Genomic DNA, 141,998 nt, shown 5'->3' with positions numbered 1-141,998 from the left:
GGAAAGCAGCGGGCACAGCAGTGTGGCGTTGAAGTGACTGATACTCCAGCAGCATCCAGCTAACAGTGATCTGAACTCCACCAGCAGCCAGAACTCCACCAGCAACCAGGTGGGAAGGGACTTTCACTGGAAGCTTGGGAGGTGAGCCCAAAGAACTGTTCGTCCTGCTGGTCCGTTTGATTTGACCAGGAGCAGAGACAGAGCAGAAGATCCCAGACGGACAGTGTGAGAACCAGGTGAATTCCACAGCCCAGTCAGCCCCCTAGAGCTGAATTGGGCGCCATTTTGTGTAAGGAGGCAAAGGCAAGGGAAAGGACTGAGCATAGGCTGAGCTGGGAGTGAACTCATTTCTGACTCAGTGAACTGCATCAAACGTGGCATTCTACAGGTTCCACCCAAGACAGGTCTGGGTAGTCCTCAGACCTTATGGCCAGCAGATCAAGAACTCTAGTAGTGGTACGTCAGGCGCCATTTTTTACACTGTGGTAATAGCTTTAGGACTACAGGGGAAAACAATGAATTGCGCATGTGCTGAGCTCGCGAGAACTCACTGAGGTCAGCGAATTGCACTGGTCCCACAGGAAAATAATACCGACTGTGGTATCATACAAGTCAAAATAGGTCCGTGTGGCACCCAGACCTAACTTCCTACAGGTTCCGACAAGATCAGCGCCACAAACAACCTAGCTACATAGGATACCTGGTGTCTCTCTAATCTTGGGACCTGTTCCAACTGGAAGTGGAAGAAAGGTTGCAGAGTCAACGGTGCAGCTTCAGCACAGTATCACAGGAGTTGGAGAGTGGTGAGCCAGGACCCGGGGCTGTGGAGACCACGGTGGAAATCTAACATAAAACCCAGACCTGGAACTCACTGGAGGTTGTGGCACAAGTGGCTGCAAGCAAAAAGTTGTGTACCAACTGCAATAAGTAAAATCACATTGTAGACCTGTGGCTGACACAGCTTAGAAACCTGCCCCAAGGAGAAGACTTTGCTAACTAGAAGGGCAATGACCAAGAGCAAAAGAAGAGACAAAGACACAATGAATATTACCAAAAACTTCCCTGCAAAGGAGCAAAACCCTATGCCAATCTCAGAGTTAACTGAGGAAGACCTCGAGAAAATGGGGCATGCAGAATTCATAAAACTCATTTTAAAGCTTCTGATCAATAATGAGAAGCTCATGCAAGCGTTCAAAGAATTTAAGGAAGCAATAAAGCAAATCAAGGCTGATATATCAGAAATTAAGAACACAGTAGAGCAAATTAAAAGTACAATGGAGAGTCTCCAAAATAGAATGAAACAAGCAGAAGAAAGAATCTCAGAATTGGAAGGTATTTCCTGTCATCAGGGGGAAGCAAACAAAAAGTTGGAAGCAGAGCTGGATCAGGCCAAAAAAACTGTTCAAAAATTGAAAGACACTATTAAGAGGCCAAATATAAGAGTTATGGGAGTCCCAGAAGGTGCAGAAAGAGAAGCTAAGTTTGCAAATGTATTTAATGAAATAATCAAGGAAAATTTCCCTAATCTAGAGAAAGAATTTAGAAACAACATCCAGGATGGGCACAGAACTCCCAACAGGCTTGATCAAAAGTGATCTTCACCATGACACATGATCATCAAGCTCTCTTCAATTGAACATAAGGAAAAGATCCTTAAATGTGCACGTGAAAAAAATCAATTGACATATGTAGGAATGCCAATTAAACTCACAGGAGATCTCTCACAGGAAACTCTACAGGCAAGAAGAGAATGGAGTGACATATTCCAGATTCTAAAAGAAAAAAATTGTCGGCCTAGGATAACATATCCAGCAAAGCTTTCTTTCATCTTTGAAAATGAAACAAAATTCTTCCACAGTAAAGAAAAGTTGAAAGAATTTGCCTCTTCCAAACCTGCCCTACAAATGACACTTCAAGATGTTCTCTTGGCAGAGAAGAGGAATAGCACCTACCAAAACCAAAGGCAAATGGGAAGGACATCCCAGTAAATTCACAACAGAAGACTAAACCAATGAACAACCCATTCCTGAATTGACAGGACCAAAGTACCATCCATACATATTAAACTCTGAATGTAAATTGGCTTAAGTTCAATCAAACGTCATAGATTAGCAGACTGGATTAAAAAACAAAACCCATCTATTTATTGTCTAGAAGAGACACACTTCACCAACAAAAATCAGCAGAAACTATATTGCATGGGTTTTGTTGTTTTCTGTTAGTTTCATCTCTTCAAAACACTTTCTTCTGATTAAAACATTCAATGACTCGTAGATCATACGGTAGCATCATTTTCTGCAAGAAGGTTCTTGATTTTCATTTCTTCAGCTACACGTTAGTCATTTAATAGCATGCTATTTAACTTCATGGTGTTGTTAATTTCTTTTTTCTCCCTGATGTTAATTTTGTTTTGTGGTTTTTTATTTAAGGGAATGTATAATAGTTGTGTAATGGAGACTGTCATATCTAGTAGCATGTCATTTAACTTCATGGCATTGTAAATTTCTATTTTTCCTTCTATTGTTGATTTTGTATTATGACTTTTCATTTAAGGGGATGTACAGTAGCTGTGAAATGGAGACTAACATCCAGATGTGAGGATACAATGTAGCATGCATTTCTACTTCCAGACAAAGATGGACTTACAATGAAACTGTTCACTATATCTTGACAATAAGATGCTGAACTCTCTGCCATTGTCCATGTCTGCAATGATGGACATATGACTGTGTATGAAGAACTATATTTTAGTAATGATAAAGAGGAACTAGGTGGGGGTAGGGAATTGGGGAGGAGATAAGGGAAATGCCAGGAGCCTATGGAACTGTATCATAAAATGATAATAATAATAATAAAGTGTTAAAAATGTGATAACCTGAGTATCTTTCAATGAATTGATAAAGAAAATGTCACACACACACACACACACTGATTGGAATATGCTAGCTCTGTCTTCAGACCAGAGAGGGTATACCTAAGAAGCCGTTGAACTTGACTGGACAATAAGATGCTGGACTCTATGTTTGGTATATGCTTGCAATGGGGGAATCTCAACTGAACTTGAGCTGTGGTTATGCAACAAGGTGGAGGAATCCACCATGGTGGGAGGGTTTGGGGAGGGGTGGGAGAACCCAAGTATCTATGTAACTGTGTCACATAATACAATGTAATTAATGAAGTTAAATAATAAATAATTTAAAAAAATGAAAAAAGAAATTCTGTCACTTACAACAACATGGAGAGAACTTGAAGACATTATGGAAAGCAAAATTCGCAAGATGCAGAAAAGAAATGCCACATGATCTCACTTATATTGGACTCCAAAGCAGTCAAACTTAGAAGAGGATAGTTGCTTCCAGGGGCTGAGGGGATAGAGACCTGGTTGGCTGAGGTCAGTGGGCATAAGGTTTCAGTTACACAGGATAAGCAAATTCTAGAGAGCTAAGCTGCAGGGTGAGGATGGGAATTAAAAGTATTATATTTTGTATTTGAATTTTGCTGTGAGGATTGATCATGAATTAAATTTCACACACACAAATGCATAGTGGTGATAGAGATGTTATTTAGCTTAAATGTTGAAAACAAACACTGCACAATTAGTAAACATTGCTAACCATGCTTATATTAAAATCACTTGAACCCTAGCTGTAGGCAAATGCCTAGATTGTGTTGTGCATAGGCAAGTGTTACACTGCTGGGAGAAAAGCAGCTAACAGCTGGTGGGAAATCCGGGCCTCGTTATTGCCAAATTTGTGTTCATTATAACAGTGTGTGCCATAGATACCTATTCTATTTTTTTGTTGGGGGGGGATATGTGAGAAACAGATACTGGCATGCTGGTAGACATCGTCTGGAATTCATATGTGAGCATGGGTGGGCCACAGGCAGGTAGGAAGGGCCCCAGGCCAGCATGCCTCACTGATGGAAGACCAGGCTTGAGGACCTATGGGCTTGTGTGCACAGCAGACAGTGGGGAGGGGGCTGTGGATTGCTCAGGAAAAGGGGTATGGATATGTGTGGGAAGGAGGATTGCTGAGGGAGCATGTTACAGGTGAGGAAGGGCTTCGGGGGCGGGGGGGGACTTACACCGACCATGCTGCTGCACTTGCAGATAAACAAAAGGGCTGAGATCAGGTAATTTGGAGGAGGGAAACTGAAGGACCTTTTAAAGTCAGACCAATGCACCTGCCCACATGGAAGGCCTCAGCTGGGCTTTTGGTATCAATTACTACATAGTAGTAGCACATGAAAGGTAGGGCTGAGGGACCTGCCAGGAAGGGCTTGACCACAATACCCACCAGTGAGTGTAAGGGACCCATTATGCTGAGCCATGTCACTAGCTGGCACGTGAGAAATCAGGTGTGTGAGCAGATTCTATGGGTGACTGTGGGATCACCCCTGTAGGACTGCCATACCTGCTGGCTTGCTCAAGGATTGGGGTTGGTGACAGGCTGACATGGTCACGAAATTCACTGACACCTATGGGAGCTGGGATTGGGGTCATGCTAAGCTGATCCAAGCTGCAGCACCCACAGGTGCACCCAAGAATTGAGTGTAGGGATGACCACACCACAACACTCACCAGCACACACAAAAGCTGAGACTGGGGCATAGATTATACTGGGTAAGGGTTTAGCATGCAAGAGACCTGGGTCTGGGAGTAGACCTGGTAGGTGAACATGGAGAACTCCCCTACTGGGCTGTAGTTCCCTCTGGTAATCCACGCCACGTCCCAACTGGGCTTTCATATACAGTTAAGGGTATTGGAGTTTAGCTCAGTGCAACCCACCACATGAACCAGTCCACACAAGCACAGACAAGTGCTACTGCCTCGTCCAGCATGGCTCTGGCTCTCATGCACACCAGCAGGAGCCTCAGCCCTGGCAGAGGAGTGCCCACAGATAAGTGTGATAAGTCATGGAACTTACACTTCCCAAGGAATGCTGCAATCCAGTCTGACACAACTTGCATCCTGTCCTGGTACTTGCCAGAGGATGCTGCCAAAAAACCCCAGCCAGTCAGCACTTATCCTGGTCCTTGCATGTGCCAGTGGATACAACAGTGTGGCCTAGCTCAGCTGCCCTCCAAACCCAGTTCACATGCAGACCAACTGTTGTTGCAGCCCTGCCCAGCCTGATCTGCCCATAACCCTGTCTCTTAAAGGTATCTATGCTTGACATAAAAATAGATTCTATTTGGACAAGAGATGTGTTTCTGTGTACAAAGCAAAGACCAACACAGGGACTCCCAGAGGCAAACGAGAATATCAGAGAAATCTGGGGAAAGGTAGCTCATGCTTGTGGAAACAGAGACAGAATTCATACCAAATTCCGAAGTAAACTTCCTGCAAAGACCACTGGATACAGAATGTGTATGATGCCGTACCCCTCAAGGATTTAAAACACTGAAAAACAAATAAAAGTGAGTTTGTTCTAAAAAACAAACAAAAAGGCCGCTGTTATCACACACTTGTTTTCTGTCAGGCTTTTTCTTAAGAAATGAACCAACGGATAAGATGGGGATTACATTCAGATAGACAAAATAAAGAGGTGCAGAACCATAATTACAATAAGATGTGACAATGACATTATTGTGTGGGTGATTCTAGCTGGAGATGTTATCAGAGAGAAGACAGAGCATTTGTGTGAGAAATCTGTAGGTGGGAAAGCATGGGCAGTGAAATATATATGTGAAAGATTCTGCTGTTTGAGGTATTAGAGATTATATGGTGTGAATCATAGGGTTTGGTGCCTCCAAATAATGAGTATAGCATAACAATGAGAGTTCGCAGGTGCTGATGGACATGTAGCAGGAAGGCAACAAGGAGGCAACTGTCCAGGGAAAAAAGAAGATGATAGTTAATACTTGGGAATAAGAGACAGCTGCAGCATCTGAAAGAAAACAGCAAATGCTGAAAGCAAAGAGTAAAGAAGGAGGGAGGTTTCGCAGGTGCTATGGCATCCTTCCCATGAAGCAACAAGGCAATGACCCTCGAATCGCTGAGTCAGCAGCAGACAAATCCAGTGCCAAATCACACAATAGAAAACAAATCTGATTTAGGTGGACAAGAGGGTTTTTAGCAGTGAAGCAGGCAGCAGAGCCCACTTAGCTCTGTAGGATGGGTGGCATGAGGAGGGGTCTAGCTACCACCCACCAGGTACACCATTGAATTAAGAGTACCACGCACAATGGGTCCAGGTACAGAGGGTTTCTACTTGGCTATTCAGTCAGCACAGCTCACTAAGCTCTCACTCCTTCCACTTACTATGACTTTGTTCAGGTAGGGCACTAAATAAGGTGGTCAACTGCATCCTGTTGACTTTAGGAGAGAAGTAGAACAACCAACAAGGTAAATGGCAGTTAACTTCAAATAGTCTGTTGTGCACACCTGGAGTCATGGCTCTTTCACTTGAAAAGAACTCAGTACAAAAACCATTAATGATTAACTTTGAAGAAAATTTTGAATAGTGATTTCTGCATGACAGCAAAAGTTCTTCCATTTTGTTGTATCTTGATTGCCACCATTCTGTTTGATGTTTGACCTGTTTGATGTATTTTAGTTTCTCCCTATGCCTTTATGTGAGGCTCATTTATACCCAACTTCTGTGTGCCAGCAAGTATGCAAGTCACTCTCTAAAATGGCACAGCAGACATTCCTTTGAGTTGCATTTAAGAACCATTCCTCTCCCCGCCCCTCAAAAAAAATCAGAGCTCTTGTCCCTGCACTGTAGCCTAGTGGCTAAAGTCCTTGGCTTGCACGCACCACACCAGAATCCCATATGGGCACCGGTTCTAATCCCGGCAGCCCTGCTTCCCATCCAGTTCTCTGTTTGTGGCCTGGGAAAGCAGTCGAGGATGGCCCAAAGCTTTGGGACCCTGCACCCATATGGGAGATTCAGAAGGAACTCCAAGCTCCTGGCTTCAGATCAGCTCAGTTCCAGCCGTTGCAACCACTTGGGGAGTGAATCAATGGGCAGAAGATCTTTCTCTCTGTCTCTCCTCCTCTATGCATAATCTGACTTTTCCAATAGAACATAAAATTTAAAAAATAAGTCTTAAAAATTAAATCAGAGATCTTGCTGCCAAACTGAACTGAATTTCCAAGCTCCTTATGGTTAAAGTTTTCAGGAAGGAAGCTATCCCCTATCTTCCCAGCGCTCAGCCTGTCTATCTCGCCGTGCCTTCACTTTCTGCCAGTGGCCCCAGTTCCATTGATAATCCCTAGAGAACAAAGTTTCATGTGAATGAACAATGCTGGACCATTACTGGAGACAACTCACTTGTAAGGCTAGGAAGCAGTTCCTCCAACTGAAGAGTCAAAAATAGAGATGCAGGGTCTTTCCATGCTTTCAGAAAAGCAGCTAGATTTGATCATACTCCAAATAATTTCAACACAATCTGAGAAGAGTTCTTGTGACCCCTTCCGGGGGTGCCCACGTACTGGACTCCTCTGTACACTGGAGTTGCTTTAGTAAAATGATTCTATAAACTGACAGCATCTGGTTACAGTTCGGGTCTTAACAGCAGCAGTGGTACTCTGCGCAATAAGAAGGTATCAGAAAGAAAACACCTTCACCTTATTTTTGGCACAAAATCACTGGCTTAGGTAGAACGAGCTTTATGCCACAGATATTTAAAAGAAAAAAGTAAATTTACATAAATCTATTTTTAAGATGTGTTATCTGTTCTTCCTAGAATTTTAACTTCATTTGGGAGAACAGTATCTTGCCTGTTGTTGGTGGCACTGTGGTAGTGAAGTGTCGGGGATTTGACCTCCCTCTGCTTGCTTGCCACCAGCTTGTCAGACTCTGTTCTAGCCAAAGAGCAAACACTTTACCTCAGTTTTGCCAGTGAAATTTTCTTTATTTGTCTTTATTTTTGACAGTCTTTACATGGTAAACCAGGGCACAAAGGTTCAAGGGCTACAGGAAAGTGGGTAAAACCATTGTTTCCACAATCTCTTTCTGTATCTGGAGTAAAGCGGGGAGATAAAGGGAGAAGCCCCACCCAGCCTCCCACCCATCCCAGGTCCACAATGTGGGGTATGCTCGAGTGGTTTTGATAGTTCAACAGTTATGAATTACTGCCAATCTTGCCACTCCAAGCATGATGAAGTTGCAGCAGAATTCACTGATTGACATAGTCCATCTTAGAGTCTCCGTTTGCCTAGTTCTTCACTTGCCAGTGAAATTTTCTATTGAATTTAAGCACTAATTAGAGGGACAGGAAATGACAGGTTCTACTCTTTCTCAAAGGAGAAAGCCGCTACAGCTAGGACCTTTCAAATCTGTGCTCCTCAGAGTAGCTTCAGCCCCTATGGCTATGGCTTACCCAAGGGAGAGTTGGTTTCCCCAGCTATAACAGGGAAGTCCTCACTGATGAAAACTTTACAAAATCAATTTAACGAGAAATTCCTAACATTCCTAAAATGTTGTTAATGAACTAAAAACATACATATGATCTAGAAAGCAAGCTACTAAAGCATCAAAGGGAGAGAGAGAGCTAAGAGGACAGGAGAACTGACAGCATTAAGCATTTTAATGAATGAACAATACTATGAGAAATATTTCAAGACCAAAAATACTAAATGTCAGAATAGATACTACATAAATAATAGACCATTTTGTATAGAGAAATTCTCTTCAAACTTTTTTGAACTTGTGCTTAGAGTGGCGAGATTGGCAGCAATTCAGAACTGTTGAACTATTAAAACCACTTGAGCAGGACCCTTGGAGCATGACCCACACTGGGGACCTGGGATGGGTGGGAGACTAGGTAGGGCTTCTCCTTTTATTTCCCTCTTTACTCTAGATGCAAAAAAAGAAAAAAAGAGAGAAAGAGAATGTGGAAACAATGGTCTTACCCACTTTCCTATAGCCCTTGAATCTTTGTGCCCTAATCAACTATGTAAAGATTATCAAAATAAAATAATAATTTAAAAAGAACTTTACAACAGGTAGCCTTAATGTATCTCTCCTACAAAAACTGGCTGGTTCATCAGAATTCCTTTTCCTAGTAAGTACCAGAAGACACTGGTGGGATGTTAAAAGTATTTTCAAGAAGAAAAGTTGTGAGATAAAAATTTTGTTTCTGCCTAAGCCAGTGTTTTCAAGTTCTAAACATACACCACCATAATACGTAGCAAATAGGAAAGAGATTTTCAGCTATTCTGGGACTCAGAGGATTATTTAAGTTCTCCCTGTCCTCATGCATCCCACTCCCCCCAAACAAACAAGCAAACAAACAAACAAAATAACCTCTAATGGAATATTTTCAGCAAAAAGATCATGAAGTGTCAGGGGAACAGGAATATCAGGGCTAAGCTATAGCAAGCAAGAGGTACACTCCCATGTTCTAGTTCCATGTTAGCAAGACTGCCTCCTAATACAACCCCCTGTGCACCTGAGTTGTCTCACCCTCATTCTAGACCTTGAATTATAGCCAAACAGCAGCAACAAACATGGCACCCAATTGATGAAAATCATGAACATGCGGGAAAGATTTAATGTAAAATGAATACATTGATTGCTAAGGGTTACAACAAAATTTCCACAGTCACTGACAAAACGCAGGAAGCTGCACTTGAGTGCGGTAGTACACTGTCTCAACATGGCAGCTTACTCTGTGTATAAAGAGAAAGTCAGTAGTTGATTCTTTTTTTCTCCCTGTATTTTTAACTGGAGAAATAAAACATTGATGAATCTAGGTGGCACAGCACAAGAAAAAGCAATCTTCCTACAAAAGAAGACTTGGAGACATAATCCTATAAGAATTAATCTCTTCAATAATTAACTAAAAATAAATGAGCTATATGCTTAAAATTAGATTATTGGGGATTAAAAAACGAAGGACACGAGGTCGTGCAGAACTGAATATTTTATTATGGCAGCAGGGAGGCCATCATCTTGTAGGATAATGTGCTGAGAAAAAGAAAATGAGGGTTTATATACTTTTACAAAAGCATGGTGCAAGTGGAGGGAAAACAGGTGTGTGGGGTACATATTCGCTCAATTTCCACAAGGTCAGAATAACCCATAACAGTTCCAAGCACAGGGTAGATAAGTAGCTCTACTGTGTGAGTCAAGGATCAGGCAACATTCCAAGGGAGGACAAAATATCAAACACCGGGGGGTAGGCCTTCCATGACTGCAGGCCTGTACATAGCTCTTGTACATCACAGAAGGTCCCCTTTACGTCTCTCTTGGAATGCCTGTCAAGCATCCATATCACTAGACTCATAAGAAAAAGGGGAAAATAACAAACAATAAAGCTAATAAGACAATAAAATAAAATCACAAATACCTTTATGCAAATTAAGTACTATGTGGTCTAATTTTGGCAGAAAGAGAACAAAACGCATCATGACAGAAGTACAGAAGGAGCAGAAACTTCAGATATAATAAAAGGAATGTAAGAAGAAAGTTTAATACAAAGTTTAAAATTGTGTATAAAACGAATTACACTTCAAGGTAACACAAATGATCAACATTGGCAAATCCTTTAACGGACCAATAACTATGATCGATACTGAAAAGGATTCTCCAAGAAGTCTCAGAATGGCTTTAAGGCTCTTGTAGTTTTACAAATCAATGCTTTCAATCCTTGAAATAATGGTAGTAAATTTAAGAAATCCTATTCTAACTCATCTTTTCCAGTGTTAGTAAGAGCAAGTTTCCTTTCTTTTTATGAGATGGGCAGCTGCCTAATATCTAAACATGATTGACACAGAAATTACATGAATGCACATAGAGCAAGGCTCCTCTATCAGCACAGCCATCAGAGTCCTAAAAAAATGACTAGAGAATCAAATTTTGCTGTATATAAAAGAATGCTCAAGGGAAATATTATCCAACACTAAGGAATATGTTAAGACAATTCATAATATTTAATAATCAAATGGGAAAGGTAGGTATTATCATCATTAGGTGACAGTAAGCTATTTGAGAAAATAAACATAAGAAGTAATGTAAGAAGTAATCCTTTAGGGATTGGGGCAGTTTAGAGTGGTGAATTAGACATGTTTCCAATCAACTTACAATTACATCTCTTTTGAATCTATTACGAATTGTGAATGACAATTCTTCAAACCATCAAATAAAGAAAGTCAAAAGAGAAAACATCCAAAAAAACATTTTTTTCTAAAGATACAAGCATGTAACTTAATTTCATTAATTCAGATAATTTAAAAATCTCTTAAATATGGATGCAATAAGTCAAGAATCAATCAGAATAGTTGCTCAGAAAGCCTAGACATACAAGATTTATTTATTTTGATTGGAAAGGCAAATTCTTTTTACAAAGAGGAGAGACAGAGCAAGAAAATCTTCCATCCATTGGTTTACCACCCAAATGACCACAATGGCAGAGCTGAGTCAATCTGTAGCTAGGAGTCAAGAGCCTCCTTCAGGACTCTTACATGGGCATAGGATCTCAAGCCTTTGAGCCATCCTCTGCTGCTTTCCCAGGCTATTAGCAGGAAGTTGGATGGAAAGTGGAGCAGCCAGAACATGAAGAGGAGACAGCAGTGCTTGGAGGTGGAGGATAAGCCAGTTGAAACCATTGTGTTGGCTCCTTTCAGGATGATTAGAAACTCATTAACCTTGTAGTATGGGATATTGGGCTTTGATTCAGAAGCAGACAACACAGATGGTCCCACTACCTTTCTTTCTGCTCTGATGTTGTAGATCCAAGAAGTGACAAGGGGAAAGAGAATAAGGGAGAATAAAAAACAGAGGGCCAAAACTCATTCCCAACTTTCCCTTTGGTTAGATCTGAGACAAAGAGAAATGAGAAGCCTGAAATGGATGCAAGTTTAAAATTACTTTAATAAGCATTGTACTGTTTACACACATAAATATGTAAATTAGCAATATGTGAGTTCCACAAAGTGAACACGCTCAAGTCTACTTGGCTAACATCCAAGATGAGAAAAAGACATCATCAATACCCTAAGAACCAATCTTAGGCAACTTCCATCCAATCACTTCTTGCTCAAGGAAAATCGCTAACATGACTTTTGAAACTAGATTAGTTGTGTCTTTTTTTAAGCATTCTGTACAAATTGTTATAAGAAGGTACTCTGTCTTCTTTCAGTGTGTTCATGGGACCCACGATGGTGTTGAGTATTAAGGTCTGTTCATGTTACTAAGCCATGATTTAGTTACTTATTCTTCCTTTCTCAGGCAATGTAGTTGTTTCCTGTTTGAGTTATTACAGACAATGCATTAGTGATCACTGTTGTACATATGTTTATGAATGAATGCAAGCATTTGTATATAAAATGAGTCATTAGGCTATACATTTAGTTTTGGGAGACATGTCTAGCAGCTCTGCAAAGTTTCTAATGTATGCTCATGTTTACAGTATGAGAAAGTTCCTTTTGATTCACACCTTTGAAAACATTTGCTGTTTTTCCACCTTTATCCATTTTCTCTGTTCTGTTAGGTGTCTAACGGTATCTCATTATGCCTTTGCTTTTCACTCCTGTGATGATTAGTGACATTGAATGTCTAGTTATCTTTTAGACTTTCCCTTTTATGAAGTGTCTGTCTAAATCATTCTCCATTTTTCCATCGGGCTGTCTGCTGCCTTCTTTTTCTTCCATACATGATCTGCTTATCCATTATTCTACACCCTCCTTGATTTTCTACAAAATTTCTTTTGGTACATATTGCGAATACCCAGAAAGCGGAACCAATGAGTCCTCAAGTGTCTTTCTCAAGCCCCAATGCTCCGTTCTCCTCAGTACAATGACTGTTGATTTGTATACAGAGATTGTCTTCACTTGCTAAATTAGCCCAAGCTTGCTTTTAGTCCCAGTTATAGTGGGACTAGAAGTTTTCTCAGTTCTAATCCCAGTTCTACTGCAATCTTAAGTATGATAATCATTTCTCTAGAAAAGCTGTAGCAAAAAAGAACCAGCTGAATGTGTAGAAAATGTGTTTTAGCGGTAAAAGTCAAAGTCAGTTCCTGCTGGAGTGAGAATGAATCCTGAGAAAAATGTGTATTTTGGGGGAAAGTCCAAATATCTTTTTCTACTTTTAAAAATTATCCATGGGAGATTTTTAACTTCTCTCATGTATTATGTTTTTTATATCTACGGTCCCACTGTCTATCATCTTTACCTCTGATGCCTCTGCCTCTCCCTTCTGTTGCCATTAAATGTCTGAAGTTTCTCACTGTCCCTTCTGGAAGTGTCTGCTTTCTCATTCTCCACCCCACCCCACATCCACCTTTCTTTCCAAACAAGTTTCCCAAGGCTCCCATCTCTGCTCCTGGTTTCTAGGTAACCTCATTGATTTAATCTTTTCTTGGCAATTTTCCGGTGGTCAATCTTCTGGACTTCATCTAGAATAAGTAAATGTCTGCTCCTCCTGAAGAAAATAATTTCAATCTAATTAATCTGAAAATTTAATTTTAGCATGTGGATTTTAATAGAATTTAATCACATAAGTGAGCATCCAGCTTTCACAGTGTACAAAAATAAGATGTAAATTCTATGAATTACAGTTTAAAATTCTGTTCTCTGAGCTCTGTAACATATGGCTATAAATCTCCCCCATGAAACCTTCCATATGAAGGCACTTATTAAGGATTATTTTCACACAGATGTTTATTCCTCTAGTATTTTCCAAACAAAGAGTAGTTCAAAGGCAGTAGGAATAGACTTTTTAAATTTGTCTGGCAGTTGCCAGGCTTGCCTGTAGCTTAGAAATTCTCGGAGACTCTATAAACAATTAGCAGCATATGGACTTTCCCTCAAACCAGGCACCCAGGCACCAGTGTGGTTCAGAGGTTCCCTGGCAACTTTAACACTTCAAACAAGAGCTGAAGACTGTTGTCTAGGAGCAGGAAAGTGAACAAATGGCAGTGAGTCAAAACTGTTGGGACGTGAATGGTCAGTTCTACGTTTAAGTCAGCCACTCTGCGTCCTCAGAGACGGGTGAGGGGCCGCTCTTTGGCCCAGTCTTGGATTTTTGCTTGTCCAAACGTGAGATAAAATACCAAGCCAACCATGTTGACAGCAGCAGACAGGAAAAATACATTCCTCCAACCAGATGCAGAATCCTAGACACAAACAATACATTATTATTGACGCAAGTTCCATCCTCATTACTTCTGGAAATCTTTCGTTTTAAAGGGGGCAACCATGATCACAGAGAGTCCAGGGAACAGTTGATAGTGGCCACTTCACAACACAGGTCATCAAACATCATAGGAAACTGATAGAAACAACAAGGTTCTGAAATGCACCTTGGGTTCTGAATTGGGCTGGATATTTCTTTCAACAAAAAATAGATTAAAATACACTAACATATTCCTGGAAATCTGAATTTTTGCCTTCATGAAAATAAAGTGCTATTTATATTCATTTACAACTATGCCTAAAGTGGTAGTTTAAAGATCTCATGTTTGTGCTTTCTCTTTTGTTTTGGCTGTTCATGTCTATCACAACATGAATATCACAACGTAACAGGAGTCAGATTAGTTCTGCCACTCCTTACCAAGTTGTGATAAACAATAGCTCATTTCTAGCACAGTGCATTCCTAGCAATGTGTTAAGAAATAAGTGAGGAAACTAGATTGCATTGAGATGAAATAAAAATAAGGCAGTACTTCTTTTTGTATAAGAGAACATGTGTCCATCTTTCCAGCCCAGCCTGGTTCTGCCTCTTATTCAACACTTTTCAACACTGAGCAAACCTCATAGTCCTCCCACTCTGAAGAGTCTCCCAGCCACTGTCTTCTCTGCCATACTTAACCTCTCTTCAAACTGGCCTTGTGACACGTCTCCTGATATGATTTTTTTTAAAACTGGAATTATTATGAACAAACTTGCCATGGCATTCCTCTTCTGTCCTCCCCTGCAAAAGTCCCCGGTTTTCAGCTCTAACATCCCAGACATGCGCCATTCACTCATGCTGTAATTCAGACCTTTCCATACTTTTGTACCTCTAGGATGTTATACTTGCTGCCTTATGTGCCCAGACAGCTCAATCATCAGTTACCCATCTGTTCATTTTGAGAAATTTGGCTATGTTTTTCTTCTGCTTGGAAACCTGACCTTACCAGAGTCTGATTTAGAGGTTCCCCCAAATACAAGAATTGTGTAGAAATTTATGCTTGCACTCCCATCGGACCACACCATCCTTGATAGCACAGGGTGTGTTTCCAATGCCTAAAGCAGTACTTGCAAAGGTTTGATAACATGTCCAACCTGACTGATAAGGAATCCAGTGGCTGTGGAAGAGACGATTCCTGCGATGAGGCCGAATCCCCTGGAGATACCCATGAGGAAACTTGCGTACCTGTGGGGAGATGAGTTTACACAGAAAGCTGGCTGTGGTTTCTGCAGAAACTCAGCTTCAGGGTAGTGCTGCTTTAATGGCAAATGCATAGTACCTAATGTGATCCTTGGTTCACCTAGAGACATTTATTATGCTGTGTCTACCAACTTTGAAATCACTTGTCCACTGAGTCAGTAACAAAATTTTTTTCTCCCTGGACACTGGGTTTCTCTACCCCAGTGCTCAGCTTGGGTGATGTTTCCACAACAGGCAGGACACAGACTCTGAGGCCAAACTGCTGTGGTCCAAATCCTGTCTCTGTCTGTGCATGACCATGGCCATACCACTTAGCCTCTATGTCTCAGTTGCCCCATTCACCCTGCACTAAGGAACAACAATAGCACCTATCTGATGTAGTTGGAGGATGCCATATGTGGCTATATGAGAAGTCCTTGGCTAAAAGCAAATACATAAATATGGTGTAATATGGAACCTTTCCAAAACACTTATCTGTGGGCCTTTGTCCAAGGTACACGGTACAATCTCTGATCAGGAAACTTAAGAAGCTTTTCCTCTAAGTGATTACAGCCTAGATTTGGAACTGTTGTTCAAAAAATATCACATTAGCTCCTGGTCACATACAGACATTTCTAATTAATTGTCATTCCTTCATCTTCCAGTGCATGTCCACATGAAAGAGTTACGTAGTAACAACTGAGGTCAAACACCTCTGGAAGGATCTGGAGGAAGGGCTACAAACAGGTAAAGCACTTACCTAGGAGCAATATCTAAGGTGTTGATGATAAAACCGGAGTCACACAAGTTGCTGGTCCCAGGAATAAGTATGAGCAAAACAATGGTTGTCACATAACTGGAAGCCACGAATGGCAGGGCCACAGCACACAGAGATGGAAGCAGGAGCCCTAGGCAACAAAGGATGTACTATGGGGACTTTTTAGATCACACATAGCAATGGATTTGTTAACTGAACCCGCCCAACCATCCTTACCTAGGGATGAAAAGAGTTTGCGCACAGTGATTAATCTGAGAAGATTTCTGGACAGAAGGAAGTCTGCCAACTGGCCACCTAAAATTGTACAGCTTGAAGCAGCAATAAAAGGCAGGGAGGACAAAACCCCACTCTGAAGGAAGGAAATTTATACAGAACAGTTAGGGAGGTCCAAGGGCATTAAAATCAGTTACACAGACCAGCCTTTTGCCCATCCCCAACATTCTAAATTGTTCTGGGGGAAACAACATCCTTTCTCATACTAGCAGATGTGGTCTCAAGTGAGAAGACCAGCACCTGACTCTCACTGGTCTCCATGGGAAAGAATATGAGTTCTAAGAGAAACTGTAGAATCTGCTATTGTAAGAGTATACATAATTTTTTAAAGATTGGTTTATTTTTATTTGAAAAGCATAGTTACAGCGAGAGAGAGAGAGAGAGAGATTCCATCTGCTGGTTCACTCCCCAAATAGTCACAATGGCCACAGCTGGGCCAGTACAAGTCCAGGCACCACAATCTTTCTTTAAGTCTCCCATGTGGGTTCAAGGGCCCAAGCATTTAGGACAACCTCTGCTGCTTTTCCAGGCCATTAGCAGGGAGCTGGCTCGGAAGAGGAGCAGCAGGTACTCAAATTGAAACTCATCTGGCTTATTGGTGGAGTCTTAACCCGCTACACCATGGAGTTTGACTCTATGTAGCATAATGTTTAGGAATACTAAAGCACAACAGTTCTACCACTTAGTGGTTGTGTTAACTAGACAAATTAGCTCACCTAAGTGTTCCATTTTTACATCTATTAAATGACAATCATTGCAGTACCTCTTACAGTGTCCCTGTGATGGCTGATGCAAAACTGGAATGTAAAAGGCAGTACTGAACAATTTCTCTTTTTGCCCAGTGTTCTCATTTTCACAGAAGTACAAGAAGTATACTCACATCTCTGATGTTCACATGGAGCACGGTGCTGATGTACGTTGGGAGGTATGTTATGATTATGGTGCATAACCAGAAGTGGCTGAAAAACCCAGTGAAAATGGCCCAAAGTGGTAGGCATTTAACCATAGCCTTTATGGGGACAGATCGTCTTGGAGAACTGGACTGAAAGAAGATATTTCATCAGCATGGGTATTGGAACAGGTCCAGTGGCACCTCTCCTGTGAGTGCCACACCTGTCCTGGAGATCTGGGCAGGAGTGCACTGTACCTGTTGAGCCAGTGAGGACACAATGTATTCCTTCTCCCTGGTACTTATGCATGGGTGATGCATGGGGTCATCATAAATCACCATGAACCACAGGAGACAGCAAATACAGCCAATGCTACCTGGGAAGCAGGGACAAAATTAGTTTTGGGTGGATTTGTTCTGGGGAAAGAGAGTTTCCTGTGAGATAGCTTGTCTTCTCCCCATCACACCATCAATTCTACCATAAGGACATAAAATTTTCCATTCCTTTTTTTTTCAATTGTTGTACAAGGCTTCCTTTTCCCTTCATGCTTTCCAGAGACTATCTCTCAAATATAGAGTTGCTTTTGTCAGCTTCAGAGCCTTCTAGAAATAGATTAAGCTTGGACACTGGATATCTGACAATTCTTCTAGAGGCTCCAATCATTTTACTGCTATGTGTTTTTAGCAATAATTCTTAATGCACACATTATTGTCTTCTTTTGGAAGACTAGAACAGTTAGGATTGAAGAAGAATAGTAGTCTCACATATGTGAACCAACCTTCCATTAATGAATGTGGTAAAGAAAAATTTTCCAAAGCATTTGAAAAAAACAGTGCATTTGCATTTAGACCAAACATCCACTATGGGTTTTCAGAATAAATACTTTTTGACAATGTCTGGCTCACATGTGCAGACCAGAATGATCACTAATGAGAAAGTTTGAGCTATATTGAACAACACCATTTAGCACTAACAATGATACTTAATGGAAACTTGTTTCATTACTGGGACTTGCTATTTGAAGAAGATTCTGTGTGAAGATTCTGAGGGCCAATGTCCTTTAAATTTTGTTAACTTCTACATTCATCCATTTTTTCCTGTTAAAGCTCAAAGTCAGGCACCATGATAGTATCAAAGTGATAAATTACATGAGCTATATACTGTGTTCCTTGTTTCAACCATTTCACAGTCTAGTAGACAAACGAAACAGTGAAATAAATAATTACATGCCAACATAACTTAGAGAGGAAATATCAGTAAGGATCACAGAAAGGAGAATTACTAGATCTGATGGGATAAGATCTAGACAAGTCCATGAAGAACGAGCCAGTTGATTTTATTTGCAGGAGTCACCCATGGAGAAGATGTTAAAGACATCTTTAACAGAAACAATAATAATGGTTTAAAAGACACAATGTACTGAACCAATGTTGCCATCTTAACTGCATATAGCACCTAGCCTAGGCATGTCAGAGGTGGTGGCAGAGACTCTACTGGAAATGCTGAGGGCAGAAGAGTCATCATTGATTTCTCAAAGTTGGACCACATGAATAGACAGCCCCTCTGGTCTATTTATGGGCTTCCCAAGCCACAAGCAGGTGTTGAGTCAGTTGTTGGACCTGATTAAAAATAACCTATTCTCATTCTCTGTCATCTTGCACTTGACAAGGACGTTTTCTCTCTTCTTGGAGGAATGTGAGTGATGTACTTGCCAACATAAGGACCTGGGATGTGAAGGCATTTTAATTCAAGAGGGAGTGACTCACCAAAGATGTAGAAAATAAAAGGCCAGCCCAAGGCCTGTGATATTAGTCCCCCCACACAGAGGATGAAGAAGGATCCAAACGCTGCCCCTGAAGAGAGAAGGAATAAAACACCAATGAGCGTAATGAAAAACTGGGACAGGACATTGTGAAAACTGCATGAGGGCAGAGCATGGAATCCTGGGTCATGAGAGGATATCTTCTTGCTCTCAGAATCTCCTCCAATAAAGTCGTGAAGTAATTAGACAGAATAAACACTTGTGATATAGCCTTTGTTTCAGTGGCTCTTCTGCACCAAAGTGACCAAATCCTTTAATTTGTCTCAGAAACAGCAAGTACAGCTTCCCACACAATACAGTATGGAATTGGAGCAGAAAAGGAAAGGTTTACAAAAGTTGGTAAGAGATAGTCCTTGCCTTGAGGTGCCTTGGTTCAGTTGGAAAGAAAAATGTGAACAAAATTTGCTATCACAAATGCCATACAATGTATACTTCTGAGCCTACATCTAAATTGATACGTATATGTATGTGTAAGAAATGCATCTCACATAGCAACAAAACACAAGCAAACATGCCTAAACACTCATTCACACAACTGCCCCCCCATACATACATCAAACACAAGTTTCAGAATCTGTATTGTGGTATGATAAAGCTGCCTCTTTGCAAAGCTAGCTAGCATACTTATAAGAGTGCATGTCAGAACCCCTGCTGCCACGCTTCCAATCCAGCTTCATGCTGATAAACCTAGCAAGGCAGCAGATGATGGCCCAAGTACTAAGGCCCTTTTTTAATCATGTGAGAGACCCAGATGGAGTTCTTGGGTCCAGACTTGGGTCTGACCCAGACCTAGCTGTTACAGTCACTAGCTGTTGTAGTCATCTTGGAAGTGAACTAGTTGATGATAGATCTTCCCTCCACCCTTTCTCTTTTTCTCTTTCTATTGTTCTGCTTTTCAAAGAAATCTTTAAATGTTTCATGATTCAATACTTCTTCCATGTGCAAGGCACTCCATCATTTTTTTTTATTCTAGCCAATTTTCTATTTTCTAGTCTATTATTCTAGCATATTTTATTCATTTTAACTTTGCAAAATTCAGATTTGACCCAGTACATTATCTGTAAGACCCATTAATGGTTCACAATTTTTAACTTAAAAAAACAATGCAGAATATGAATGGAATAATGAAACTGCAATGCACAATGGAGTTACATATGTGGATACGTTAATGATCCTTGTAATATTTACAGACTGCTTAGATGAGCTAAGCAGGAAGATAGGTGGAATTTTGTCAAGGGACACAGAGGCTGGTTAAGAGAGAACTGTTTAGGAGCAGGAGCTGGTGGGAGTAGAGCTGAAGGGAGAGGAAGTGCAATTGTGTGTGGCTAACAGCCACCATCTGGAATCTTGCTTGCAGAGGGGAGGCAAGTGAGAAGCAAGAACCTGACGGCAGAGCACATTTCTGCCCTGAAGGATCACTTTAGGTTCTCAAGCGGATTGACAAAAAAGCCCCATCTTTTTTTTTTCAGGATTTATTATATTTTTATTGGAAAGTGAAATATACAGAGAGAAGGAGAGACAGAGAGGAAGATCTTTTGTCAGATGATTCACTCCCCAAGTGGCCGCAACGGCCAGTGCTGCACTGATCCGAAGCGAGGAGCCAGGAGCCTCTTCCAGGTCTTCCACGCGGGTGCACGATCCCCAGAGTGTGGGCTGTCCTCGACTGATTTCCCATTGCCACAAGTAGGGAGCTGGATAGGAAGCAGGGCCACCAGGATTAGAACTGGAGCCCATATGGGATCCTGGTGTGTGCAAGGTGAGGACTTCAGCTGCTAGGCTACCCACAGAGTCTGAAATATCCCATCTTTAAAAGGTGGCTTGACTTTGACAAGAAAAGAGGATTGGGAAGACACCAAGCTGGAAAAAACTGTAATAGAGGGAAGTAGGAGGGCTGTGGTCAAATTCAAGTCCCCAGGATGAGGCTGTGTGCTTTACCCAAGAGTAAGACGCTCAACAGAGTTCAGTTCTGTTGTTCAAGTGTATTTTCTCAATGTAAGGGTACTCCAAAAAGTGCATGGGAAGGCAATTTTAGGACAGCCCAAAGCTTTGAGACCCTGCCCCTGTGTGGGAGACCAGGAAGAGGCTCCTGGCTTTGGATCAGTTTGGCTCTGGGCGTTGCGGCCACTTGGTGTGTGAATCATTGGACGGAAGATCTTCCTCTTTCTCTTCCTCTCTGTGTATCTCATTTTCCATTGGAATAAATAAATAAATCTTTAAAAAAAAAGAACTTACATGGTGAGCTCTCATTAATCTATTTGGCTTTCTCCCTCTTCTTTCATCAACTTGCCTGATACACAGGAAGAAGGAGATGTACAATGAGACAGTCCACACAGCTGTGACCCACATGTGTGTACTCACCCGACCCTGCAATGCTGGTGAGCTTGCTTCGTTCAAGTGGAGGAGCCCATTTTGCCCAGATTGTAAACTGACCTGTCCATGCCATTCCCTGAAAATAAAAATCACAACTTTTAAGCTTTCATCACTTTCAGGCCTCTATTTCCCACAAAAAATGAATAAATGTCTGGATACCTGTGCCATGCCCTGGAACGTCCGAATCACAATGACCACAATCACTCCGAAGTCAGCAGCCAATGGTGTAAAAAGTGTGAGAAGAGATGAGATCAGCAAGCCAGCACCAAGCATCTGTTTTGCTCCAAATATTCCTGCTAAGTATCCACTTGGGATCAGGGTCAGTATTATCCCATAGCTGATGGAGCTAAAGATAATGCCCTGAGTCTCCGGGCTCCATTGATATACAGAAGCCTGGGGGAGCAGGAGGAAAGGATGGGGGAGGGAGGAGAAGAAGAAAAAAGAAAACTCTTTGCTAAGAAGTCCTTTTTATAAAAGTCTACTTTTGGGTTGTGGTGTAGCTCGTGAGTGAGGTTGCCGCCAGCAATACCAGATGCCAAAATGGGCAACGGTTCAAGTCCCGGCTGCTTCACTTCCAAACCAGTTCCCCACAATGGCTGGAGAAAATCAGCACAGCGTAGTCCAAGAGTTTGGGTCCATGTAAGAAATGCAAATGAAGCTCCTGATGCCTGGCTTCAGCCTGACTTGGGTCCACAAACTGAGAGAGAGAGACGTTCCATCTCTTGGTTCACTCCCCAGATGATTGTAATGGCAGAGGCTGGGTTAGGCTGAAGTCAGAAACCAGAAGCCAGGAATTTCATTTGATCTCCCCCAGGGGCGGAAACACTTGCGACATCTTCCACTGCTTTTGCAAGTGCAATAGTAGGAAACTGAATCAGAGCTTGAACCTGAGCCATGTGGGATCCAGCATCACAGGCAGCAGCTCTACTTGTTGCATCACAGCACCCAAAATAGATCTTTAAAAAATAAAAAAGTCTACTTTATAGCCAAAATTGCTGGGGGATTTTCAGACTATACCATATTTATTTTAGTGACGACTAGAAAACAAGCAATTAGACAAAAACAAAAGAAAAATTCCACCCAATCACATCCCTCATGTGCTTCTTTTAAGAAAAAAAAAGAAATTAAAAAAGATGAAGAAGATGATTTTGCAGCTGGATGACAGGAAGAAATGGAAAGAGCCACCGAGAGCTGTCTCATCTGTGAAAGATTTCCTTTAACAGTATATGGAAGTGATGTGACATTGACTTGTGGCTTAAAGAAAAAGAGCCAACTTGACTCAACTCTTATCAAAATCAGGCCCTAATGAAGAAACAAAATTAACTCTGGGGAAGAACTAAGTTTCCAAAACACATATACAAAAGAATAAGATCTCATTTTTCTTTTGCTACAATTCAATACATAATTTTTAGTGTTCTCCTAGATATATGTCATCATGATTAGACAGCCAAAGAATATAAAATATAACATATTTTATCTATTTAAAATAGCTATAAAGAGTACAAAATATGTAATAGATATAAGGATTAAGATTTGAAGATGATTATAGGTGAAACAGGGGACTGTGAGAAAAAAACAATTTGGGACAAGTCCCAGGAAGGAAGCAGCCTTAACCATCCTTTTTAGAATGGCTATGATTTAGATGAAGAGGAAAGCATTAGGCTTTGTGGAACAGCAGATTAAACTACCACCTAGGGTGATGCAACATCCCATAAAAACCCCCATTCAAGTCCTCACTGCTTCACATCTGATCAAGCTCCCTGCTAAGGGATCTGAGAAAACAGTGGAGGATAGACCAAGTGTTTGGACTCCTGCAACACACATGGGAGACTAGATGGAGTTTCAGACTCTTGGCATCAGCCTAGCCCAGCTCCAGCTGTTGTGGCCATTTGGGGTGTGAGCCAGCAGATGGAAGATCTCTTTCTATCACTGTCTCCCCTCTCTATGTAAATTGGCCTTTCAAATAAAAATACACATTTTATAAAAGCAAAATAGGAAAAAATAAACTTCATTCTCATTGGAGAAAACAGCAAGCATGCACTCCCAGCATTTTGAATGATACCAAATGATCAGACACTACCAGGGCCTTCATTTACTCAGACAGAAACTTTCCTTGGGTCACTGATGATGGGTAGGGGAATACTGAGGAGCAGGTCCAGAGTCTGGAGGTGCACAGCATGTCTGGCAACTAGAAAGTGTCCTGGGTTCCTGAACACAGGCATGTAAAAGTGTAGGCATGATAATGGAAGGGTAAGTGGAAGCAGGGATACCACTAAAAAGAAAACAGGGTTAGGGGCTGACACAGTGTCACACCGACTTAATCCTCTGCCTACACAGCCAGTAGAGAATATGGGCACCATTCTCTGTCCCAGCTGCTATACTTCTCATCCATCTCCCTACTAAATTCCTGAGAAATCAGCAGAAGATGACTCAAGGCCTGGAAACCTGCACATATTTGAAAGATCCAGAAGAAGCTCCTGGTTCCTGGCTTCAGATCAGCTCAATTCTGGCCATTGTAGTTATATGGAAATGAACCAGTGGGTGAAAGATCTTTTTCTTTGTCTCTCCTCTATGTAAATCTGCCTTTCAAATAAAAATAAGTAAATCTTTTAAACAGTAAACTGGAACTAATTTATTATGAATTATATTGATAACGTTAGGAATGTACAGTCATGATAAATACTTTAAGGGCTAATTTTAGAACTAAGATATGATCACAATTCTCCCACAAATATAAAGTGACTATGCGGCAAAGATTTTATTGAACTCATTCATTAAGGAGCGTTTTAGTAAGATGCTACAACTTCAAAAGAGAATTCACAAGAATCGTGTATATACAAGCAGTTCTGAACTAAATTGTAAATAAATAGCAAAATACTTTATTCAGCTGGAGGAGGGAGGGGGATGTGATGAATGGAGGAAAGTACAGTTGATTTTTCAAAGGACAGAAGTTATTTGCAAAGCTACAGATAACAACAATTTCAACTTCTTATACAAAACTTGCAGGGTGTAAGTAACTCAAAAGCAAGGAAAGGTTTAGAGATTTGAATAGACTTAGACAACCAGAAGGATGAGCCTACACGTAATTTGTTTTTCAGTGGACAAGAGCGAATTTTTCACTGTTTCATTTTTAGAATTTTTACATTTTTATTTAGTTCTCCCACCTTATAATTGTATTATATATTATATATATTATTATATAATTATAATCTCAAAAAAAGTTATTACTAGAGAATTGAAAACAGTGTCTCAAAGAAAAATAATCTCAGTTCTTTTTAGCTGTCACTGATTCTACTCTGCTAAGTAAAGATCCAAGATTTTCTCTCTCTCTCTCTCTCTTTTTCATTTTCCATAAAGAATCCTGTTCTCCATCACACTTACCCTGGTATTAAACTCCTTGATGGGTCTGCTTGGGTTACTGAGGGTGTCTACAAGAGGGTCTTCGAAGGAGGCATTGGGCAGATCGAGCTGCTGGGTGCTGTTCACCATGGCAATGATGGCGATGCTCAGGCTCACTCGCTGGGTTATCATGGTGAAGTTGGAGAAGTGCATGATGAGAGCCAGCCCATAGCGTAAGGAGCAGAAATCTGGACCTGAGCAACACAGAGGTGTGTCAGGAGCATGCTCACAGACACCACCTGCTCCCATTTCTTCCCCCTACATCAGGCAATCTCATTGTGTGTTTTCACCTAAGTCAGGGTAATTCCAATCCTTTCTTGTTGAATTCTTTGGCTGGCTTCAAACCAATCTGCCATGTTACAGCTAAGAAAAGCAAACATGGACTTCTTGGACAAATTGTGGGAAGCAAATAACAAACAGTGGAAAAAACTAACTGCAAGCTGCTCATGTCATATTGTTCCAAAAATGAAATGCATAGTGAAGATGGTGACAGAGTCAATCACAAATTTTATCTCTGGGCTGCAAGTCAGTGGTCCATCCTTCTGTTATCCTCATTAAATTACCACAAAGTTTAAACATCTACACATAGGGAGCGCCTTTGAATCAAGTTAACTGCATATCCAGCATTCTGTTGTAAACCATCTGATTGGTGAGCTATAATTGAACACTTTCACAAACACCTTGGTGTAATGTTCACTGGAAATATTTTGTGGGTATCATTACCCTACCTTCATGTATACTCAACTTAAAAAAAAAAGCTGGCCCAGGTTGTGGCATTGTATGTTTCATACCATATGGGTTCTGATTTGGGGCCTGACTTATTCCACTTCTGATCCAGCTTCCTGCTATGGGCCTGTGTCATTCCATGATCTGCCTTTCAATGCTTTATTCTTATGCAAACAACACATTAATTTAAACTCCACTTTTGTCACTAACTCACACACTAATTCACAGATTCACATTCAGTGCTAAGTCTCTTATCATCCGCCTACCCAAAGTTCCCTTGAACTTAGTCTGAGGTCAGAAGGCACATCCTGAGGTCCTAAGGTCCTGAGGCTGCTGCGCTTACTACATATAGGTCCTGGGAGAGAGGACAAGAGAAGCACAAAGGGGAGGCAGTCATCACCCAAGCCAGAGTGGTATGAAAGCTGTGCCAGGATTGTCCTTTGACTTGAGCTCAGAGCACCTGTTTCTCACTGAGCTAGCTGAGAGCAATTTGCCTGCTCAACTAACTAAGCCCCTTTTCATACCTGCTGGGGCTCCATCTCTTCTTCAGCTTCTCTCGAATCTCCTCTTAACGGATTAGTAAGGGGGTGGGGCACTGAGCATTCTATCTTGTTTTACGCACCTTATGAGCTAGTCCTAGTTCACAGATAAGTCCTGACATGTCTTTCAGTGCTGCTCCTTAGTCTACACATAACTACATTTCACTAACTAATATTTCACACATTTTACGTACAGGTTAAACAATATGTCAGTTAATATTCGAGATATTTTACATTTTGGAAGCATGGCAATATGCAATTTATTTTTAAACAAGTTCTGTTATTATGCTCATCACAACCTGGAAAAGCAGCAAAGACAGACCAAGTGCTTGAGCCTTTGTATCCAGGGAAACCTGGATAAAGCTTCTGGTTCCTGGATTCATCCTGGCCCAGTCCTGACCATTGTGGCCATTTGAGTCAACTAGAATATGAAAGATCTGTCTTTTCCTCCTTTTCTCTGCAGCTACGTTTATTTATTATATTTATTTTATTTATCAATTACAAATAAATAATTCTAAAAATAATGCGTAGCAGGTGCCAGGTGGTAGCCTAGTGACATGGCCTTGCATGCACCATCAGGATCCCATATAGATGCCACTTTGTGTTCCGACTTCTCCACTTCCCATCCAACTCCCTGCTTGTGGTCTGGGAAAGCAGTGGAGGATGGTTCAAAGCCTTGGGACACTGCACCTGTGTGGGAGACCCAGAGGAAGCTCCTGGCTCCTGCCTTTGGATTGGTTCAGCTCTGGCCATTGCAGCTACTTGGGGAGTGAACCAGCAGATGGAAGAGCTTTCTCTCTGTCTCTCCTTCTCTGTAAATCTGCCTTTCCAATAAAAATAAACAAATCTTTTTTAAAACACATGTAGAATACATATGTAGATGAAGTGGTGTAGGAAGAATATTTAATATGTTGCAAAGGGAACCTTTTTTTAAAATATCAAAATGTTAAAAGGACTGTCGTTTGAATTATGCATTAATGTTTTTATGCATATTGGAAGAAAAGTAATAAAAGGAAAACAAAGGGGAAAACTCTACAAACAAACTGATTAAAATCAATTAAGGTTTTATTAAAGATTTATTTTATTTTTTGAAAGGCAGCATGGCAGAGAAAAGGGAGAAACAGAGAGATCTTCCATTCTCTGGTTTGCTCCGCATATGGTGGAAATGGACCTGACTGGGCCAGGGTGAAGTCAGGAGTGAGAAACTCCCATCCAGGTCTCCCATGCAGGTGCAGTGTTTAGATGTTTGGACCATCCTGTGCTGCTTTGCCACGCACATTAGCAGTGAGCTGGATCAGAAGTGGAGCAGCAGAGCTCCTGCAGTGCTTGCAGTAGACAGTTTAACCTGTTCCAACCCCAATGGAAGAAATTTTTAATGGCTAAGTAAGTTGGGGCTGGGGTGGGAATGGTTGCCTTCAAAAGAACAGTTTCCCTGTTACTGTGGATTTCCAGGAGAAATGGCCAGTCCCTTGGTAAGGACATTAGAGCAGGGATTTGTGCATAGGTTGGGGGTTGGATTAAAATGACTTGTATAAAGCTCACTCCTAGGGATTGAAGGATTTAGTGATATGACAGACAGCTCTGTGCAGATTCCTAAGTGAAATGGAAAAAAAAAAAAAAAAAAAAACAGAGTGGGCCTGGGAGTTGAGCTGGTATTGTGCTGAGAGGGCGTGTCTGAGGGACAATGGAAACGGGAGCAGAAGACAGTACAGAAATGTAAAGAGCATCAGAAGTGGCTCTGACTTTTCAATAAGCAAATCTGCAAACGAGCATGGCAACTTTACCTTTCCTGGTGGGAGACTTCTCGTCCATTTAGCTTCTCTGGGAAATGGGACCACACTTTATGGTGGAGTTTCCCTCTTCCCTGAATCCCTTTGATCACAAAAGGCCTTTATCTAAGGAAAAAACACAATCCAAAACATAACACACAGCTACCTGGGGCTAAGGGTGCCTCCTCGCAGCACTGGTGACATTTTGACCCACTACAGCCAACAGATTCAAGTTTTACCACTCACTTCTGCTATGACTTTTGACAGAGAAACTTTTAGAAGGACATCACAAATCTGAGTGATTTACCATTCATTTAGATTCCCAAACCATCTGCTTAATATTCCTCATCCACTTAACATTGGTTAGGTTCCTTTCTGAGTGATACTTTAAGAATTAAAACTTCAAATGCTTTATCTTTATTCAAAGATAAAAAGCCAGGAGTGTAATGGCTGTAGCAGGTCTGAAGGCAGGATCATTAGACCAAACACAAAAGCTGAAAAAGAATATTCCACAGCAATCTGGTCTCCTCTTACAACCATCTTTCCATCTCCTCTGAACAACTGGTCCAGTGTTCCACTGTGTCTTCTTTGAACATGAAGGATGATATCGCATAACACTTATGTGTATTAATTACATTTAAATATTTAAAAAGTTCATTTTGTCTTTGCTACATGTAATGTGGACATTTTATTGGATTGACAAAGTCTACAGATTATTTGTATAACTATACCATATGGAAGCTTTCCAATATAATTATGAATCAACATAGTTGTTTTGCCTGGCACAGAAAACTAAAGACCCTAAATGTGGAAATGTTTACTCTGACATTTATATACCAAACTGTTTTAGGGTATACATACATGAGTTTCTTTCAAAAAAAATTATTTGTGATGCGGAGAGACAGAGAGCAGTCACCTGATGCTTCATTTCCCCCAAACCCACAGTCTGAGACTCCTGCTTGGATAACCAGAATCCTATTACTAGAACTCTCCCCTGCTGACTCCCACGATCTGCACTGGCAGGAAGGCGGAGTCAGGGCCTGGAGGGGGCGTGAACCCCAGACAGTCCAATACAGGACTTGTGTATCTGAACTGCCAGACACGCTCACATGCAGTGCATAGGCTTCCATTAGGTACAGTCCCCATTCTAAGACTGTTGTCATTTTCACCTTTATTCCTAAACTAAAAATTCCATTACCTTAAAAAAATACCTATGTATCATACATGTTCATATCTCATCACTCAAGACTTGGCACTCTTCCTGAACACCAATTTAAAAAGCTGTCTGTAATCCATGACTTAGGAGAGGGATCAGGAGGAAAGACACAAAGAATTTTGTCCAAAAATATACTTGGTAATATTGGTTATGACAACATAGCATCCAAGACAAATGAGCCTAACAGTAACTGCGTAGAAAATTGATTCTGATGGACTGTATTAAAATACTGTGTGCAACTATGCTGAAATGCTTACATTCAAGTGCAGGCAAAGCAAAATGTGCTGTGTACATCCAGAGACACAAATGGGTTCACCCAAGTGCCACCAGAAGCTTATGGACAAGGGTAGTCATTTTATTCTTTGTAATTTCCATATTTATCAGATGCTTTTTAAATTATTATAATTTATACTCACTCTATACCAAGAAGATGCTAAACATTTTTAAAGGAAAAATAATTCAGTGAGGGCAATGTGGCTGTGTAACAGGCTAAGCCTCTGCCTATGGTGGTAGCATCCCAGCATCCCACATTGTAACCAAAACTGGCATGGACACCAGTTCGAACCCTGGCTGCTTCACTTCTTTTCTTTTCTTTTTTTATTTGTTATTATTAAGTGTTTTATTGGAAATATACAGAGAGGAGGAGAGACAGAGAGGAAAGACTCTGTCTCTGATTAACTCCATTCATTGATTCACTCCCCCCAAGGGGCCACAATTGCTGGAGCTGAGCCGATCTGAAGCCAGGAGCCAGGAGCTTCTTATGGACCTCCCGTATGGGTGCAGGGTCCCAAGGCTTTGGGCCATCCTCAACTGCTTTCCCAGGCACAAGCAGGGAGCTGGATAGGAATATGAACCAGCGCCCATATGGGATCCCAGCACATGCAAGGCGAGGACTTTAGCCACCAGACTACCTTGCTGGGCCCTGTGCTTCACTTCTGATCCAGCTCCTGCATATGGCCTGGGAAGGCAGTGCAATCTGGCCCAAACCCTAGGGCCCTGGTACCACATGGGAGACTGAAAGGAAACTCCTGGCTTCAGATCAACCCAACCCCAGTCATTGTGGCTATTGCTCTTGCTGCAACTATGCCTTTTCTGTACAACTAAGTAAGTATTTCAAAATAAAAGCATAATTGTACTTTCTAAGAGCGGTCAGGATAGTTTTTTTCTTTGCCCAGTTTCTCCAGAATTTTGAGGATAATTTTCTCATCTAAGTTTTGAAATTTTCTCTTTTGGTTACAATGGCCCTAAACATAATCCCAGTTGCTGCAGGAACATGTCAGAATGAAGACAGATGTTGGCTGTTGTTCTGCCGTGGACAGCCCTATGTGCTGAACTCATTGCTCCACACTTAGATCCTAACTGACATCACCGGACTCCAACCTCAGAGTTCGGACCATTTTCTGTTTGATTTCCTATGTTATGTAAGATCCCATAATTTGGCTGAAGACAATCATTTAACTGTACACGCAGCTACATTTATTTATAGTCCACTTAAAGCTCTCCCACCAAATTCTCCAGTGAATCTTATACTCTGGTGTCTAGAGCAGAAAGAGACTCAGAGACCCTATGGCCTGAATGTTCATTTTACTGATGAGTGAACTGGGGTGTAGACAGCATGGATTGCTGCTCCAGCCTCATAGCTGACAGAGCCAGCACCAGGCTCCTTACTAACCATTGTGCTGTTTTTTTCCACCTGTTACCATTACTTCCCTTATTGTTATAAGCTTAGTCCTCATATTGAGTTATCTTAACTCTGAATTTAGACAATTTTAAATCAGATTTTCTTCAATTGTTCCAGAAGGACACTTGATGAAGACAACTTTAACCTTTGAATATTACACAAAACACCTGCTTTTTCTTGCTCCCTGTATTAGTGGAATTCCCATCTCCTGTCCTTTCCACTTTCCATCGCTGTCTGATGCACAGGGATGAAAAGCCCAACTTGGCTTCTGCAATTTCAAATTCTACCTTAAATTAGTTTCAACAGCTAATTTCAACGGTTATTTTCTCTGTTCCTTTATATGAGACAAATAGAGAACCCAATCTAACATGTCAGACATTCTACACTGGGGTCTTTGTGTTTTGTGACACAGCAATTGAAATTATTATTCTAAAATATCCACAGGTTATAAAATCATGAGATATGAGCAGTGGTGTAATTAATATGCGCTTAGAAATAGCCAGTTAACTCTTAGCCTGATTGCAAAAAAATTGAGGCCATATAACTCCTGAATCTTCCCATTCAGGAGCGACACTTCTGAATAAAACTCTTAGCATCAAAGTTCTAACTAGTTCAAAAAAGAAGTTGTAACTAGTCAGAGAAAAACTCAATTGAAATGAAGCTAATGGAAAATTTTACATTTAAAAAATAACCTTACAATGAAGTATAGTTTTTGCTTGAGCTAATATGAACAATATAAACATCATGGTTTATACATAGGCTGAAGAGTAGAATTATTTTCATATTCTTCTTAGCCTAGGACTCATTATTTTGGTATAGTAGGCTTTTCATGCCTCTCAGATATCCCCTGAAATCCAGCCTGACTTGCATCATCTCTGTTAGCCTGGTATCCTGGTTTACTCAGAGTAAATGTTACACACAGTTCAAGGAGCATGAACCTGCTGTTCAGAGGGTATTCAGGGACTGGTTTCTGCTGTGCGGTTCCCAGCCTATGCAAACTAGAATCAGTTTCACAAAATCCCTCCGTGTGATTGTTTCACACAGAGCCTTTGGAGTAAAAACAAAGCACAAAACATTGTCATGTAAAATATTATTAATATTAATAGCAGTAATATTAAACAGCCACAGTGATGGCACCCTGGCCCTTTCAGATCCATGTGCAAAGTGGATCTCAGCAGATAGAATACATTTCTCTAGCATTGCTTCTTTTGATTGCTGTTAATTTAGTTGTAAACTTTTCTGTTTGCAAGTGGGATCTTCCAGCCTGGAATCCATAAGATGGGTAGGGAGAGGATGCATTTAGGAGCAATGGGGAAAAGAGCAATTCCTCTCCAAAAATTGTTAATCCAACAGAGACCTGTTTCAACACCTACCTACTTTTCTTAGGGATTAACAGCCCTGGAATGAAGTTGGCTGTTCCATGCGTCAACTCATCTATAAATTTAATCATGTGAAAAGGAAAAGTGCCTTGAGCACAGAGGGTGGGCAATTCTAGCAGGCAGGGTTTCATCAGAAATACGGTACAATGGGATTCTGCCCATCTGGGTACCCAGCTGGTCAAGAGATGAGAGGCAGTACCCATCTTCTTTCCTCCCAGCAAAGACTGCTGTGTCTCTCAGGCTGTGGCTTCCAAGCCAACATGAGCCCAACGGTTCTTTGTAGTTGAGATTTTCTCTGGCTAGGTTGAGAGATACATCTTTGCTGAGTCTTTCTCCTCTGTTTACACCCATATAGCACTTATAGGGACTAATCATAATCCCTAGGTACCTGTTCTTAGCAATATAGCATTCGGTGATCCTCTCAAACAAATTAGTCTTCATTCCTTTGTTCCTGGTCTTTCTGTGTGTAGAAGTAAAATTTTTACACAGAACTCTAAATAGATGCCCTAATCATGGCCCAAAGCTGAACCATGTTGCTCCAGGGCCACAACTAAGCCCACTGGACTCCTTAAGGCATCACAGGGAATGATCACAGTCTCCTTGGAAAATGATCAGCATCCATGGAGTCCATTAGAATCCTGTTAAACCTTGCTGTAATATCTGGATGGAATCAGTTCCCTATTTGGAAAAAACTCTCCCTAGTATTATAAGCAGACACCATTCCCAGATGGAGCTCTCTGGACTGCTGTTAATGGATTCCCTTGACATCATTCCCTTCAACACACGTCTTGAAGCTGGATGGCTGATAAATCAGTAATTGGCATCCTGTCCAAACAGAAGAAAAGTACTTACCTTCACCATTAAACCAGTCTTTTGATCCCTTGATGATAACACTGACTTGAAGGATGAAACAGCTTCTATCGCCTCTTCCCTTTCAAATCATTCTGCAGTGCTTCCCAGGGGTAAATACTGAGCCACGTGGCAGGCAGACAGCAACAGGTTTGGCCCAATGTTCTCAGAGCCAAAAGCCTGCCTTTGGCTTTGCTGTTTAATTTTTAACTTTATTTTCAAGTTCTCACTGACAGAGTGGGTGCCTCCGAAGATATCACTGTGCTTTCCTGCTTTCAACTGTGTATCAACTGCTCAGTCAGCAAATCCTTTTCCTGAAAGGAAACTGCTGATGTGGGAGGAAAAGGAGGGCTCCTGAGATGAGAGAGACAGGGCCGAGCCCACCTTCAAATTCAAACATTTGTTGTGACCTAAGGCAAGTCACATTACCTCGTTTAATTGGTTTCTGCATTAGAAAAAAAAAAATAACTGTTGCTCATAATCAACCGGGGGCATTATTAGACCAATGAAAGAAATATGTATGCTCACTGATGGAAGGGCCTCAACCTGATATTGACCCATTGAGAGTTGGTGAAGCCAGCTGGACTTTCCTGAAGTGTTTGATGCCCACAGCCAATTTGATGACCTTGACCACTTTGCTAACTTCCCAGGAAGTCATTCTCCATATTTTCTTCCTGTTCCTTAACTGTTCTTTCACAACTAGTGTCTGATTCCTGACCCTGGATTTGTACCCTATTCGTGATTATCAATTGTTGGACTGTAGTTGCTACTAGATCTTCAGTCCTTGCAAAATGAGGTGGGGACATGCCCTTTCTGCTTCAATTATCTCCACACTTCCCACTCTCATGAGTCTTACCACATTCCTACAGAGGCCCCTGCAGCAAGCCCCATCAGTCCTCTGTGATTGCTATAATAAATTATCACAAGCTTGGCCTCTTAAAACAACATGTTCCCATTTACTATTCTGCAGATCAAAAATCAAAAAATAACTGTCACAGAGCCAAAATCAAGGTGTTAGCAGAAATGTGCTCCCCCTTAGATGCACTAAGGGAAAATTTATATTTTTTATCTTTTCCAGCTTTCCTTATCTTCTTCACCATCTCTGAAGCCAGCAGCAGACAATCTGCCATTCTTTCTCTCGTGCTCTGATTCTTCTGTCTTCCTCTTATAAGGTCCTTTGTGATTTCCCTGAACCCAGCTCTGCCATCCAGGAAAATCCTCAAGTCTCCAAAACCTTAACTAATCACACAAATAAATTCCATACTGTCATGCAGAGTAGATCCCAGGGTTGAGGATGTGGAAATCTTTGCAGGACATTATTTAGTCTATTGTGTCTACTTTTGAGGAATGGAGAGGTAACAGATAATAGTAATAGGGAAGTAATGGGTAGAATCAAAACAATAGCCAAATCTTTTCTTTTAAAACTCTAGCTAATGATGAATTGATTGAAAAGTTATTATGTATGTGATCAACTAAGAGAAATAATGAACAACGTGATAAATGAAAATGTTTTTGCTGAATCTACCCAGAAAGTGTGATATTTTTCTAAATTTGAGCCAAGGCTTGGTAGAATGGATCCCCTGAACAGAAGTAAAGCAAGTAAGGAAAAAAGAAAGCTGCCTAATGACACAGAAAGATTCAACACACATCTTTTAAAACTGGCATTTTTTTTAAATAGTATTATTCAATAGTTGGATTTTGCAAACTCTCTAAAGGCATCTCGTGGGGACTCACAGTTGTTGCCACAGCACCTGGCCTACAATATGAGCTATTAGCTAAATGTTTCTGATCACCTCAATTCCTATGTTGATGTATTAAACCATAAGGTAATGTCATGAAGAGGCAGGGATTTTTAGGAAGTAGAGGAAGAATTTTCATGCTGCAGATTAGTGTCTTTACACAAAAGCTCATGGGCACTTTTCAATGCTTCAACCAAGAGAGGACAACAGTGAGAAGATACCCATCTGTGAACCAGCAACTCTCACCAGACCCTGCACTGGACAGTACCTTTCTCTAACATTCCAGCCTCAAGAAAATAAGGAAGAAATTCTCATTATTAATAAGCCAGCAGTTTGTGGTATTTTGCCATAGCAGCTCAAATGATCACAATTTATGTTTAATAAACATTAGCTTACTGGATGAGTGAATTATTGAGTTGTACTCACAAGTAAGAATCAAAATTTCTGCAGCTGGTGCAAACTTCTTACCCTCTTCTGTGGGTTTTCACACAGCAGAGTGTTGCTGAATCAACTTGGCAAGTTATACACTTTGTCTATAACATTCATAAAATTTGGGTCCAGTGCGAGGGCTCAGTAGCTAAATTTTTACCTTGCGCATACTAGGAATCCATATAGGCACCAGTTGGTGTCTCGACTTCTCCACTTCCCTCCAACTGCCTACCTGTGGCCTGGGAAAGCAGTCAAGGGCGGTTCAAAGCCTTGGGACCCAGCGTGCTAGTGGGAGACCTGAAGGAGGCTTCTGGGTTCTGTCTTCAGATTGGCTCAGCTCTAGCTGTTGCAACCACTTGGGGAGTGAACCAGTGAATGGAAGATCCTTCTCTCTGTCTCTCCTTCTCTCTGTAAATCTGCCTGTCCAATACAAATAAATGAAATTTTTAAAAATTCATATAATTCAAAAGTAATGTAACAAGGCTAGATGCGATGACTCAATTGCTAGTCCTCTATCTGTAACTGCTAGCATCCAATAAGGGAACCAGTTCATGTCCCATGCTTCAATTCCTTTCCAGCTCCCTTCTTGCTTCCCAAGAAAGTAGTGGAGGATGGCCCAAAGCCTTGGAACCCTACGCCTGCATGGGAGACCCGGAAGAATTTTCTGGCTCCTGTTTTCAGGTCAGCTCAGTTTTGGCCTCTGTGGCCATATGGGGAGTAAAACAGCAAATGGAAGATCTTTCCCTCTGCCTCTCCTTCTCTCTGTAAGTCTTCCTTTTCAATAAAAATAAATAAATCTTTTTGAAAAAAATGGTGGTCCTTAGAAATTTAGTCCTTTCTGACCAGACATTAATAACTATTTCCAATCACAGAAGTTCAGTTCCGCATTTTATTTCTTGCAAGTTTTTTATGTTCCAGGCCAAAAATGGCCTTGGCTTCTGAAAATAATATTTTTAATATTTGGCACATGACTCGGGAGTGCAAAGTCCATTGAGGGAGACTATACAGAGAGCAAAACACTGGGATGTAGGCACAACAACACAAGCCTGGGCAGGTGATCTGGAAGAAATAAAGAAGGACCCCAACTAACCCAGGGAGGTCAAGAGACAACTGCCCAGCGCAGTTGGGGCTGTGGTCAGTCTTCATGGGTGGGATGAATGCATCAGGAAGGTAGGGGAAGGACTTTTCAGAGCACATAAACCCACAAATCTTGAGTTAGTGTGAGAAATTAGAAATCCTCAACATGATGGGAAACTAAACACAAAAACCTGAATTTGGTATAATTTGGTATAAAATTTTAAAAATCAATTGTTTTGCCAACTAGGAGAAGTAATGATCAGTAAATAGAAATGCAAACAAGGTTTTAGTGTTCACAAGCAATTTTTTTTAAATTTGTGGGATTATTTGAATAAGAAAACAATGGTTCAAAGAGAAAATAATAGAATATTATTAAAGGACATAGAACAAGATCTGGCAACTGGAACTACATACTATATTTTCCAGTGGGAGAACTTTTTATAAAAATATTGATCCTCCCTAAATTCAGTACTGTATTCTGTGAAAATCTGATTGGAAAAAGAAGAAACCCAAGTTTAATTTGGGAGCTACCCATGTGTCTGTCAAGACTGAAGGCTTCATGATGCATCCAGAAAAGGAGGGATGCTTTTGTATAATGCAGTATAATTTGGAGTGAGTAAAACAGATACAAAGTACATATAAAGCAACCCCATTTATTTTCTAAATAGTTACCCAAGAAAAGTCAATACATGTCTCTGTTTATATTGTATGAGCCAGACCAGCAGCTAACTTGGGTTATCAGGTCTAAGTAACTAGGCAGATGGTTAAAAAAAAACAGTGTAAAACTAAACAGAAAGGTGATCACAGAAAACAGCACCTATGCTGTGACTGTAAAATTAAGTACACCTAAAGCATACTTGTGTGTACATGTGTGTATGTGTCTTTGTACATATATATTTTTATGCATATATTTGTTCATATGTGTGTTTATATATATGGAAAGAGATTAAACCCAAGATATTTCACTCTGATCACAGGTACTGGGCTTTTTAGGTGAATCTTTCATTCTTTGTTTTTTTTCTGTTTAAATTTCATATAAATTTCATACAAAGGGAATTTATTACATAATCAGAAAAAGCAAAAACCTATTTTGATTTTAGTAAAACCAAACATCCAGATCAAAACATGGAAAAAAAATCCAGTTTAACTAAGAGTGGGAAATCTGGGGAAGGTGTCAGCAAGACCAGGGCACGGGGCTTTTTATGTAACATCCAAAAGCACGAAATTTACCTTGTGACCCCTGCGCATCTGCAACATGAATGTGCATTCATTCATACACAGAGATGGCCAGCAGTGTGCAGCAGTCACAGACAGAAAGCAAAACTTTTTCCTGTGTATTTTTTTCTATGCATAGGATTTCCCTATAGAGAAAACTTTCCATATGTAAAATTTTCACTCAACAACTTGGCAAACATTTTACACTTGCTTTTCAGACAAATTCAGTCAAATGCGAAAATCATGTTTTTAAAAGGAAATGGAAGGCTCAGCGCAGTAGCCTAGTAGCTAAAGTCCTCGATTTGCACACACCAGGATCCCATGTGAGCACCGATTCTAATCCTTGTAGCCCCACTTCTCATCCCCCAGCTCCCTGCTTGTGGTCTGGGAAAGCAGTTGAGGATGGCCCCAAACCTTGGGACCCTGTACCCACATGGGAGATCTGGAAGAGGTTCCTGGCTCCTGGCTTTGGATTGGTGCAACTATGGCAGTTGCATCTGCTTGGATGTAAGATCTATCTCTCTGTGTCTCCTCCTCCTCTCTGTATATCTGAGTTTTAAATAATAAAATAAAATAAATCTCAAAAAAAAAAAAAAAAAAAAAAAAAGGAACAAAACGGAGACCTGGCAAGATGGCTCAGTTCTTACCTTCAAGTTCTGGTATGCCATACGGGTGCCTGTCCCATATGGAACCAGCTGCTCCATTGCCCATCCAGTTTCCTGCTTGTGGCTTGGGAAAATGGTAAGGATGGCCTAGGTCCTTGGAATCCTGCAGTTGTGTAGGAGACCTGGAAGAAACTCCTGGCTCCCGGCTTCAGTTTGGCTCAGCTCCGGCCATTGTGGAGTGAACCAACAGGCAGGCTTTTCTGTTACTCCTTTTCTCCGTAAATATGGTCTGCTTTTCTAATAAAAGTAAATAAATCAAAAAAAAAAGTTTCTTTAAAAGGAAAAAAAGAATAGAGACTTAAAAATAATCCTTGTACATGCTGGCTTTTCTCTTATTGTACACCAAGAAGCACCCTGTAGTTAAAAGATAACCCAACAGAGAAACTGAAAAGGGTGCAGGAATCATTAAAATGTTTTAAGCTGGAAATGGACATGATCAGATGTATATTGTTAGGTTATTCTGTGTTGTGGTTACTTCCAGGCATTAGATGCCTAGAAGTCAACCAGATACCTGCTTTCAAGTCAAAGGAAGGTATAAGAGGACAACGCAAGGGCCAAGTCGCAGAAACTGCACATTTTATTTATATGAGTCTTTCATTTTATTTCTCTAAGTGAACATTCTGTAACTTCTTTACCATCTGGCTGCAAAATACAGCTGAGACAGAAATGTCTACACCAACATTCCCACATCCTGAGGACATCACCAGGAGCTTCCTCAGATTCCCAGAATGGTTCTGGGAGACTCCTGGTATGGATCCAAGGAGGCACTCATGTTCGACGCTGGCCTGAGGCTGGGCCTGAACACGCTGTGCCGCAGTGCCTGCCCCTGAGCCTCTTGCTTTACTTTCCTGATCTCCCATTCTCACCACAGCCTCAAATTCTTAGGTCCTAGGTGCAAGAAGACGAGCAGGAAGCCCAATCCAAAGTGACGTTTGCAAAGAAAAGAACAGCATTGTGAGTTACATTTGAAGATAGGTACTTCTAGCACGGAGAGATAACAATGAACTTCTCATAGACGAACAAAAAGATGGAGGAGCTAGGTGAATGGTGTAGCTGGTTAATGGTGAATGGTGTAGTTGCCATTGAGGATGGCAGCATCACATTCGGAGTACTGGTCTCAATTCTGTCTACTGTTTCTGATGCAGCTTTCTGCTAAGTGCTTGGAAAGGCAGTGTAGGATGGCCTCAAACGTCTGGATCCCTGCCACCCTTGTGTGAGATCCAGATGGAGTTCCTGGCTCTGGGCTTCAGCTTGCCACAGATCTGGGTGCTACAGCCCTTTGCAGAGTGTACCAGCAAATAAAAGTGCTTGGTACACAGGGCACCTCTGCTTGGAGTTTGGGGAGGGCAATCACACTGAGCCAGAGGGTGGAGCATTTGAAGGCAGTGGCTAGCACCTCACCCACCGTTGTTGTTGGTTGGTTCCTGCTTTTTGCCAGGGCCAGCCCATCACAGACCTGTTTAACCACACTGCAACTTCCTTATGTAATATGAGCTCTATCTTGAAACACTACTGATGGGGTTTCTGGCCAAACCAATAGGTCCAGGCCCTGCTGACTTCCTATTTGAGCCATGTGGAGTGCTTCGTTTAGGATGTATGCTGACCAATCAAACGAACTTGGTGCTTAGAAACGCAAAGTCTAGAACCAGTCAGCGGGCTGGGATGGTGAAGAAATATATGTTTACAGCAACCTCCCCAGGTATTTTGTCTGTCTTTCTTTCTTTCTTTCTTTCTTTCTTTCTTTCTTTCTTTCTTTCTTTCTTTCTTTCTTTCTTTCTTTCTTTCTGTCATTAAGAAGGGTTTTTTTGTTTGTTTGTTTGTTTGTTTGTTTTTTGGCTATGGGCATGATTTCATTGACAGTAAAGCCTTGTTGGATTTCTTCCCCTCAAGATAATTACTAGAAGTGACGTTTCTTATAGAGAGAGGTTAATTTTTGCTTGTTTGTTTTTTTTCTCTCTCTCTCTTTAAGATTTGGTTTATTTATTTGAAAGGCAGCATAAGAAAGAGTGCACGCGATCTTCCTCCATGTAAGTGCCCTCTTCTGCTGCTTTCCTAGGCACATTAGCAGGAAGCTGGATGGGAAGCGAAGCAGTTGAGACTTCAGACTGCTGTGCAGGTGGCGGCTTAATTCATTATGCCACAACGCACTGCCGTCAATGTTTCATAAACCGATTTGTTACTATGTTTCTAGGCTCAGTCATTAAATGCTTGCCCTTGGACTCTGGTTATTCATCTTCCCTTTGCACAGTTATGAATTACTACGTGATTGTGGGAAATTAATCCAAAGATAATGAGAGTTTGATGATGTATCTGGTTTATGACCTCAAGTGTAAAACGCTCTGGCATCTACAGCTGGGAGCATTCAGCAGCAGAACACTGGTGCTGAGCATGAAAAAGGGTGAACACAACTGGGTTAGATATTGTTATGTCTGAATTACTAATGACCTTTTATCATGCAAATTATTTCCAATGTTTTTTCTGCCATAAATAAATGTTGGGGCTGGTGCGGTAGTCTAGTGGCTAAAATCCTTGCTTTGCACATGCCAGGATGCTATATGGGCTCCATTTCGTATCCAGGTGGCCCTGCTTCCCATCCAGCTCCCTGCTTATAGTCAGGGAAAGCAGTCAAGGACGGCCCAAGGATTTGTTACCCTGCACACACTTGGGAGACCTGGAAGAGGCTCTTGGCTCATGGCTTCGGATCAGCTCGGCTCTGGCCGTGTGGCCACTTAGGGAGTGAATCAATGGACAGAAGAGCTTCCTCTCTGTCTCTCCTTCTCTTTGTATATCTGAATATAAATACATCTTAAATAAATAAATAAATATTAAGATAAACATGTGAGTATAAAGCATATGTGAGTATAAAGCATACATTTTTTGCACATGTGTCTGATTATTTTGCTGTGATGGTATCTGGAAGTGGAATGAATGGACCTCATTACCAGTTTGCCCTTTGGCTTGCCACCATTTCACATTTATAACAGGCAGCTTATGCACAAGGCCGTATCCTTGCACTTCAAGCAATGCTAGGCTCTAGTCCTTCTCCGTCTTATTTCTCTAATTTAACACCAACCATACCTTCATTAATGTTATGTTGTTGCTGTTGGGAGTTCCACCTCTACCCACTTCCTCCAGGCCAAAACAGAAATTCCTGTTGGAAAAGGTTTTGGTCAGCATAATCCAAAATCTTTTCAACATAATCTTTCCACATAAATTCTGTTTGCAACTTAATTTGCAGGATCTGCAACTGCATTGAAGTTTAATCGGTATCTGAATTCTTAAAAGAAATTTAAGTTGCAATCTGCTAAGCCATGTATGCTTCAAAAACCTGCAGGTGATATGTTTATTACTGCCATAGTTGGTTTCGATGGAGGATTCCGTACCCCAAATTCACTCAAATTGCTACAAAGGATCATGTTTTAATTTCAGTGAGGTGCATGATCATTTCTAGAATCTTAAGCCCAACAGCTTCAGTGATCCATTTATCACTGTTTCAAATTTGCACAGAAGATTGGCAGGGAACACATTCTTGATCCAGCGTTTCTTATCCAGGAGGACCCTGACGAGAGCAGAGGAGGACCGACTTGGAGGCAGGGACACTAGGCCAAGGCTGCCATGGGAGTGAGTTTTATAATCATTTTAGGCTATCTCAAAGTGGGATCAGATTCCACTTGTAGGTCATGGATCCTGAGGAGCTGGACTTTCGAGCTGTCTGGCTTATTCAAGAGAAGAGGTCTCAGTAGGGGAGGATTTTGCTGAACGAATCTAGCTTTAGAAGGAGGAAGGTAAATTCATGAAATTCTGGATGTTTGAATTTTTCTTATCTGTGGAACTAGTTCACAGGCAACATGCATGGGAGACAGGATGTAGAGGATTTGACATCTGCTGAAGGCTTCGCTGCTCCATTCCTGCAGGTATTTGAAAACAGTCTTCTTCCTGTATTCCAAGTTCTCCATGACCATATGTACCCAATGTGGAAGACATTTGATTGCTCTCAACATTTTCACACCTGAATTTCTGGACTCTGAATTCTCATATCTCTTTCAGAACCAGCAAGACTCTGGTTATCCCTTCTGAAGGGTATGAGGATCCACCAAGAGTTGAAGGGTTTGTTCTTCACTTAGTTTAGCACTTGTTTCCTTACCTTGGCATATCATTTGAAGGGTGAGGTTTTGGTTTATTTTTAGTTTAAGCCTTGCTATGGGGTGCAGCCAATGATAGCTAGTACCGTTCAACAGTGGGCAGGCTTGATATGTTAATAGAAGGTTAATTAAGTACAGAGAAATAGGCTCTGGAGGCTCCGTATGTTGCCTTTATTCCTGCCTTCTTTCTTAACATTCAAGTTGAAATGAATCCACCTCAGGGGGATGCCCTCAGCGGCCCCAACCTTTCCCTTCCAACCATCTGCCACTTCAGTTAATTAGAAGTTTTGTACTACATGCTGAAACTTTGCCCTGTGTACCTTTCAAACTAATTCGAAGAGAGCTTAAAAATTCCAGACTTCTTCCACCCGGTGCAGGGGTTCTTGGAGTGTAGCAGAAGCTACCGTGAGCAAACTTGGACAATAAAGACTTCTAACATCCTACACTTGCATCTTGTATGATCCCTGCCATAACCATATTTTAGGAGTTTTCTGGAAACTTTTATAGGAATTAATCTTTTTTTTCTTTTCCTTCCTTCCCTCCCTCCCCCTCTTTCTTTCTTTCTTTCTTCCTTCCTTCCTTCCTTCCTTCCTTCCTTCCTTCCTTCCTTCCTCCCTTTCTTTTTCTCTTATATCCACTAATTCACCTCTCAAATGACCACAGTGACCAGAGCTGATCGAAACCAAAGCAAAGAGCCCAGAGTTTTTTTCCTGGTTTTCCATTTGGGTTCAGGGTTCCAAGCACTTGGGCCATCCTCCGCTACTTTCCCAGGCACATTAATAGGAAGCCAAATATGAGGTGGAGCAGCAGGGACTCAAACTAGAACCAAACTTGGACTCTGGCATGATAGAGGGAGACTTAGTCTGCAATGCCACAGTGCTACTTTTTTTTTTCTTAATTGCTATACTTCTAAGGTCTAATGGACTGTCTGCCAAGCTGCTTAATAAGTATTCATAACATGAATTAATGATTACATTTTATAGTAGTTTGAAGCACTAAAATCAGTCAAAAGAATCAGAATATAAACTTAACATTTCTTTAGTACTGGTCAAAGCAGTTATGCTTGGAGCCAGCATTGTGACGGCAGGTTAAGCGACTGCTTGTAATCCAGGCACTATGTTAGAGCTTGGTTTGAGTCCTGGATGTTCTGGTTCTGGCCCAACCCCTTGTTAATGTGCCTAGGAATACAGCAGATGAAAGTCCAAGTCCTTGGACTCCTACCTTCTATATGGGAAACCAGATAGAGTTGGCTCCTGGTTTTATCCTGGCCTAGACTTGGTTGTTGTGGCCTTTTGGCAACTGGGTTGTGGTTGGAAAATGTGTGTGTGTGTGATGTATGTGCGCCTTTCAAATAAATAAATCTTTTAAAGCAAAAAAAAAGAGTAGTTATTGTGCTGGCACCATGGCGTAGTAAGCTAAGCTTCTACCTGCAGAACCAGCACTCCTTTAGGCACTGCTTTGAACCCTGACTGTTCTATTTCTCATCCAGCTTTTTGCTCATGGGCCTGGGAAATCAATGGAGAATGGTTCAAGTTCTTAGGCCCCTGCACCTTGTGGGAGACCTGGAGGAAGCTGTTGGTTCCTAACTCCTGGCTTTGGGACTTTGGATGGGTTCAGTTCTGGCCATTGTGGCCATTTGGGAAATGAACCAGTGGATGGAAGATCTCTCTTCCTCTCTGTAATTCTGCTTTTAAAATAACAAAAATAAAACAAATCTAAAAAAAAAAAAAAGAAAAGAAAAAAGTAGTTACACTTTCTTAGGTCTAAACTGTATGGACACAGCCACAAAAAATACAAGAGTGCCATCTATTGGTAGTCATGTGAGCAGACAAATGTCACTGAGAGTTGTAAAAAAATACTTCATGAAATGACTCTTACCTAAAGTATGTAAAATATCGAAAAGAGGTGAAAACAAAATAGAGTGTTGTATCCAGCCTGCACCCCCGCCCAGAGGAGTGCAGCTCAGACAACTCTGCGGTACAGCAAATATATTGAGGCAGCAGGTGGACAGACGAACCCGCTGGGATCAGCTCTCCTTTCCTCCAGAGAGTGATCCCAAAGTGTAGATTACAGGGGTTTCTGCAGGAAGAACAAGCTAAACAGCCATGAGAAATTATCTCTGAAACGCTGGTCATGGTGCTACCTGAATCACTTTCTGGATTGTATGATTACTGGCAAGTGTTTTACCCCCTCTGTCCCAGCCCCAGAAGCAGAACGCATGCAAAGCATTTCATACAGAAGCTCAAAGAGCAAATGAGTCTTGAGCCAAAGTAACTCGATCTTGTGATTGGATTCCACAAGAGATTTGCCCATGGAATTTTACAATAAATTCAAAACTATTTTCTCCTAATAATCAATGAAAATCTCATGATATTTTTTAATGTAGATGTAAGTGGTATAAAAACGTTGTAGTAGCTTTACTAATGATAGAATTTAAGACAGAAACTATTACAGATAAAAGTGACACTTTGGATTATCAAAAGGACCAATTCATTGGGAAAACCTAATATTCATAAATTATGGATTACTCTAAGAACAGATTTTCAAACACACGGAGTAAAAAGTACAGGGAATAGAACCGGCGTGGTAGCCTGGTGGTCAAAGTCCTCACCTTGCATGCTCCTGGATCCCATAAGGGTGGAGGTTTACATCCCAGCTGCTCCACTTGCCATCCAGCTCCTTGCTTGTGACCTGGAAAAGCAGTTGAGGATGGCCCAAAGCTTTGAGACCCTGCACCCACGTGGGAGACCTGGAAGAAGCTCCTAACTCCACTCTTGGGATCAGCTCAGCTCTGGCTATTTTGGCCACTTGGGGAATGAACCAGTAGATGGAGAATCTTTTTATCTGTCTCTCCTCCTCTCTATATATCTGACTTTGCAATATAAAGAAATAAATCTTTAAAAAGAAAGAAATTTGTAATTTTAAGTCTTTATAGTTAGAAACTAAAAATCTGAGTTAGATGAGGATTTTTCTTGAAGGTTAAGGGACAGAAGAAAGGATATGAGATGTGTGTTAGCAACTTGCATTCATGTTGCAGGCTTCTTTCATGTGCCAGTGTTTTAGCCATCAATTATCCATACAAGCCCCTTTCTTGACATCTCAAAGATGGAAGAATTCCTGCATCCAGCCCGGCAAAATGTCAGGTTGACCCGAAAGAGGAACAGTGACGCGTAAAATACAGAAGCAAACTCGAAGTGTGGAAAATGAAGCGGCACTTTGTCTTTCCAAGGCGAGAGGCCAGAATTCTCCTTAGGCCAAGATTTTATCATCGGATGTATGTGATCAGTCATCAATAATGTGCAGTTTTGTGAAAAACAGGATCCTGTGGTGAGGAAGTTTAAACACAATGAAGCAAAGAACAACAAGAATATATTATGAACAAGGGTGTGACTGAAGAAACTAGTAAGTAAGGGAACAACCATAATGTGGGGAAATTTTGAGAGGATGTGTTATTGTGAACTAACCATTAAAGTAGACCATTAGAGTTCTAGAGCCCACAGCACTTCCTTAGCTGCTTCAGCACACATGCCAACTGCCACTTTACTGCCTGCAACAATCCTGTAAGAAACAGGTTGAAGCATAACAGTTGAAAGACTTAGAAACACAAGATTTAAGATTAATAGTGGGGACTAGGAAACTCGATATACTCTCAGGTGAACAAGTAAGCAAGTTGCTCCCAGGTACTGGTTTTATTAGATTTCTTCTGATGCATCCTTACAAAGATCTGAGGGTCTTGTGAAAAAAAAGGAAAAGGAAAGATCACAGAACCATAGTAACATAATTAATGTGTATCCTAATGGTCAGAGGCAGTTGGGTTGCAGGTGGGTGACCTTCTCCTTAACCTCAGATTAACAGTCAATCAACTACAAATGTTCCCTTGACATCCCCACCAAAACAGAGGTCTTCCTTCCACTGGTTTATCACTACCTTTCTCAGGCAGTCAGCCACTTAGAGCTTGGGAGGTCACATGTGTCTGATAAGGTTGTCAAAGGTAACCCTGTGAGGAAAGAGTGCCTAACCTTGAGAAGACAAGAAGAGGCCTCACACCTGCGGCCTGCTTGCCCTAGCCTACTTAATTCCTAAGAATTTCCAACAGCCAACCTGACTTTTGCCACTGTTAGCATGACACAGGTAAGGCTACCATTGCAGCTCAGCCAAACAATCTTCAGCACAATTCAGGGGATGTGGCGACCTCTGGGGGAAAGTTAGCCCTTCATTTAAACCACGTGGCAGTCCTCAATGAAGAATAAAATGATCTATCCTCCATAATGGCCTGGAAAAATCTAAGACTGGCAGAATCCAACCACTGTTGAAGGCAAATAAAATATAGCAAAGACAAAATGTGGTATCTGGCAAAATGGTAAAAGGAATGTCCATTGACCAGAGTTTGGCTCAGTTAGAGTTCAGTGACAAAAATAGCTTATTGTTCAGAGATGCTTAAGAGTACAAGACGTGGCAGTGAGAGAAATTCATGTTCAATTTATACACAGCAGAGTCCACCTCAGGGTCAGGCTCATTCCTGAAATGCATCTGCTGCCATGGTAGAGGTTGCTTGGGGATTCTGGAGAAAAATGTGCTGCCATTCTTGCATGATGCTGAGCGAAGGACTCCCACCTCCATGCTAGTCTCTAGAGATGCCACTTGCTCATGCCAGGAACTATATTCTGGAGCTTTGCAGCCTGCACAATGCATATCTCCATGGTGCAAACATTTTGCCATTTCCTTCTTAAAATAAGCAAAAGTTAAAGACAAGAAAGGAAATAACAGCCCCAGTGCAATAGCGTAATGACTGAAGTCCTAGCTTTGGATTAGCTGGGATCCCATATGGACACTGATTCATATTCCAGCTGCCCCACTTCCCTTTCAGTTCCCTGCTTGTGGCCCGGGAAAGCAAGGCAGATGATGGTCCAAAGCCTTGGGACCCAGCTCCCACGTGGGACACCTGGAAGACATTCCTGGTTTCTGTCTTCGGAGGCTCAGCTCTGGCCATTGTGGCCACTTGGGGAGTTTCCCAGCAGATGGAAGATCTTTCCCTTTGTTATCTCCCTTCCGTACATTTGACTTTCCAATACAAATAAAAAAAAAAATCTTAAAAAAGGAAAGAAAGAGGGAAAGAGGGAGAGTGAAAAGAAGAAAAGGGAAGAGAAGAGAGAAATCTGAAATCAAAACCAGGATTCTGTAGGTTTAATGAAACTCTTCTCCGATGAAGTGAATATACCAAAGAGTGAAAAGGGGTGGCAAAAAAACAGGATTTCACACTATTTCAGAAAAAAAGCTAAGCTAATTTGAAAAAATAAAATGCAAAACTATCTGCTATGTAATATCAATGTGATTTTTAAAGCAAAATAAAAACTTAAATCAGCAGTAAAAAGTATGTTTTGAAACTTCCACTTATGATTAGATGCTTATTTTTGGTTTAATTTTTTCATCTTTCCCAAGTTTCTTAAAATGGAAGCTACGTTATTAAGATTATTTTTCCTTTAGTGATCTAAGCATTTATTGCCACAAAGGAGAGTATTGCTTTTGTTGCATTCTGTAAATTTTTACATGTTGTGCTATCATTTTCATTCATCTAAAAGTGTTTTCTTTTTTAACATGTGTGTGTTTATTTGAAAGTTAGAGTTAGAGAGTAAGAGGAAGAGACAGAGAGACCTTCCCCCTGGTGGTTCACTCTCCAAGTCACTGCAATGGCCAAGGTTGGGACAGGCTGAAGTCAGGAACCAGGAGCTTTATCTGGGGCTCATGTTTCAGTGGCAGGGACCAAAACACATAAGCCATCCTCCCCTATTTTTCCAGGTCCTTGGCAGCAGGGAGCTGGATCAAAAGAGCAGCTGAAATACAAACCAGCCTCCATATGGATACTGGCATTGTAGGTCCAGCTTAAAATGCCATGCCACAACATTGGCTGCTCAAACTAGTTTCCTTTTATGGTCTTCTTTGTTATATTGATTATTTAAGGAAATATTATTTAATTTTCACACTTTTGTGATCTATCTAGTTTTCCTTCTCTTACTGATGCCTTTCTTTCATTCATCAGAAAACATGTGTTATTTTAATCCTTTTGAATTTGTTTTGAAATTCATTTCATGGACTAAAACTTATATGACCTATCCTGGGGAATGCTCCAGGCATGCTTGAAAAGAATGTGTATGTGACCCAGCATGCAGGCTCAATTGGCTAATCCTCCCCTTGCAACAGCTGGCATTCCATGTAAGTTTGTGTCCCAGCTGCTCCACTTCCTATTCCAATTCCCTGCTTGTGACCTGGGAAAGCAATGGAAGACGGCCCAAAGATGTGGCACCCTGTACCAGCATGGGAGACTGGAAGATGCTCCTGGCTTTGGATCAGCTCAACTCCAGCTGTTGCAGCCATTTGGAAAGTGAACCAGCAGAAGGAAAATCTTTGTCTCTCCTCTCTGTAAATAATCTGCCTATCCAATAAGCTCTTTTTAAAAAAAATGAAAAGAATGTGTATTCTACTGCTGTTGAGTGGTAATCTATAAATATCTCTATGATTCTTTTCAAGGTCAACAACTGATATGAATTAGAACAATAGCCACAACAACATCAACAAATTACAGCACCATGAAAAAAAAAATCAACACATGGGTGACAAAAAGGAAATACAAAAGTCTCTTGGGAAAAATGATGACACCATGTAATCCATGAGCCAGTGATGAATTCGACAAGAGAAAAGAAAGTATTTGGAATAAATAAAACTGAAATCAAAAACATCAAAACACGTGGGATGCAGCAAAAAAAAAAAAAAAAAGTCAGTATGGATTGGGTTATTGAAGTTACACTTTCCAAGATGGTTTCCTTATAATAGACAGAACATAGGGTATTCTTTTGTGATTGACTCATTTCACTGAGCAACACGGTCTCTAGTTGGGACCACCTAGTTGTAAATGGTATAATTTCATTTTTCTCAATAGCTGAATAATATTCCATGGAGTAGATGAATCACAGTTTCTTTAACCACTCTTCTTTGGACGCCCATGTGGATTGTTTCCATGTCTTTGCTATTGTAGACTGTGCTGCTGTAAATATAGGATTACAGATCCCCTTCTCATATGCAAATTTCATTTCTATTGGGTATATTCCTAGAAGCAGAATAGCTGGGTCATATGGCAGATTTATTTGCAATTCTCCAAGCACTCTCCATAGTGATTTCTACAGTGGTTATACTAGCCTACACTCCCACCAGCAGTGAAGGACAGTACCTTTCTCCCCACATCCATGCCAGCAGGTGTTGTTACTTGAGGCCTACTGAATGTAGACCAGTTTCACTGGAGTTAGATGGTACCACAATGTGGTTTTCATTTGTATTTCTCTGATGGCTAGGGACCCTAGCATCTTTTCATATGTCTGTTAGCCATCTGAATCTGTTCTTTTGAAAAATATCTGTTCATTTCCTTTGCCCATTTTTTCACAGGGTAGATTTTTTTTTTTTTTTTTTTTTTTTTTTTTTTTACTGTCCCTGGATTTCTGAAGCTCTTTGTAAGTCCTGGATATGAGTTCTCTATCACTTGTGTAGTGTGCAAAAATTTTCTCATTCTGTTGGTTGCTTCCTCACTTTTTTCTTTTCTTTTTTTCTTTTTTTTTTTTTTTTTTGCTGTGCAGAAGCTTTTTAATTTGAAGTAGTCCCCATTGACTCATTTTGTCTTTGATTGCCTTTGCTTTTGGCCACTGTCCTTTTTTTTTTTTATATATAGATTTGTTTATTTTTATTACAAAGGCAGATATTCAGAGAGGAGGAGAGAAAGAGAGGAAAATCTTCCATCCGATGATTCACTCCCCAAGTGAGCCGCAACAGCCGGTGCTGCGCTGATCCGAAGCTGGGAACCAGGAACCTCTTCCAGATCTCCCACACAGGTGCAGGGTCCCAAATCTTTGGGCCATCCTTGACTGCTTTCTCAGGCCACAAGCAGGGAGCTGGATGGGAAGTGGAGCTGCCGGGATTAGAACCGGCGTCCATATGGAATCCCGGGGCGTTCAAGGCGAGGACTTTAGCTGCTAGGCCACGCCACCTGGCCCGGCCACTGTACTTTTAATTTGCTCTACTGTGTTCTTAATTTCTGATATATCAACCTTCATTTGATTCATTGCTGCTGTTGTGTAATGTATTCCTTAAATTCTTTGAACTCTTGTATGTGGGTTGATGAGAAGCTTTACAGTGTGTTTTCTGAATTCTGTGTACCCCATTTTCTCGAAGACTTCTTCAGTTAACTCTGAGGGTGGTCGAGGCTTTGGCTCCTTTGCTGGAGAGTCTTCAGTAACACTCATAGTGCTTCTGTCTTTCCTTTTACCTTTTGTCACTGCCATTCTGGTTGGCAGGCTCTTCTTAGCGCAGATTTCTAAGATGTGTTACCTGTAGGTCTCCGAGTTGATTTATATGTTCAGTGTCCTGGATTAGGAAAACACCAGCTGTCTTGAATGATTGCTTTTTCAGCGGAACTGTGTTGTTGGCAGCACTGATCTTGTCGACACCTGCTGGCCAATAGGTCTGACTGCCTCCTGGAGTTATTTTGGGTGGAGTTGCTAGCGTGCCTTGACGGGGCTGTTTTTTTCTGTGGGGCTTGTGCAGTGTTCTAAGATGGAGGTGATTTTGTTCGCAGCTTAGCGCTTTGGCAGCTTAGCTGTCCTCCCTTCAGTCTGACAGTGGCTGGTCCCCTGACTCTGATATCTGAACGTTACTGACTTGGCACAAGCGCAGTTTACCACTGCTCCTCCTGCAGTTTATCAGTGCTCTGGGCCCTTGCCTGTCTGTGCAGGATGGTGCTCCTAGGGGCACCAACAGAGATCTGGGGCTGTCGCACGACAGCTCCAGGGACCACACAGACCAGGCACGATGCAGGGCTGGCGCTACTTTCTCTGTGGGCTCAGCTCAGTGCAATTAGCTAGAAACAAGCCCACTCTGGGCCTTCACTTGGAATCCACACTCGCTATCCCACTGTACAAGATGGCGCTCAGCACGGTGCTGGAGAATTGTGGCTACTGGCTTTCAGCTCCAGGGACCACACAGACTCTGCAGCAAGCGAAGCTGGTGCTACCCTCCCTGCTGGATCTGTTCCGTGTGATCAGCCAGAAACAAACCCCCTCTGGGCTGTTCCGTCAACTCTGTGGCCCGACCTATTCAGCGAGATTGGCAGATCTCAGACTGCATTTGCCTCCCGAACTCCCCATGAGAACCCAAACTCCCGCCTGGCTGCCACAGGAGCCAGGCAGCCACCACTGGACGTCTGGCTGGCGCTGGCGTGTGTGGATTCACCGGAATATGGATTGCGGCTCCCTGATCGCTCGTGGGTTTTTCTGTCCACTGCAACACTGCTCTGCCGCCGCTTCGCTGTGTCCAGGGGGTCTCCAGGGACCCTCCCTGCCTACTTCCTGACCCCTACTTTTCCCTGTAATCTACTTCTCCTGCTTCACCCTGTCTGAAGATTCTCCGTGTGTCTCTACCCTAAACCGCCATCTTGCCTCCTCCGATTTTGATATTGTCAAGTGTTCATCTTTCAACTCTTCTCTAGCTTTTCTATCCCTTACTGAAAGTGGGGACCGGTGCTGTGTCATAGCTGGCTAATCCTCCATTTGTTCACTTGTTGTTTTAAAGAAAACAAAGCTAGGAGTTGGGGCGATGGCTGAGCTGGCTAATCCTCTACCTCCAAGGACTGGCATCCCACACGAGTGCCAGTTTGTGTCCTAGCTGCTCCACTTCCCATCTGTCTTCCTGCTTCTGGCCTGGGAGAGCAGCAGAAGATGGCCCAAAACCTTGGCACCCTACTCTCATATGGGAGACTCAGAAGAAGCAACTGGCTCCCAGCTTTGAATTGGCTCAGCTCTGGCCATTTGGGGAATGAACCAGCAAATGGAGAAGCGCTCTCGCTCGCTTTCTCTCTCTCTCTCTCTCTCTCTCTCTCTCTCTCTCTCTCTCTCTCTCTCTGTGTGTGTGTGTGTGTAACTCTGCCTTGCAAATTAAAAACATAATAATAATTAATTAAATAAATCTTTCAAAAAGAAAGTGGGGGCCTGGTATGATGGCTCAGTGGCTACTAGCCTTGCACACGCCAGCATTGCATATGGGTGCTGGTTCGTGTTCTGGCTGCTCCACTTCCCCTCAAACTCCCTGCTTGTGGCCTGGGACAGCAGTAGGGGGTGACCCAAAGCCTTTGAGACCCTGCACCCATGTGGGAGATCCAAAAGACGCTCTAGGCTTCTGGCTTCATATTGGCTTAGCTCTGACCATTGTGGCTATTCAGGCAGTAAGCCAGCTGATGGAAGATCTTTCTCTATGTCTCTCCTTCTCTCTGAAAATCTGCTTTTCCAATAAAAAAATAAACAAAGCTTAACAAAATAATAAGAAATATAAAAAGGAAGTGAGATGCTGAAGTCTCCAAGTATTGTTGTTGACCTTTTTTCTTATTTTTTCCGTACTTCTCTCTCAGTATTGTTTTTGAATTCAACCCAATGCAACTCAGCTCTAGTTTGAATTTGACTCGAGCCAGCAGCGGATCATCTTGCTAGAAAGGTGATCAAGTAGATTGCTCTCACTTTTATTTTTTGGTGGCCCTCACTCTCCTCCATTAGTGACTCTTTCTCAGAAACACGGGGTCCCTGTCAGCCAGTTAAACACAATTAGTGTGGCTGCTTGCCTCAAGCCTCACGCATCAGGCTTGCTGAAGAGGCAGGAGTTGAAACTCCATACTTTTAGGTTCAGCTCTGGGAATGTTGGCCCTGTCCTTTCGCACAGTAAGCTCATTGTACAAGCTGGGGAGAAGGCCCTGGAATAATTTTGGATTTCTGGCCAGGACCACACTCTGATGTTTTTCAAAAGGTTCTTTGACTAGACATCAGACTCCAGCAGCATGTTAAGGTGTTGGGCTGGAAAAGGCATTCTGTTCTTCTTCCTTGGAAACCAATATCTCAGTGAGACTGGGCGCAGTTTGGAGTGTGACATTGGGCTTTGTACTCCATGCTACTAGGAATCCTCCTTTTACCCAAGACCCAGACAAGATCTCTGTCAGTTTCTGCATGCCTGCCTTCTGTAAATGCCCTCATTGCCTTACCACATGTCAATTCCTGGAACTCCCAATCCCACTAGCTAGTATTTCCCTGGGCATCTGATTGGATCTGGGCCAGAGCCTGGATAACCTTTTCACAGCCAGGCAACTTTTTCATCTAGAGTCCTCCTCATTAGACATAGATCCTCTTGTGATCTGGACTTAAGGAGACAGATCCTTCAGTATGTTCTCTGGTATTCCCTTTCCTTCCTTCTTAGATCTTTTGGGTCTAACAGACCTACTGTCTAGTCTTCCTATGTAGCCTGTACCTCAGAGTAAACTTAGTGAAGCTTCTTTATCCCTTCACCTGTATAGTCACCAAACTAAGCAGTAGCCAGGACTAGTATCCTCCCTTCAAACTCTAACTGAAAACATTTTGCTAAGGTTCTTGCCATGAAGGTTCATTGTTGAAAACAGAACTCAAGGTTAATGTACACAAATATTTCTCTTCACATAAGACAGCAAGTGAGGGCTATATATTTGACCAGACAGAGGCCCAGTTCTAGCATGGCACTGGTAAAGGAAGCAGGTCACTCTCTGCACATGCTGTAACAAATACATATTCTAGGTTCTTTTGACTCTCAGAGCTTAGAGAAACATGCCTCATCTTTCTTTGCAGCACTGTATGGCTTGGTTACAAGCCTGAGAGGGATGAGGCTTCTTATGTCCAGATTTTCTTTGTGTTCAACTATCCCTGATAGATAGATTGGGGCCATAGGAAAACACCATTCCTTCTTACGACATTTGAGTAGGACTTCAAATATAATCTCTCATATCTAGACTCTGTAGAATGACAAGGTGATTTTTAAACATTAGGGAAAAAGCTTCAGAAACTTGCAGTGGGAAATGATAGCAACCTGGACAACCCACTCTTACATAAAAAAGATTAGGAAGGGACCCCAAGAACAGAGCAAAAAGATACGAAGAAGGGTATGCTCCTGATGTCATCCCACTCCAACATCTCCAGGGATTTCCCAAGCGTTTTCTCTGCAAAAGAAGTAAACACTTTTCTAAGGATTATATGAGACACTCCCCCAACCCCTCACTGAGCTCCTATGTCTCCCGTGTGCATCTGGGCATGCCATCCATTACACAGGCTTCAGCAGCCAAGGATGCCCAGTTCTGATACTTGCATTCCACAGAACCTGTGATTTTCTCCAGAGTTGTGAGTTCAGCATTCCAGTTCAGGGGGGTCACCCACTCTGGCTCTTGCAAGCACCAGCAGGTGCTGGAGCCGAGCCCGGTCTGGCACACCCACCCCAGACCAGTCCACTCCCATCTACTCCATCTACTGCTCATACATAGGCTGGGATGGAGAGGGTAGTCTGTGCCTGGTAAGGGCCTTGCACCAGCTAGCACATGCGAAATCTGGGTCTGAGTATGGTGGGGGAACTAGGGAAACTCCCCTAGTAGCTCCTGCTGGTAAGCATGTGATTCAGACCTGGGTATTGGTCAGACCAGACAGTCAGCCTTACTACACCTGTTGGTGACTGTGTGGGTTGGTTTTGAAAGGGGGTAGACCAGGCAGGGCCAGGCCAACCTTAGCTCACTGGCAAATGCACTAGCCAGGCTGGACTGTGGGTTGTACTGGGCTAGGTTATCACACCTAATGGTTTGCATGAGTCAGGGATGGGAGCAGACTGGGGAAAGCCTGGCTATAGTACTCACCAGTGAGAGTTGAAACTGGAGAAAGGGCAGGTTGGTCCAGTCCTTAGCATCCAATGGCAAAGGTCAAGAGGGGGGATGAGCTATGCTGAGCTGGGTCAAAACAACCACTGGCCCACGTAAGATCTGGGTCTGGGAACAGGCCTAGTTGGGGAACAAAGGGGACATCCTGGCTAGGTTGTGATTCCCACTGGTGAGCATGAAGACCGGAATGGGGGCAGTGGTCTGGGCTGGGCATGGCTGCAGTGTTCCTCAGCATGGGTGTGGACTGGATGTGTGACATGCCAGACTGGGTTAGACTCCAGAACACACTGTTGCTCATGAGAGCCAGAGCAGATGTAGAGTCTGTTCTCCTACAGGCCACATTAGAGCTGTGTCAGGGCATGGACCAGGTGTGGCTGGGCTGTAATACCCAACAGTAAAAACTGGATTGAGTGTGGGCTAGTTGGGGAAGGCCACTGTTCCTTCCAGGACAGGAGGTGGACTAAGTCATCCTAGGCCAAGGACCTCCCAGTGTGCACAAGATCTACCACTGGGAGGAGACCCCATAGAGGAGCTTGGGGAACTCCTTTGTCAGGAGGCAGTCCCTGCAGGTGAGCACAAAAACCAAGGCAAGAGCAGCCCAGATCAGATCTGGTTACAGTAACCACCAGCATATCTGTGGCTCAGGTCTGGAAGTAGGCCAGGCTGGCCCAATTCATAACACCCACTGGCAGATCTTAGAACCATACGGGATGCAGGACGGGCTGGGTTGGAACCAGCCAGTTCACATTATAGCCGGGACTGAGAGCTGACTGCGTTGGGTTGGGCAGCAGCACCTGCCAGTACGAGCTGAAATAGAGGCAGACCAGGCAGGGCCAGATTACAATACATGCCGGTAAATGCTGAGGTGAGAAGGAACATGCCAGACTGTACCACAGCATCCACTAGAAGACTGGGGAGCAGGGGAGGGGCATGTGAGCCCTGTAGAGGAGTAGTGGGGACTCCCCTGTTGGGTCACTGCTCTTTCTTGTGAGTGTGAGAGCTGGGACTGGGGGCAGACCAGGTTGGGTAGGGCTGCAACACCTGTTGCCCTACATTTGAACTGGCAAGTGTTGGGACTGAGGGCAAATCTTGCAGAGCTAAATTGAAGAACCACTTGGAGAGTGCAAGATCTGCAGCAGGTAGTGGTCTAGTGGGGAGGCTATGGGCACCTCAAAGATGTGCTGCAACTTTCACTGGTGAGCATAGGGGGGGTGGGCCTGGCTGGACAGGTGGTGGCACCTGCCATCATGAGTGTGGGCTTGAGGGTGGAGTTGGTTGGATCGAGTTAGGCTTCAGTGTCCATTGATGTATACAAAATCTGAATGGGATGTAGGACAGACCGAACCAGTCTACTGCACATGCTGGCAGAAACAGGAATCAGAGCTGGGGACTGGTCCAGTGAGGGTTATTCGGAGTTGGTCTGACTGGGCTGCAGCTCATCCTGTGGTATATGAGGGCTGAGTATCTGAAGGGCAGGGCTGGTCTGGGCTGCAACACCCATTGGTTTGCAGAGGAAGGAGTGCAGAACAAATTGATCAACTATCCCAGTGGATCTTGACAGCAAATTTCTGAGTGAATGGAGACTCTGAGGTGAAATGTCAGCCAATTGACTTTGGAAAGAGTTTCTCATCCTTGGGGCAGCAATATTAGTAACCCCAAGACTATCAAAACCACTTGAGCACAGCCTTCGGAACATGCTCCACAATGGAGACCTTGGGATGATATTCAGTGGCTGATCCCATCACCATGTACTGAGGTCTTTGGGAGGCTGGGCGTGGTTTCTCTCCTGTATCCTCCCTCCCCCAGATACAGGAAGAAAAAAACAAAATGTGTAAACAATGGTCTAGCCCATTTTCCCCTGACCCTCGACTGTTTCCTTCCTGATCAATTTTGTAGAAACATCACCAAAATAAAATTTAAAAAAATTCTTTGGTGTGAGATCAGAAATGAGATTGCTCTTGTGTTTCTCCTTGAATTCCCTGCAACAAACAATCCTAAGGAACTCCCTTTAAAATTTCACATAGCGCTGGTCTCCTAGTGATGAAATCAGTTTCATATCTGCCTACTACAGCCAATATGTATGCACACACACAGCACACTTCACATCACACACACAGCACACAAACACAAGCCATAACATGATACACAGCATATATTACCACATTTCCTACACATCTCCCCACAATTTTACAGTTACATACATAAATGCATACATAAACATCTCATGACATATGCTTTGTGCATCTCAGAAAGTTACTCTTTCATTTGACACACACCGCTAGGCCTGAAACTTAGGATTCACCAGGAAACAATATTGATGAAAATCTCTGTCCGGGTGACTTTCATTTCCTTGGGGAAGCATTTCCCCCTTAGTGGAGCTCCTGTTCGTGTAGGCCTGCCTTTGCAGGCATAACCTTAAAGTCTCAGCTGTCCTCCTTGTGCCCTTCTAAGCGTTGTTGCCATCTGCATGAGCCAGCCCCTCGTTCATGCAACAGGAAACAGGTGCAGGGTGGGACAGCAGTCACAAGACAAAACTTTGCTTTTAGTTTTGCTACTGCTATTTATTAGTAGAGGCAATTTGTTTCCTTTTTGGTATATATTGGCCTCAGTCTCTGGATTCTTTGATACACAAATTTCAGCTGTTCCTGACTGGGTCCTGATCACATCCACAACGTTGGAAGTCATGTGTCTCAAGGAATCATTGTTTGATCAAGAGATCCAGGGGCTCATTCTTTCTCAATTCTGTGTGCACTGGTTGCCTCAGGAATAGGTGGTCTGGATGCTGTGTGTGGAGCCAGCTACCACAGCACATGCCAAGGTGCAAGAAATCACTAGGTGGCAAAGTGGCATACTCCATGAACCTTAGATGATGTGTGAGGTAGGAAGATAGAAATTAGCCTATCCATGTGTGAGGGGATGTGTGATGTGGGGTGGATAATGAAAACAAAGCACCTGACAAAAGGAAGGCTGCAGCTTCCAACAGCTTGAGCAACACATCCTGGTAGCAGCCTAGTACTTTATACTACCAAACCCTGCCCATATCCTGACAACTGGATGTGTGAGCCCAGTCTTCCCTGTAAGGAAATCACCCCAGGGGAATCCTATCTGCCAGGTGCCAGAAGGGCTACCCTGGGACACTAAAACCTTGGAAGAAATCTCTCCTATTTCCCACTCAGCAAACCTTTCATACAGGAGAAGCCAGGAATAAAACAACTGAGTGTAAAATAACACAAACTGCCATTTTTTCCTACTTAAATGTAAGGCTAGGAAGCTGATGCTTCATGGCTGGGCTGCTGGCTTCCCGTTTTCCCATGTCCTAAGGCACAGACTGCTTTGTTCCTGTGTCAACTTCTTCAGCACAGCAGAGGAACATGGTCCAGGGTAGATCTCATCTCACCATTTGTGGGCCCCTCGGCCTTCCTGGAGGAGACTGGGAAGGGATGCATTGGAATTGCTGGAGTGACAAACTGTGGCCCAGGACACCAGAGCTCTCACACGAAAGACAAATTTCCACGCAGACAAATCAGTGAGCAGAGTGGGATTTGCTAAAGTTAGAATGCTCCTGCCTCAGCAGTTAGGATGACCTAGGAGCAGGGAGGGGGTCCGAGAGAGGAAAGAAAATGGCTGAAGTGGAGTCTTTTTTTTTTTTTTTTAAAGATTGATTTTATTTCTATTGCAAAGTCAAATATACAAAGAGAAGAACAGACAGACAGGAAGATCTTCCATCCAATGATCCGCTCCCCAAGTGACCACAATGGCCGGAACTGCATGGGTCTGAAGCCAGGAGCCTGGACTCCTACGTAGGTGCAGGGTCCAAAGATTTGGGGCACCCTCGACTTGCCTTCCCAGGCTACAAGCAGGGAGGTGGATAGGAAGCAGGGCTGCCAGGATTAGAACCAACCCCCATATGGGATCCCGGCGCATGCAAGGTGAGGACTTTAGCTGCTGAGCTACTGTGCCGGGCCCTCAAGTACAGTCGTTTAAAGCACAATTGCAATAAACAGAATAACAGCTAACCATCAAGAAGACAGTGTAAAACCCACTAGAAAGCTGGCTTAATCTGTGGGTAACTTTTTTTCTACTCTCATGAGAAAGCTTGAAACTCAGAAGGGTGCTGCGGCACGTAGATCTTCCTAAAAGCATCTTGCGGCAGAAACAAGCTTCTCTTACGCTTACGGAGTCCACTTTGCTCCATCCAACCCTAATCCCTGCCCAAAAAGTGCAGCCCAGACAACTCTGCAAAGCAGCAAAGTTTACTGAGGAGGTAGGTGAACAGACCGGCTGGGGTTGGCATTTCTTTCCTTCAGAGTGACCCCGGGGTGAGGGTTACATGGGTTTCTATTAGAAAAAGTGAGTTATGCAGCCACAGGAGGCAGCCATGAGAGCAAGGGCCACCGGCAGGGCCTGGTGCACCTTGTGCTTTGGGCCACGAAGCAGGAAGCTGGCAAAGCGTTTTATACAGAAGCATAAAGAGCAGGTTAGCAAACTTATGTAGGCCTAAACCGAAGTGACTCCATTTTGTAACTGGATTCCATGCCTTTTCTCATTTCTCTCCCTGACTCTACCTATTAGCCTGTCACAATTTCACCATACTAGTTTCCTCTTTCTTATAACCCTTTGATAGGGTCCAGTGCAGTAGCCGAGTGGCTAAAGTTCTCGCCTTGCAATGCCAGGATCCCATATGGACACCGGTATATATCCTCACTGCTCCGTTTCCTATCCAGCTTCCTACTTGTGGCCTGAGAACGTAGAAGAGGATAGCCCAAAAGCCTTGGAACCCGGAGGAAGTTTTGGATCCTGGCTTTGGATTAGCTCAGCTCTAGCTGCTGTGACAACTTGGGGAGTGAACCAGAGGATGAAAGATCTTTCTCTGTTTCTTCTTCTCACTGTAAATCTGCCTTTCCAATAAAAATAAATAAATCTTTAACCCCAATATAATCCTGGAAGTACCTTTGAGGCTTTGAAATCTGCCACACTATCACCTGCCGAAGGAATAATGTTCTTTTCACCCTAAAAGTGTGTCCTCATTGTTTCAGTTGGCACCAGGCACGGGGACGGGATTTTCTGTAATAGTCCTAGGCATGGGGCTCCCCACGGGATGCACTTCCGGTTGGAAGCCGGAAGACTGTCTCACTCAATCCTGGGGTCTGACTCTGGCTACTGAGACCCATCTGTGCAGCAGAGTTCTGGCACCGTGACTAGGTCCTCATCCCATAGCAGATTTCTCTCTGTGTGTCTGCCCCCCCCTTTTTTTTTCTATTGGAAAGGCAGATTTACAGAGAGAAGGAGAGACAGATCCTCATCCGCTGGTTTACTCTCCAAGCGGCTGCAACTATTGGAGCTGAGTTGAGCTGAAGCCAGGAGCCTCCTCCACTCCCACAAACGTGCAGGGTCCCAGGGCCCTGGGCTGTCCTCCACTGTCCTCCCAGGCCACACACAGGGAGCTGGATGGGAAGTGGAGAAGCTAGGACACGAACCGACACGCACATGGGATCCCGGCACATGCAAGGAGAGGACCTCAGCCACTAGGCTACTGTTGGGCCCTGTCCCCGTGTTTTATATAAAGAAATTGTGAGCCCTGCAGTGAGCGGGCAAAGGAAGAGCAGCACAGGGCCAGGGCGGAGGTGCCCAGATGAATGTTGTAAGCTCTGCTGTTCCCACCAGTTCTTCCGCCCAACCCTGACAGCAGTTAGAAATAGCAGGAAGGGCTCATGGATTCTAAGGGGAGGAGGGTGGCAGGAGCAGTCAGTCCTCCGCTCTGAGTGTGTGATCCGGGCTGACCGTCCACAGTCGGTGGTGCTCTGTGCCGGGTCATACGACAGTTCCGTGGGTTGTTCATCGGTCCCCTTCTTTTGGTGGCCGTAAACGACGGCTGTCCTTCCAGCGTTCTCCCCTCCTCCCAGAAGCAACCGAGGGCAAGGAGATAGGCGCCGGACTGCTGCCCTGCTCCCGCAGTCTTGCAGGCCCCGCCTCCGCCGCCTCCTAAGGTAGTTTCACTTCGGCGTTTTCCCGCTTCACCACTTCCCATCCGGGGCCCCGGGGAGCGGCGGCGGCCAGACGGCGGCGGCCGGGCACGTGGCGCCGTCGGCGCGGGGCGGCTGAGGGGAGGTGGCCGCCGAGGGCCGGCGGGTGAGAGGGGACCCCGGCCTGCACCTGCGGGGGCGCGGGGCGGGGCGGAGGGAGCGGGCGTTCCTCATGCCGCGCCCTTTCTCGCCCTCCTCAGCTTTCGGTTTCTTCGGAAGCCCTCGCTTCGGACGGGCTGGGATTTTCGGTGAGTGAGGCGGCGGGATGGCTACCTCCCCCCCTGCCGTAGGCGTTACCAAGAGGGAGGATCTCCTCCCTCTCCTGAGCCCGGGGCCCTCTGCCAGAAAGGGCCCTTCGGGTGACATTCTCCGGGAAGGCACCGGTCCTCAGAAGGAAGTCCGGGTGCCCGCCCTCTTGTTTGTTTGTTTGTTTGTTTGTTAGAGGAAAGCAGCCCCTCGGGTGGTGATGGTAGTTGAATTCTTGGGCTTCGTTCCAGGCCCTGTGGCCTCTTGGTCCTCACTCCCTCCTGCCTGTGTTCCCCTAAGGCATCTGGCCATGGACACACTCCCCCGGGGCCTTAGGGGAAAGCAGCTGTGTGGGCCCCCCACCCCCGGGCGTGCCTCCTGGACTCCTGGGCCTGTGGGGTCCCCGTGGACCTCGGCGTCCTGCCGCCTGACCGGCCTCCCTGCCTCCTCCCTGGCATCACGGGCTCTTAGCTTCACTCGTTCCCATCACCCTCAATTTCTGGGAGACAGCCTGGAGAGACACTGACCCCACACCCTCCCCAGCCCTCCTCCCTTCAGGTTCTTTTTGGTTCCTGGGCTTTCCTTGGTTGCTTTCCTCTTGCTTGAATGGCTCTCAGCTGCGACTATTTCTTACGGTGCCAAGGCTGGGATGGAGTCAAAGTGATTGTTCTAGTAGAATTTGTTCTAGACATCCAAGATACTTATTGTTGCTGCCTGCTATGAGGAAGTCATCCCGGAGCTAACTGTTCCAGACGCTCCTTATTTTGGTCTGTGTCTCCCTTTCACTCTGAGGTCTCTGTTGCAGTGGTTTCTAGGAAGAGGCCTGTCTTGTCTTTCTCAGCACTTGGCCCCAGAGAACTTTCTTGATAATGTTCTGTACTGGACTTAGGCTGTCTTGTAGCTGCTGGCTGAGACACTGAATTTGAAACCTTGTTTAATTTTCATTCAGTTACTATTATTATTATTTTGATTTACGGGTCTGGTGCAGTAGCCTAGAGACTAAAGTCCTTGCCTTGAATGCACCAAAATCCCATACGGATCCTAATTCTTGTCCCAGCTGCTGCACTTGCATAGAGCTCCCTGCTTGTGACCTGGGAAAGCAGTCGAGAATGGCCCAAAGCCTTAAGACACCCTGTACCCGTGTGGGAGACCTGAAGAAGCTCCTGCCTCCTGGCTTGGGATCAGCTCACTCTGGCTGTTTTCGTGGTCACTTGGGAAGTGAACCAGTGGATGGAAGATCTGTCTCTGTCTCTCCTTGTTTCTCTATAAAATATACCTGCCAAATAATTTGCTTATTTTTATTGAAATAATATTCAAATCATTTATTTTATTGAAGTATTCAAATAATTTATTTGTATTGAAATAATTTTGAAATAACTCATTTATTTTTATTGAAAGACGTAGGGTCCCATCCAGTTAAGTATCAATAATGGCATAATAGTTAAATATAGCTATTAAGCACTCTAAATTCCAGTACATTTGTGTAGCATCATTATATTTCCTGTCCCTCCTTTCCAGCCTTAGGACCCACTGCATCCTCCTGTTTTCAGCTTTTAATGAGGAAAAGCTAAGCTACAGGTGGATGACCAAATGAGATCCCAGAAAAGAGAATTTGTTTCTGTCTGACTTCATGTAAAAAAAAAAAAGTCTAGTCAGTACCCCAGAAACCTGCTTAATCACATTTCACAATACCTTCCTCCCTTTTTTTTTTTTTTTTTTGCCTTTAAAAAGCCCTGTAGTTGACTTGCAGAAGCAGAAAGGACCATTTGTGGAGCCACAGAGTTCATCTTATTTTCCAAGCAGCCACTCTAATAATATGTTGTACCATCCCCATGCATTGGCTTTTGCCGCCAGTGTATCCAACAGACCCAACTTAATTTCATTCCATAACATTGCCTCTTTCTAGAGAGAAGTTTTTGAGAGTCAAGGAGACCATGAGCGGCTAGCTCCTTCCAGAGAGAGGCTTAGGTGAGGTGTATTCCCATCATGATAGAAAATTCAGTCTGTATTTTCTTCATCTCCAGCTCCAGTATTGAAGCTTTTTAGGAGGAGCCATGGCCTCAGCCCCCAGCACCAAGAGGATGAGGGAGGAAGCCACCTGCTCCATCTGCCTGAACCTAATGATGGATCCAATGAGTGTCACCTGTGGACACAGCTACTGCTGCAGATGCATCACAGATTTCCTTAATAACCTGAGGCAGCTCCAACATCTGCAGAAGGTATTCCCTTGCCCCCAGTGTCGAGCCCTGTGTTCCATGGAAAGTCTCCGGCCCAACAAGCAGCTGGGAAACCTCATTGAAGCCATCAAGGAGATGGAACAGGGGATATCATGTGGTGAGCACGGGGAGCAGCTGCAGCTGTTCTGTGAGGACGATGGCCAGCTTATCTGCTGGCGCTGTGAGCGGACATCATATCACCAAGGGCACACCACAGCCTTGGTGGAGGACGTGTGCCATGGCTACAGGGTGAGTCTGGGGGCCGGGTACCCATGCTATTACTCCACAGCTCCTGAGAATGTTCAGCTTCCTTCCTGATCGATGGCCTTGAAATCCAGCTTCCGACAGGCCATCTTTTGGAAACTAGTTTACGGTAGGGGCTTGCAGAGTCCAGTCCTGCCTTTGAGTATCATGGTCAGACCCCTGCCTCCCTTTTTTTTTCTTCTAAGATTTATTTATTTTTATTGGAAAAGTAAATTTACAAAGAGAAGGAGAGACAAAGATCTTTGGTCTGCTGGTTCACTCCTTAAAGTGGCCACAATTACCGGAGCTGAGCTGAGCTGTTTCGAAGCCAGGAGCTTCCTCCAGTCCTCCCATGCAGGTTCAGTGTCCCAAGGCTTTGGTCCATCCTCTGCTGCTTTCCCAGGCCACAAGCAGGGAGCTGGATGGGAAGTGGAGCAGCTGGACACGAACTGGCGCCCATATGGGATCCTGGTGCTTCCAAGGTGAGGATTCAGCCGCTAAGCCATTATGCTGGGCCCTGTCCTGAGGCATACTTGTTATAGTGAACTTGGTACTCTAGAACATGTGTCCTCAGACCCTGCATATTGTCTTGCCTCATAATGTGCATGTAATTTGATAATGCCCAGCATGCAAGATATTTTTGGTAAGTACTCAAAAAAAAAAAAAAGAGAGAGAGAGAGAGAGAGAAAGAGCCCACCTCCTCATGTCAGGCAGTCTGGTAGTAAAAACCAACCAGCCAAAGAGCCTGCCTTACTGTCCAGAGCTCTCCCCGGGTTTTATGATTGGGACAGGTGTTAGGGAGTGATTCATCCCAAAAAGTAGCTCTTGAAGGACATGTGAAACTAGCCTACAGGCCACCTCTGCTAGCAGAGGCATAACCCGAGGAGGCTTCTTCACTTGTCAGGGTGTGTGCAGGGGAACTTATAGGTGATCACATGAAAAATAAGGTTGAGCCCAAGACCTTAGTGTCAGCTTCCAGCCTAAATCCTCACCCAGGGTGGTATCTCCCACTTGGGGATTTTTGTTGGGGAATGAAAGTCAGGAATGCGGAAAAGATTATGTTAGCACCATTAAAATAGAAGTGTTACGAGTGAATAAGTGAAAAAAAATTTAAGATTTATTTATTTTTATTGGAAAGTCAGATATACAGAGAGGAAAATCTTCCATCTGATAATTCATTCCCCAGATGATCACAATGGCCGGTGTTAAGCCAATCTGAAGCCAGGAGCCAGGAGCTTCTTCCAGATCTCCCACATGGGTGCAGGTTCCCAAGGCTTTGGGGCTTCCTTGACTGCTTTCCCAGGCTGCAAGTAGGGAGCTGGATGGGAAGCGGGCTGCCAGGATTAGAACCAGCGCCCTATGGGATCCTGGCGCATTCCAGGTGAAGACATTAACTGCTAGGTCACCATGCTCGACCGAAGAAGTGAAATTAAACCTCATATTACCCTAGAAGAGGACAGTTTCAGACGAGATTCCAGAAGAGTCAGACTTGGAAATGGCAGGCCGGGGAGGGAGATGTGGAGGGAGAGGTCTGTGGTAACATCTTGCTGCCTCAAGAGTGTGCAAGGGAGGACCTTTAGGTATGGTAGAGTGAATGACACCAGGAAGACAGTGTAAGAAGTTATCATAGCTCCCCCTCCTCCATGAACTATTTCTAATAACTTTACCTGGCATCTTGTTCTGCAACATGCAAATGATGTTAAAATTGTACTGCGTGTACATCCTTCAGCATAAGAACTTGATAAATACCTTGCTGTTCTACACATCTTGGAGGGAGGGTCTCCATTAGTTGCCTAAAGCAGGGCTGAATGGAACAACGTTTACCCTTTGTTTTCATTCAGGAAAAGATCCAGAAAGCTGTGGCACAGTTAAAGAAACTCGAAGAGGAGTGTATGGATCAGAAGAAATTCATGACCATGCAAATAACTAAATGGAAGGTAAATATGAGTTCCTTGATAATCAAGCTATTTTCTATTCTAGAGTAGAGGTGTAAGAGGTTATCGGGGCAAAGGGCAATAATGGTCTGTATCCATTAAACCTGACCAAATAAATGAAACCCCATGAAATCATAGCCTAAATACCCACATCCCTGGGAATTTCTCACCAGTCCTTTCAGTCTTTTAGTGGTAATTGGAATTCCTGATTCTTCAATCAGGAAAAGCAGAATTAGTGTGTCTGTTTCCCTAGAGTCGGCCTTAACTGAGTTTGGATTTTAAATACTTGAAGCTGCCTTCCTGGTTTGCAGACCTTAGCCTTACTGTTTGGCATGTTTTTTTTTTTTTTAATTTAATTTTTTTTTAAAGATTTATTATTATTGGAAAGCCGGATATACAGAGAGGAGGAGAGACAGAGAGGAAGATCTTGCATCTGATGTTTCAATCCCCAAGTGAGCCGCAACGGGCCGGTGCTGTGCTGATCCGAAGCCGGGAACCAGGAACCTCTTCCAGGTCTCCCACGCGGGTGCAGGGTCCCAAAGCCTTGGGCCGTCCTCCACTGCTTTCCCAGGCCACAAGCAGGGAGCTGGAGGGGAAGTGGAGCTGCCGGGATCAGAACCGGCGGCCATATGGGATCCCGGGGCTTTCAAGGCGAGGACTTTAGCCACTAGGCCACGCCGCCGGGCCCAACTGTTTGGCATGTTTACCACAGTTCAAGGTCTCAGCCCCGCAGGTTCAGAAGCCCCCAGAAAACAGGCTTACTCTGGATTAAGTTCATATCAGGCTCAGGAGGCTGAGAAAGGAAATGCTTGATTTATAAAGAGCATGATAAATGTTTCTAGAACCTATACACTTTCAACTGCAAACTAAGGGGTCTCTCAGACTTTTTTCAGCGCTGGCCAGCCCCTACATTCTTGGAGACATATTCCTTTATGGAACTTTGTAGAAGACACTAGCTAGGAGTTATATCCTATAGGCCAGTGAGACATTTTGTCAGTTTAAAGGTTTCCCCAAGCTCTACCCTAATCTTTTAGGCATGGCTGTTGAACTTGAGTCCCAGAGGACACTCTTCTTCCTTCCTTCCTGGGATCTCTGGTAGTGGTGAGACTATGATTATGATTAACCTACACTGAAGCCCCATTAACACAAGGGTAAACACTGCACCTGCCTCCTATATAAAAGTTTCACTTGATCTTGAATCAGTGATCCTTCTAATGCACTGTCAAGTCATTGAAACTGTCAAGTCATATAGGAACCTAGAAAGTTCTAATGGAAATTGCAATTCTGTATATTCTCAACTGAAAACAAAAGCTTTTAAGATGTATCATTTAGTTTCTGTGGGTTATAACCACAACCCTAGATTATTTTAACCATAGTAAAACCTTTAGTCATATAAATAAAACCTTGTAATCATAATAAAAGCTGCCACACCCAGCCCACCCCCTGCCAGGTCTCTTGGACTCTGCCAGACTGCTTGTCATCAGATCCAATCTTAATGGAGCTGGCTTGCAGACTCTTGTTGGTGCATTCCCATAGGCTCAAAGATACTTTTTTATATCTCAAGACCTTTATCCATGTAACTGATAATGTATTTGAACTTGGTCCTGGTTCTATAGTTACATTATCCACAACCTCTTGTCCCAACCCTCTTCTGCACCTTAGTGGAAGAAGGAAATTCTAGTGAATCCAGGTAACCTCACAACATCTGGGCCTACTGCTAGCCGCATCTCTGGACCAGGAAGCTAGGAACATTCTTGCAGTATGAATGACAGGGAGAATAGTACTATCCTTATTGATCATACTTTTTCAATACTTTGTTGTTGCTAAGATTAGGGGATTTTTGTTTGTTTTTTAACACGGATTTACTGATTTTAAAAATAGACTTACAGAGAGTGAAAGACAGAGGGATGTTCCATTGTCTGGTTCACTCTCCAAATGATGGCAATAGCTGGGGCTGGGCCGGGCTGAAACCAGGAACCTGGAACTCCATCTAGGTTTACCACATGGGTCCAGGGTCCCAGGTGCTGGAGTCATCTTTTGTTGACTTCCAGATGCATTAGCAGGGAGTTGGATTGAAAGCGGAGAAGTCAGAACTTGAACCAGGTGCCCACATAGGATGCTAGCTGGAGTGGAAGTAGAGCAGCAGGAACTGCAACGCGTACTCTAGGCAGCAGCAGCATAACCTACCGAACTGAAACACCAGCCCCTTGTTTTCAGCTGTTTTTATGGGAAGATAGACATACCATATTACTGTTCAGTGGTGTTAAATACTTTTATGTGGTGAAGCAGTACCCATTTCTACCATGTTTTCATTTTCCAAACTGCACCTTTGTATCCATTAATCGCTAACTCAGTCTCTCTTTCTCCCAGCATTTGATAACCACAATCGGGTGGTGAATCGAATTGTTTGAAACACCTCATGAGTGGTCCTCAAAAAGTTCATGAGAAGTGTGCATTGTGACAAAGTTACATATGGATTTCAAAAATGTTTTGTACCAAAGTAGTTCTATTTTCCATGAACTTTTTGAAGTCCCTGTCTGTAAATGAAATCTTAGGACATTTGTCTTTTTTTTCCCTAATACATTTCATATAGCAGAACACCTCCAAGACTCATCCATATTGTAATATGCATGAGATATTCATTCCTTTTATTTTAACAGCTGAATAGTATTCCATTGTGTCTGCAAACCACATTTTGTTTGTTGCATTGTTTAAGGATAGATATTTGACCTTTTCCAGCTTTTGGCTGCATGCTTTCTACTTGCCTTCCTTCCTCTCTCCCCTTCTTTCATTCCGTCCTCCCCTTCTAAAGCAGAGTGATAGAGAGGGAGAGAGAAAGATCTTCCTTTCACTGGTTCACTCCCCAGATGCCTGTACCAGTTAGGGTTGGGTCAAACTAAAATCAAGGACCAGGTCTCCCTGTGTAGGTGACAGGGGCCTCCTAGTTGGATCTCAGCACCCTGGTGTATTTGGGATGTCAACACCACAAGCAACGACTTAATCTGTGATACTTTCTTAATTCCAGGAGAAGATAGAGACTCGAAGACAGAAGATCCGGTGTGATTTCGAGGCTCTCCAGATGTTTCTTCAAAAAGAGCAGACATCTTACCTCTGGAGGCTGGAGAAAGAGGAAAAGCAGCTTTTGAGGAAGCTGCGGGATGGGGAAGCCAGTCTGGAGAAGCAGAGCCAGGAACTCAGGAACCACATCCAGGGGCTGGAGGAAAGATGTCAGGGTCCACCCCAGACACTGCTGAAGGTGAGGCTGTGGCCTGGTGCAGTGGAGAAGCTGGGGCCCTGACAGGGAACCTGCCAACAGTCGGCGGTGGCACTCTCAGTGAGGGTGTGTGTCAGTTTTGTCAGGCTGGCTTCGCTTGTTTTTTATTTTTAAGGATTTTGTTTTACTTCAAAGTCAGAATTACAGAGAGAGAGATTTCCCATCTGTTGGTTCACTCCCCAAATGGTCACTATGGCCAGAGCTGGAACAGTCAGAGCTGGGAACCAGGAGCTACTTCTGCTTCTCCCAGATGGGTGCAGAGGTCTGAGGACCTGAGTCATTCTCCACTGCTTTCCCAGGCCACTAACAGGGAACTGGATAAAAAATGGAGCAGCCTGGATACAAACTGGCATCTCTATGGGATTCTGGTATCACAGGTGGAGAGTAGTTTGCTGTGCCACTGCACTAGTCCCCAGGGCTCGTTCACTTACAGGGCCCCTTCAAGTTTGTTAGAAAACTGTCCCTCCTCTGAGTACAAAGAGTGGCCAGGCAGACCACAGGGTAACTTTTGCCACCATTGGTTCCTTGATCCATGTGCACAGAATCTGGTTGTCCAGATTCTCTCACAGAATACTATAGGAGACCAAGTAACAACCAAATGAGCAATCATCTTTTGTGGGATTCACTCGTGGAGCTCCTGCTCCAGAGGTGGGCTGGGGCCTTCTGACAGCACGCAGGGGCTGCCCAGTTAAGGGAAAAAAGCAGAGCCCTTAGTTCTCTTCCCACCAACGGGTGGTTCCACTCTAAGTTTGAGAGCACAGCATGACTGCTGCACTCTCATGACTTCACCATGGAAGACACTTGATGAGTGAGGTTCAAGGGGCTCACTGTGAAGGAAATTAGGAGACTGAGAGAACACATTGTCAGGGGGAGCCGGGGCAAAGCTTCGAGCCCTTTCCCACAAGCAGCCCACATGCTGAAGCCACTGTAGACACCACTGCCTGCAACAGGTTCAAGTCCGGATAGCAGATGGGAGGGGAGCAGGAAGCATTCTGCCACACTGAATGTCCCAGAGGCTAGGTCAGGAATCGTTCTGCTGGAATGTCTGACTGCATCGCAAGCTGCAGTGCTCTGCAACTTTAGAAAGAGCGTAACATGGAGAACAGTGCCACATGCCAAGCCCTAAGCCCCATCGATGGTAACGCACTCCCGTTCTTTTCTTGTTTCTTTATAGGATGTGAAAGATACTCTGGACAAGTAAGTCCCTTATGATGGAGGGAGAGGTGCGTTAAGGATGGGTGGAGCTAAAGCGCACGCATCACTCCAGCTCTCTCTGGCCCCTGCTTCATCTAGGAGCTGGGCTGTGAAGCTGGAAGCACCAGAGACCTTCGTTTTGGAGGTCCTTACTACGTGCAATGTTTCTGAGCTTTACTTTGATGTGAAGAAAATGTTAAAGAGCAATCAAGGTATGTGTCCACAGCTTTCCTCAGTGCTGGGGTGGAAGGGACCTGACAGGCCTGTAGAGGCCTGTATCCTCTGTGCTGTGCAGGCATTGCAGCCGCAGGCTTAGTGCAACTGTGCTGCTTTCCCTTGACTGTGTGCTCGGTGCTTCACGTGAGTGTCGCATACGAGCTCTCTGCTAAAAATCATTAGCCGGGCATCAACTTTGAAGAGCTACAGAACAGTTCAAAGAAGGTTTGGGGTTTTAGTGTTTTTTGTTTGTTTGTTTGTTTTTTTGCAGTCAGTGTGACTCTGGATCCAGCTACAGCTCATCGTGAACTGACTCTGTCTGAAGACCGGAGACAAGTGACCCGTGGATGGCCCCAGGAGAATATCGAGCCCTCTCCCAGGAGATTTAGTACCTTACCCTGTGTCCTGGGCTACGAGGGCTTCAGCTCTGGAAAGCACTTCTTTGAAGTGGATGTCGGAGAAGGAACAGGGTGGGATTTGGGAGTCTGTGTGGAAAGTGTGCCGAGGGGTTCTGGCATAAAGCAGAAGCCTCAGTGTGGATTCTGGGCCATCAGGTTGTGCAGAAGGAGAGGCTATATTGCACTTACCTATCCCCCAACCCCTCTTTTTCTGAATCCTCAGCCCTTGGTGGTGGGAGTTTTTCTGGATTGTGAGGCCGGCCTTGTATCTTTTTACAATATGACTACAGGTGTGCACATCTTCACCTTCCCCAAGACCTCCTTCTCTGATACTGTCCGACCCTATTTCCAGGTGTATCACTGTTCTCCTTTGTTCCTGCCTCCCCCAGGTGAATAGGAAAATGAGCAGGGAGTATAATTTAGATACCGTAAGGGCAGAAATCTGACCTCTTACCTTGCACAATGATGGGCTTTTAGTGGATACTTAATAAGCCTGCTCTGGATTAACGGATATTTAGACTATTAAGATGCCACAAAAGATCAGCCCACACTGAGGGAAAGCAAGATAACAGTGACAATCATAGGCTGCCTGCCCCATCCAGCCCTCTTCCATGGGCCCAGGGCTTTGGCTTCGCAAGGGTCCTTGAGCAGGGTGCCCCCAAAGTTAGGAAACCTTCCAGGTTATTTGGTACCATTGTAGTTTGTAAGGATGGGGAAAGGAAAACTAGAGGAAGCTATGGTTGTCTCGCCCAGTGCATAAAAGAGCAGGGAAATGAAAAAAAAAAAAAGGCAGCAGTTGTCCCAAGCATGCACAGGTGCAATAATCCTCTGAGCTGCAGTCCTGAAGGCTGCCAGATCCCAGGAGCTTCCCTGGGAAAGATTCAATATATAAGAAGTTAAAATTGCCAAAGAGAGAAGGAGGTTGATATTTGCCACACTGTGCTAGAGCCAGCTATCTTGAAGTACTTCTTTCTCAGTAAGTAGTTGTTGCTGGAATGATTGTGGGCAGTGTTAACAATGGTTTGGATATGATGTAAATAGACCTTAACTATTTAAAAGTCTCTTCTAACAAGTACATTTTAATAAAATCAAATTATTGTACCTGGGTATCCTAAGGACAAGCCCGTAGTCAAGTGAGCCGAAGCATAAGCAGTGTTAATGATGACGAAAACTACAGCACATAGTTCTAATTCAGAATTGATACCAAAGCTGATAGTTACCGGTCTTAGTATCCTCTGTCATCTGTTTAAGTTAAAAGAAATGAGGTGGTTTCTAGCTGTCAGACATGCTTCAGTCTCTACCTCTATCCAAATGGACAACACAGGAGAAGCCAAATGACCACCCAAATACCCCATCTGAGACAAAATAATAGCATATAAATTAGTCAAGCTGCCACCTTCCACCCCACCTACCACTGACCCTCTGCCCTACCACACACATACCAGGAAGGGCAGGAGAAAACACTTGAGACTTGTACCTGGAGACAGTATCAGGGAAATCCACTTAACTGTCCTTTCTCTATCTTTAGTTTTCCTCTGTGTTGGCCTCTGCAGAAACCTGGTCCTTCCTAAGTTTGCTGCTACTTTCGTACTTTGTTAAGACGTGAGCAAAGCCAGGAGTTCCGACCACTCCATTTTGTCATTCTCTGAGTGCTCCCGTTACTACATTTGTGATGCTCATATTAATAAACTTCAGTTTGTTTTTCTGCCTTTTGTTACTCTAGTTTACAGGGTTCCAAATGAACAACTTAAAATGGGTAGATACAAAGATTTTTCTTGTGGCCCTAGTCTTACTTGATTTGTCCTCACAATCTGAGAGTGCTGGCTCACTTCTGGGACCTATAATTGATTGGGTCACTGAGGAACCCCCCGTTTGGTCCAGTCTGGGTGTCACTAAACTAACCTCAGATGTGCTGAGTTCCTATCTGTTCCAAGTGTGGTCTTCCTCAGAAAGAGAAGGTTGCCCTAACACTGCCACTGCTAGGAGTAATTGTTCAGACAAAATACTTTATCCTGAATAGTCAGATGGTTGAGCAAGCAAGAGAGCAAAGGGGCGTGGCCTGATGACTCTGACTAAATTCTCACCTTGCATGTGCCAGAATCCCATGAGTGTTGGTACGTGTCCCAGCTCTCTACTTCCCATCCAGCTCCCTGCTTGTGGCCTGGGAAAGCAGTAGAGGATGGCCCAAAGCTTGGGACTTTGCACAGCTCCAGCCATTGCAGTCACTTGAGGAGTGAACCAGTAGATGAAAGATCCTTTTTTGTAAGTCTGCCTTTCCAATAAAAATGTTCAAAAAAAAAAAAAAAAAAGCAACATGCAACCAAAAAATTCTTTTAAACGTGAGTAAACTTCTAAAACTGTAAAGGGAAGATGTAGTAAAGATTAACACGGAGATTGATTGGAATGCAAACAAATTGCAGGAAGAAAAATAAGTTCTGCAGGTACTTAGGGGAAAATACTGTTAATTAGAGGAACTATTGGCTACTGAAGTCTAAAAATGAAGGGACTTTAAGAAGAAGATAAAATCATGAAAGAGAAACTAAAAATAATGAATCAGAGAATTACATGCAAAGGCATTTGAAAATTTTGATTAAAAGATATTTTAAAAAGGAACAAATGCCTTAACTGACCCGAGGAGGGAAAGGAAATTTAAGCTGATTATATGTATAAATGAGATTCAAAAGTTACAGAGCTCTAATTAAATAAGTAGAGAAAGAAACTAAGGACAAGATGGCTTTATGGATAATTTTTTTTTTGAAAGAAATAGCAATTTATTGTACTTTTGAAGGTTAGGCTAAGGTCTTTTTGAGTAGAAAGCGCAGCACACTCAGAGGCTGGTTTCTTTTTCATGTTAACCATGTCTAGATAGGGAAGTCCAGGCAATCCAGAAAGTCAATGGCCTGTGTGGCAAATCTACAAAACCATATTTCCTTCCAGCAACATCTTTACCATGCTGGGGATGCAAAGGAGCTATTAAAGCTCTAACCTTCACATCCATTTCCCAAGCTGTAGGGTGAAGAATTATAGCGCAAAGGGTATGTATGCAACAGCAATCTTTTCAAAAACAGTTTAAAAGGCAGTGGGAAAGATGGAAAACAGATACCTTTCATCCATGGGTTTGCTTTGAAGTGCCGCCATAACTGAGGCGTGCTTCCAGTGTGGAACGCAAGCTTCCAAAGCAGTGATTTAACCCACTGTATCACAATGCTTGCACCAGAATTATTTGATTGTAAATTCCAAAGCCTACCAAACAAGCTGCTGTTACATGACATTAACCGGGATTTTCCATGGCCCCACCTCAGGAATCTGAGAAATGTATTTTTTTTCAAGGTGGCCAGCCGAAGTCAGAAGTTTTGTACTAAGAAAGGAAAATGGGCATTAGAATAGACATCCATCAGGCTCCTTCATAATTAAGGATTTTAGCTGTCCTGGGCCACATATTTTAAAAAAAAAAGTCCTCCAAACTCATATAAAACATTTGGCAGAAGAAATCCTTCCCCCAGAAGGAAATTAAGTCTGATAATTATGTCAGTTTGTGTTTGCTGCAACAAAACACCTTGGAGTTGGCAAAGGCCGTCAGGAAATTTTATTCTGTTTGAGATGGAATGAGAGGGATGTGAGTTGGGAGTCTTGGAACGGAATCTTCCTGTTGTGATGCCGCATGACAAAGTCTGGTTAGCAAAGCTAACCCCATAAGACCATGCTGTTTGACAAGGTTCATGGCTAAGTCAGGCCATAGGGAGGTGGGTGTTGTTGATAGCAAGCTCAAAGTGTTTGCATACCTGGACGTACATCCTGTGTCTCTCCTTCCTGTTCCACAGTAATCTCCTGGTGGTCTAAAGACACATCAGCATCAGTGCTGACAGTGTTTTCCCCGAATATAAAAGTTGCCAAGCAAAGCCGAGTAATGTTCTGTCCTTCAGCTTGCTGGGAGCGTTCTCTCTAGACACCTGCTTTAAAGCTAATCTTGCCTCCCAAGTCTCTTTTTTCCCATTTTTAATTGCATGCTGCTCCTCCTTCCACCCTTCTAACTGCTGCACAGGCCATGGCAGAAGTGACTTCTTAGCCAGAAGAAATTGGTTTCTTACATCTGGGAGTCTGTGCAGACCAAGGTAAGATACCAGTTTGATTCTTTAAAAGATTGTATCTCCTGGGTCTCCCATGCAGGTACAGGATCCCAAGGCTTTGGGCCATCCTCCACTGCTTTCCTAGGCCAAAGGCAGGGAAAGATGGTTTGTTCTCCTGGTTTATAGATGGCTTAGAGTTCAAGCAAAGAGTAAGAAATCATCTTCTTGCATTTTCCCGGGACTAAGTGGATTTAGCAGGCTTTAGTTGCAGATGGCAAAAACCACTCTCATGAGTTATCCATGCTGACAGGGCCCACAAAGCCTGCATGACCTGGGTGCAGCCTCATCCACACCTCTCTAAGCAGCTGCTCACTGGGCACCTCATGGAATGTCTCTGTTGCGAATCTGCCAGTTTGTCTCCTTAGGATCTTTGCACACACTGCTGCTTCTATCAGTTGTCTCCTTCTCTTTTTGCTTCTAATCGTCAGCCCCCAGCTTAGATGTTACTTGCTTAAAAAGCTAGTTCCATACTCTCTTGTCCAAACTGAGATCTCTAGCATAAACTCCTACCATCTTCAAGGGTTGTCCTTTGGATTGAAGTGAAAGTCACTGAGAGGGCACTGTGGTATCAACTCCAGCCTTTTCAGCCACTTGGAGAACTGAGTCAGCAGATGGAAAACTTCTGTTTTTCTGTTACTGAGCCATTCAAATAAATAATTAAAAAAATATATGCAGTCACTGTATAAGACAACAGTTAAAAAGAAAATCTCATTTCAAACTGTGCCAGCCTGTGATATGCCTGAATTCTTCAGTTCCCTCACTGCCCGTATCCTTCATAAAGTTACCACTCATATCGATAATTCACATGCAAGATTTCCCTAAACAAATCAATTTCCTGTACACCTGTGCTTCAGAAACTTGTGGAAAAAAAGTAGAATTAAAAGATGTTTATTTTGGTGTGAAAATGGTGAAATCCATACATAATTTTTTTAAAGATTCATTTATTTATTTATTATAAAGTCAGATATACAGACAGCAGGAGAGACAGGAAGATCTTCTGTCCGATGATTCACTCCCCAAGTGAGCGCAGCAGCCAGTGCTGTGCTGATCTGGAGCTACAAGCCAGGAACTTCCTCCAGGCTTCTCACACGGGTGCAGGGTCCCAAGGCTTTGGCCTGTCCTCAACTACTTTCCCATCCCACAAGCTGGATGGGAAATGGAACTGCCAGGATTAGAACTGGCACCCATATGGGATCCCGGTACATTCAAGGCTAGGACTTTAGCCACTAGGCCACCACGTCAGATCCCCTACATAAAATTTTTTTTTTATAATACACATTGTTCATAAGCTTTTTAAAGGCTTCTCACATGCATGGGCTTCAATTTTTTTTCAGCAAAACAAATTTACCTTTTAATTCCATTTTTTTCCATAAAAATTTTTTAAGAATCCTTGCACATGTCTGGCATTACAATACTTTTCCTTGTCAAAATCTGTTTAACCCAGAAGCAGAAATGGTAGAGTAGGACTGAACCAGTTTTAAAATTTTGTTGAATTGGTGAAATACCAGAGCTAGGAAGGCAAGCAAGATAAGGAGATAGTGGTGACCATGACTGGATAAACTAGTGGTTGTCACCACACCACCTGCTACAGGCCAGAAAGGGAGGGGAAGGAATGATTTAGAAAGAGGAGTGAATCCAACAGGTCAGGGGGCTGAAGGAGGTCAAACTACTGGTTGAGCTGAATCAGGGACTAGAGAGGTGCATGAAGATGAGATGGTGGGACGGAAAGTGCACTGCTGGCAGGACCCCATTTCATACTATATTCCAGGTGCTATGGTGGACTGAATCACCCAAGATAAGCAGTTTTCAACCTAATTGTGCAAAATAATTGTAGGAGTTGCAGGTCAAAGGCCAGACAGTGCAGGCTTCACCCTGAGGTGAAGAGCTTGGGAGTGAGATCTAAATACCCACATGTCCCACAGCCATTCCAAGCAATTTTCCTGCAAATGGCTTAGGGGCTCAGAGGGACAAGACGCAGGGTGACAGGGAGACATCTGTAAATCCAGAGTTCATCCATCCGGAGGCTAAGCATGGGTGCACCACCAAGAACTGGTTGTGCAAGTTCCATGGGAGCAAGAGAGGGAGTGAGTAGCAGGGTTGAGAAGAGATTTTTTCCTGACCTAGGAGTGGGCTGGTTGAAGTGTGGAAGGCACATTGAAGAGCACTGGTGGCTCTATCGCCTCTTAGCCCACAGGCTCTGACCATCATCCATGAGAGATTTCAGAGGGTCACTCTGAAGAAAGCCCGATTCCATGGTGGCCTGTGCATGCAGGAAGAGACCAGGGAATGGGAATGGGGTTAGGGGCGTTGATCATGGAGAGGGTCAGTCAGGAGGGCCCTGTTCAGGGGAGGGGAGATGGTGTGCCCCAGGTGCAGCTCAGGAGGCCCCCACTGGGGCAGGGAGAGGGGGAAGCCAGGAAGGAATGGGTGATTCTAGCAACTGCACGCCCTGACACAGGAGAGAAAACTGCTTCAGAACCCTGGTGTTTTCCCTTGGGGTTGGCCCTTTCACTGGTTTCCTTGAGAACGAAGTGTGGAGGCCCACAGGTTTGTTGAAATGCACCTTTATTTGGTTCTTGATGAGGAAGAGTGCCTCCAGCATAAGGGTTCTTGATGAGGAAGAGTGCCTCCAGCGTCCACTCTTTCTATAAAAACTCACACTGACAGGAGGCAATCTTACAACAAGCACTTAGGCAGTTGTTTCAAGCAGAGGGACTCTTCAGGACTTTCAATGACCCGATTGAAAAGAGAGTGGCCTTGGGGAGATGCATCAGGTGTGAGGTTGGGATTGAAAGAGCGAGCACTATCAGGGTAATCGCTGTTTTACTAGGCCTCTGAGAGAAGGGTCTTGTCCCAACAGTGCAGGGCCCCTGGGCTGTGCCCTGCATCCCATTGTCAGGGCTTCCACGGGACTCTGGAAGGCTCCATAACTCCACTCCTGCCAACCAGCTGGCATTACTGCCACACACGCTACTGCTGTCACACGTGGCTGTTACAGGTGAATGCCAGTGCAGTGTGGCAGCAGATATCTAGGCCCCATTTGCCTGGCCAGGATAACCTGTCTAAGCAAGGACTGAGGGCAAGGCAAACAAAATGTAGGCATTGGAGTCCGGTAAGACAAGCCTTTCTTCACCTTTAGTCCCAAATGCTTTAGGATATTCAGATAGACTGATTCTTCCAAGATACTCTTACACATTAATTCTTTCACAAAAAAATATTTCCCTTTGTAATCATCTCCTCAAATTTTACAAGCACCAGACTCAGTATTTTCATCAGACTTGCATTAGAATTCCTAAAACCTTAGACTGAGGAATGACATTTATGCAGATTTGTATATTTCCATTGTAATGGAGCATTTGCATCCATCAAATCATTTTCAATCTTTTTTTCTGATCAGGTTCTCTGTTGGTATTTGGAATTGGTTAAGGTTTTGGTTTGTAGTATGTTGTATTTTATTCCTCAGTTTTGGTTCTTTTGGTCTTTTATTTATAAGTGTTTGTTTTTTTGTTCACATGACCAACAAGGACATAGGACTCTGTTTTATAACCAGCTGTTGATTCATGAGACACCTCCTCATTTCACTCCCATCAGCAGCAAACTCCGAAAGTTATCATCCAGAGACCCTGAGTCCTACTCTCCCTTGCCCCCAACCCCAAGACACTTATACTGAAATCATAACTAAAATACATTCTTATTACCTTGTAAGAAACATGAAAAAATGTTTTTAAATGCAGCAAAATTTGGGAGGCCAGTAAATAGCACATGTTTATATGTATTCTATCCTAAATACAGCATGTAAATATACAAAAACACTTGTTATAAATTTGAATATCTGTAGTTGGTGGCTCATATGGCTAGATTACGGAGTGTGGTTGTAATGACGAGAATTTCCATGTGCCATTGTCCATGTTGTTACGTTGAGCTTGTCTCATGTAGCTGCAGGGACAAGGAGACCACCAAGCACTTGAAATATGGATATGTAATGTTACTCAATTTTGTTAAAATGTAAACAGCTGCCTGCAACTCTGTTGGAAGGCTAATATCTGGAAGACAGAATGAATGAAAGCAGCAGGTCACATTTAGAGGTCCTTGTTGTGATCAAGGGTTGAGCCACCACTTGTGACACATCATCTTATACTGGAATGCTAGCTTGAGTCCTGCTTGCTCTGCTTCTGATCTAGCTTCCTGCCAATGCACCTCCTTGTCCACCTGAGTGAGGCAGTGCCTGAACTTGAGAATTACATATATTTAAGATCCTGAGTAAAATGCATCAAAGAACTAAAGAGGCTGCATGAAACAGAGGTCCCACTCGCACCTAGTCAAGCTTCTCATGAATCCAGTCTGGGAAACCTCAGCAGCAGCAGACAACATCTGTCACACAAACAGCCTGAAAATAAAAGAATACCTTTCCTGGTGTTCCCTTCAACCAAATGGGGATTAGAGAGGCTCCCGATAACTGACAACTCACCTTTAGAGGAGTAAGTGTGAGACGTGTCTACATAGCTCAGCCGGCACGCATGGTGCTCGTGGTGATGACCAGGTCAGGAATGTGTCTGCTTTGGCTTGTCCACCTTCCCTTTCCCTCTCCTGGCACCACTACTTCCTAGATCCCATCCTAACAATCAGCCCCATCCACATCCCAAGCCACTTTCACAGATGGCACGCGATGCCATCACTGCCTTTCTTGTTCCTTTACAGAAGTAAATACTTAATCATAAAATGCTGCAAAATATAGCAATATACATTGAATATTAGGAAAAATGCATACTGTGATGGTAACCCCTTTCTCACATATAGAAGTTTGGTCTTGCATTTTTTTTTTCTGTGTGAGTTTTTCCTACAGCATTGTAGAATATTTTAATATGTGGTCTTATTTGCCTATTTGTTATATCATAAATGTTTTTACTATTATTATTATTTATTACACAAGGAGAGAGAGAAAAAAAACTTATATCTCCTGGTTCACTCCTCAAAAGCCTACAACGGCTGGAACTGGGCTAGACCAAGCTCAGGAACTGGGCACTACTTCCTACTAGAGAGGGTGGCAAGAACCCAAGTACTTGTGCCATTACTTGCTTTCTGCCAGCGTGATCATTAGCAGGAAACTGAGTAGCAAGCAAAGCCAGGACTTTTTTTTTCTGCAAGAATTCAAGTCATTGTACTATCTTGGATCCTATTCAAAATCATTTAGAAGTTTTATGTTGTATATTTGATTTTTATTTTAGGCAATTAATATTTGTTTTTGTACCGTTAGAAGAAAAAAATCTTATCCAACTCTCCCTATATTTGCTGAAAACAATTCTAAATACAGTCCACTTTATGATCTTAAAAATGTTCTAAAAAAAATGTTCTCTACAACAAACACGTTTGTTCTACTGCAGCATTTTGCAATTGCCACTGGTCAGGAGATATGGCACATGTTTTCTAGTTGTTTTGGTTTTTTCCTTATTGTTCTGGCTATAGTACCAGCTTTGCATCTCCGGTGAATTCTGTGCCAGCAGTATGTTTTCATTTAGTACTTCAAATATTTTTCATGTTGTTTTTTAATTACAAAAATTTAATAGCATATTATCTTAATAATTAAATATGTATTAAATTCCAAATAGAACTTGTTAAGTAATTCAACACCCATAATAACAGTAATGAGTATTTTAGTTTAACCACTCATAATTTACACTTATTACTGTAACTTTCAATGGCTGCGCAGAACACTTTTTAATGTGTGTTGTTTTTTTTTTTTTGCATATCACACTACCACCAGGAAAATGCTGCCACTGAAAGCCGATGGGTAACTCTGCTTCTGTGAGAAAGAAAGCCCAGGCCCCCAGGCCCTGGTCTGCCCTGTTCCCAGTCTCCAGGTGCTCACTCCAGGCCACTGGTTGTGTCTTGTCTTCAGAACTCCATCGGTTGCCCTTGGATGCTATCTCAGCCGCCTGTCTCCCTATGTCCTCTTCCTGGCACTTACCCCACCTGTGGACAGGACTGTTTTATATCCTGCTGCAACTCCTGAGCACCGCCTTTGAAGTAACAGGCCTGACATAAGGGACTCCATGTTGAGCTGGGCTGCGTCTTAGGAAAGGCACATCACCCAACCCATGAGGCTGTAACCCAGTCAAGAAAATTGCATCCTTCTTGGCAAGAAGGTCAAGCAGGCGAGGCTGTTAAAGTGTGAGTAGGAGAAAAATGAATATCACCTGGCTAAGCAACAAAAGCTTGTAAACTTCGTAATTTTTCATTCTGACAGTATTTATGCATTAGTTCAGTCCCCTGAATCCCTCCTGAATTGTGGTTTTTGCCTTTCTAATTCCTGCTGTTCTGTAACTCGGGGTTGAGAGGTCTTCAGGGCATAAGGCAACTAAAGGATTTCTGTATCTTATTACTGCATAGTGCTCCTCTGTGCTGGCTCGCTCAGGTTCACACTTTAGAACCTTAGATACTCTGAGTTAGGTGAAGTTTATAAAAATATATTTACCACTCCCCCTTCTATGGCATCAGTCAGATTTGTACCCACTTTCTGATTATGCTTCTCAGCCGAATGGAAGTGGACAAGAGACACCAGCTCCCTGGGCCCGTTTTCTCAGGTATAATTGAGGCAATGATCCCAGCATGTAAGACGTGTTAAGACATTGCCCAGCCCCTACCCCAGTGCACAAACACTCACACACATACAAGGCCTGCAACAGAGGAGCTCTTGGCCATTGACACCCTGTGGCATCAGGACTAGGCCCATCTTCTGTTTGAGCCTCCATGATCCCAGAAAAGTATGGCCTCCATGTCAGAGCTGACAAAGCAATGTATTCACTACAGGTTGGGCCCCTGGGCCAGTCCAGTGGATCCAGAGTACCTGGCCATCTCAAGAGCTTTTTGTCTAGTGAGCCAGGCTACTCCAGACAAACCACTGTGCTTGTTCTGGTACTACTCTGATAGCAGGATCCTCCCATGCCCAGCCAGCCTAGTCACGCTGCCGTTAGAGCTGGACCCTCTGAGGCTGCACAGGAGTGTAAGACAGCCACAGCCACACACTCTTGCCATCATCACTGACATAATTGAGAAACAAGCTGAAGTTCTGAAAGGATGTCATAAAAGAGGCAGTTCATGGGCCATTCTCAAACCAGTTCCGGTCGTTCAGGAGATGTGCTGCTACAGGGTTCCAGCCAGAACCTGAGATGTAGGAGCAGGAGAAACCCTCGGACTGTGTAGCCAACACGGCTGGATAGGGCCAGCACAAGCGGGCTTGCCCACCTATGGGACCCTGGCCTGCGTGGCTCTGCGCAGACTTCTCACCGTTAGGCATACAGTGTGCCCAGCTCTCACCCGGAGTCTGGGCTTCATTTTTATTATTATTATTATTGTTATTATTATTTATTTTTATTGCAAAGTCAGATATACAGAGAAGAGGAGAGACAGAAAGATATTATGTCTGATGATTCATTCACCAAGTGATTGCAATGGTCGGAGCTGAGTCGATCCGAAGCCAGGAGCCAAGAGCTTCTTCCAGGTCTCACATATGGGTGCGGGGTCCCTTGGGCCATCCTTGACTGCTTTCCCAGGCCATAGGCAGAGAGCTGGATGGGAAGCGGGGCCGCCTGGATTAGAACCGGTGTTCATATGGGATCCTGGTGTGTTCAAGGTGAGGACTCTAGCCGCTAGGCCACCACGCTGGGCCCAGTTTGTGGCTTTTTAAAGTTGGACATCCTGGCATAATGGCTGGCTGGCTAAATCCTCACTTTGCAAGTGCTGGGGTCCCCTATGAGTGCCAGTTCTAATCCCGGCTGCTTCACTTCCCATCCAGCTTCCTGCTTATGGATTGGGAAAGCAGTAGAGAATGGAACAAAGCCTTGGGACCTTGCCCCCATGTGGGAGACCCAGGAGAAGCTCCTGGCTTGGATCAGTTCAGCTCTAGCCTTAGCAACCTTTTTGGGGATTGAACCAATGGATGGAAGATCTTTTTCTCTGAATCTCTTTCTCTCTATAAATCTGATCTGCCTTTCCAAGAAATATAAATTAATTTGAAAAAAACTTATAAAACAAAGTAGAACATCCTTATAAAAATAAACACATTAGGGCCCAGTGCAGTAGCATAGCAGCTGAAATCCTTGCCTTGCATGCACTGGGATCCCATAAGTGTGCCGCTTTGTATCCCTGCGACCCCGCTTCCTATCCAGCTCCCTACTTGTGGCCTGGGAAAGCAGTCAAGGACGGCCCAAAGCCTTGGGACCCTGCACCCACCTGGGAGACTTGGAAGAAGCTCCTGGCTCCTGGCTTCGGATCAGCACCACTTCAGCCATTGTGGCCGCTTGGGGAGTGAATAATCGGAGGTACGATCTTCCTCTCTGTCCTTCCTTCTCCCTGTATATCTGACTTTCCAATAATAAAATAAATCTTAAACACATTAATATCATGAATACCTTATAAATGCTCATAATTTTAGAAGGTATTTTAGGAAACCAAACAGAGCCAATATCCAATTTCAGAAATATATTAATTATGAACTGTATTGGGGCAGCCAAAATATTCTGGAATTACAAATATAGGAGAGGCTTTTCTAAATATGGTCATATCAACAAATGTAATGAACTGTGCTGCATTAAAAAAGGATTATTACGGGGCGAAAGGTCGTCTCTGTGACTCGTGGCGGTTGAAGCAGCTGTCTCCATGTTGTCTGTTGCTGTCCGCTCCGATCCGTTTGTGCCAGAACTGTCGGACAGGTCCCGCGGGGTGGCGGGCGTGCTGTGGCCCCTGGTGCAGGCCGCAGTGGTCGCCACCCTGGGACCGTCCGTGCTGGACGTGAAGTGACCCTTCCTGTGCTGGGAGCTGCTGAGTGGTCATCTCCGTGGGTCTTCATGACCCTGCCTCTGTTGGTTACTCCCATACGGATGTCAGAGTGCCTGACTTCCCTATCGACTCAATGAAATTATTTTAGATAGCATGAAGTCTTCAGAAGACGGCAGCAAAGCTAGAAAAGGTTTCTCATACTTGGTAACAGCAACAGCTACTGTGGGTGTCGCGTACGCTGCCAAGAATGCCGTCTCCCAGTTTGTTTCCAGCATGAGTGCTTCAGCGGATGTGTTGGCCACATCGAAAACTGAAATCAAGTTATCTGATATTCCAGAAGGCAAAAACATGGCTTTCAAGTGGAGAGGCGAACCCCTGTTTGTGCACCCCAGAACCCAGAGGCAAATTGACCAGGAAGCAGAAGTCCAAGAGTCCCAGTTGACCGATCCACAGCATGATTTAGACTGAGTGAAGAAAACTGAGTAGGTTATCCTGATAGGTGTCTGCTCTCATCTTGGTTGTGTGACCCATGGCAAAATGCAGATTATGGTGGTTATTACTGCCCTTGCCATGGGTCCCGCTATGATGCTTATGGCAGAATCCGGAAGGGGCCGGCACCTCTCAACCTTGAAGCTCCCACCTACAAGTTCACTAGTGATGACTTAGTCATCGTCGGATAGAGACTTGGACTGGGCTTGTTTCAGTCTTCGCATCATTTTGAAAGTTTTGAGAGCAAGTCTTACGTATCACCAGTTGGTTGTTTGGGAGTGTTAAGGATGTTAATATTGTATTTGCAAACATTAATGTGAATTGACCTTAATGTAGAAATCTTTAAAGCATTCAATTAAAGCCACTGTCAGACATTGTTAAGCTCAGTTATATCTTGGAAGGTGCAATGTCTTTGATAGCTAACTCTAATTAAAAATAAAATCTGATGTAAAAAGAAGGATTAGTACTAATAGCAATCTAGTGAAAAGTGCAAAATGCAAAAGGCAAAATGCAAATGAGTATGAGCTACAGAAATTAATTAGAATGTAAAAAGATAAATGATACTTTTGGTCTTAAAAAAATTAAGTGGGTAACCATTTTTCTACTTGCATGCATAGGCATTATAGACGTGAGCGTCAGAGGCCTCCGGCTTCAGCCTTCTCTGACTCGCTGCTGTGGGCCATAGGGCTCTCACAATCCTCCCCATTCCTCCTCCTCCTCCTTTTTTTTTTCTTTCCATTTCTTCTTGTTCCTGGCAAATTTTGCCAACTCCTCTCTGCTCAAGCCCTACACTCTAGCATCACAGTATCACCTGTTTCATTGACCTCCCAGAAGTACCAGCTTATTTTATGCCCCTGTAGTTGCCAATCTGTACCTTTTACAAATATTCTGCATTTTGAGCAGACTGGGTGCACTGTGTGGTGCAGCTGAGAAGCTCCTGAGAGGTTGGTGGAGGTATAGGAGGAGAGCAGTGGGCGTTAGGGAAAGGAGTGTGCATGGAGAGAAGCTGTCAGCGGATGACGATTAAAATAATCAGCACAACAGGGTTTTAATGGACCTTGTACTATGGAAATACAGCTTCCTCCAACAGCTACAGTCACTTTCATGAAATTAGATCCTCTGTTAAGAAAAAAAAAAAAAAAAAAAAACAATCCCAAGGGAAATGCTGACCGCTACAGCCCAGAGGATGGAGCAATACTGACATCTCCACCAGGCAAGCTCACTTAGAGATTACACGTGTAGCTTTAAAATGTCATGGGGGTTAAGAAGCTAGGAAGCTGCTTGGGATACCTGCATTCAGCATTGGAAATCCTGGTTGTGAGTTGCAGCTTCTCCTCCTGATTCCAGCTTCTCCTCCTGATTCCAGCTTCCTGTTAATGTGAGCCATGGGAGGCAGCAGGGAATGGCTCAAGGACTTGGGCCCTTCTTGTGAGAGACCTGGATTGCATTTCTGGCTCCCAGCTACAGCCTGGCCCAGTCCAGCAGATGGAAGATATTTCCATCACTCCCTACTCTGCCATCCTCTCCCCTTTCCCCACTTTCAAATAAATTAAATAAATTAAATAAAGTTTATTTTTTAAATGTTAGGAACATTTGGTTGGCATCTCTGGTTCTATCAGGAAGGGATACAGGAGCCCCTTGGTCCTAATGAACCTGACACCTCCACCCCAGAGGCAGGGTTTGACATCTAGTTTATTCCTTTAGTCTTCATCCTCAAAGCCATGGTGGCTCACTCTGTTGTTAAGCTCCAGAGTTTAATCTCTTATGGAGTTACTGGCTTTGGTAGGGAGTTCCTTAGAGGCTGTCTAAGCCTCTTCCACATTTGCAACTCGAAATTGCTATTATGGAGTCTTCTCTCTTGCATTATCAATCACTTGGAAGAAGTTTCATGTGGGTGTGGAAAAACTGGCCATAAAATGATGAACATGATTTTAATGATGGGTGAAAACCAAAATAATTTTGAGCTAGGAATGGGTCCAGGGGAGATAGCCAACACTGCCAAAGATGAGGTCTCTGTGCTCCCGTATCTCCACTGCTTTCCCTTCCTGACAACAAGTTTCCAGTGTACTTTGTGTTTCCAGTTCTATTTGTGTATCTGAACTTTGCCCCATGGTGTTTCCATCATCCAGCCCCAGCGACCCAGCCACACCTCAGCTCCGTAAATACAAGCAGCACCAGGCTCCTGCCTCGTGTTAGTTTTTGGGACTACTGGCAAACTTTGTGTTCCTTCACTTGCAGCTGTGTTACTCATCTCTACTGTGGTTGTCACATTGCATTCTCCCTGTGTTTCTGTCTTCACATCTCCACATGGCCATTTTTCTTATATACGTACATGCATACACATATATATGTATATACATACACATATATGCACACACACACATATATGGTCATTATTGGCGAGGCAGAATTATACACAGAGGAGAAACAGAGAGATCCTCCTTCTAGTAGTTTACTCTCCAAACTGCCTCAATGGCCTGGAGCCAAGTCCTTCTGAAGTCAGGACCTTCTTCCAGCTCTCTGGAATGTAGGGGCTCAAAGACGTTGCCCAACCTCTGCTGCTTTCCCAGACCATGAGGAGGGAGCTAAATCAGAAATGGAGGAGCCAGCACTCGAACCAGCCCTCATATGGAATTCATATGCTACAGATGGAGGCTTAGCCTACTACGGCACCGTGCCGGTCCCTAGGTAATCAGCTTTTTATAAGGACACAAATACAGGCCATCTTCCCAAGTATGATCTCATCTTAAGGAACTGCACCTGCAACCTCCCTGTTTCCAAATTCAACCACCCTCTGACATCCTGGGAGTAAGGACTTACACATATTTTCCAGAGGTAGGTGGAATACAGGAACAATTCAAAATGATGTCTGATGTACCTCTCATTCACTGACTTAAATTTGTATCCTTTGACTATGATGAATTATGACGATTAGTGTAACAGTTTTCAGAGAGTTCTGATCCTTGAAAATTATTGTCCCTAATAGTAAAGGCTTTGTTCTAATTTCATAACACGATAAAAGATCCTCATGGCAGATCTAGTGATGTAGTGCGGTGGGCCAAATTACTACCTGTTGTGCTGGCCTCCCATATGCCCCTCTTCTAATCCATCTCCCTGCTAATTTGCCTGCAAAAGCAGTGGAAGATGGACCAAGTCCATGGGCTCCTGCCATCACCCTAGAAGAAATGCTTGGCTACTGACCTCAACCTGCCCCATCCCTGGCTGTTGTAGCCATCTGTGGAGTGAACCAGTGAGTGGAAGATCTCTGTCTCCTCTCTGTAATTCTGCCTTTGTAATGAATGAAAAGATCTTTTAAAAATTAAAGAAGAAAAAAACAGGGAAAAGATCTATAATAAAAGGTTTATTAAGTTAGATTCATTCAAAGTTACATTTAAAAGATTTAAGAAGCAAGGCATAGAGTTAGTCTTTTTAACACATTAAGGTGTAGGATAAAGAGCTTGTAGCCCTACTGCAAAGGAAAAAAAAAGTTATTGCAAATTAACAAGAAAGCAATCTGTTAGGGACTGAATTTTTGTCTCCCCAAATTTCTATGCCGAAGTCCTAAATGCTAGGCAACTGTATTTAAACATAGGGTTAGTGAGGAGGGAATTAAGACTAAATAAAGGGTCCAGTATGATGGTTCAACTGGCTACTCCTCCACCTGCAAGTGTCAGCATCCCATATGGGTACGGGTTTGTGTCCTGGCTGCTCCACTTCTCATCCAGCTCCCTGCTTGTGGTCTGAGAAGCAGTAGAGGATGATCCAAGTCCTTGAGACCCTCCACCCATGTGGTAGATCCGGAAGAGGCTCCTGGCTTTAGTTTAGCTCAGCTCAGATCAACTCAGCTCTGGTCAAGTGATTCTACGAGTGAAAGATCTTTCTCTCTGTTGCTCCTTCTCTCTGTAAATCTGCCTTTCCAAGAAAATAAATCTCCCTCCCCCATTTTTTTTTTTAAAGAAAAAGAAGATTGAATACACAGTAAAGGGTTGCAGGGTGGTATCTAATGCATCTTCCTAGTTTCTTTACATGAGGAAAATCACTGTTTGGCCAAGGGGAGAAGACACTAATGTCCCACACTGAAATGCCTGGGTCTGTTCCCAGGAGCCACTCCTCATTCCAGCTTCCTGCTATTCATGTACTCCGTAGGGAGGAGAGGGAGTTGGAGCCCTGCCATCGGCTCTGGAGACCTGGATTGATTTTCCAGCTCCCACCTTCACACTGGCTCAGCCTCAGTGTTTGTGGGCCTTTGGAGAGTACACCAGAGGGTGGGAGGTCCACCTAGAGAATAAACAAATAAGATGTTTAAGATAAATTTTAAGGGTGATATTTTGATGCAGCAGGTTAAGCTGCTGCTAGCAACACTGGCCTTCCAAAAAGAAGCACTGATTTAAGCCCCAGCTTCTGGTTAATAGAAGTCAGAAGGTATTGGAGGATGGCCTAAGGACTTGGGTCCCAGCCAGCCATTTGGTAGACCTGGCTGGAGTTCCTGGCTCAGGCTTTGGCCTCGCCCATCCTTTGGTTGTTGTGCCATTTTGAGGAGGAAACCAGAAGACAGAGAATAACTGTCTCATTCTATCTTTCTCTTTTCCTCCCCAACCCCTACCCTGTTATCTGGCTTCTAAATCTTAAAAATAAAATATAGAGGCCCAGTGTGATAGCCTAGTGTCTAACGTCCTTGCCTTGAACACACCGGGATCCCATTTGGTCACTGGTTCTAATCCTGGCAGCCCTGATTCACATCCAGCTCCCTGCTTGTGGCCTGGGAAAGCAGTCAAGGACAACCCAAAGCCTTGGGACCCTGCACCCACCTGGGAGACCCAGAAGAGGCTCCAGGCTCCTGGCTTTGGCTCAGCTCAGCTCTGGCCATTGTGGCCACTTGGGGAGTGAATGATCGGATGGAAGAGCTTCCTCTCTCTCTCCTCCTCTCTGTATATCTGACTTTGCAATAAAAATGAACAAATCTTTAAAAAATACAAGGATTTTTTGATGCAATTATAATTCATGATCTGTGCATAGTTTTATCCGTAATGAGCATCTCCATGAAGTTATCGAAGACTACGAATGCATAGCTATTTTTTTTTTAAGATTTATTTATTTTTATTGGAAAGGCAGATATACAGAAAGGAGGAGAGACAGAGGGGAAGATCTTCATTCTGATGATTCAGTCACTAAATGACCACAACGGTTGGTGCTGCACTGCTCCGGAGCCAGGAGCCAGGAACTTCCTCCAGGTCTCCCACATGGGTGCAGGGTCCCAAGGCTTTGGGCCGTCCTTGACTGCTTTTCCAGGCCACAAGCAGGGAGCTGGATGGGAAGTGGAGCTGCTGCGATTAGAACTGGCGCCCATATGGGATCCCGGGGCGTTCAAGGCGAAGACTTTAGCCACTAGGCCACTGCGCCGGGACCTATATTTCTTTTATAAAGCCATCCACTCTGGCATTTTGTTGTGGTAGCCCAAGTAGACTAATACAGCTCAGTCTTTAACAATGAGCAAAAGATATAAAACCACATTGAGATCACACTGGGTCTTAAATACGTGCTGTTATTATCTTCCAATTAAAATATGGGGAAAAAACAAGATAATTCATCCACTTTAAATGTCCCAAGGTGTTGCTGACAAAGTATATTTTAATATATTAACCTACTGGAAAAACTTTGTGGAAAATGGAATTTTAAAATGTTTGTTTTAGAGTAAAACTTTTGAAATCCATATGTACTGAAGGTTTTCAAAAGCTCATGGAAAATGTGTATTATGAATAAAATATGCATAGGACTGTAATCATGGATATGTGCTGATGAAGTATAATTCAGCTGCCAGAAATAATCATATAAAAATCACTGAAAAATGTTTACAAAATAATGCTAAGTGAAAGCAGCACTCAAAAATGCATATACATTAATTATAATTATGTCATTTATTTATTATATAAATAACCTGGTAGAAAAGATAAAAATATAGTGAGAAACCAGTGTTTATTTTAAAAGACTAGCAATCTCAACTTAAAAATCGATTAGGAATGATGTGAAAGAACAGGAACTCTCATGTAGATTTCAGTCAATGCTACGTTTGTGAAGTTCATTCATATCTATTTAAAATTTTGGTTTAACTTGTCATTCACTTTTCATTCTATTGTACCTAAGCTGATACACATGCAAAAAGAGACTGCAATTTGACCCAACGATTCCACTCATAGCTATATAGATATGTGCACATACAGAATAATAATAATAAACCAAAACACAACATAGGAATAGGCACAGCATTGCTCATTGCAGCTCAAAAAGAGAAACAACTCAAATGCTCTTCAACAGTGAAATAGTGAAATCATGGCTCACTCAAAAGCTGGGCTGCTATGCAACATTAGAAATGAATTAATCACGTTTACAGCAACACAAATCTGCTCAAACTTGATGTTTTAAGTCAAAGACTCCACATACAAAAGTCTACATTTGCTTGATATCCATTTTATGTAAGTTCCAAAAACTGGTATACTTATTCACAGGGGGCTATATCTAGTGAAGATAAAGGAGTTTGTGACTGGAAATAAGTGTAAGAAGGCTCTGATGGGTTGCTTGTATTCTATTTTGGAACTTACATATAGGAATTGCAATGCTTACTAAGACATTATTGCTTCACAAAATATAAGTCATGTTCCTGTGGAAGGGAAGGAGGAAGCAGATCTCTGTTCTGTTATGAACACTGCTCCAGGAAAAATTGTGAAGTGGACAGTGTTATGGAGATGGATCTTTTGCCTAAAGAGCAGTGAGGAGGGAAATTGCATGTATTTTTTGTTTACATTTGCATACTAAAATATTGGAAGGAAAACTGTGATTAACAGTGGTGGGGAATTAGATGTCTTGGTGTGTTTATTTTCACCAAGTTAGATTTTATTTATTTGAAAGCCAGAATGACAGGGAGAGAGCTTTTCCATCTGTTGGCCCATCCTTGCAGCTGGTCCAAGCCAAACCCAGAAGCCTGGAACTTCATCTGGGTCTCCCGTGGGCACTTGGGCTTCACCCACAGCCATGAGAGGGCACCAGCGAGGGAACTGGATCAGAAGTGTAAGCAGCTGAAATGCAAAATGACAGCACAGTAGGGGATGTCTACAACACAGGTGACAAATATAAGGCTAATTAATAATGCATTTGAAAAATACTGGGACAAACTATCTAATAAGAAAATGACCAAGAGAGAGGCATACTATTCTCCAAGTAGCCAGTAACCCTACAGAAAGGAACCAGCAGCAGACATGGCTATGCAGAGCAGTAATGATGTGAAGTTAATTTGCACACACCCTTCAGGGTGGTAGCAACCACTGAGACCGCATTTTGATGAGTAATGCAGAAACTAAGTACTCAGACATTCCTGGAAAGGTGTGCTATTTCCAATACATCAACAACATTTGGTCATTTTTAAATTTATTTGGAGCTGGTGCAGCAGCTCCCAGGGTAATTTTTTATCTGCAGGTGCTGGATATCCCACATGGGTGTGGCTTCATATCCTGGCAGCTCCACTTCCCATTCAGTCTGGGAAGAGTAGAGGATGGTCTGGGCCTTTAGGGCCCTGCACCAGCATGGGAGACCCGGAGGAGGAGCCTGGCTTTGGATCAGCTCAGCTTCAACCTTTGTGGCCATTTAGGGAGTGAACCAACAGATCTAAGATTTTTCTTGTCTCCAAGTTGAACTCAATTGCCTCTGCCTTTTCAATTAGTGCTTAAATCTTAAAACAAACAAACAAACAAACAAAAAAAACAAAAACAAAAACAAAAAAACTTGCAAGAAAGCAGCTAGTAAGAGAAAAGCCAGCAAAGCCAGCATCTAACATCCAGAGCCAGAACTGGGCCAGTCTGAAACCAGGAGCTTCTTTTAGGTTTGCCAATCCGCATCTGATCCAGAATATGTGGGCCTTCTTTTGCTTTCTCAGGTGCAATAGGGCCTCAAGCCATTCAGTATGGAATGGTGGAGCAGCAGGCACTGTCTTTATCCAGCCACTGCCTCCATTTGCCAATCTTTTCTCCTGTTTTGGCCCACCCCATTATCATGAAAAAACGGAGTTAAGTATACAGGGTGGAGCCAATTCAGCACCCCACTAAGGAAACTGCCCCGCTTATCAGAAGTCCCTAACAGATGGTGCAAGCGGCTTCTGCTGCCCAGGCGGATGGCCTGGATGGGATTCTCCCCTTGGAACCATGCCTGCAACATCCCAAACCCTGGGGACCAGAGGCACAAGTGCCCAAGCCGCCACAGTTCTCGGTAAGGGATCTGGGTCGAGGCAGCCCAAACACACACAAGTATGGGATGTTGGAATCAGAAACCTGTCACTAGGTTTCACTGTAGCTGAAAGCCAACTTCAATGCCCAAGCCCTTTGGTGCAACTGAACTTGAGGTTCTAACCCCACAACAACCTCCATTATGGGGTCAGTGTGTACAGCTCTCAACTGCAACCACGTAGGTGGCTCTTAAAAGAGCCGTTGGGTTACTGGAAGCAGCTTCCAACCAGAACTTTACTTTTTCTTGGGTGCCGTCTTCTTGGGTTTGGCAGCCTTGGGTTTAGTAACCTTTGCCTTAGCGGCTTTGGGCTTCACAGCCTTAGCCTTGGCAGGGCTCTTGGCGATCACTTTCTTGGGCTTCACGACTTTGGGTTTCTTGGGGCTCTTTGAGGTCTTCTTGGCTGCCCCGGCGGGCTTCTTCGCTTTCTTTGGAGACTTTGTGACCTTTTTCGCAACAGCTGCCGCAGCTTTCTTCGGCTTCTTAGGCGCGCTGGTGGCCTTCGCTTTTCCAGTAGCCTTTCCAGAGCTAGACTTTACTTCCCCGGAAGCCGCCTTCTTGTTGAGCTTGAAGGAGCCGGAGGCGCCGGTGCCCTTGGTTTGGACCAGGGTGCCCTTGCTCACCAGGCTCTTGAGCCCCAGCTTGATGCGGCTGTTGTTCTTCTCCACATCGTAGCCGGCGGCCGCCAGCGCCTTCTTGAGCGCGGCCAGGGAGACCCCGCTGCGTTCGTTGGAGCTGGAAACAGCCTGGACTATCAGCTCCGACACGGAGGGACCAGCTGGCTTCTTGGAGGCCGACCCCGTCTTCGCGGGCTTTTTTGCCGCCTTCTTGGCAGGAGCGGGCTTCTCGGGCGCAGCAGAGGCAGGCTGAGTGACCGGAGCGGTCTCGGCCATTGTGACAGCTACAGCAAGAAGTCAAACAGGATGACTGCTAAAGCAGGATTGACCCTCCCAGCCCGCGCTCCGCTTATTTATAGGGCGGAGCTGCGCCGTGATTGGTGCGTTAGCCGCCGTGCCCTGGCGCCCCCTACGCGCCGCGCTCCGCTCTGGCTGGGCCTCCAGGGCGGTGCACACCGCCAAAGCACCCTAACCCACTCACCCCATCCCGCCAGGGGCAACTTCTCTTGGGAAGCAAGGAGCCATGGCTTGTGAATGAGGCAATCACCTGAAATAATAATAACAAAACAACAATAATAGGCCCTCGGGATGTCTAAAAGGTCGTTTGTAATGATGGCGCCGTGAAAGCGGTTTTCGATTGACTGGGGGTTCCAGACATAACTTCCACAATGCCCTGGCATTTCCTGGACTCTTCGAGGAGCTTTACTCCCTGTGTAAACTTCATGTTTTGCTGAAAACAGTGGTACAAAGCACCAGAACTCTGATACCACAATGAACACTCAAACTTCAGATTAAAGCTGTTCAGTCTCTATGATTAAAATGTATTAAACCTGTTTGCAAACTCCTTTTATTCTACGTTTCTCTGGTGAATTGTTTACAATGTGTGTTCCCAGGGTTGCTCGTTTTACCACTATTAATTAAGGTCACCAACCAATTCTTTCATCTATGGGGTTCATAAGACCCTACCCAACATTTTTAAACACTAAAAAGAGACAAGTATTGCGCCAGTTTAGGTCACGTTAGGGAAGATTTGAGGAAAACTTTTAACTTCTGGAGCCATTCATTAAGCTAAAAAGACTTCACATGGTAAGAGATTGCCGGACAGCGAAGAGCCGCGGTTGCATTTACCTCCTCCAGGCTGCACGCGGAAACGACCCGGGCGCCCAGGAGGGAGCCACATCATCCGGCGCGCACAGCCAGGTTCTCAAACAGGTCCGCAGAGACCTTAGTCACCGCGTTGGAGGAACTCTGGCAACACTCGCAAAGCAAATCCCATCAAAGAGGTGGAAAACAGTCGCGATTGCTTTAAGCACAACTATAACACAAAAGTGAAAAACATTTGGTAGCTGAACATTGTAGGAAAGTCCTTACTGCACCCGAGGCATTTAACCGAATTCAACATTTCAGAGTATTGGGATTTCAGTTCCACGCTGGTTTCGCCAGCAATGTTTGTTTTTAGATAGCTTTTTCTTTTTTTCGTCACATTTCCATCTTAGTGAAATTAGCTTCCATTACAGTGAAAACAGTCTATGCAAATGAAGAATGCTAGAGCTGCCTTCCTACTGGCTACTTAGGAACCCTGAGCGAGCCAATCGAAAGCTGCAATCTGTTTTACCAACACTAGTGAAACTTAACCACTACTCTGTTTATTATCAATGATCAGTTCAGAGCGAGGATAAGATTCTTGCAGTTATCCTGCTGCTTCCCTGGAAATAGGTCAAATGCTTATCCCTCTAGGAAAACAAGGCGGAGCCGGGCTGGCGGGCGCCCGTGTGTCCGCGGCGGAGCTGGGTTAACTTCCCCCAGGGAACCTTAAGTAGACTAAGTGATTTGGTGAAACCATTTCGAAATCGGCACAATATTTGTAAAATAGTGGATCTCAAAGCACATTTCAAGGATGAGAATGTCATATTAGATCCTGTGTAATGAAAAGATGAGCAAAATAAACCTTTCAATTTGCGGAGTAAGGGGAAAAGTGAAAACAGCTGAAGAACGATAGACAAACAGTAGCCAATGAACTGATTCGCTTGTCGGACAATGCGAAAGTAGTCCAATCAAAGCGTGCTACGTCACAGAAAGATTTTGTTCTGCCAATCAGGATACGCTACGTACTATAAGTAGTAGTGCCACTGTCTGCAATGCAGAGGTCTAGTTGAGTTAGCCATGGCTCGCACGAAGCAGACAGCCCGCAAGTCGACCGGCGGCAAGGCCCCGCGCAAGCAGCTGGCCACCAAGGCGGCCCGCAAGAGCGCGCCGGCCACGGGCGGCGTCAAGAAGCCGCACCGCTACCGGCCGGGCACGGTGGCGCTGCGCGAGATCCGGCGCTACCAGAAGTCGACGGAGCTGCTGATCCGCAAGCTGCCGTTCCAGCGGCTGGTGCGCGAGATCGCGCAGGACTTCAAGACGGACCTGCGCTTCCAGAGCTCGGCCGTGATGGCGCTGCAGGAGGCGTGCGAGGCCTACCTGGTGGGGCTCTTCGAGGACACCAACCTGTGTGCCATCCACGCCAAGCGCGTCACCATCATGCCCAAGGACATCCAGCTGGCGCGCCGCATCCGCGGGGAGCGGGCTTAAATGTGACCATCCTTGCTTAAGTTATAAACACAAAGGCTCTTTTCAGAGCCACCTAATTGTTCCTAGTAAAGCGCTGTGAACTACGTAATAATCGAATGAGATGGGGGTAAAGACTTGCACAGTTGCAGGTTCGGAAATGTGTTTGCCAGTGAGGTTCCCAATGCACATGCAAATTTTGTTGGCCTCTAAGCACCGCGTTTGGAAACAGCTCCCATCAACAGTCCCTAGTATACCCATACCGCTTACATTACACTCTTTAAAGGTTATTTTGAAAAATCCTAGTTTGCTGCTAGGCTTTCTATTTTCTTTGCCGTTCAGGTGTCTTTTGGTGTCCAGCATGAATTACATTTAAATTTTAAGGGTTATTTTCTTACAATTGATCAAAGCAGGACAGACCGAACAACCTAGGCGGCTTGGTTCCATCCTCCACTGAACAGTACGCGGTAACTTCAGCGGGGGGCAAGGGGCGGAGACAGCGGGCGTCACGTTTCCCGCCTGCCCAGTGGGTTGAGCGCGTTGTGGGCGGTGCAGTGGAAGTGGGCTATATAAGTCTGCCGCTCCAGCATTCTCACTGCAAAAGTTCTTTGTTTGCAGCATGTCTGGTCGCGGGAAGGGCGGCAAAGGCCTTGGCAAAGGCGGCGCCAAGCGCCACCGCAAGGTGCTGCGCGACAACATCCAGGGCATCACCAAGCCCGCCATCCGCCGCCTGGCGCGCCGCGGCGGCGTCAAGCGCATCTCGGGCCTCATCTACGAGGAGACCCGCGGCGTGCTCAAGGTCTTCCTGGAGAACGTCATCCGCGACGCCGTCACCTACACCGAGCACGCCAAGCGCAAGACGGTCACGGCCATGGACGTGGTCTACGCGCTCAAGCGCCAGGGCCGCACCCTCTACGGCTTCGGCGGCTAAACCTTCTGACTTCATTTTGGCTTAACACTTGAATCAAAGGCCCTTCTCAGGGCCGCCCAACTGCTCAGAAAGAGCTGTACTGTTTCTAGGCTTAAAGGTCATTTCTATGTTGGCATGAGTTTGAAAATAATTATCCCTAATCAGTATTGTGCAGTGAGTTAATATACACCTTGTAGAAGCTATCTCCTCGGGTGATTCTCGGTTCCTTCTAATTTCCTGGGAACGCAGCGAGAGGTGCACCAAGTGTCTGCCCCTACCCTCCTACCGTTATGTAAATGTGGATGGGTGATATGGTATCTGCTGTATTAACTATTAACTTTCTTCTGCAGTTGTGTTGCCGTTAGTCAGATGGCTTAATAGGCCTGTTTACCGTGGTGAAACTACCTTTTGAAATATATCTTCTCCCTATCTTTGTCCATCACCCTTGAATCATTCCCCGTTTTTTTTCCTTTGTTCCCCCGCAAGGCTGATGAGGTACAAAGCTAAGTAGAACAGTTGTTTCATACGGACTACTTTGAGAGATACAGGATCCTGAAAGCAAATGGAACAAACATACTGAACTAGACAGGTGCTGCACAGTCCGTTAAACGTCAGTGCTGAAATCATGATGTTGTAAGGACAATAAATATCTGTTCAAAACACCATCTTCCTAAAAAAGGGTTCAATCCATCAGCTGCCTAAATCAGGGACATGGTAGAACTAACATTAAGGAGTTCAACAATCTACTCAATACACACCTAGACGCAGACATTTTTGTTGCAATTCACAGGCAGAAGCCAAATACTCAAACACACTCAATCCAAGTTCAGTACTGCAAATCTCGATTTACAGGTCGCCTGCCGCAAAACAGTTGCAGAAACCTACCCTAAAAGGAATGATTGGGGAGAAAGCAAACAGAGCCCTTTCGCAGAGCAAGTGGTTGGCCCTGAAAAGGGCCTTTGGTTGATAGTTTGGGGTTGCAGGGAGCAGCTTTAGCCGCCGAAGCCGTAGAGGGTGCGGCCCTGGCGCTTGAGCGCGTAGACCACGTCCATGGCCGTGACCGTCTTGCGCTTGGCGTGCTCCGTGTAGGTGACGGCGTCGCGGATGACGTTCTCCAGGAAGACCTTGAGCACGCCGCGGGTCTCCTCGTAGATGAGGCCCGAGATGCGCTTGACGCCGCCGCGGCGCGCCAGGCGGCGGATGGCGGGCTTGGTGATGCCCTGGATGTTGTCGCGCAGCACCTTGCGGTGGCGCTTGGCGCCGCCTTTGCCAAGGCCTTTGCCGCCCTTCCCGCGACCAGACATGCTGAATCTCACCCTGCAAGTTTGAGAATGGCACTGCAAGTCTGACAAGTGTCATTATACCCGGCCTGCGGACCTCGTTGAGAACAGAACGCGGGAACTGTGTAATGAAGCGCCGCAGTGTCAGCCCCGCCCCTCCATTGGCAGAAACCCAAATTCTAGGGGCGGGTTTTCCAAAAAACATCTTTTTAAAGCCTTATTTAAGCTTTAAGAACTCTTTTCAATATTGCGTATACGCTATGCAAATTTGAAACTGATGTCTAAGTTACAACTAAAACCATGACATCTTTTTAAATATTCCAAATAGAAAATAGACCACCTCTGCAAAACACCTTTTTAAATGTGCAGCAATTATAATTGAATTGCAGCGAGCCCTTCAGTTTAGCCGTCTTTTATCTCAAAAGTTTCTACCCAAAGCCTGTTGAATTAGCACTGAATCCTAAACTTGCCAGTGTTGGGGGATAGAATAGTATTACAAATGATTACAGCAACTTCCATTGAAACAATTAGGTGGCTCTGAAAAGAGCCTTTGTGTTTATAACTTAAGCAAGGATGGTCACATTCAAGCCCGCTCCCCGCGGATGCGGCGCGCCAGCTGGATGTCCTTGGGCATGATGGTGACGCGCTTGGCGTGGATGGCGCACAGGTTGGTGTCCTCGAAGAGCCCCACCAGGTAGGCCTCGCACGCCTCCTGCAGCGCCATCACGGCCGAGCTCTGGAAGCGCAGGTCCGTCTTGAAGTCCTGCGCGATCTCGCGCACCAGCCGCTGGAACGGCAGCTTGCGGATCAGCAGCTCCGTCGACTTCTGGTAGCGCCGGATCTCGCGCAGCGCCACCGTGCCCGGCCGGTAGCGGTGCGGCTTCTTGACGCCGCCCGTGGCCGGCGCGCTCTTGCGGGCCGCCTTGGTGGCCAGCTGCTTGCGCGGGGCCTTGCCGCCGGTCGACTTGCGGGCCGTCTGCTTCGTGCGAGCCATAGGGAGAGGAGGTTTTGAGAGCTCAGATAACCCTATGAGGAAAAGGAAACCCCATCTCCTTTTTATAGAATCTGGCCCGCTACTATTGGCCCGAGATCATTCGAAATCACTCGCGCCTTGCCTGGATTGGTTCATCTCTGGCCAATCGCTTTCACGTTGGTCTACTATACAGGGCTACCTACCTGGTGAAGGAACATGACATTATTTACCCGTTCGCATCACTAATCCGTTTTGTGCAGAAATGCGTACGGGGCAACCTTGAGGGAAAAAGATACCCTCCACACACAAAAAGTAACCAGTCCAGCTTTTTAAAGGCTATCATTGTGGATTTCAGGTGAAAATTATAGGCAAGTACGGAAAATGTTCTCACAATAAACCAAACACTACAAACTATTGTTTAAAACAATGCTCCGGGCCCAGCGCGATACCACAGAGGTTATAGTCCTCGCTTTAAACGAGCCAGGATCCCATTTGGGCGCCTGTTCTAATCCGAGAGGCCTTACTTCCCATCCAGGTTCCTGCTTGTCTTGGAAAGCGGCCGAAGACGACCCAAAGCCTTCGGACCTTGCATCTGCGTGTGAAAACTGGAAGAGTGTCCTGACTACAGATCTGCACAGCTCCGACGGCTGGGACTGCTGGGGACTAAATCGAAGAACGGAATATCTCTCTCTCTTCTCTGTATATCTACCTTTTACCAAAACTGACCGCTTCACTTTCAGTTACAATTACCTCCCAAAAACATTCATGTAGTTCTTGTAAGCTTAAATATTGGGGAAAGGAAGAACAACGCTTGGGTATGTGTGTTCACTCGCAGTCTACTAGACTTTCCTGAGGAAACACGTTTTGCATTGGTGACATTTAAAAGCATGCAGCTCTTCTCCTATGTTGTGAGTGGCTCTGAAAAGAGCCTTTGTGTTTAGGATGACTTTACTGATCAAATAGGGGATGCCAACATTTCACTTTGCCTTGGCTTTGTGGTGGCTCTCGGTCTTCTTGGGCAGCAGCACGGCCTGGATGTTGGGCAGGACGCCGCCCTGCGCGATAGTGACCTTGCCCAGCAGCTTGTTGAGCTCCTCGTCGTTGCGGATGGCCAGCTGCAGGTGGCGCGGGATGATGCGCGTCTTCTTGTTGTCGCGCGCCGCGTTGCCCGCCAGCTCCAGGATCTCAGCCGTCAGGTACTCGAGCACGGCCGCCAGGTACACAGGCGCACCAGCTCCGACGCGCTCGGAATAGTTTCCCTTGCGTAGCAGCCGATGAACTCTGCCCACGGGGAACTGCAGGCCGGCCCTGGAAGAGCGAGTCTTGGCCTTGGCGCGAGCCTTGCCGCCCTGTTTCCCGCGACCCGACATTTCTAGCCCAAGGAGAGAAAAGAGCTAAAAAGCTTGGAGAAATACAGCAGCGTCAGTGGCAAGAGACATATTTATAGTGACGGAAGGGAGCCTGCGTGCGATTCTCCCATTGGCTATTCTACTGCACCCAATCATATGTGACAATTTGAATCCTTCATTTGCGTATATCCTTACTGTGCGAGGGGATTATGTTAGATCCAATCAGTAATCGCGTCTCATATTGTTTTGGTGTGTTACTAACAATAATTGAATCCACTTCTTTTTCTCAAAATAGGATTATTAAACAGGATGTTGGGATCTTTGTCCTCGTTTTGACTTGTCATCATGTAGCCTAGTATAGAATAATACCTTCAAGCAATTCAAACTAAATGTAGAATTAAGGGAGATAGATGTCTAAATGTAACATTCAAAAATTTGAATTCCGGTTTTGTGGCCTCCCACGATATTGGCATTGCCTATGGGCACTGGTTCCTGTTTCTGCTGCTGCACTTCTTTTTAGCTCGCTGTTAATGGCATGAGAAAAGCATCAGAAGATTGCCCAGGAATTTGGACCTCTGCCCCTGTGTGAGATTTCTGCTTGAAGATCCTGGCTAGCAGCTTTGGTCTAGCCCAGGTATGGCCGCTGTGTCCCTCTGGATGCTAACCCAGTGAAAGCAGGATCTTGTGCCTGTAACGCTGCTTTTGATTTTTCAAACAAACAAACAAAAACATCTTTTAAAAGAAAAGGAAGAGTCTATAGTGTGATTTAGCTCTTAGATATTCCAGCCAAATGGCGTTTTGCAGCTGCTCATTCCTGTCTCAAGGTTAAAACACTGAGCTTGTGGTAACAACCATTAATGCTTTGGCGAGGGGTGGGGTGGTGTGATTAACAGATTTAGAAAACAACAAACTCAAGACAATTTCTGAGTAAATACCTTAAGAGAGCTTGAAGAGGATTATTAATGTAATATAAATTGCAACGATCAAGAGACTTGATGTCTGAGAATTGCACCCTGCATTTATTCACTATATACTAAGAATCTGTGAGCAAACACTTGTAGTTTCTGGGAGAAACCACACAATGAGATAAGCAATGATATAAATGTATGTATGTACAAACATATATATGATGAGTGCTATAAAAAAATTAAATGAAAAGTGATAGTTGAGAAAAATGTGGGCAGAGAGGGAAAGTGCCACTAAAAGAAGTTATTTCTGGGCTGTGTCTTGCTTTAATTCTAAGCCTCACAAAGACAGAGAGAGAGGGAACAGAAAATCCTTGAATTTTGACTTGAAGAAGGTGAAAGAGCTAGCTCCATAGAAAAACTACCTCAGCAATATACAGTTCTATTTGAAGCCAGGGTAACATCAAGGAACTAAAATCAAGAGACATAGCTATATTATTTTCCAAAAATAAAATTATGGACACTTCTGGATAGGGCAGTGAGCCTTCACAGGATTAGACACAATAGACGCTAAGGTGAAAGGCTGTACTGAAACCTAGGCGCAGCAGTGCAGATAGTCCTATCAGTGATCTATACTCCGTTGTGTCATGAGTAAGAAAAAAGTTCTCCACTTATCCAGGGTAGTTGGAGTGAAAGAAATCAACAAGCACCCGGCAGCTTCAGGAATACTGTCTGTAGGTGCCTCACAAAAGGACATTCTTGGCATCTGTTTTTGAAAAAGATATGGAAGCCAAATTCCCCAAATGGAGATATTACAAGTTATTCATCCCAAACAAATTTGAAAAGAAATACTTGCTCCCCCAACACAACATCAGCTCCAGCAGCCACAAAAGCAAGAGAATCTGAAGCTCCCCTGCATCGCTTAGATTGACAATCAGTAGACTTATTCGTATATGTGTATGTGCATGCAATATATATGACAAACACTAAAGGAATTAGTTTCCAAAGACTATTGATAATTCCTAAAGATAAATCAAATGAGACTTGTTAAAAGAAGCTGTTAAAAATAATAATAATAATAACATAATAAAAGAAGCTGTTCAAGTAATTCCCAGGGCTGCCAGATATAGAGCAAAGGGGCAGCAAATTGTGGGAAGGCAAATGTATGGAAAAGTCACAAAAAAGGCTAGTCACTCTAGTTTGTAATCCCTCTGGTGCCTTCTCCAGGCTAAGGGTTTACAAGTCTACCTGGTGATGAATGTATTGTCCTGGTAGAGTATGTGGAGCATTTCAGCCAATGGGGGAAGGCAGAGAACGCTTCCTATACAGACAACTCAAAATATTTCCTATTCCAATCTAGCAAGGGTTTTACTTTTCACACTATTAAGCTGAAGATAGTAATTATTATATTAATTTTCTATGGCCTGAACACGTTACCTGTTACCAGAAATGCCTGGTGGGTTCTTTCCTCAGCTTAGTATAGAAATAAAAAGCTGGGAATCTGTTGCAGACAGAAAAGTTTATTTGTGAAGGGACCAGGTGAGCAGGGAAGGGAGGGAAGGGAAGCACCTCCTGAGAGAAAGCCTGGAGGTGAGGGCCTCTCGGAAAGGAGGGAGAGAAAAACACCAAAGATTTGAGGAAGGGTCTTGGGATTTTAAGCATTCCCTGACCCCTCCAAGTTGGGCAGAGAACCTATAGGTAAGATGTTCCCCATTAGTGGTCTGTTAATCAGTTAGGAAATGGGTGGGCAATGCTGGTGCCATCCACCTGAAGGTGTGGCCAGGATCTTACCAGGACTGGAAGATCTCACTACTTAAAAAGGCACATTGGCTAGGCTGATTTAAAAAATGGCAGCTACTTTTGCAAAGATAAAAATAAAACATTCAGTTTTAATTGTTCAATTCTGCAATTCAAAAATATTTAAAGATGAACAACATCCACCATTCAAACATACTTTTGGAAGTTGGCAATGTTGCATGTTGTTGAGATTGTAAACAGCTTTTCAAGAAGGCAACTGGGTACCTGTATTAAGGAACAAAATCACACTAAAACTTATTGAATTCATGCATTCCATCTGTCTATTTACCCTAAAACAATCTCTTAAAGTGTGTTAAAAAGTGTCCAAAAATACCATGGTTTTGCAATGTTTGCTAAGGTATGGTGATCAAAGAAAGGCAAGTTACCTAATTCTTTATAATGAAATGCATTCATCAGTATGATCAATACAAACTATTAATCTTAAAAGATAATAAAAAAGGCAAAATGATTTTGTTATAGGACACATAGAAGTATAGATTTGACGAGCTAAAATTTCTGAAAAAAAAAAAATGACCAAATGTTCTGGATAATGGAATTACAACTGGTTCTATGTATGTAGGGAAGAAAAATTTTCTCTTTTCTTTTCCTGTCACTAGGCCATTGGCTGACAGCCCTACAACAGACTGATAAGACAAATGCAGCAAAATGTATTTAGCATAATTTTCTTTTTATCCTATGGAAAGGAGTCCACAGAATAAAGAGCCAAAGAAACAGGACATCTGCGTGATTGTTACGGTAGCTGAACTGTCGTGGAGCATACTATTGGTAAGAGGAGTGTGCTGTAGAGGTGCATCAACGTTCCTGTGATCCGACAAGGGAGAATTCAGGGGAGGCTCATTTCAGGAGGTCAGAGGACTCTGTTCCAGCTTGATGGCCTGTTTCAGAAGAGAACGGTTAAGATGAGTACAAACTCCCCTCTGCTTCTGTTGTTTTCTCAAATGTCAAAGCCTTGTACTAGGGGATGGTATATCCGGAACCGCATAACTACATTAATTTAAAACCATGTTTTTTAACAGTAGGCAAGTATTACTATCTCAACAAGTTAAAAATTCATTAACATTTATATTCCCTAATGGAAGTGAGAAGCCAGCAAAGCACAGGAGTGCTGCCAGCCTGCTGGGGGTCCTGGAAGCTGTGCTGGGAGATCCCGTTGCCTGCAGCAGGCCCAGGGCACATTCCTCTCTGGATTCCTCATCTCCTCAAACCTTTCTTTCCTAAATCCTGAAATCTCTCTGAACATTTTCTCATCGGTGTCTTTGTAGACATCTTCTTTTCCTAATTCTCAGTCAGCCTCTCTGAAATTAACATTCTGTTCCACCTCTACATAATAAATGTCCTTTCAAGACCTACTCACTTCATCTGTTCATTTCTCATCAGCCAGACCTACAACCAGGGCACTCTGTCCCCCTCCCTCTAGAAATTCAGGGCTTTGGTGTCTTCTGGCATCCACAAACTATAAAGAAAGTACTAGGCATGTAGCAGGGTTATTTTCACACATTTCTGTTGTAACCCAGAGATTGAACTCTGGAGAAAATGTGGGAGTATATAAAGATGACATTTTTCCTTCAAAAATCCCTTTTATTCATTAAGGATTGGCTAAGTATCATCATGTATAAGTAAAAAGCGCTTGGGGTTTTGGTTTTGGTTTGTGATATCATGCATTCTTGACTTTGTTATTTAAAAGGAAAAAGGAGAAGGGAGAGGGAGAAAGAAGGGAGGCTGGTAAAATTATGAACCCAGAGGTCAATTTGAAAATTAAAAGAATACAGTAATGAGTCCCACCCCTCCCAAGGCAAGACCCTCCAGGTCTACAAGGTCAAGGTCAACAACTTACACTGCAGCCTGGGTTTCGACATTTCTTCTGTGTGTGTGTGTGTGTGTGTGTGTGTGTGTGTGTGCAGGGGGACGGGTTCTTACTGGACAAGTGTTTCTCACAATATTTTGCATGTACATCGGAGGTGTCAGGGAGGTGCTGACATGGGAAGGGAACCATTTTGTTTAAGAACCTTTCTGTTTTTGAAGCCATTGCTTTAGATGCCACCTACAAAAAGTGCTTATCAATAAAAGGAAAATATTCCCCCATGCCTTTTTAGTGATCAACAGCTACATTTTTCTCCCCATGAACAACTCTCCTGCCTCTCTCCCGGCCTCTGCCCCAAACTGTCTTAGGCTCTTACTGACTGTTATTTCTCAACCAGCATCGGTCTCCTGTTTTCCTTGTGATTCTTCCTTTTTTTTTTTTTTTTTTTTTAACAAAAAAGGAAATATTGATTGCAAAGGATACCATGTCCACTGTCAGCTTCATTCCTTCATCTAGGCACCCCCCAGTGACAGGGGATAAAATGGCAGCGGATAGAAAATGGTGTGAAATTCAAATCTTCTTCCCTTCCCAGACTCTTGTCAAAATCCATGTTCGTGTCTTCAGAAATTCAACCATATCTGTGACTCAGGGATTCATAAATGCAAGAAATATTTAGCAACCTTGATTAGTGACAACAGGCAAGTAATTACAAGCACAAATTATTTCGCTTTGGTTCATTTTCGAAGATGGAGGTTTCAGGCCATTTCAAAATAAATAAAAATAATAAAAGCAAATGTCCACTTAACTATGGACCAGGCCTAAAGACCTAGATCAACCAGGTTCTACTCTTACCCAAGGCTGACAGCAAAATCTCAGGGCGTTCTAAAATCCCTTCAGAGTCCTACCTGTATGCTTCGTCCCAAATGATTCAGGAGGCAGTACAGAAATTCGTCTTCATCAGATATGTAACCTATCAGACACCAGGAGTGAGTCTGCCAATGAGTCAGAATTGAGAGTGCACACCAAATAAGAATGTGAACCAGGCAAACTAAGGACAAGCTCGAATACCTAACTATGACGTCTATCTTACCTAGCCAGGCATTTTGCTTATAATTTAAATAAAAGCAAGAGGAATTATACCAGTGAAGTAATATTATCCTAGTTACAGCTGTTTTAACAAAAATAGGTGGCTCTGAAAAGAGCCTTTGTAGTTAAATGCAAGCACAGACGCTTACATGCCCAGTCTACTTGGAGCTGGTGTACTTGGTGACCGCCTTGGTGCCCTCGGACACGGCGTGCTTGGCCAGCTCGCCCGGCAGCAGCAGGCGCACGGCCGTCTGGATCTCCCGGGACGTGATGGTCGAGCGCTTGTTGTAGTGCGCCAGGCGCGACGCTTCACCCGCGATGCGCTCAAAGATGTCGTTGACAAACTAGTTCATGATGCCCATGGCCTTGGACGAGATGCCCGTGTCCGGGTGCACCTGCTTGAGCACCATGTACACGTAGACCGAGTAGCTCTCCTTGCGGCTGCGCTTGCACTTCCTTGCTGGAGTCCAGCTCCAGCTGAGTTCAGAGCTCGAGAAAGGTGTGTGGGGTGGGTGATAAGAAAAGACCGGGACACTGTCTCTTGGTGCCCTCTTGTAACAGCTCAAGAAGAAGCTGCTCTTTTTATTTACTTAGACATCGTAAACCTTTGCACAAACATTTGATTTCACTATTTTTAACTTCAGAACTAAGCCACCATGAACAGATGTTCAATTAATTTTTACTTCGTGGTCAACTGGATGTTCTTAAAGACAATTCTGTAAGTTACAAAAATCCTTTTCTTCGAGAAAGCTGTTATTCATTCTTCATTAGTGGCCATTAGACAATAGCCAGGACTCCAAGGCCAAGGCACATGGAGTTATCTACTAATTAGTAATACATTCCCAATACAATTTTATTTTCACAACTTATCTATCACTTACTGGGAGAAATACATCAAAAGAGAAAATACATAAAGATCGAAATAAAAAGTTTCAGACATTAAAGCCCCCTACAACTGCAGGCACTACAAACCTCATAAAGAAACAATAATCAAAAGCATATCTCTTTGATGTTAACAAAATCGCCCTGTATTTCCTCCAGTTAAAAAAAAAATTATGAAAGCAACTAAAACAGGTACATTTTCTATGCTCTAAAGAGTTGCAAGCACAGCTACCTTTAAGGTCGCAGTAACTATATATATATATATATATATTTTTTTTTTTTCCTTGTGTGAATCAATTTGAGTCCTAGCTGCTAACTATATATATTTTTTACCAGAGCAGTTTACACTCATATCCCATCCCTTTCATTAGTTCGTAAGGTTATCAAGCCATTTCCCAGAAGGCATGCTACATGTATGGGCCAAATTCCAGGGCAATGGGTAGGTACACATTACGGTGTCCAGAAATGGCATGAGCTTAATCGTACTCCTGTGTGCAGTTAAAGGCCCACTCACCAGGACACTATCAATAGCATTAACTCAAGCTCACATCTATTGGAAAAGCCATCTCAAAGGGGCAAAAAACAATGCCTGAATAGATTACAGAATTCTTAGTGAGGTGGTTGAGTGTCCATGCAAAAAGGGGGTGAGACTGCATCAAGGTAGTTGGAGAGACATCCATCAGGCCCCACCAAACAGCTGGAAGCTCTCCTGGGCCCTGCCAAAGCCAGGAGCTGTTCTCTTCCCACCTTCCTGTCATCCACCTCCACTGCACGGACCCCAGCACTGCCTGCCCTGTTTGTATTGCGCCTTTGTAATGGCCTTTTTGGAACCCTTTCTGGGAGAGGGAGCTTTGAAGGCAAAGGGATTGCCAACCAGCAGAATCCAGCGCAGTTAATACTACATTTACAGTTGATTTGAATCCTTGTCTTAAGTTTCTTAGATTCAAATGTGGATTTGAGAATTCTTGCTTCTGATTGGTTAGGAACAAAACAGAAGAGATTAGTGTATGCAAATAGGGTATGCAGACTGCCTTTTCTTATTGGGTAGAATCACTGAGTACATTTTGACCAATAGGAAAACGTACTATTGTATCCCGCTACTGACTATAAAAGTAGAAAATCGGCAAAGAAATTATTTTCGGGTAACATAATTTATAATTGCCATGTCTGGTCGTGGGAAACAGGGAGGCAAGGCTCGCGCCAAGGCCAAGACTCGCTCTTCCAGGGCCGGCCTGCAGTTCCCCGTGGGCAGAGTTCACCGGCTGCTGCGCAAGGGCAACTACGCCGAGCGGGTGGGCGCCGGTGCGCCCGTGTACCTGGCGGCCGTGCTCGAGTACCTGACGGCTGAGATCCTGGAGCTGGCGGGCAACGCGGCGCGCGACAACAGGAAGACGCGCATCATCCCGCGCCACCTGCAGCTGGCCATCCGCAACGATGAGGAGCTCAACAAGCTGCTGGGCAAGGTCACTATCGCTCAGGGCGGCGTCCTGCCCAACATCCAGGCCGTGCTGCTGCCCAAGAAGACCGAGAGCCACCACAAGGCCAAGGCAAAGTGAACTCCAACAAGGACGAATACTAAGTCTCGTATTCAAACACCTAAAAGGCTCTTTTCAGGGCCGTCCACTCTTTCATAAGAGAAGCTGTTAACATTATGTCGTAGGGATTTTCATTTGGTCTCATAACCACCATGAGTATTAAGTCGTGTGACAAAACATTTAATGGAAACCGGTAGTTTGTTTTAATGGATGGAAGGTGGGACTGGTGCGTGTCATACTCCATGAACAATCAGCGTGTTGATTGATTGAAGTGCAGCATATTCAAAACTACACTTGATCTTAGCCAAAAGGCCGAGAAGTGATAGCATATTCAAAACTGGAGCATTTCACTGTTGGTTAACGAGGAACATGACGTTGTGGTCTGTGACGTGTGATGGTTTTGACAGACTGCAGCCTTGGCTCCACCCATTACAGCAAGTAAAAGAGACACCATCCTTTTGATAGGCTCGACCAGAATTTAGCTAACTACAACTCCAAGCAAAAAGATGCAACAATTCTTCCAATCAGATTCTCTTGCTCGACCAATCATTAGGGTCGTTTTCTCAGCCAATCACCTTTAAGCGCGCGAATCTTTTGACTAGCTAGAAGCCAATCGGAATACTTCAAACAATATTTAAAGGCAGCTTTAACGCCACTTAACCAGTTTTACTGCGTTACAAAACCTCCTCTCCCCATGGCTCGCACGAAGCAGACGGCCCGCAAGTCGACCGGCGGCAAGGCCCCGCGCAAGCAGCTGGCCACTAAGGCAGCCCGCAAGAGCGCGCCGGCCACGGGCGGCGTCAAGAAGCCGCACCGCTACCGGCCGGGCACGGTGGCGCTGCGCGAGATCCGGCGCTACCAGAAGTCGACGGAGCTGCTGATCCGCAAGCTGCCGTTCCAGCGGCTGGTGCGCGAGATCGCGCAGGACTTCAAGACGGACCTGCGCTTCCAGAGCTCGGCCGTGATGGCGCTGCAGGAGGCGTGCGAGGCCTACCTGGTGGGGCTCTTCGAGGACACCAACCTGTGCGCCATCCACGCCAAGCGCGTCACCATCATGCCCAAGGACATCCAGCTGGCGCGCCGCATTCGTGGAGAGCGGGCTTAAGCTTGGCAAATTGCCTCGGAAATCCAAAAAGGCTCTTTTCAGAGCCACCCACAGTGACATTTAAAAGCAGTTGTAACAGTGTAAAAAATTCAAAAAGTTGCACCTACTTTTCCCAAGTGGTCACCACTGCCGTGGCTGAGTTGATCTGGAACCAGGAACCTTGTGTGTAGAAGCATCCCTCGCTGGGGCAGGCCCCATAGCCTTGGAGGGGAGGGAAGGGGCTGTCCTTAGGGCTTTTCCAGCACAAGCAGGGAGCTGGAAGGGAAGTTGGGGATCCAGGTTGAAGCAAAGGGAAGACTTTGACCACTACGTTATTATGCTGGAACCCTCAAATTAAAATATTAATGCAATCGGTTTTTACCCTTCTGCCAATCACCTCACAGGGGTGGGTTGTGTCCCTAAATGTGGTCTATTTTCTTAGCACTGTGTTCTTGCACATAAAAAGTTGGACAAGGCTTAATGTTTGTTTAGATTTTTGTTATAAGCAAATCTCATTTTCACAGAAAAGATATTTTGTTTAAGTGTCTTTCAGGTAAAAGCAAATGTGCAAGCAATTTCTGTTTCTCTTCCAATTGCTTAGTGCCTTAGTGTCAAATGATCTAGTGTTCTGAGGTCTAGACAATGCTTTCAACTTAGTGTGCAGAAAACCAAAGCTAGTACAAGAGAAACAGAAGAGGTTTGGCTGTCGCCGTCGTTTTACATTTTACAGAAATATGGAAGAGTATGTACCCCTCGTTTTCCTTTATCATGTTTTTAATTTGTTTTTACTGATAGAACTGGCACCTGCTATTCATTTCTTAAGATTTATTTATTTTTATCGCAAAGTCAGATAGACACAGAGGAGAAGACAGGAAAATCTTCCGACCAATGACTCCCCAAGTGATCACAATGGCAGGTGCTACACTGATCCGAAGCCAGGAGCCCAGAGCTCTTCCGGGTCTCCCACGTGGGTGCAGGGTCCCAAGGCTTTGGACTGTCCTTGTCTGCTTTCCCAGGCCACAAGCAGGGAGATGGATGGGAAGTGGGGCTGCTGGGATTAGAACCAGCACCCGTATGGGATCCTGGCACATTCAAGGCGAAGACTTTAGCTGCTAGGCCATTGCACTGCTATTCATTCTTTACATGCTGGCAACAAGCAAGATTGAACAAGCCAAAGGCATCAATCAGCTGGAATCAATGTGGGTCTCCCAAACTGAGTTGTCAAGAAGGAACTTGACAGCGGAAGCAGAAGTTGGACTTGAACCCAGGCCCACGACAGGGGATATGACATCCAGAGAAATACCTTGTGGGGAGGGCAAGCAGCAAGATAAACATCTACCTCTATTTCATTCTTCTCAACCATCTGTTGAAATAAGTGTTACATCCCTGGTTTATTTATTTATTTTTTTTAAGATTTTTTTTTTTTTAATTACAAGGTCAGATATACATAGAGGAGGAGAGACAGAGAGGAAGATCTTCCGTCCGATGATTCACTCCCCAAGTGAGCGCAACGGCCGGTGCTGCGCCGATCTGAAGAAGCCAGGAGCCAGGAACTTCTTCCGGGTCTCCCACACCGGTGCAGTGTCCCAAAGTATTGGGCTGTCCTGGACTGCTTTCCCAGGCCACGGGCAGGGAGTTGGATGGGAAGCGGAGCTGCCAGGATTAGAACCGGTGCCCATATGGGATCCCGGCGCATTCAAGGTGAGGACTTTAGCTGCTAGGCCACGCCGCTGGGCCACATCCCTGTTCTTTTGAATCCTGTAGTAATGTAATAATCTTTGAGTTAGACCCTTTCCCTTTGGGCATGGATCTCATTCATGAAGTCTCATGCTGTATTTCCCTCAGAATAAAAAACTTACATCTATGAGAATAATTTTTTTTAATTCTTTGAACATGAGAGGACTATATGAAACCATGGAATAATATGTGACAGGTAATCACTGTTATTTTGTTGTTGTTGTTTTGTTATGCTTCTCTCCTAATTGTGCCAACTTTGACAGAAGGATTATTTTGAATGCAAGGCAATTGAGAATGAATAGACGCAGGAAGAATTTCTTGTCTCTTAATAAATACAAATAGGACATCATCTTTCTTTCCCTTATGAAAGTTGCATGAATTTCTTTTGTGAAAGAAAAGGATAACTATACCAGGAAAAGGACTAGAAATGAAGAGTCGACACCAAGATGAGTCTGCAAAAACAAACCTTACAAAAACAGTCATTATCTTTCATTAGGTCTGTCCATATATTTCCTGGTGACTTCCACCACATTTATCTCCCTTGAAGCCCAAGCCAGTTTTTGTTAAGAGTCCTTTCTGATTTTCCCCAGCAGTGTGAACTGCAAACACTTTGCAAATAAAAACATGGATAAATTGTCAGTTTTTTTCTGCTGTAAACCTATTCCTCCTTAGTTAAATTCACCAATCCCAGGCAACAAACTTAGTAAAGGAAAAGATCTCCCCCACTAACAGATTCGTAAACATTAAAGAAACTAAATTTGTTTTAAAACAGTGCTTTTTTACATTCAAATGAACAGCTCACTATGCCCACATTGGTCACTTATCTGAACAACTGTGAGGGAACAAACTTTTAAAATGGACAATATTGAGGAAGTAAGGCATGAAAACTATCTAAATGTTAGATGAAATTGGAGACATTCGATTTCAACTCGGAAAATATAAGAAACAGGTTTAATCGGCAAATGAGCATCCTTCATCTATGCAAATGCAGCACACGTTCCCTGTTAGGACCCATTGTGAGTAGGTAAATCCAGCATGCTCACACTCTAAGGGACACTGAGGGTAAACTGGAAAGGGGTCCCTCCTAACAGTGTGTCTCTGAGTCAGTTGGGTAGACACTCTCTTGTTAGCTGGATCAAAAGCCCACCATTCCAAATCATCTCTCATCAGTGGGCTCCTGAGATTCTTTCCTAAATGTTATTTGCAAGACTAATCACATTTAACTCACAATATCACTTTTTTTTTAATATAAGGAAAGGGTGAAGCCTTTGTTATAATTATACACAAAAGCCACAATCCCACTGCAAATACTTTGAAATGATTTGAACTGGGCCTGGCATGGCAGCCTAGTAGCTGAAGTCCTCACCTTGTATGCGCCAGGATCCCATATGGTCACCGGTTCTAATCCCTATACTGCTCGCTGATTGTGGCCTGGGAAAGCAGTCGAGGACGGCCCAAAGCCTTGGGACCCTGCACCTGTGTGGGAGACCTGAAGAAGCGCCTGGCTCCTGGCTTCAGATAGACTGAGCTGTAGCAGTTGCAATTGCTTGGGAACTGAATCATCAGATGGAAGATCTTCTTCTCTGTCTCTCTTCCTCTCTGTATATCTCACTTTCCAATAAAAGTAAATAAATTTGGGGGAAAAAAAAACGAAATGAGATGAACTGTTACCTGCAAACTATTGTTTCAGACAAACCCAGTGTATGAAAACCAGAGGTGTGCAGAGATCTAAGACTAGACAAACTGTAAATTAATTGGGAGAGATGTCCCACCAGAAATGTGGTCTCTGCTGGCTGGGAAACATGCAACTTTGCTCAGTAGTCAGGCTTATGTTAGGATAGACAAAAGAGTCCCACAGCTAACATTTGGACTTACTCTTAAAAAATTAATACATTTTGATGCTGGTGCTGTGGCATATTGGGTTAAATTACGACCTGAAGTGCCAGCACCCCAAATGGGCAAAGATGTGAAACCCAGATGCCCTGCTTCCGATCCAGCTCCCTAAACTGTGCTTGGGAAAGCAGCAGAATAGAATCTCCGTGCTTGGGCTTCTGAAGATTCTGGCTTCAGGTTTAGACCTGGTCCAGCTCAGACCTCTGTGGCCAATAGGGAAGTGAAAGTGGATGGAATATCTTTCTTTTTCTGTGTCTCTAAATTTCAGATTAAAAAAGAATATCTTCAAAAAAATTAATGGGCCCGGTGCGATAGTGTAGTGGTTAAAGTCCTAGCCTTGAACGTGCCGGGATCCCATATGGGCACTAGTTCTAATCCCGGTGACCCTGTTTCCCATCCAGCTCCCTGCTTGCAGCCTGGGAAAGCAGTCAAGGATGGCCCAAAGCTCTGGGACCCTGCACCCATGTGGGAGACTCAGAGGAAGCTCCTGGCTCCTGGCTTTGGATTGGCTCAGCTCTAGCTATTGTGGCCGCTTGGGGAGCGAACCAGAGTATAGAAGATCTTCCTCTCCATCTCGCCTCCTCTCTGTATATCTGATTTTCCAATAAAAATAAATAACTCTTTAAAAGAAAATTAATACTGCAGGCATGAAAGAACATTCCAGGGTCTGGCCAGTAAGGCAAGCCAGAGATTTTGTCTTGATAACTATCAGGGTTATCCAAAGGACATGACAGTGATTTCAGTCAAAATGACTATGGTCCTGTTGAGCTGCACCCTACAAATACAAAGGAGATTGGAAGGAACTGGTTTAAGAAATAAAAAGGTAATGATATTTCATAAGTGCTTTGTCTTGACTTTTAGGGTAATAGTTTACATATCCTGGAAAATAAAGCATATAATTAAAATAGATTTCAGGGCTTCTAGAAGGCTTAAAATTGCATTTGAATTCAGCTCACTTGGCTATGCATTGCAGTTACCCAGGTTAACTCACTTGTGCACTGATCCAACAACTAAGTAACTTCACCATGCTGTGCATGAGATGATGGTCCACATAGATTGCCATTAATAACAGCAACAAAGCTAAAATACCTGGAAATAAAGGTAATAAAAACACCAAGATTCATTTAGAAAACGCACACACACACTCCCCTGGAGAACAAAAATACTTAAAACAAGTGGAAAAAACCATAACTCCTGAGTAGGGAAACTCAATACCTCTCAAAATTAACTTAGAAAATTTCATAAAATCCTGATGCAGGTACCAGGACAAGGATTAAGTAAAAGGGGATGCATGTAAAAGTTCATATGTGAAAAGCAACCCTCCCCCAAAATTAGAGTAAGCAGGCAAATTCTGAAAATGGCAACTAATCAGAGGAATCTATCAGCTATTAAAACTTCTATTAGAGTCATTGGGTATCTGCTGAGATGGGTTTGCTAAGTATTGAATATGACATTGTGAACAAACTTAGAATATGATCTTTATCTTACATTAAGAATGACCAAAAACACCAAAGTCGCAAAAACAAACCGGCACTTTAATACCCTTGGTCTAATAGTTTAGTCAGACAAAAATGCAATCCGAACTAGAAAGGAAGGAAAAGAATAAACAAGAGTTCACAAATGATCTTCATAAAATAGGTGCAAATACTAAATTTTCACTCAAGAGGGCTGAATTAGTTCATGCTAATGTAAAATTAGCAACAAAAAACTATTGGGGAAAACAAAACAACACGGTTTTTTTCTGCCTTCCTGTTTTTCACTCTTCTCTCCTGGTGGACAACACTGTTACTAATGGATCCCTTCTTCAAGTAAGGGCCCTAAGATCTATAAAACACTTCCTACAGCTTGGTTGGCCAGAATCTGTCCACAAGAATTTAACAGAACGTTGGACTTGTGTATCCTACAGAAAGTCGAACTTGGGAAACAACTCCACTCCGGACTACGTTGCTAATAACGCCTCCTGCCACCTCCCCACCCTCAATCATACGTACCTTTTCAATAATCAGTATTTTTCTCCCTCGAGGAAACACCTGGCTCCCCCCAACAATGCGTGCAAACACCTTCGATTTTTACAAGTTGAATTTTATTAAAATTGCATGCAGATCGGTAACGATCAAGACCGGACAAAATGGCCGACCAGATGTTTTTAATGGCTGAAACTCATCCCACCTTTATGGTGTGACGATCCCGAGTTTGCTAGGAGAAAAAAGCTCGGACGCCGCAGGCCCACTGCTTTTGCTGTGATCTTGTTGCCACGCCCGGAATTCACTGGCGGTAGGCCGGGTAGGGGCGTAGCCTCTTACCTGACTCCCGGCGACAAGGGGATCTTCGGAGACATTTAAAACGTCTAGCATCCTAAACACCTTTCCCTACAACTGGCCAAAGGACAAGCCTTCACCTGAGGTAACAATAGACACTACACCAGCCACCACCCAATACCATACCGGGCAAACACCACGGGCTGAGGGAGAGCGCCAACCCCCAAGTAGGGCGGGACTTTTGAATCTACTTAGTCCAATCCAGGCACCAAAGCTAAACAAACAGCTTAATTTATTATTTGCGGTTGTTTTCACAGTTCACGGCAACAGGGAGGGGCTGGCAGGACTCTCCAAGTGTACCATCCATCGGAAAGAAACCTTTGGCAGCTCGCGCTCCAACCCCACTCCGCGCCCGCAGTCTCCGCCCCGAGATGCCCCGGCGCGCGTGAGGGACAGGGCGGGGTAGCGCTGGAGACAGCGCGGGTCAAAGCAGATGAGAAGTGCTAAGTGTTCAGCTCTTTTGAGATCAGTGGGTGGCTCTGAAAAGAGCCTTTTGGTTTTTAATCGAAGCAGACAATCTACTTCTTCTTGAGGGGTGCCTTCTTGGGCTTGACCACTTTGGGCTTAGCAGCCTTGGGCTTCACAGCCTTTGCAGCGCTCTTGGGCGCCTTCTTCGGCTTGGCAACCTTGGCCTTTTTGGGGCTCTTGGCCACTTTCTTGGTGACAGCAGCAGCCGCGGGCTTCTTGGCCTTCTTTGGGGTCTTCTTGGCCGTCTTCTTGGCAGCGGTAGTGCCTGCGGGTTTCTTGGGCTTCTTGGCCGCACCCGCAGACTTCTTGGGTTTGGCCGCGCCCGCTTTCTTAGGCTTGGGCTTGGCTTCCCCGGAAGCCGCCTTCTTGTTGAGCTTGAAGGAGCCGGAGGCGCCGGTGCCCTTGGTCTGGACCAGGGTGCCCTTGCTCACCAGGCTCTTGAGCCCCAGCTTGATGCGGCTGTTGTTCTTCTCCACATCGTAGCCGGCGGCCGCCAGCGCCTTCTTGAGCGCGGCCAGGGAGACCCCGCTGCGCTCTTTGGAGGCGGCCACAGCCTTGGTGATGAGCTCGGACACCGGGGGCCCGGACGCTTTTCTGCGCGCCCCGGAAGGCTTCTTGGCAGCCTTCTTCTTCACGGGGGTCTTCTCCGCCGGGGGCGCGGCGACAGGAGCAGCAGGAGCGGTCTCCGACATGCTGAGGTGTGGATCTGCGACTCGGGTACAAGTGGCGCAGCACCGATGGAGCAGTGCGGGGCAGGGCCCTGGTATATATAGAGCGCAGGCGCGCGCTGATTGGTGCTCCGCGCGCCCGCCGCCTGGCAGGCTCGGAGTCGGCGCGCTGCGCCCAAGTTGTGTTTGTTCCACCTCACAAAAAGAAGAAAATATTAAAATGTACTGCACCAAATCACTCGGGTTTGGTCCGAAAATGATCCGAGAAGCCTCAGGCTTCATACTCTATAGTTAGTTTTCCTGTAGCCCTAAAGACAACTTGTCCAGAAGCCCCCAATTCCCCCAACTCCCAAGGAAGTCCAGGGCACTTGTGGACCACTTTCTGTTTTTCTTCTAAATTACCTATTCGCTCCTTTATCCTTGAAAGTTCTTTTTCTCAGGGATGGTTAAGTACATGCTTCTCTTATTTTTGGAAGAAAAACGAAATCATTTCGACCCAGATTTTGGCGATAATTCTGTTTCTTCGCAAGGGAAGTAACACAGGTCCTGGGTGACTTCTGCGTATGGACCCACAGGAACTAAAGGCTGGGACGAGGATTCCGGGACCGGTCCAAAGTAGTTAGGGCAGGATGGGAGGGGGCTTCTAAGCCTTGGGGGGCTCCTGGGTGGTGAGCGGTTAGAGACTTAAATCTTTGACTTAAAGACTTTGAAACTATCAAATCTTTTTTCAGAGGTGGGGGCGGGGCGTCCTTTTCACTGCTCCAGAGGCGAGAAATTGGGCTGTTTTTAGAAAGCTTTCAGGTCCCCCCTCTGAGTTGTGCAAGGCAGGGGGTCTGGCACTCAAGAATAGGAATAATGAGGGAAGAAGGGAGACGCCTTAAGCCTGAAAAGAACCCACAGTTAACTAGGTAGTTAGGCACACTGAGGTGACATGTTTTCAAAGAAAACAAGCATGTGTTTATTTGTTTGGGTGTTCTCCAATACAAAATGAAGTTCTTGCCAGAAGATTTCGAGCTTTTTTCTGGTACCAATACCTTACACACACCGTGGTATAGAAGAACGCATTGTGTCTGGAAATTCGGAGATGGGAATAATGCGATTGACGTTAATAAAATTCACCTTGATGCATGAGCCATGTATTTGAAACACAAGTAAAAATTAACACTATAAACCGAGCCACAGGAAAAGCGCTAGAATACATACATTTTATACTTCCCATTGTACACCAGCTTGAGGTTACCGCTTTTCATCTTTTTAAAAAGCTGGTCATTCTCTTCTAAAATTTGCCTTACTAATTTAAGGCTTGCTGCTTCGTGTTTTATCACCCGACTCTGCATTTTTTTCACTTTGAGAGCAACCATGAAGTAAAGTTTCGGCTCCCATATTTACTGTAATTGTGTATTTATATTTAGAGGCAGGGCAGCACTACAAGTCACCAAAAACTACTATTCAAATATATATCTACAAGATTGTGTTGAAGATGTCAGACTTAGATTGTGGTCGAATGTGAAGTAGTGATAGAAATTGGGTTCAGTAATGATTGAACAATGAAGCGCCTTTGAAACTCTGAAGGACCCCTTGATTTCCTAAGATAACACTCGTTCAACATTCAGAACAAGGTCTGCTACTCCTCATGTCCTCTTGGGAATTGACAGCCTAAGAGATTAGTGATGGATGAACTAGCAGCCATAGAAACCACTTCACACTGGCCATCCTCCTGTGTGGCTCCTGGAATTCTAAGATGAAGTGCTTTCATCCTACTACTGTCTTAGTAAGGGCAATACAACCTGTGCTCGGACAGCATATGCAGTGAGACGTGTGGAATCCCAAACACCAGGCTTCTGGTCCTCTCTTCACTGCACTGGTGCACGACTTTGATGACTGAGATTAGACTCTCTAATAGGATATTTGAGATCCAATCAATTAGATCAAATCGTATATCTACATAGAAATCTGAAGTCCAGAGTTCAAGCCAGAAGACAGAGGAACAAGTAACCCATCTGATTCCTTATAACTTGTGCTGAGATAAATGAAACAAATTTAAAAACAGGCTAAAAAAATACATTTCTGCATGTAAGTGCAAGATGCATTAGTTAAATGATATCTTAAGGATTATCTCTAAGGCTGCAATAGACAATGAAAACCCATGCGACTCACATATAAGTAAAACATATTTTAAAAGAAACATGTTACTTCTAAAAATCTTATTTAATTCAATATAACCAAAATGTTATTGCTTCAAAATATGCTCCATATTTTACTTTAGTACTTTGAATTCTTTTAAAAATTAAAAATCTTCAAAATCTGAAGTACATTTCATGCTTTTGAACATCTGCATTCAGACTAGCACATTCCGAGTCCACATGTAGCTGCCATAGTGGCCAGGGTAGCTTAAGGGACTTACTGTTTCTTTTGAGTAGGCCCAGATTGTGTGACTTAGATGTCCACTTGTGAAATATTACTAAATTAATTAAGAAATTTTTCTCCAGTAGACACAAAGGAATTCTTTCTAGGAAAAAAAAAGCAACTTTAAAACTTATGTTAATGTTGTCTAAATAGGACGTTAAGTGTTTTGTGTTTAATTTTTCAGCCATCTTTCAACATCTTTTCCTGAGTAAACACATAGTTTCTTTTCTGGTAAACTCTTTTGATCTACATTTATTTGTGAGGTAAATTATTATTTGCAAATGCATGAACGTACTGCATCTTGCTTGTATGCAAGTCCTTTTTAAACTTTTAAAATAGTGTTCCTTGATGCATTGCTGGTCAGATCAGTATGCAGGCCATCAGAAACTCTAGAGGCTATTCTGCAAATCAGAAGATGCAAAACTTTGGACCTTTTAAAATGCAGTTAGCTTTAAAGCAACCTGAGTTTAAATCACATTTTTTATCATATTTTGATTTAAGGTTGAACAAGCTTGGGAGCAACAAAAAGCCTATTACAATGATTCCAAGGTAAAATCCAGATTAAGGATGCCCAAAATTTGGGTCATCAATATAGCCACCAATGAATAGGGAGGACACATTAAAAATATTGCAATGCGACATAGCATTTATTCCTGTATTTGCACACATCGTGAATGTTAGAGACTGGCTAATTTTATTTCATGACGTTCTCTTCAAGCTCTGGAAGACAAAGTTAAACAGAACAATATCAAGTCCTTAAGTTTTTTTTTTTTTCAAAACTTACTTATTTTCATTGGAAAGGCAAATTTACAGAGAAGGAGAAACAGAGAAAGAGCTTCCATTGGCTGACTCACTCGCCAAATGGCCGCAATGGCCACAGACGAAACCAGGCAAAGACATTGGGGATCCTCCACTGCTTTCCCAGGTCATAAGCAGGGAGCTGGATTGGAAATGGAGCAGCTGGGACACAAACTGGTGACCATTTGGGATGCTGACACTGCAATGCAGAATACTAGCCAGTTGAGCTATCAAGCTGACCTAAAGTTCTTAATGGAGCTGGAGAGCAAGAGACTGGAATAGCAAGACAGACTCAGGGTTTGTTGGTGCAGGTTGACATGCCAAGACAAAAAGACTTCTGTTAGTTTTTTATTAAAGGTAGCTAACTGAATATAATAGGCCTTGATAGGACCCCAACTTGGAGTGATTAATCTGGAATTATTGACACCTGATTTGTCCTACTCATAAAATCATGACACTATCAAATAACAACAACACTTCTAGTATTTTTTAAATCTTTGGAGGGAAATGACCAACATTAGGGAATGTAAACCTTATTTCTCCCACCACATTTTGAGCAACACGAAGATTGAGACCAAAGTAGTTGCATCTTTTCACTTTGGTACACCTACACAAAATGCATTGAGGAAATTGATGCATAGCAGTAAGACATATAGCAAGAGCTTAATAACTACATAGATAGCATCACCAAAGGAACAAAGCATTGCAAAAAAAAAAAAAAAGGAAAGGAAAAGAAAAGAATGAAAATACTTAAGTAACATTTTGTACTTGCCATTAGAATCAGGTCCCCTGAAAGAGGAAACTAGGTCACTAATAATGTCCTATTCTTTAAGCTTGCTTTCGAGTGACTTTACATTGCATCAAAAAGTCAAATCTTCCCTCAAAAGATAAGAATTTCTCCATTAGGAGAACATGTGCATGTTCACAGCTTTCTTGGCTGGGCCTACAGTGAAGGCAATTATAAAGTACAAGATGCAAGCACATCAGAAAATAACCCTAGTTGAGTGCATGTATTCTTACATCAAAACTATTCAGGGGGGGAACATGAACATACTGCTTTTTCTACAGGTTTTTATTAGATGTTTATTTTTATTTGAAAGTCAGCTGTCACACAGAGAGTAGAAAACCTCCATTTGCTAGTTCAGTTTCCAAATGGCCACAGTGGCTGGAGTTGAGCTGGTTTCAAGCCTGGGGCCAGCAGCTTCCTCCAGGTCTTCCATGTGCGTGCAGGTACCCACTGCTTTCCCAGGCATAAACAGCGAGCTGGATCAGAAGTGGAGCAGCTGGGACACAAACCCTCACCCATATTGGATGCCGGTGCCACAAGGCAGAGGATTAACTCACTGCACCACCACACCAGTCCTTTTGCTACAGCTTTTAAGACATTTTTTTAAATTAACAGCTTAGCACTGTATTATGCATTAACATTCTATACACTTCGTAAAACCTTGTTAAGTACAGAATAGCAGATACAATTTGGAAAAATGGTGGCTGGTTCAGTAGATCAAGTGACTCTACCTGCAAATGCCAGCATCCCATATTGGCACTGATTTATGTCCTGGCTGCTCCACTTCTAATCCAGCTCCCTGCTTGTGCCCTGGGAAAGCAGGATGGGGTGGCCCAAAGCCTTGAGATCCTATTGTAGGCGTTTTAGGATGTTCTAAGATATTTGTCTATCTATTCTCTCTATCTCTCTCCTTCTTCCTCCCTCCCTTTCTATCTCTGTGTACATGGCTGTGTCTCTGCATCTCTTTCTTGATTGTTCTGCCTTTCAAATACATTTTTTAAAAACTTAAAAGTGAAGAAAAGGTAAGAAGGTCTAGACTCATTTGAAACACACAAGTTCCCCTGCAGGCTCAGCATAGCTGAGTGGAAAGCCAGCTGTGACACAAGCAGGTTGTTTTTATATTAAACCCTTTAGTCACAAATTGAGGGCTCTTTCCCAAATTTCACTTCCTATTTTGTAGATGAGAATAGACCACATCCCACAGCCAGCTCATCCTTTCCAGTTATGGGTGGTTCTATTAGCTGAGTCTGAAAGTTTTCAGGACCTAAGCATTCTTCCCAAGAAACCTGATAAAAGTGGACCATCAGAGAGAGGTGTGTAATCTTGTACTTGTGCTGTGTGTGTGTGGGGGGGGGGGGTGGCACAGATGTGCCGTGGAGTGTTGAGTCCTGGGGAGTGACAAGTGAACAGGCAAACCAGGATCATCTCTCGCCCACTTTGCCCATCTCGCCGTTTGTTGGTACACACTCCTCGCCCCCCACTCACAGTGGGAGCTGACGGGCTTGACCTCTGATTATTAACCTGCCTCCTGCTCCTGTCACTACACCACTCTGCTGTTGACTGCTTAACTCATCTCACTCTACTTGCCTCAAACAAAACCAACCGGGACCAAATTCTTTATCATGAGGGTCCTCTTAAAGATTTATAGTGGTGGTTTAGTAAATTTATTACATTTTCATCACTGATTTTAGCACAGCGTACTGACTCAGGTAGCTTAAACATAAGTGCAAACTCACAAAATAGCAACTTGAACATTAAAAGCTTTTTTGTGTGTATCGTGTATACACTTAAAACACATTGTCACCTAAGAACTGCTTCTTCCATAACAACTCTAGTGGCTTTAGATGGCGTCTCATCAGCCACCTGCAACCACCTCAACCCCTCTGGAATACACTGTGACATGCTTTCGTTCTTATGGACGCTAGATGGCACTGTACTCCAGGAACGCTTATTTTGGAAGCTTTTAGCTTTTCTGCTCTAGGTATTCAACTTCTTGCCAAACACTCAGTCTCATCATTTTAAGTAGAAGGAAATAATTATCACCATTTCACAGGTGATTTTTCTGAGGCTCTGAGTATCCCTGAGACCACCAAAAGAATTCCATAGGCAGGCAAAAACATGACAGAAGTAAATGATAGATACTGTCCTCTTGTCTAGAAGAATCATGCTGCTAATTCATTCTCTTGTCAAAGTATTAATAAGCAGATTCAGTAACTCCAGCGGTGTGCTGGCTTAGGGGACCAGAGTATGCATGGTGCCTTGAGAAGGAATCTAAAAGGAAAGGAATGGTGATTATGCAGAGGAGGGGAGAAAAGGAAGAGTCCCCTTATTCCTAGGAAGTGAAGGGTGCCTTAGAGGAAAACGTTCATGGTACTACATCAGTTGTTTTCATCCCGGAGGTAAAGTGCCACGCAGGGAGTGTGGCCAGTGGCTGAGCACAGGTATTCGCCTCAGATCGACTCTCGTGTGCTAGGCAGCATTGATGACATCCAACAGTAAAGAGAACCAGTAATGATGGCAAGGTTACTACCAATGTTAGTCATCCTGTGTGTCTGTGAGGATAAAGACTTAAAAGAGGTTATGACTTTACTCTGTATGTAAGATCAGCGCAACTTGACTGCAGTATACATGCCCTGAAACGTACACATCCCAAACCCGAAAAAGCAAATTGCGCTAGATTGCGGGTTGAATAAAAGTGAAGCAAGAAATGTACCCTCACTTTTTTTTAACTGTAAATTGAAAAACAAATTAAATTAAAAACATCTGATTGCCAATTGATAATTTTAAAGCGTGCAAGTTGAAAAGTGAACGTATGTTTTTAACATTTAGCTTTCCCAAGATTACTAGTATTGCTGAAGAATAACATTAAATACAGATTTTCTTTGGCTTCTATCCTTTCCTACCCAAACCTTGTAGCATGCTGTTTGCCGTTGAAAACACTAGATGGCGCTCCAAATTAAAACTGTCTCGTGGGGGACGCGAGCCATGAAAGCAGCGGGGTGAATTGGCCTAATAGTTAACTTCGGGTAGACACTGTACCCAGTTGACCTCAAAACACAACGAGTCCTTTGCTGCACAGAAATGACTGTTCTTCATGGTCGATGACAGCAGTGCCGGGAAGCCTTGAGCCTGAGAAAGACTCCAAGCAGTCAGGTGCAGTTCCCGACTCCAAGAAATTTTGGAAGTCTTGTTGGTCTGAAACAGAAACATTTTTGCTTATGTATTTTTTTTTATTTGATTATCAAAGAGACAGAAAACTTGCGTGGGTCGATCCACTCACTTTCCCCAACAAATGATTAACCAGGGGGAAAGGGAAACTACCCTCTGGGTGCCTACCTTTGCTCTGAAAGGGAAGCATGGGAAAAGAACGGTCAGTGATTTTGCCGTCAGTGAAACAGAGCTCAGAGGAGGGAAGGGCTTAGTAACCCTCATCAGCTATTCCAACTGGGTCTTAAATGGGAGTGACAAATTAGCTGTAAGGGTCTGAGACCCTCAGAGACCAAATATTATTTTATGTTTTAAAAATTATTTTAGAGAGACTATGTCCAGAAAAAGGCATTGGTAAAGATGTGGCTTTTGCAACATGACTTTGACTGCCATGTACCCTAATCATGTGCTATGTGTAAGGCAACAAGAGAAGAGATTGATTTTTTTTTTCTCTTCCACAATGGGTAATAGGACCCAGGCTACAGAGAAGCCAGTTGAGCCCTGTCTGCATGTCAGTGCCAGTATGAGTCCCATGTGCTCCACTGATGTTCCTGGGAAAGCAGCAGAAGCAGTTGGACCCCTACTCTCTGGTGGGAGATGCAGATGGAGGCCCAGGCTCCTGGCTTCTGTCTGGCGCTCAGTCTTGCCTGTTACAGCCATCTTCAGAGTGAACCAGAAAATGGAAAATCTATCTCTCTGCCTGTCTGCCTTCCTCTCGCCCTGCAACTCTACCTTTCAAATAAAGAAATAACTCTTAAAAATACCAATGAGGAGGGACCAGTGCAATGGCTCAACTGACTAATCCTCTCCCTTCTCGTATGGGTGCCGGTTCATGTACTGCTTGCTCCACTTCCCATCCAGCATCCTGCTTGTAGCCTGAGAAAGCAGTGGAGGATGGCCCAAAGCCTTGGGACGGTCTCTGCACCCACGTGAGAGACCCAGAAGAAGCTCCTGGCTTTTGGCTTCAGATCAGCTCAATCCAGCCATTATGGCCACTTGGGGAGTGAACCAGCAGATGGAGATCTTTCTGTCTGTATCTCTTCCTCTCTGTATATCTGCCTTTCCAATACAAAGATCTTTGAAAAAAATTTTGAACAAAATACCAAAGAGTAAGGGATTGGCATTGTGTTATTAGCAGGTAAATCTGTGTCTGAAACACTGACATCCCATATTAGTTCTGGTTCATTTTCCAGCTGTTCTACTTCTGATACAGCTCCTGCTAATGGCCACGGAAAAGCAGCGGAGGATGGCCCAAGTGTTCACACTTCTCCTATGGAGACCTCAAAAATCCCCTGCTCCAGGCATGGTAGTTGTGGTGCTTGAGTAAACTAGTGGGTGGAAGATCTCTGTCTCTCTTTGTGACTTGATTTTGAAATAAATTAATACATCTTTAAAAATAACAACAATGAATAATATACTCATATATGGACAAAGATGGAATTATTTCCTTTTTAATTAGTTTATTTTTATTGATTTCATATGAAAAGCAAAGGGACAGAAATATAAGATGCCCCCCACCTGCTGGTTCACTCCTCAATTGCGCATGACAGAGCTAAAGCCAGAAACCTGAAACAGTCTGGGCCTCGCATAGGTTGCAGGAACCAAACTGCTTAATGGATCAGTTACCTATTGCCTACATACTAGGTTCGGCATTAGCAGGAAGTTGGAATTGGAGGCAGAGCTGACTTGAATTCAGGCACTCCACTGAGATGCAGATGTTTTAGGCAGGTTTTTTTTAATTCTTTTTATAAATCGGAAAGGCAAATCAAATTTATGGAGAGAAGGAGAAACAGAGAGAAAGATCTTCCATCAGCTGGTTCACTCCCCAAGTGGTTGCAATGACTAGAGCTGAGCTGATCTGAAGCCAGGAGCCAGGTCTGGGTCTCTCACTTAGGTGCAGGGTCCTAAGGCTTTTGGTCATCCTCTACTGCTTTCCCAGGCCACAAGCAGGGAGCTGGAAGGGAAGTGGAGTAAACGGGACACGGGCCCAGGATTCCTAAGCTTGCAAATTGAGGATATATCCATGGAGCCATCATTCTGGACCCTCCAGGCAGTTTCTTACCCACTGAACCAAATGGCCACTCCTACCACAGAGTGCCCATGACCCATGAAAGAGTTGAAGGATTGCAATAACAAAAATATTGGTGCACTGAGCTCAGACTGTACTATCGGAAGAAAGCATCAGCAGCAGGGAAGCTTCAGTAGCAGACAGTCCTCCTCTCACACTTGTGGAGTCAGGAAGTTCAATGCCGAGGTGTTCTGTTAGCAGGTTTGATTGTGAGGACTGTTGGGTCGGGTCTCCTCTCCGACCCTCCAACAGTTCAGGTGTTTCTTGGCTCATCGATGTGCATCTTCTCTTCATTTGTGCTCCACTCTGTGTCGGTCTGTCAGTGGGTCTAAATGTGATCTTCTCAGAAAGACATCTTCCACATGGGATTAGGGCCCATCTTAATGACTTCATTTCAGCTTAATCATCTGAAAGACCTTATCTTAAATAATCTCACATTCTTAGAGATTAGAATTCCAACACATGTTTTGTAAGGAGGATGGGACTCAACTCGTACTGGTAAACATACCTGTGAATCAATCCAAGATTTGAATGTAGTTTATATTCTAGTGTGAGAAAATCTAAGAATGACTTAAACTACGTAGCTTTCAGCCTTGGAGTGATGGTGGGGTTGCTTCCCCAGATGGGAAATGTAAATTTGGTTTGAAGATAGAAATTTAAGAAGGTATTCTTCAAAAACCAACTCTACCAACCTCTGTTTTTACACTGAGTATTTAAACGATATGCATTTAGACCAATTTTTGACATGGTAGGACTTAAGCCTTCCATGCTATTGTTTGTTTTCTGTTTCTTGCTTTTCTTGTCTTTCTATGGGTTACTTGAACTTTTTAAAATAATTCCACCTTGACTTTTATTATCTATAATATCTCAGAATATTGCTTTGTATGGCTTTTCAAGCGGTTGCTCTGGACTTCACAATGTGTGTGTATATTATACGCTTTCCCCACTTCAGAGGATACTAGTGAAATCTTTCCGGCCAAAAGGCAGTCATCTTAATGAGTTCTCAGTCATTTGTTTCTGGAATTTGGATAAGACATTTTTAAATAGCAATAATATGTTCTTCAAAATAACACATTCTGGGCCCGGTGCAATAGCCTAGTGATTAAATTCTCACCTTGCATCCTCTGGGATCTCACAGGCATTAGTTTGTATCCCAGCTGTGCTACTTCCCATCTACCTCCCTACTGCCTGGGAAAGCAGTAGAGGACAGCCCAAAGCCTTGGAACCCTGCACCTGAGTGGTAGACCTGAAAGAAGCTTGTGGCTCCTGATTTCAGATCAGCTCAGCTCTGGCTACTGTGGCCAACTGGGGAGTGAAACAGAGAACAGAACGTCTTTCCCTCTGTCTCTCCTTTTCTCTGTATATCTGCCTTTCCAAATACATAAATCTTTAAAGAAAGATAGCACATTGTTAGGTAGAAGCTGCCCACCATGAGCATTAAACAAGCTGTTGTTCTGCACATTTTGCTTCATGTCTGTTTCATTTTGTTTCAAATCTTGTTTAAGAACAAGACTTGCACAATTTGAGGTTGCATTTGAGTGAAGGTCTAGGATAACATCTTGGAGCTGGAAACCTTTCTCTTTTTTTAAAAGATTTATTTATTTTTATTACAAAGTCAGATATACAGAGAGGAGGAGAGATAGAGAGGAAGATCTTCCATCCGATGATTTACTCCCCAAGTGACCGCAATGGCCTGTGCTGCGCCGATCCAAAGCCGGGAACCTGGAACTTCTTCCGGTTGTCCCACGCGGGTGCAGGGTCCCAAAGCTTTGGGCCGTCCTCAACTGCTTTCCCAGGCCATGAGCAGGGAGCTGGATGGGAAGTGGAGCTGCCAGGATTAGAACCGGCGCCCATATGGGATCCTGGGGCGTTCAAGGCGAGGACTTTAGCCACTAGGCCATGCCGCCGGGCCCAGGAAACCTTTCTTTACTTACAGATGAGGCCAGGACTGTAAGTAGGTTTCTCATAGATTCATACTAACAGATAAGACAGGTCAGGAGACACCAGGCAACCAACTGAGAACTGGCTGAGCACCGGAGTGGTCCCTGGGTCAACGTCACGATTTGGAAGGAGAGCAGCCAAGTGAGATGTGGATTAGGTCAGGGGCTGCAAACTCAGGTCAATACCATATCTTCCCCAAATGACATTTGTCACTCTATTCTATGTTAAATATCTGAAGAAAAATAGCTCTTTAGCCACATATCTGATGTGTGGATAATATTTCCTTATTCTTTTTCACAAGTTTAAAATCTCTCAGCTCTTATTCGACCTGGGCCCACGACTTTCCTTTGTGTATGGAGGCCATACAGGATGCATGCTACCCTAACATGGAAATCCAAACAATATGGGCTGATTTGAATTCTGACAACTCAGAATTCATTGGGTATCATTTCCAGCACACCACGCATTGTGAATGCTTCCTGCGTTTCTGTGTTCTGGCAGCAGTGAGGACATTATGGAATGGTTCCAGATGGCGGCAAGGGTTTCTTCCTCATAAACTCAGCCCATTCCTCAGGGCTGGAGTTACAGCTTCCTACACGCTTTCTTCCTTACCTTTGGTCCATTTGTCTTCAGACTCCTATGAGAAATCTTTTTTTTTTTTTTTTGTAAAATTTTATGGTGCAATTCCATAGGCTCTGGGATTTCCGTACCTCCCCCCAAGTTCCTACCCCATACACACTGATCTTCCCCATATTATTACAATAGTATAATCCTTCATAAGCAGTCATAAGTTTATCAGTCTGTCATTTAAGTGTGCCTTGACATTGCTGGTATAGACAATGTCAGACAGCCCAGCATCCCATTGCCTAGATATGTCCAACAGTTTCTTCACGAGTCCATCTTTGATTTGGAAGTAGGGATACATATTGCATTGTGTCTTCACATCTGGATATGGTAGTCTATAACACATACAGCATCACTATTCATCCTACACAAAGATAAATGGTTTACTACACCATCACTTTTCATTCCCGTAAATGAGAAGCCATGAAACAAAGTCAACAACAAGTATGAAGTTAAAACAAAGATTTACAGCACAATGGAGTCCAAACAATGTGCCACTGAATAACCAACACAAGAGGGAAGAAAATACAAAAGCCTGTTGGGTAAAATGATGTCAGTGTGTGAACCGTGAGCCAGCGATGAATTCAAGAAGAGAAAAGAAACTACTTGAAATAAAAGAAAATGAAAACAAAAACATCAAAACACATGGGATGCAGCAAAAAGAGTATGGGAAGGGTTATTGATCTTACAATTTGCATGATGGCTGCCTTATATCAGAGAGCATATGATATTTGTCCTTTTGGGATTGACTTGCTTCGCTGAGCATAATGGTCTCTAGTTGAGACATCTAGTTGCAAATGGTATAATTTCATTCTTTTTAATGGCTGAGTAATATTCCATGGAGTAGATGTATGACAGTTTCTTTAGACACTTCTCTTTGAATGGGCATCTGTATTGTTTCCATGTCTTTGCTATTGTAGATTGTGTTGCTATAAATATAGAATTACAGATCCCCTTCTCATATGCAGTTTTCATTTCCTTTGGATATATTCCTAGGAGCATATGGCAGGTTTATTTGCAATTCTCTGAGCACTTTCCATATTGATTTCTACAGTGTTTGTACTAGCCTGCACTCCCACCAGCAGTGAAGGAGGGTACCTTTCTCCACACATCCATGCCAGCAGGTGTTGTTAGTAGAGTTTTGAATGTAGGCCTCACTGGAGTTAGGTAGAACCTTACTGTGGTTTTCATTTGTACCTCCCTGGTGGCTAGGGAGCTAGAGCATCTTTTCCATTAGTCATTTGGATCTGTTCTTTTGAAAAATGTCAGTTCATTTTCTTCGCCTCCTATGAGAAATCTGTTCACGTCCATGTATCATGGGAAATTTTCAGATTGTATTTGGCTTTATTTCTCTGTAGGATTTGGCATCAATAGCCAGTCCAGGCCATGGCTTCCAGAATGTGGTTGATCACTTTTTAAATTTACATATCAACTTTTTCATCCTCCTCCTACCTATTAAATAGGTATCTATATTTATATATATTTTTAATCACATTTTTTGAAAAGCTGTGTTTTGAATGAAAATCTTAAAACATATATAAAAATACAGAAAACATTAAGCCTAAAATTCACATGAAATTCAACAGACCCAGAGAAAACAAAGCAATTTTTTAAAAAAGAACAAATTTGGAGGATTTGCACTTCTTGGTTTCAATTTTACTAAAAAAAACTACAATAATCAGTACAGCATCATCTTAACATAGATAGGAGTAAAACTCCATGACTAGAATTGAAAGTAAAAATAAATAAATACATAAACTCTCACATTACAATCCATTGTTTTTTAGCAGGGGGTGCCAAAAATTTAATAAGTAAATAGTCTTCTCATCAAATGGTGTTGACACAACTGAATGGCCACAAAAAAAGGGTGAAATTGGATCCCTGATGCACACATGTGTGAGGGCTGTCAGCGGCTGTGGAAGAAGGAAAGTCAAGTCCAAAGGCTTGAGATGCAAGGGCAGAAGCTAGTCAGTCAGTCTTTGCTGTGGCCTGACCTGGTCAGGATACACAACAAGGCTGAGTTCTTCAGCGCAGCAGTGTCAGGAGGATCAGCCTTTGGGTGACAAGTGGATCATGTGGGCACCATCTTTGTGGGTGGATTGATGACTAGAGTCCACTTCGTGGTTACCAAAATTCCAAAAAGAACATGATTTTGCCAACCAACCAAAGGCAGGCTGTGAGCAGTTCAGATCAGCCACGGGTCTGGACATGAGCTGAACGTTTCGACTGCAACTTCAGTCTGTAAGAACTTTAACCTGTAAGCTCTCAGAGAGCCGAGAAATTCTGCAATGATTTCCTGGCTCTTTGTTATGTGCTTTGCAATAAATCAATACCTACTTTACTCCACTACCTGATGTCAATGACTGGCTCCCCACCTGTCAGACGAGCAGACACAGTTTGGCCGGGGCTGGTTCTATAGGAGTTCTTCTATCCAGGGTTGGGATTTTTTTTTTAAACAACTTCACTTGGACACTCTCAGGGATCCATCTAGAAGTAACAGTTCATCTGAACTTGGGTATCTTAGCCCAGACAAGTTGGCATATAAAATTAAATAAATCCATACAACTACCTATAATTATACACAGAAATTAACCCCAAATTGATCAAAGATCTAATTGTAAATATTGAAACACTGAAACTCTTAAAAGAGAACAGGTAAAAACTGTTGTGATCTTGAATTTGACAATGAACTTTTAGATTTGACATTAAAAGCTTAAGAAAAAAAGAATCAGATTTTATCAGTTAAGAATTTCTGTGTTTTAAATCACATCACCCAGAAAGCAAAAAGACATTCTCAATTGGAGAAAATATTTGAAAATAATATATTGTGCATGACATACATCTAGATTATGTACATAATAAATATTATAATGATAAATAAAATAGTAATATTAAAACAATAATAAAAGACAGAAGACCCAAGTTTTTAAAATGAGTAAAGTGCCTGTGACATGGATGGGTAAGGTACCAGCTCCCTGTCAATGCGCCTGGTAGGCAGCAGATGTGTGCCCAAACATTTGTGACACCTGTGTAGGAGACTGTAATGGAACGCCTTGCTCTTGGCTTTGTCCTAACCCATCGCTGACTGTTACAGTGACTGGGAGCTTGACTAGTAGATGGAAGATATCTCAGTCACACTGTCACTGTGTCCTCTAAATAAATACTTAAAACAAAAATTTAAAATGAGGGGTTAGTACACTAATCCTCTAACTGAAATATTGGCATTCCATAAATCCTGATTTCTCCATTTCTGATCCAGCTTTGTGGCTTATGGCCTGGAAAGCACTGGAGAACGATTCAAGTTCTTGTGTCCCTGTATCCATGTGGGAGACTCTGAAAGAAGCAGCCTCCCAGCTGTGAACCCGCTTAGCTGTGGTCATTGTGGCCACTTGGCAAGTGAACTAGCAGATGGAAGACTTTCTCTCTCTCTCTCTCTCTCCTTCTCTCAGTAAATCTGCTTTTCAAATAAAAATAAATTAATCAATCTCTTTTTAAAATTAAAAAAAAATGAGTGAAGGATTGGAATGGACATTTCTCTTAACAAACTTACAAATTTCCAATAAGCAGGTTTTTTTTTAATCTCAACATTAATGTTTATTAAGGAAACCAAATCAAAACACATGATGCATAGTATACTTCATACAAGAATGGCTGTAGTTGAAAATGAACAGTAAAAAGTGTTGGCAGATGTATAGAATGAGAACACTCTCAAATGACGATGGGAAGATAAAGCTGCAGCATTGCTTTGGAGAACAATGAGGTGTTTAACCTCCAAAGGGTAGAGTTGCTGTGTGACCCAGCAAGTCCTCTCAAATAACCCAAGTCCATTCAGAAACTTGGGAATGAGTGCTCCAAGTGGTATAATTTACCAATAGTGAAAAAGTAGAAACAACCGAATGTGCATCAATTGGCAAACATATATAAAATTTGATGTGATATAATGGGGCACATTGGCTCATGAGATGTATGTATGAAGACCTTATGTTACATGAAAGAAGTCATTCATGAAAAACAACATACTGTAGAAGTTCTAGGTAGAAAAGTGTGTGGCTAGGATTGGCAGGCAGGAAGGAAAGATTCGGGAAGTGGTAGCTAGATGATTTATTTGGGGGAGATGGGAGGAGTTCCAGAATCGATGTGGTAAGAGTAGCAGACTTCTGTAAGTAAGTCAGAACCCATTTACACTTGCATTTTACATTGGCGTATAGATTTTGTCAATAAAGCTGTTACTTTTGAAAAAGACAACCAATCTCATCATCAATATTCAAACACTTTTCCAATCTTCCTTCATCTATATGCTTACAGTTAAGAGACCCTGATAACCAAGTTTTTTTTCAGTGACAAAATTTGTCTGTTTGCTTAAGAAGACATTGCTTGTTGAATTTGCTAGATATTTAAAAGATCAAGGTAAAGAGATGTATGAAATTTTCTGGGATGATCTGAAAATATTTTAAAGCTGAATTCTCATAAACAGTGGTATTGTGTGTGTGAGGGGGCCACTGAGGGAGGAAGAGAGCAGAGAGAGCAAAGTTTTGAAAATCGCATAACCTAGGCATCACCCAAAACTAACTCAAATCCGTAGCAGGCAGGGGAGGGCCTGAGCGTGTTTAATGATTCCCCAGGTGTTCCGCTGTGCCTTGAACTTGGCAAACACTCGCCAGGCTATTTCACTACTTAAGTTGTGAAAGATGTTTCGCGGTTATCTAATTTCTCAATCTTACATCTAATTTTAATAGAACAAAATGAAATGTTTCCTGGCTAGGGATGGTCACAAATTCAATAGGAGGAACAAACTGGAGAAAACTGGCGCTAGAAGTTTTGAAGAAGCATAATTAAATGTTTGCTTAATGTCGAAAGCTTGATGTCTGGATGACAACACTTGCTTAGTCAGCTTCCCGCAGTCAGCACGACTCTGCTGCGCACAGGAGCGCGGGAGAAGAATGGGGTCCTTGCGTGTTTCACCAGCGGGTGCCAGTGACTGCGACAGAAAACTGCATGATCAGGAGAGCCCATGGCCCGGAAAGGGATCCCAGTCGCCAGGAAGTTTTATCGGGCATCCCCAGAGCCTCGTCCCCGGCCCGCCTTGACCTCTCCGGCCTCCGCACCTCCGGGTTCCGCGCGGAGGTTGGGAAATGCGCCGGCGCGCGCGACCCGCGCTCCTCCTGCTGCTGCTCCTGCAGGCGGTGCTCCCGCAGGCGCGATCCCCACGTAAGTTGTGGCGAGCTGGGGGCGCTGCGGGGAGGAAAAGCCAAAGTAGCTTGTTCTGGGCCCCAGAATCTGCTCACTTCCAGGAAACAACTGCTGCCCCCCACCCCCACTCCGCGACCTGCTTCAGCGGACAAAAAGGGATTTGGGCCGTGGAGCTCCGACCGGTCGCTGGCCTCAGAGCCTGCCCTTCGCCCTTCTGCGACCCCCGTGGCTCTGTGCCCCGGGGTGACCCCTGGAGCGGCCCCTGGAGACCCCCACCCCCGCCAGGCCTCCCCCGACTTGAACGCTTTTAAATGAACCTCCTGGGTTCACCACACCGACTGAGCTAAGTGTGGGTCCTTGGTCTTGGTTTTGAATCTCGATTTCACTCTTTTTTTTTCCTGCTTTGCCTGAGCCATTTTGCCCTAGTCATCTCCGAACGGGAAGTCTTTACCAACGGCGACTTTGGCCTGGGTGTGCCCTCAGACTGCGTGCCAGCCGGCCAGCGCCGGACTCCCACTCACAGTCGGTCTACTGCGCAGTGGTCAGCCACAAGGGAATGAGGATTCCACACTCACCCCCCACTTTCCCACAGCTTTTTCGCCTTTTGGCTTTTGGAACACTTGGCATAGAGGCTTCCGAGACAGGCCCGCCCGCCCTTGGTGTTTTCCCAACTTTTGGAGAGAAAAAAAAAAAAAAAAATCGGGAGTTTCTGTGATTTTTGAACGTCTGAACTGAATGTGACACTTTTTCATAGCTTTTTTTCAGCTCACCTTGTTGCTAATTTGTAATGAATTGTATATAACTCACAGGTTTCCTCTGAAAGAACTCCAGAGTACCAATAATTAACATTTAAGAGTTCAATCAGTTTGACATCACATTCACATTCCATTCTATTTGATGCATTGGATGGTGGAAGCTATTAATAAGTGAGCCAATCTGGTGGCCAGCATAACCTGTGGTTACAAAAAACTGTAAACAGTCTGGTTTTTGTGGTTAAACCAAGTCCTCCCAGATCCTGTAATCTTAGCTGGTGGTGATTTTTGTTGTCCAGCCCTGTGCTCAGTATGTTATACACATTGTTAACACATGATGCTCAGAAGAGGATTTTAGGGCAGGTGCTGGTACCCCAGCTCAAGGAGGCGACGGCCTGCCTGCTGGTTGGTTTGAAGAATAGCTGTGACCAGTGAACCTCATGCTGGAATGGTGTTGGAAATATAAAAGGTGGTGTTAGCAGAAGGAGATTGTCCACGCCAGAGGCCATTGTGCCTCCGTAGATCTGGTGGACCACCTGCTTCTCCATGATGGACACCTGGCCACACAGGACGGTCATCAACTGAGGGCTGAGGGAGGAAACAGGGCCCCTTCTCTGGGGCTCCTGCAACCTGTCGCTGCTGACAGCAAACTGTTCCCCAAAGTTCTTATTGATTCTGAGGGCCCATGGGCCATCTCCCCAACCTGGTATCTCCACTGTACCTTCTGGTTCCCCCAAATTCATAGAAAACACATATTATGAAAAATCTGCACATTGTTTTATTTGTTTATTTATTTATTTGGCACCAAAATAAACATCTAGTTCTACTTTCCATGGCTCTCCCGAAGTCCACCTTGAGAGCTAGTCCGCTAGGATGGGAAATCCTATCTGTGAGTTGTGTTGTTTCAAACCCAGAGGGGGAAAGGAAGCTGGGAAGCAATTCCTTATTGTATAAGATCCTGTATTGTGGAAGAGATGACAGTGAGTGAAGCAGCAGTGCCAGGGAGAGGTGCTGTGACTGCATGCAGAGCAGGAGGTCAGGGAGTGTGTGTGGAGTGGGAAATGGTGGTCCCCAGGTTGCTGTTTACAGGGAGATGTGAAAGAAACGAAGCCGATGTGGACCGGGGGCAGAACTTCCCAGGCGACCTGTGAGGGGCTGGGAAATCATGCTGACTCATGTTTGCACAGCACAAATGACCTGCTTTGTTAATACTGGGTGTTGGGACTGTGGGCAGCCTTACAGAACAGACAGCTGCCTTCCCTGTATTGTATTTCTATGTATTTTTGTGTAACATTCCTCCAGTTGTATCAACAAAAAGTATCCCCAGACACCGCCAGATGTCTCCTAGGTGACACTGCCTGGGGAGACAGTGGCTTGGAGGAGCCACTGCTGGACTCAGATGGGGCTGGGTTGTGTGTTCCTCCATGGGATGACCTGATCCAGCATTTTCAAATACTACTGTGGCTGCTGAGTAAGATACATAGCATGTCAGGAGTCAAGTGGGAGAGCAGATAGGACACTTTTGTAGCAGATCCAGCAGGAAAGGAAGGAAGGAGGGAGCAGGGATGGGGGCAAGAAATGGTTGTATTCTGGATAAATCACAAAAGACATCGCCACCAGCTCTGTGCACTTTGTAGGAGAAAGCAAGAGTCAAATGTGGCTTTGTTCCTCTGGCATTTTACTTCACTGACTTGAGCAATGAAGTAATCGGTGATGCCATTTCTGAGATCATAAAGCCAGAGGGAAGAGCGGTTTGGAGGAAAGTCAAAAGCTTGGTTGTGGAGAGATTTCAGATTTCTCAGCCTTTTGGCTAAGAGCAAGTGTGAGATTGCCAATCCTGTCTCCCAGTGGTGTGGCAGGTAAGCAGGCAGGCGTAAGAATGTAGAGTCCAGAGCCAGAGATGAAAAATCCTAAAGTCATTTGCTGTAACAGCAGCCAGATGCTGTTCCAGCCCTGCCCCAGAGGGACCTTTCTGGAGTAGCATCTTTCTAGAATGCTGGGTCAGGTGGAGGGAAACAAGCTTGCTGGGTCCTGGTAGCTGCTTGGGGCTCCGCTTTGTCTGCTTTAGATTGCACTGAAAAATTGCTCTGGGCTAATTAGCTGGTAGAGTTGCTCAGCATACATTTGCATATGAAAGTACTTAGAGACAGAAGCAGTGAAGACACAAAGGCAAAGTCCTGAGGACTTGGGTTCCTATTCCTTCTGAGCATCTCACTGTAAGACGCCAGGACTTTCCTAAAGTGGGTTAGGAAATCATTACTAGTTGGGCTGGAGCTGCAGCTGGGACGGTGAGGGCATGGGGATTAACCAGCATTGTAGTGTGGAGGGATGAAGATTGCGTGACACTTCAATGGGCAGGGGAGCAGTGGGGCTCCATCCAGAGCGAATGTTGCTCAAGCTAACTGCCTGCTGCTCTCTTTCCAGGTTCCCACTCTCTGTTCTTCTACTTCATGGGTGCCTCACAGCCTGACCTTGGACTGCCTTTGTTTGAAGCATTAGGCTACCTGGATGACCAGCTGTTCGTGTCCTACAATCATGAGAGCCGTCGAGCTGAACCCCGGGTCCCATGGCTGCAAGGTGGGCCGCCAAGCCAGCTGTGGCTGCAGCTGAGCCAGAGCCTGAAGGGATGGGATCACATGTTCACCGTCGACTTGTGGACCATCATGGACAACAACAACCACAGCCAGGGTGTGTGGAGAGGTGGTGGCAGTGTAGCCCCTCCTTAGGGATGCATCTTGAGGGGACAGAGCTGGGAGGGAAAGTAGGGAAGAGGAAGGCGATAGTTTCCTGGGTTCCTGCTCTGTGTATGATGGTGGGCACAGGGACTTGGTCCTTCAGTCTCAGTAACCAGCTTGGGTATGTTCCCAGAGTCTCACACCCTGCAGGTGATCCTGGGCTGCGAAGTACAAGAGGACAACAGCACCAGGGGCTTCTGGAAGTATGGATATGATGGGCAGGACCACCTCGAATTCTGCCCTGAGATGCTGGATTGGAAAGCAGCAGCAGAGCCTGGTGCCCAGGCCACTAAGCTGGAGTGGGAGGTGCATAAGATTCGAGCCAAGCAGAACAAGGCCTTCCTGGAAAGGGATTGCCCTGAGCAGCTGCGACAGTGGCTGGAGGTGGGAAGAGGGACTTTGGACCAGGCAGGTAGGTGCCAGTCCTCCATAGCCTCCCCAAGCCTAGATCACCAGTGAGGAGTTGGGAGGGGGCTGCTGGCACAGGGTCCCTGGCTGGGGCTTCAGAGGCAGCTGAGTTTGACTTTCCCAGTCCGACAATCTGCACCTTCCAGGTGAGCTGTTTGTCACCGCCCCGGCCCTAGTCTTGGTTATCTTCTTTATGTCAGCAGTTAAGGGGAAGTGTCTGAGACCCGTTTTCATTGAGCCAAGAGTCCTGTGCCTAGTCCCATGGAGGAATTCAGAGACACTCATGACTCCCAAGGCACAAATGCCAAAGTGAGACAACCCCTGAATGTGGTGGAGCCTTTGAAAGTTAAAGGCCACTTTCAGAATCTCAAAGTTCCCAATCTTACAAGGCTCTTCTTCCAAGAAAATTTACTGGGGGTGAGCCACATGAATTCTATAGTGTGTATGTCCATAGTCATCCTCGATTCACAAAAAGGACTGTGTTGTCACCAGAATGAAGGAGGTGGGTAGCAGATGTGCAAATTTGCATGCTGGACAGAACAGACCAACCTGTCTGTGACTGTCCTCAATGGGACATGGCAGGAGAGCCCAATCTTGGACTGAGTTTTAGGCCACAGAATGGTGCCTCTTCTGCTTCCCATGTTACCTGGAAAGGATATGTCCTTCCTCCAATCTATAGAGGAAATGAAAGTTCCAGACTTCCTGGCATGGGATAAAAAGGTACCTTTTCTTTGTCTTTCCCCTAAGTGCCTCCTTCAGTGATGGTAACACGCCACATATCCTCTGCTACAACCACTCTGCAGTGTCGGGCTCTGCACTTCTACCCCCAGAACATCTCCATGCAGTGGCTGAAGGATGGGCAGCCACTAGAAGCCAAGGATATGGTGTTGAAGGTGGTGCTTCCCAACGGAGATGGTACCTACCGGGCCCGGGTGTCCTTGACTGTGCCCCGTGGGGAAGAGCAGAGATTCACCTGCCGGGTGGAGCACCTCGGTCTGGACCAGCCCCTCACTGCCTCCTGGGGTAAGGATGAAACCCAGGGCAGAGCACATCTCTGGTGCAGGGAGCCAGGGTGGTCTAGACAGTAGTGGGGAGGTCTGCTCTGGGTTGTAATAAAAGGTTGTAACTTGCTTTTGCTGTCCTAGAGCCCTCCATCTCCAGCAGCCTTGTCATTGGAATTGCGAGTGGGATCCTTGTTTGTGTCCTTGGCATCTTTTTGGGAATTCTGTTCCGAAAATTCAGGAAGAGGAGGGCTTCAAGTGAGTAGCAACATGGGGGACGTGTCATGGTCCTCTTGTAGGCAATGAGACAGTGGGAATTTTGAAGCCATGGGAAACCTGACCCCCTTTTATTTCCTTGAAGAGGACCACCAGCACCTGCTGGGGACAGGAGAGGCATTCATGACTTTTCTTAGAATTCTAGAAATATCTTTTGACGGCCTGTTGTTTGACAAGTGTTGAAGGGATATAAAAGCTTTGAGACTGAGAAAGAAAGGTGTTCTGGCTCCCTGAAAGTCAGACCCACTTGGAACAAAATTGATGCCCATAATCACAGATGGAGATGCCTTGATGTACTAAGGGATATGAACCCAAAGCTTCGGGGTAGGGAGTAGGTCAAAGAAGGGGAATTCACAGGCTACATTCACCAAGGGTCAAGAAGGGCTTCTGGGGCTTGCTGGGGAGGAGGGAATGTGGTCCTTTAGGGTAGACTGAAGCTGAGAAGCAGCAGCAGTGACAGGTAACCATGTTGGCAGGAGACAATGGAAAGTATAGGGTGACTGCATTTTATCCCTATATACCGCCAGTTCCACATTTCCACATGCTGAGCATCTATGATGTATTGTAACACATAGGCAGAAGCCTGCCATGGTGGTCCTGGGCCCTCTGGAACATTAAGGAGTCACTGAGGTGACAGAAGTAGGAAGGGAACAGTCTCCAAGCAGTGATGGGTTGCTGGGGAAGGACTGTTTAGAAGGTTCAGGAGCAGTTCTCAGTTAGCGATAATGGTGTCCCAAATCCCAGGTACACTAGGGGTTAAGATTGAGGGGTGAATGGGGATGGGGAGGGACAAGGAAGAGGCTAGATAATGCCTGTTCCGTGATAATCTCACCCCTTCTCATCTTCACAGGAGGAGTCATGGGTGACTACGTCTTAGCTGAATGCCAGTGAGGCATAGCCTGCAGACCAGGGGCAAAGACAAGCAGCTGAGACTCCTACAGGGGCCCCACTCATCTGTAGAGTTCTCCATGTTTCAGCAGATGTCGACCTGACAAACAGAAACTCCGCTCTTGACCCTCCCTGTTCACTTCCTTTAGGATCCTGCACATCAGGGACCCTCAGCACTGTACCCCCACCTATCAAGCTGAGAGCTGTCTCTCCCAGAATTTGTTCTCAGGGATCTATCTCAAGCTGCTTCCAGGGGCTGATTTAGTTTTCTCCCTCGCCTCAGGCCCACTGCACTTGTGCCATCTTAGTTCCCACCTCTACAAAAAGCCTTGTTAAGCCTGGGGACGCATCAATTAACAGCTGAGAAAAGTAGGTGCAATCTCTGCCTGTCTCTCTTTATACAGTATAGATGATCTTCCAGCCTGCCTGGGACAGGGAGCAGTTGCTGGTGTGTACAGCAGGTGGAGGAGGCAGGAGTCTGCAGGGTGACTCGGCTCTGTCTCTGATTCTCAGTGAGCCTCAGGCAAATAGAAGACTAACCCCTCAAACACTATGTTTCCTTCCCAAGTCCTTGAGGGAAGGAGCTGGAATGAACTTCCAGTACATATTCTCTGGTTGCCCTCTCTGGCATCTGTCTCTTCAACAAAGGCTTGGAGTTGGGCGGCTCATTCGGGGCTTCCTGGGCTGCACAGTGGATCCCAAGCCAGTTTCTTCGCATCAGAACCTGGTGGCACTTGCCTCCTCCCACTTTCTAGAGCGTCCTCTGTCTCTTTAAGATGCTGTCAGAAGCTACCAAGAGCCAAGGGGATGCCCTGGCGCCCTCCTGTGGTTGTTGGGATTCTGGCTGTCATCTCCAGTCGTGATATTCCAAACAGATGCATCAAACCAGGATGCTCCGAATGACTGGGTTTGGGAAAGTGGCTCCTCTTACCTTGTAATGACCAGTTTTAGTGTCTGTCCCTGTTGGCACGCGTTTGTTTTGTGCCGCTGTGTTCATTTCCTGCCTTACTGTGACACAGCCATCTGCCTCAGGAGGCAGGTGTCTTAGGAAGCCAGGTTCAGCTTGGAAATTCGTGTGCTAGGCATTGAATCTGACCACAGAGATCACAACTTCTTAAAAAGTTTGGTCATTGGCTCATGTTATGAAACTTATGTAAAGGAAAGGTCATTATTTTCATTGTAGAAAAGTTGAAAATGAACAAAGCTAATTATTTGCTTAGTGTAAATTCTTTCTAACAACTGTGTTATCTCAGTGTTATTGGTATGTTGAAATATATGAAATTAACACATCTATTTTAATAAATGTATAATGGCATTGTATACTAATGCAATTTTACTGCTATTCTTGTCTTTCTTGTACATATACTTAAGCCTTTTGTAATGCGTTTGATATTTCCATGGGTTTCAATTCCTTTTACATTTTGTCTTATGGAATATTCTCATTCAAAGGTAGTTGTATTTTTCACTCTGGGAGCATGACTGTCCACTTTGTAAAATGGTGATTATTCTCTATGTAGACAATTCTGAAAGCACTTGGGCAGGTTTTTCTCTATAATCCAATGTTTAAAGCAGAAGGATAAATTACAGTTTAGTACTACTGGTTTTCATTAGTCACATTTCACACAAATATAACACCACTTGTGTGTTATCTTCGTTGCACATCTGCAGCCAAGAGGAATGATTAATCTCAATTTTCTATCACTTTTGTAACTTAATGTTTCTGACTTTAACCGTCGAATCTTAAGGCCAACTACATTTGAAAAATCAAAAACCTGGGCTGTGAATTCTGTTCCAACGCCCCTTGCATGGCAGCAAGGAGAATGCCGCCACCTGGTGGCCAAGGCCAGTGACTCAACCTTGTCACCTAACTGCTGAGCTCTGGGGTGGGAGTTTGGGTAAAGGGAAGGGCTGGATGAACTGGTGGCCAGAGCATCTTATGTACAGAAAAGGCCCTGAAATTCTGAGAACATAAGATAGAAACTACATATTTGCCACCACACTCACTGGAATCAGAGAGCTAAATTGCCTGAACTGGGAACAGAAGAGAAGGCAGTCACCTGTGTTCTGTAAGTCAAGGATGGCAGGTGGTTCAGGTCTGCTGGCAAATGCTACCAAAATTGGCAGTGACAACAGGGCTTGGCAGAGACTTAAGGGTCAGATCCTGGTGCTCAACATTGGTACAGGACAACCAGAAAACAAGGCACCTGTTGCCCAATGGCTTCTGCATGTTCTTGGTTATAATACCAAGCTGGAGGTGCTGCAGATGTGCAATGAGCCTTACAGTGCAGAAGTCGCTGGCAATGTCTCCCCCAAGAACCACAAAGCCATCAAGGAAAGGGCAGCCCAGCTGGCCATCCAAATTACTAACTCCTATGCCAGGCTGTGCAGTCAAGAAAATGAATAGCCAGCTTGGATGAACATTTTATTTGTTTTAATAAAACATTGAAAACCACACACACACACACACACACACACTTCTTTATTCAAGAGGCAGAGTGACAGAGGCAGAGCTGTTGCTGCAGTGGAAGCAATGCTTCACTCCCCTAGGCCTGCAGACCCCTAGCGCTGGGCCAGACTGAATCCAGAAACCATGAACTACATCTGGGTCTTCTGTGTGCGCGGCAAAGACCCAAGG

General features: G+C 44.0%; 9 protein-coding genes and 2 pseudogenes across 10 annotated transcripts; 5 read left to right on the top strand and 6 right to left on the bottom strand.

Moving 5' to 3' along the window:
- Positions 1–13,686: 13,686 nt before the first annotated feature.
- On the bottom strand, positions 13,687–33,225 carry LOC101533061 (sodium-dependent phosphate transport protein 3). The gene is made up of 12 exons (XM_004598398.4): positions 32,997–33,225; positions 27,884–27,994; positions 24,817–25,028; positions 21,595–21,828; positions 21,424–21,511; positions 19,010–19,096; positions 17,501–17,619; positions 17,234–17,395; positions 16,297–16,429; positions 16,063–16,210; positions 15,218–15,308; positions 13,687–14,067 (listed from the first exon to the last, which is right to left on the bottom strand). The coding sequence occupies exons 2-12, from the start codon at positions 27,909–27,911 to the stop codon at positions 13,933–13,935; spliced, it is 1,437 nt and encodes a 478-aa protein (XP_004598455.1). The 5' UTR covers positions 27,912–27,994; positions 32,997–33,225; the 3' UTR covers positions 13,687–13,932.
- Positions 33,226–60,427: 27,202 nt separating this feature from the next.
- On the bottom strand, positions 60,428–106,416 carry LOC101529743 (histone H2B 1/2-like; annotated as a pseudogene).
- On the top strand, positions 61,146–72,249 carry TRIM38 (tripartite motif containing 38). The gene is made up of 7 exons (XM_004598397.4): positions 61,146–61,276; positions 63,299–63,739; positions 65,575–65,670; positions 68,693–68,923; positions 70,116–70,138; positions 70,235–70,347; positions 70,623–72,249. Exons 2-7 carry the CDS (start codon positions 63,329–63,331, stop codon positions 71,144–71,146), a joined length of 1,398 nt encoding a protein of 465 aa, XP_004598454.1. The 5' UTR covers positions 61,146–61,276; positions 63,299–63,328; the 3' UTR covers positions 71,147–72,249.
- Positions 83,435–84,516, top strand: LOC101532580 (cytochrome b-c1 complex subunit Rieske, mitochondrial-like; annotated as a pseudogene).
- Positions 92,573–93,331, bottom strand: H1-1 (H1.1 linker histone, cluster member). The gene has a single exon (XM_012930699.2). The coding sequence runs from the start codon at positions 93,299–93,301 to the stop codon at positions 92,645–92,647; it is 657 nt and encodes a 218-aa protein (XP_012786153.1). The 5' UTR covers positions 93,302–93,331; the 3' UTR covers positions 92,573–92,644.
- Positions 95,183–95,647, top strand: LOC131480881 (histone H3.1). Its single transcript, XM_058667352.1, has one exon. It carries the CDS (start codon positions 95,189–95,191, stop codon positions 95,597–95,599), a length of 411 nt encoding a protein of 136 aa, XP_058523335.1. The 5' UTR covers positions 95,183–95,188; the 3' UTR covers positions 95,600–95,647.
- Positions 97,423–98,768, bottom strand: LOC131480892 (histone H3.1-like). The gene is made up of 2 exons (XM_058667353.1): positions 98,431–98,768; positions 97,423–97,802 (listed from the first exon to the last, which is right to left on the bottom strand). The coding sequence occupies exons 1-2, from the start codon at positions 98,757–98,759 to the stop codon at positions 97,478–97,480; spliced, it is 654 nt and encodes a 217-aa protein (XP_058523336.1). The 5' UTR covers positions 98,760–98,768; the 3' UTR covers positions 97,423–97,477.
- Positions 99,702–100,116, bottom strand: LOC105942505 (histone H2A type 1-H). The gene has a single exon (XM_012930700.3). The coding sequence runs from the start codon at positions 100,106–100,108 to the stop codon at positions 99,716–99,718; it is 393 nt and encodes a 130-aa protein (XP_012786154.1). The 5' UTR covers positions 100,109–100,116; the 3' UTR covers positions 99,702–99,715.
- Positions 106,417–107,730: 1,314 nt separating the features above from the next.
- Positions 107,731–108,316, top strand: LOC131480846 (histone H2A type 1-H-like). The gene has a single exon (XM_058667311.1). It carries the CDS (start codon positions 107,743–107,745, stop codon positions 108,133–108,135), a length of 393 nt encoding a protein of 130 aa, XP_058523294.1. The 5' UTR covers positions 107,731–107,742; the 3' UTR covers positions 108,136–108,316.
- Positions 108,317–115,594: 7,278 nt separating this feature from the next.
- Positions 115,595–116,370, bottom strand: H1-2 (H1.2 linker histone, cluster member). The gene has a single exon (XM_004598393.2). The coding sequence runs from the start codon at positions 116,304–116,306 to the stop codon at positions 115,665–115,667; it is 642 nt and encodes a 213-aa protein (XP_004598450.2). The 5' UTR covers positions 116,307–116,370; the 3' UTR covers positions 115,595–115,664.
- Positions 116,371–133,126: 16,756 nt separating this feature from the next.
- Positions 133,127–139,546, top strand: HFE (homeostatic iron regulator). Of its 2 annotated transcripts, none has more exons than XM_058667159.1 (6): positions 133,127–133,321; positions 136,555–136,743; positions 136,924–137,202; positions 137,946–138,221; positions 138,344–138,457; positions 139,326–139,546. In XM_058667159.1, exons 1-6 carry the CDS (start codon positions 133,246–133,248, stop codon positions 139,364–139,366), a joined length of 975 nt encoding a protein of 324 aa, XP_058523142.1. In that variant the 5' UTR covers positions 133,127–133,245; the 3' UTR covers positions 139,367–139,546. The 2 variants fall into 2 exon arrangements, with proteins under 2 accessions (XP_058523142.1, XP_012786148.1); XM_012930694.2 differs by having other exon boundaries at positions 136,480–136,743.
- Positions 139,547–141,998: the final 2,452 nt, after the last annotated feature.

This window comes from Ochotona princeps, chromosome 1, assembly GCF_030435755.1.
Source record: "Ochotona princeps isolate mOchPri1 chromosome 1, mOchPri1.hap1, whole genome shotgun sequence".
NCBI lineage: Eukaryota > Metazoa > Chordata > Mammalia > Lagomorpha > Ochotonidae > Ochotona > Ochotona princeps.
Note: the sequence above shows the minus strand (reverse complement) of the source record. Positions and strands in the feature narration are given on the sequence as shown.

Bases quoted from the DNA above. Each gene is read 5' to 3' on its own strand.
- LOC101533061 (XM_004598398.4), bottom strand. From the start codon at position 27,911: ATGGACGAGAAGTCTCCCACCAGGAAAG. The intron at 19,097-21,423 runs GTGAGTACACAC...TTCTCTCTTCAG, and splicing joins CACCAGCATTGCAGGGTCGG to GGGCAGCGTTTGGATCCTTC. The intron at 16,211-16,296 runs GTAAGGATGGTT...TTTGTTGCCTAG, and splicing joins CAAACTCTTTTCATCCCTAG to GGCTCCTGCTTCCATCTCTG.
- TRIM38 (XM_004598397.4), top strand. From the start codon at position 63,329: ATGGCCTCAGCCCCCAGCACCAAGAGGATGAGGGAGGAAGCCACCTGC. The intron at 63,740-65,574 runs GTGAGTCTGGGG...GTTTTCATTCAG, and splicing joins ACGTGTGCCATGGCTACAGG to GAAAAGATCCAGAAAGCTGT. The intron at 65,671-68,692 runs GTAAATATGAGT...TCTTAATTCCAG, and splicing joins TGCAAATAACTAAATGGAAG to GAGAAGATAGAGACTCGAAG.
- H1-1 (XM_012930699.2), bottom strand. From the start codon at position 93,301: ATGGCCGAGACCGCTCCGGTCACTCAGCCTGCCTCTGCTGCGCCCGAG.
- LOC131480881 (XM_058667352.1), top strand. From the start codon at position 95,189: ATGGCTCGCACGAAGCAGACAGCCCGCAAGTCGACCGGCGGCAAGGCC.
- LOC131480892 (XM_058667353.1), bottom strand. From the start codon at position 98,759: ATGGCTCGCACGAAGCAGACGGCCCGCAAGTCGACCGGCGGCAAGGCC. The intron at 97,803-98,430 runs GTGCGCCATCCA...TCAAACTTGCAG, and splicing joins CTCTTCGAGGACACCAACCT to GGTGAGATTCAGCATGTCTG.
- LOC105942505 (XM_012930700.3), bottom strand. From the start codon at position 100,108: ATGTCGGGTCGCGGGAAACAGGGCGGCAAGGCTCGCGCCAAGGCCAAG.
- LOC131480846 (XM_058667311.1), top strand. From the start codon at position 107,743: ATGTCTGGTCGTGGGAAACAGGGAGGCAAGGCTCGCGCCAAGGCCAAG.
- H1-2 (XM_004598393.2), bottom strand. From the start codon at position 116,306: ATGTCGGAGACCGCTCCTGCTGCTCCTGTCGCCGCGCCCCCGGCGGAG.
- HFE (XM_012930694.2), top strand. From the start codon at position 133,246: ATGCGCCGGCGCGCGCGACCCGCGCTCCTCCTGCTGCTGCTCCTGCAG. The intron at 133,322-136,479 runs GTAAGTTGTGGC...CTCTCTTTCCAG, and splicing joins CCCGCAGGCGCGATCCCCAC to GTTCCCACTCTCTGTTCTTC. The intron at 138,458-139,325 runs GTGAGTAGCAAC...TCATCTTCACAG, and splicing joins CAGGAAGAGGAGGGCTTCAA to GAGGAGTCATGGGTGACTAC.